The sequence below is a fragment of the Eleutherodactylus coqui genome, chromosome 10 (assembly GCF_035609145.1).
Source record: "Eleutherodactylus coqui strain aEleCoq1 chromosome 10, aEleCoq1.hap1, whole genome shotgun sequence".
NCBI classification, from domain to species: domain Eukaryota; kingdom Metazoa; phylum Chordata; class Amphibia; order Anura; family Eleutherodactylidae; genus Eleutherodactylus; species Eleutherodactylus coqui.
The window spans coordinates 61,032,152-61,176,330 of record NC_089846.1 but is presented as its reverse complement, the minus strand read 5'-3'; the positions used below and the strand labels follow the sequence as shown (position 1 = coordinate 61,176,330).

The 144,179-nt window shown below is 44.3% G+C and overlaps 2 protein-coding genes across 8 annotated transcripts; both read right to left on the bottom strand.

Moving 5' to 3' along the window:
- Positions 1-27,526: 27,526 nt before the first annotated feature.
- Positions 27,527-60,021, bottom strand: LOC136580522 (C5a anaphylatoxin chemotactic receptor 1-like). Of its 2 annotated transcripts, none has more exons than XM_066581139.1 (2): positions 59,889-60,021; positions 27,527-29,932 (listed from the first exon to the last, which is right to left on the bottom strand). In XM_066581139.1, the coding sequence occupies exon 2, from the start codon at positions 29,905-29,907 to the stop codon at positions 28,852-28,854; it is 1,056 nt and encodes a 351-aa protein (XP_066437236.1). In that variant the 5' UTR covers positions 29,908-29,932; positions 59,889-60,021; the 3' UTR covers positions 27,527-28,851. The 2 variants fall into 2 exon arrangements, with proteins under 2 accessions (XP_066437236.1, XP_066437237.1); XM_066581140.1 differs by lacking the exon at positions 59,889-60,021 and adding an exon at positions 31,144-31,276.
- Positions 60,022-72,354: 12,333 nt separating this feature from the next.
- CCDC9 (coiled-coil domain containing 9) lies at positions 72,355-137,761 on the bottom strand. 6 transcript variants are annotated; one of them, XM_066581132.1, is made up of 15 exons: positions 137,717-137,761; positions 135,388-135,433; positions 132,241-132,345; positions 129,950-130,093; positions 125,885-126,292; positions 125,625-125,708; positions 123,736-123,912; positions 123,471-123,652; positions 123,332-123,384; positions 121,141-121,258; positions 120,372-120,483; positions 119,171-119,660; positions 101,228-101,386; positions 87,726-88,231; positions 72,355-77,876 (listed from the first exon to the last, which is right to left on the bottom strand). In XM_066581132.1, the coding sequence occupies exons 2-15, from the start codon at positions 135,388-135,390 to the stop codon at positions 77,847-77,849; spliced, it is 2,571 nt and encodes an 856-aa protein (XP_066437229.1). In that variant the 5' UTR covers positions 135,391-135,433; positions 137,717-137,761; the 3' UTR covers positions 72,355-77,846. The 6 variants fall into 6 exon arrangements, with proteins under 6 accessions (XP_066437229.1, XP_066437232.1, XP_066437231.1 ...); XM_066581135.1 differs by having other exon boundaries at positions 123,742-123,912; XM_066581134.1 differs by lacking the exon at positions 137,717-137,761 and adding an exon at positions 137,635-137,656.
- Positions 137,762-144,179: the final 6,418 nt, after the last annotated feature.

Genomic DNA, 144,179 nt, shown 5'->3' with positions numbered 1-144,179 from the left:
CCGTGATTTTGCCACATTTTGGGATCATTGATTTCAATGGGATTTTTTTTAACTAGTGTGATTCCCACATGACATTACTACACACGAGAAAAGAGAGTGCAGGACTTTCTGCTTTTTTTGCCGTTCACTATAGTGTAAAATTTAAACGGTAAAAAAAAAAGAATTGTGACTTCATGCGCAAATACCAGTGATATGCCCGACACTCGCGAGGTTTTGTAGCCCATGTTTTCCTATGGAGCCTTCCTCTCTGTTGCATCGCACAAAAACGCGAGTTTCGTGCGATGCAATGCAACTTTGACAGAAAAAAATCCTACTGTCAAAGCTCTAATCTAAGCCCTAACTGCAGAATAAAAAAAAAAACCACATACATCACATTAGACGCGCTGTCAGACTGGCCGCAGCTTCTCCCTGGGTCCCGGCACTGATGATCTTCTTCTTTTCTGGCCAGGAATTCAAAAATCCCCGCCTCCTGGAAGCGCTCGCTGTGATTGGCTGACGCTCTTCAGTTTTACAGCTTATTTTCAGGGTAGGGCTTATATTTCAAGCCCCCCCCCCCCCCAAATCACCGTATTGGCGTGAGAAGACCCAGCGATATTGCACGGTGCAGCGATGTCATGCCATGCCATGCTGCTCGGGTGAAGGAGGCCTAAGCCCTAAGGGTCCTTTTAGACCTGCTAATTTCTTGTTTGAATGAGCGAATGATGTCAGATTTTGCTAGTGCAGACTGTTTATACAATAGTCAATAGTTCGGAATGTAAAAGGAATTTCATAAATACATGATGAGTGAATAACTACTTCTGCTCAAGATACACGTAATGCCCATGTAGCGCTGCTCATCTCTGTGAGGGCTAATGCACACGGACGGATTTTTGTGCATGCGCGCTGGCTCGCCGGATGGGATTCAAGCTGCGAATTCTGGAGAGGTGAGTATTGGGCCTTTGGGGGGCACCGTGACGGACTCTGCTGCGATATTCCGCAGGCGGAGTCTGTCACGGCCGTGGGCATGAGGCCTAAACTCATCAGGCTTTTATTATCAGAATATGATGGCTATATAAATGTTATTTACAGACCTGTCGATGGGACATTTTCATTCACGTGGATTCTGTGGGTGTTTTTTTTAAGATGAATTATATAATTAATAATGCATTTATTCATTGGTGGAAATTTAAAAATCCTAACACATTTTGTTGCTATCTCCAACATAACACACAGAGGTTGCTGCGTGGCAATTTGACTGGTGCATCATGATGATGAATGTAGAGCATGATAAACCACTTCAGCACAGCTTACGGACTGATGAAGCTTGGTTTACTCAGGATGAAGTATGTAACCGTCACATTGTACACCACTGGGCAGAGCGTGCTCCATGATGCATGCAACAAATGTGACACCAACAGTGTTTTGCCCTAATATCTGGTGTGGAATTCGGGGGGAGCAGTTTCTTGGTTTTGTTTTCATTGATGGTACCCTGAATGTGTAGTGCACAGAAATTAATGTGTGGAAGCTTCTGGATGTTTCCGAGTGATCTATGTAGTCCTGTACTTATGTGTATTGTCAATGTGTTCCATGTGAATGAATATGACGTGTATTGCCTAGCTGCAGCACTGAATGGGGTACTGTCTGGGTTATGTCTGGAAAAGTATCTCTTTGTATGTCACATGAGAATCACAGGGGCAGAACTTTGTCTGACTAAATCAAATTGGAGCCCTTCACAGTGACAGACAGACTAAAATATAACTTTTATTCAAGACTAACATAAAATAATGACTTGGGCTAAGAACAAGACAAACATAAAGACAGAGAATATTACAGATAGGTGGGTAATTGGAGTTATTAGAATCACCCCACCTAGGCTATGGTAAAGACGAGACTGAAGAGTCGCTAGTGATGCATCAGATAGTCCGTAATTTAATGAGTAGAACCACGGGTATCAGATATAAGTCTAAGAACACTTTGGTACTGGAGCAAAATTGCTCAAAAAACCTATGGAGATCGCACTGGTTTAGTCGTCACTTGCGATTAATTAATCCAATGGTCACTAAAGTGGGGCCCCAGTACCTATAAACTATAAGAAAAGTGTCACGCATCAGTATAGCGACCGTCTGTAACAAAGTGGTCACATTCGGATAGGTTGATGATCACAGGATTTGATAGTTACTTAGCCAATAATATGATTTGAGGAAACCATAAAAGTGCCTCAAATATTTGGCTCAGAGTAGTATCAGTCCCTCGTAGAAATATGATTACTTGCTCAGGAATAATTACTGCTCAACGCGTTTCCCTACTAGGATTGTTGGTAGTTCATCAGGAGCAATTGTATGAGTTATGCCATACGATATGACAGGTTCATTGAGTTGAAAACTCAAGAGAAAGAGAGAGAAAGTACCACAATCGTGTTTTGAGACACGAAGGGTTAAATAATTTGTCAAATTTTGAGAAAGTGCCACAATCTTGTTTTGGGACACAAAGAGTTAAGAGAAAGTGCCACAATCGTGTTTTGGGACACGAATGGTTAAATACTTTGTCAGATTTTGAGAAAGTACCACAATCGTGTTTTGGGACACGAAGGGTTAATTACTTTCTGCCAGATTTTGAGAAAGTACCACAATCGTGTATTGGGACATAGAGGGTTATATAATCTCTGTCAGATTTTTGTTGGTGTGGTCATGCAGGCTAGTTAGGAGATGTGCAGGAGATATACTGATTTATAGAGAAATACTGCACATCAACTAACCTCAAAGAATTGAAATGGGATCAGAACTAGAAAGTAGGGGATTATTCAAGACCCATACTTAGTTCATCATCCAATCTTTGAACAAGGTCGCTAAATAGCTAAATAATAGCGGTCTGCAACTTGTTCATATAATAAGCTCTATAGATATATAGTAGCCTGGGACTAGTCTATCAAAAAAGAAATAGAGTTCTAGGCTACATAGAGCTTTTTTCAGATCCCTTTCATTCTATCAAGGTCTCTAGGCAGCGCATATTAGCATAAGCAGAGCGGTGTCTTTGCTGCCTAGATATGAGACCTACATCCAACACACACACATTCAGATAAAATAACAAAAGTGGTAGAGCCTGGAGCTCTGATGGTGAGCTCAGGCATTATGTTTGTGAGCCCAGAGTGCTGCTACTGATATACCAAGAAGCCCTCCCCTAAAGGGGGTTGGTGTGGAAAATCAGCCAATCAGATGTTATAGTGGGAGGGGTTAGGACAACTCCACAGATCTAAGGGAAAACAGGGAAAAGAAGTCCGTTTATAATCTGCTGTTTGGCTCAAACTGGGTGTATTAGTGAGGACAAATGTTGCAGCAGTCTCCCTCATAGTCTGATCGCCCGTATGTACACATGGATCTTTAAATTTTACTTTAGAAAGATCGCTACCGGTGATCCGCTATTGCGCACGCGCGCGCAGCGCTGTGACGTCATCACGTCAGTCATGTGATATGGTACGTCCTGACGTTCTGTTGTGTCACATGAACGGTTTCATTCAAAGGAATAGCTTATTAGAAGCAATGTAGATTGCCATGGCAATAGCGGTCATGTGATCTGCACTGCCCAGAAGACACATGAGTGAGACTGGGATGTATATAGTGCAGATTAATTAGATGCTACAGCATAGAATATACAGAATGCGTTTAGTGAGGATTTATTGGTTGTTAGTTATAAGACACAGAAAGAAGTTTATTTAAATACATATATATATATACATATATACATATATATACACAAGTACTGTGTATCGGTAATGGTTATTTTAAGGCTACGTAATGTAGAAAGAGTCATGCATATACTGCATAAATCTGATAATTAGATGGTTTGAAGAACAACCTATGAACATAGTATCTTAGATATTGCTCACTTAGCGCTATGACAAGGAAGAATCACATAACGTAACAATGGGCTGATTTTTGAATTCCTTTGTAAAACGGCACTCTAAATGCATGATAAAATCAAAATATTGGTATTCTCATAATAGAGCCAATGACTGATAGATGCCGGCTGTATAATCAAAGAGAAGAAAGATTGGCTATAGAGGGATTACAAAAAGCAGTTGAAACACAAATTCTCATTTAAGCCACTAGGATTAACTGTATTCAGTCGAAAAATCCATGCTGCCTCTTTGCATAGGAGTTTTTTGTCCGTATCACCGCGACGCCCATGAGTCCTGATAATTTCAATCCCTTGAAATTTCAGTTGTTTTGTATCACCATTGTGGAATTTCCACATATGGTCTGCTAGGGGGGGTCGACTCATGGTGTCTGATGTTCCCTAGGTGATCGAGAATTCTGCGATGAAATTGTCGAATTGTCTTGCCCACATAGTTCATGGGGCAAGAACATGTGGCAAGATAGACTATGTTTTGTGTTCGACAGTTAATGAAGTCTCTGCATGAGTAAACTGTATTAGTGGATGATGACTTAAAAGTATTACCGCGCAGAATAAAAGGGCAAGCGAGGCAGCCCTGGCATGGAAAGCTACCTTGGGGCTTGCTGGAACCAAGCCAAGTAATTTGCCTTTCATCGGGAGGGAGGTGACTTTTCACTAGATGGTCTTTTAAATTATGGCCACGGCGGAATGTTAAAGATGGTCTTTCGGGAAGAAAATCATTAAGGTCTTTGTCGCGTTTCAGGATATCCCAATAGTAGTTGAGGATATTCCTTATTTGTATCGAGCAAGTGTCGTAAGTGCCAATAATTCTGGCTTTATTGTCCAAGGAATGGATCTTAGGTTGAAGGAGAGTAGTCCTTTCTTGAGATGATGCAAAGATAAATGCTTGGTCGATGACCTTTTTGGGATAATTGCGATTTTTAAAGCGATCATACAATTTTTTACTTTCCATTTCAAAACTCGAATTATCCGAACAATTGCGTCGGAGTCGCAGAAACTGACCTTTTGGTATGCCACGTTTTAATGGTGCAGGATGGAAACTGTCCCAGGTAAGTAGGCTGTTTGTCGCCGTGGACTTACGGAAAAGAGAGGATGTTATCTGTCCCGATGGATCTTTTTTAATTTGAAGATCCAGAAAGGACAGCGTAGTGGTATTAATTTCCGAAGTAATCCGAAGATTCAGATCATTATGGTTTAGATGATCAATGAATACCTCAAGGGACGACCGATCGCCATTCCAAAACAGGAGCACATCGTCAATATAACGTATCCACAATGAGATGTTATCTGACCCCATGATGTTATCACTGTTGAAGATCCGTTCCTCCCACCAGCCCAGGTACAGGTTAGCATACGATGGGGCACAAGGAGTCCCCATCGCGGTGCCCCTGAGCTGGTGGAAGTACTTGGCTTCGAACAGGAAAAAATTGTGGTTTAGGATAAATTCAAGGAATTCCAGGACACATTTGTTATGCATATTGTATAAAGGTCCTCTTTGATTCAGAAAGAACTCCGTCGCCTTAAGACCACCTTGGTGGGGGATGGAGCTATACAACGATTCAATGTCCAACGAGGCCATAATTGTGTCTGGATTAACAGTAAGGCCATCTAGGGTGCGTAGGACGTCCATAGTGTCCTGGACAAATGATCGTAAAGATGATACAAAGGGTCTAAGTATCCTGTCAACGTATGTGCTCAAGTTCTGGGTAAGGTTGTCAACCCCCGAGACGATCGGCCGTCCCTTGAGTGGGTTGAGGCCCTTATGCACTTTAGGAAGTGCGTAAAAAGTAGCTGTAGTAGGTTTTTTGGGATACAGAAATTGATATTCAGTGTTGTCTATGCATCCCAGCTCTAGGGCTTTTTTAAATATTTTTTGTAAGTCACGTGAAAAGCTGTCTGTCGGGTCGTGGGACAACATGCCGTAAGTAGATGTATCACTCAACAGACGTTGGCACATGCCTACGTATTGTTCCCGATCCATTATAACAATATTCCCGCCTTTATCGGCAGCTTTTATGATTATTGCCTTATTGTTTTCAAGATTTTTTTAGAGCAAGAGATTCTCCTTTTGTAAGATTAGGGCAAGTAAATTTTGAAGGGTTCAATGCTTTTAATTCTTTAAGGACTAATTTTTCGAATATGTCTATTTCTGGACTATTTAAAGATGGTGGATTCGCTCGACTGGTTGGTTTGAGATTTGTAAAGGGTCCAGTTCCAATAGGTCTTAGATTTTCATCTTCTAGGGCTTCTAGAGCTTGAATAGCTGGCAAGTCAGCAAGATCCAAACCAAGCTCTTTCATTTCCTCTCTTTCTTTAATAATAAAGTGTTTCCTCCAACGTAATTTTCGGGTGAAGAGGGAGATGTCCTTCGTCCACACGAACGGATCAAAGCGGGTCGTGGGGACGAAGGACAGCCCCCTCTCCAATAGTTCTGTCTCTTGTTTATTAAGATGATATCCTGACAGATTGACAATTTGTAGCTTGTCTTCAATTGGAGGACCATTGGAGTTAGAAAGATCTAAACCTAAAGAACTTCCTTGATTGGCCGAGATCGGAATATCAGAGAGAACTGAGGGATGATGGGTCACAGTATTACTTATTGTCATTGTTGGCCTGTTATATCTCATCTCCCCCATAAAAAATAGTGGGAAATTGGAGGTTCGGAGAAATTCCCCTCTGCTGGTCTTCTGCCTCTTCCCCTACCTCTAATGCGTGGGGTGAATCGGTTTCGATTCTTTCGTTGGTATGGGCGATTGGAGGATGTATAGTCGCTTTCTGATAGTTCTTGTTCAGAAGAGCTGATATCAGTCTCCGATCTGGAGTTTTGTTCAGTATATGCGCGATTCTCCTTGAAATCCAGGAGATCACGACTAAATTGAAGGTGTTTTCTTTCTTTTATCTGATTCGTGAATTTTTCGATATTTGAATGCAGATTTTTTTCTTTGTTTGAAAATTCCGGATCAGACTGAAAGCGTTTTACAGACTCTATCTGGTCCTCCAACCGTTTTTGGTTATGTGTTAGGGTGGATTTTTCCTCCTCCAATAGGAGATTAATCAGGCGTAATGACGACTGCGTAGATTCCAATTCCCATTTCTTTAAGAATTCGGGATTTTGGAGTCTTTTAGGAGGTCGTATGGGGTTACGTAGACCTCTCGGAACAATTTGGTTTTCTGCGTACTTCTGAAGTCCCTGAACCTCCCACCAGTTACGAACGTATTCTCTATAATAGGTGGTTAGATCCTTAAAGCTTTTTTGCATTGAACTATCCTTTGATTGTGCCCTATATTCTCCCTCTGAGAATACAGAACCGGCACCGGCATCAATTCTTTGAGGTTAGTTGATGTGCAGTATTTCTCTATAAATCAGTATATCTCCTGCACATCTCCTAACTAGCCTGCATGACCACACCAACAAAAATCTGACAGAGATTATATAACCCTCTATGTCCCAATACACGATTGTGGTACTTTCTCAAAATCTGGCAGAAAGTAATTAACCCTTCGTGTCCCAAAACACGATTGTGGTACTTTCTCAAAATCTGACAAAGTATTTAACCCTTCGTGTCCCAAAACACGATTGTGGCACTTTCTCTTAACTCTTTGTGTCCCAAAACAAGATTGTGGCACTTTCTCAAAATTTGACAAATTATTTAACCCTTCGTGTCTCAAAACACGATTGTGGTACTTTCTCTCTCTTTCTCTTGAGTTTTCAACTCAATGAACCTGTCATATCGTATGGCATAACTCATACAATTGCTCCTGATGAACTACCAACAATCCTAGTAGGGAAACGCTTTGAGCAGTAATTATTCCTGAGCAAGTAATCATATTTCTACGAGGGACTGATACTACTCTGAGCCAAATATTTGAGGCACTTTTATGGTTTCCTCAAATCATATTATTGGCTAAGTAACTATCAAATCCTGTGATCATCAACCTATCCGAATGTGACCACTTTGTTACAGACGGTCGCTATACTGATGCGTGACACTTTTCTTATAGTTTATAGGTACTGGGGCCCCACTTTAGTGACCATTGGATTAATTAATCGCAAGTGACGACTAAACCAGTGCGATCTCCATAGGTTTTTTGAGCAATTTTGCTACAGTACCAAAGTGTTCTTAGACTTATATCTGATACCCGTGGTTCTACTCATTAAATTACGGACTATCTGATGCATCACTAGCGACTCTTCAGTCTCGTCTTTACCATAGCCTAGGTGGGGTGATTCTAATAACTCCAATTACCCACCTATCTGTAATATTCTCTGTCTTTATGTTTGTCTTTGTATGTCACATGACTTGTTTTATATATGTGGTTGCAAGGTGCATAAGTGTAGTCTTTCCTGTCTGTCTTTCCTGAGAGGTATCGGTCTGCACACAGACACCTACAGTCTGTGTGTAGACAATATGGAAGAGGCTGAAAGGATAGAGTACGAGTGTTGTGGACACCCTTCTTCTTCCCTGTGTGGAGGAATAAGAAAGCTGCAAGAAGTGCAACTTCCCACTGTGCAGCAGTGTGTGCATTCTTCTAATCCGTGAGTGTGTACTGGTAGAGAGTCGGTGAATGTTCGTAAGAAAGTGTCCAGAAACAGAGATCCACAGATAACTTAGCCTGTGCAAGTCACTCTGTTCTCTCGTGTTGCCTCCTGTCACACCACGTGTTCTCCTGCACTAAGTATATTGCCAATGGATGTCAAGTGTGGACTATATTGGATTTTATTCAAGTTGTGTTCAAGTAAATGGCTTTACCGAACATTCACAGTTCTGCCACACTCTGCGTGTGTGGACTCTTTATTTCTTTCTCGAGAATTCACCACAGAGGAAGGAACAGTGGCGTAACCTGGGACAAACGAACTAAGGTAAACCACCAGTAGGTTAACCTATTTAATAACCTGCTCTTGGCCCCTTAGATGTGTCCTTGGTTATCCTCCGGGTGGGAGACAGTAAAGCTATCGTGACAAGGCCTACATCTAAACCCTGCTGTCTCCTAGGGTGGGGCCCACTCCTCAGACACTGCAAATGAGTATTCTAAACAGGATAGTAGACAAATGGCTTGATAAGTTTCTACTGGCACAACATTATCAAGTTTGGTACTACCATGATGGCGCACCACCTTGTTCCAGGAGATACGTCCATCAGTGGCTCTCAACTCTGTTTGGAACCCACTATATTGCACAACACAGCTTTGTTCCTTGGCCACCGTGTTCTCCAAACTTGACTCCTTTGGATTTCTTCCTGTGGGGTCACCTTAAAGGAGGTCTGTCAGCTTGAACACACTATCAAAACTGCAGGCATCATGTTATAGAGCAGGAGAGCTGAGCAATTTGATATATAGTCAAACTGTCAGATTACCCTTAAAACAGCTGTCTACTATGGATATTTATGAGCACCTCCTGATGCTGGCGAGCTTGTGAGAAGAATAAAAGTGGTCTGTGAAACGGTGACCCCAGAAATGTTGCGTGCCGTCCCTTCCACCATGCTCAACTGTGTACATCTTTGTATAGCCGCTGACGATGGCCATTTTGAACATTTTCTGTTAAAAAATAAAGTTCATTGCTTTGTTTCTAGTCCTACTTTTGCTTTTATCGTGTACAGTCAGAAATTATTTGTTAGTAGTGCAAATTTGCCCTAAATTTCTCGCCTTTGGCTATTTGAGCATTGGTACAAGCAGCTACACACATTTCCTTGTGCAATGCTGGAAAGCTCTCTTTTATAGTGATATAGACATTGCTAGTATAATTTGGACTTTTGGAGATCATCATGTGCCTCTAGTTCTGGGCATTTGGTGTTGAACCCTAGATACCAACCATCTAAAATCCAGTATGTGGTGGCAATTGCACAATCTAATAATGCTATCTCCTCCCTGACTATGTAGGTCAGGATAATTAAAGAGGATATTCACTTGTTAAGATCAGAGAATCAAAAGGTTTTGGACCAAATGACAGCTGCCGAAGGCAAAATGGGTGACTTTTAAGATCAGATTAAGCCGATATAAAGAGATGTTCGCTGACATGATCATGATATAGCTGAATTGCACACCAAAGCAGATAACCTCGAGAACATGGGAAGGCATAATAATGTATGATTAGTTGGTGTCCCTGAAAAAGTAGAAGATGCTAACCAGAGGCGTAACTTGAAGCTCCTGGCCCCTAATGCAAAATCTGTAAGAGGGCCCACAACTATAATGCTTTATCCAATATGGAGCAGAGAAACCTTATGGGCCCCCTACGCCTCCTGGACACAGGTGCAACTGCATCCCCTATAGTTACGCCTATGCTGCTAACCTTACTGACTACTTTTCAAACTAGTTAAAGGGGTTCTGACATGAATAAGGTTTTTATGCTTTAGCAGCCATTGTTCCCTGGTCTGCCTAATGGACACAGGGAACCCACAATTTAATGGCTGCTAAAACATAAAAACATAATACTTACCTTGTCTCCTGTTGTTGTTGACATCGGGGGGGTCATCTCCCGGCAGGCGCTGCTCTTCCTCTTCTTCCTCCACGAGCCGCGCTGCTCCGAGATCGCGCGCATGCGCAGTGGAGAGGTGCCCTCTGACAGGAGTCAGGACGGGCCGCGTCTCCACTTCGCATGCGCAGAATCTTGGAGTTCAGCGAGGACGGACGGGCCGCCCACAGCAAGCACTGCTTGTGACGTGCTTGCTGTGGGCGGCCCGTCCGTTCACCTCGGAAGTGACTGACGGACGGAGCAGAGCCGGAAGCGGTCATCTTGACCGCTCCTGCTCTGCTTCTAGAAGTCACAGAAGAAGATGCCGGCTGGAGGGGACATGCCTGGCGATTGGTCCTAGCCAGGCAAGGTGAGTAAAATTTTTTTTTTTTTATGTCAGAACCCCCTTAAGATCTCTATTTTGTAAAGAGACTCTGTAGAAAGGTCTCACAAAGTCCCAACAAGGCTGCTGCCTGCTACGACTCCTCTGCAGACTGTTTTGGTTAAACTACTTCATTATAAAGAGCGGGATATTATCATTAGGAAAGCACGTGAGATGTCTAATATCACTATTATTGAAAGTACGATTGTGTTCTTCCTAGGTGTTTCTGCTGATATGAGGAAAGCACGATTTATAGATGTTAAAGGGTGCCTAGGAGTTCTTCAAGTGCCTTATGCTAAGTTTTAACTTGCCAAACTGTGAGTAATCACCTCAGGCACAATATATTTCTACAAAAATCCCCAAAAAACGCTCCAGTGGTCGAATGAAAATAAACAAAATCTCCGGCAGGCTGAAAACACAACGTGAAGTATATCTCAGATGCTCAAGTGCTTCCATGTCCTGCTGACTTTCTATGTAACTATTTGTTTTTTTCAGTAGGGACTACGATGCCGTCATCCGTGACCCAGGAAGGACATACTGTCTTCAGAATGGTTTGTCAGCAGGCAGCTAATGCCGCTACATAGTGTATGAAGTTTCACAGTTCTCTTATTTTCCTTGAGCTGAAGTTAACACTTTTCAAGTTTTGCCATAATATTACCAAGTTTCAAGGCAAATGTGTGTCCTGATCTGCCCGGATAACGGCGGGTGATGTAGGCAATGTTTCTATGTGTATTTGTGATGTTTGCAGAGGTGCACTATTGTTGTGCTTGCTTGCACGTAGTCTAGTATATATATGTGCAATCATGTAGGTCAAAACGGGTATATAAGCTTTATATAACCTATTCTATTGGCTTGTTGATAATTGATGGCGGATCACATGCAATTTATAACATGAAATATGTGGGGTATGAGAGAACCTGTTAAGAATGGAGACTTTTGTTAAACTACCTTAAGCCTCATACACTAGCAATAGGTCTTGAAGAAACACAAATGTAAACTGTTTAAATTGACCATAGGACAATTCTTTCCATGCCACATATACAGGGTATTCTAGAAGTGTGCTGGTGCATAGACCTGTCCCCTTTATCTATATGGTACAAGTGGTTGATAAGGAGGGCAGATATGTGTGCTTGCATTGCCCAATATTTGATATTGAATCCATTGCTGTTGGCATTTATATCCCGCCATCATGTTCCAGTGTAGTTTTGAAAAGGTTTGTGTAAAAACTTCCAAAACCTTTGATAATTATGGGTGATTTCAAGAATACTGTACATACATACTGGGACAAATTGGGGATGGTGTGACGGTTAAGACTTCTCTGACCAAATTTGGTCTGTTGCTTAATGAGCTCTCATTGATGAAGGGCGCAACACCCAAATCCATGGGCATTTATGTTACTGTAGCTTGCAAAATGCCATGTCCCACATAGACATGTTTCTTATTAATCAACTATGGTTCTCTTAAGTTAATTCGGTAGAACATTTGAGTAGAACTCTGTCACATCACTCTTCAGTATTAATGGAAGTGAACTTTAGCTTAACGCTCATAGTGGGAATGAAGACATGGAGGCTTAACACATTTGGGTCCCCACTTCTGGATGAGAACCGTATATCAGCCGAACTTAGATCTCTTAGTTTTAGTATCGGAAGATAGGATTTTTATTGAAACTCTGAGATCATTGGAAGAGCTACAAGAGGCTCACTAGCCAAAAACAAGGCACCTTCATTTTAAGATGGTTGGGGTTGGAGGATTCCGGAATCAATAAAGAACTAGTGAAGATGTGTTTTTAACACCAACTACTTGTTTGAGGATTTAGAAGCACACAGATTTAGGGCCTCTAACAAACAAACTCCTGTGCTTTTTTAATTTAAAAATAATGGTGGAAGGTCCATGATATGTTGGGTATTGGAGGATGCACACAGTCCACTCTGATGAGACCTTAGGAAAGACTTGGTAGATAGAAGTTCAAGGGCATTTGTTATGTATCACATATTCTTGCTCACCAGGAACTTTAACAGTTCTTGCAAATAAGTGCGGAATTTGATCTGCCAAATAGTTAGTTTTACAAGTATCTCCAATTGTGCTTATGGTAGAAATAGCCAATGCATGGATAAGGATACCGATGGTGGTTAATAACCCAATTATAGTGATGATTGGAGATGTGGAGAACTCCAGAGGCCTGATCTCTACATTATATCAATATTTATTAAATAAAGAACAAGAGAAATTTCCTTTACATAAAAAAGAAAGGTTGGAGCAAGACAGTAGTCCTATAAAGGCTGAGCAATTTCAAGATACTATTAGCAAAGTCCCTAAATTGCCACTCAGTGAAACACACAGATTATAACAGATTTATCTTCCCATAGGGTTTATAAAACACCTAACGTTATGTATAATATAGGATTGTGGGATTTCCCTTTTTGTAATAGGTGTAAAATCAAGAATCCTGATTTAATCCATATGATGTGGTCTTGGAGTCCTGGAAGTGATGATGTGGGCCCACAGAGCCCTGATCTCAGCATCATTGAGTCTGTCTGGGATTACGTGAAGAGACAAAAGGATTTGAGCAAGGCTACATCCACAGAAGATCTGTGCTTAGTTCTCCAAGATGTTTGAAACAACCCCCCTGTCGAGTTCCTTCAAAAACTGTTTGCAAGTGTATCCAGAAGAATTGGCGCTGTTTGGAAGACAAAGGTTGGTCACATCAAATATTCATGTGATTTAGATTTCTCTTTTGTTCACTCGGTTTGCATTTTTTTAAACTTTTTTTTTCTTTGCAACAGTTATTTTATCAAATGGGTAAAAATGGGTTTACATAATTGGTAGAACGTTACAAAGCTACATCATAACATGGAGTCATGTACTGTATATGATTTCCATATAAATTGATCATAACTCTGGTATGTGAGATACCACGCAGTTAGTGGTTTTAATCAATTTTGCAGATTTTACAATTAAGAAGATTCTTTTACGTCTTTACTAGAATATTGTAGATGTACTTCCTATCCATACCTACCTAATGCCCCTTCTGCTTTTATACCCACTCACTTAAATAAAACACGTGATGCTGGGTGACAATAGAAATAATTGGCCACAGCAGCCTTGTATTGAACTAATATAAAAATATAAGCATTTTCATATCAGATTAGTAGGGTAATCATCATAACGATCATAATCAGCAGATGAGAAGACTCAGAAAAGCGGAGGTTTAGGATGGCCATCTACCCTACAGCACTCAAATCAAGAGCCCTCAGTTGTGCCATGCCAACTCAGGGGATGACAAATCTGTCTTGGGTAGTGTCTGGTTGATTTATAACATGTTCCCCAGGAACGTAACAGTGGAACCAACACCCAACTAACTGTTTTCCGATAACTTATTAAAGAAGGGGGACCATACCTCCAATGCCCCCCAAACAACATCATTTACCTCTTCCTCGCCACTGTGAGTGGGCATGACACCTTGGGTGTACGAATCCTGCCCAACCAGACAGCCTTCTCCTTCCTGCAGTCCCAGACACTAAGTATCTATGCCAACATCAGATGGTAGAGTAACTGCTACCAGTTACTGATAGCAGTAGAAATAACATGGCAGCATCAGATGGTGCATAGAAAATCAAAAGTATTTATTTTCCCATAGCAGAAAAATATTGCAGTGACGTTTCGACCAGCGATCTGGTCTTTATCAAGCTTAGGCTGCATTCCCACGAACGTATATCGGTTCGGTTTTCACGCCGAGCCGATATACGTCGTCCTCATCTGCAGGGGGGGGAGGATGGAAGAGCCAGGAGCAGGAACTGAGCTCCCGCCCCCTCTCTGCCTCCTCTCCGCCCCTCTGCACTATTTGCAATGAAAGGGGGCGGGATGGGGCGGGGCTAAGGCCCCGCAAATTGGCCCTGCCCCCGTCCCACCTCTCCCCATTGCAAATAGTGCAGAGGGGCGGAGAGGAGGCAGAGAGGGGGCGGGAGCTCAGTTCCTGCTCCTGGCTCTTCCATCCTCCTCCCCCCCCCCCCCCCGCACATGAGGATGACGTATATCGGCTCGGCGTGAAAACCGAGCCAATATACGTTCGTGGGAATGCAGCCTTAAACAGTGAATGTCAATACACAGACTAAATAGGACAAGGCAGCAGACATGAGCCAATCAGAACATACCAGCACATAAGGGAACAATTAATACATGTGTTACAAATCACCCATAGGATGTGTGCTAAATGGAAGATAATTATGCTTCAGCTGTGGCTATCCATCCACCCGGCTGATGCGGTCTGGCATCCGGCATCCACAGCTATACAGCGCGCATGTGTAGAGGGAGATCCCAGAATACGTCACATGGAGCGCATCCGTTCTCGCGAGAAACAGAGCATTCCATAGCGGTGCTTCAAGTCGTGCTGCGCATGTCATTCCTTTGATGAGGACTGAGCATGCGTCACAGAAGGTGTATCGGACATAACAGTGTGTCATTCATTCAAAGATGAATGATAACGTAGTTACATTGGCGATCAATTATTAAAACAAACGCAGCAGTTAATAGTGTGGTTGTCAAAACTATAATGGGTATAGACAAAGGTAAGCATTGGACAAGCTTATAAATACACCTTATACAAAGTGTATGATCAATAGTAATACACAATCACGGGTCCCTTTTACACTTCGTTACCATATATAGCAAGTAATGACCACTATCGGTACTGGACCATAAATATACATATGGGCACTAATATAATATTATATGCATAAGGGTAAATAGACAACCCATATTAATGACAATCACAAGATGGCACAGCAGAAAAAAAAACTGCTACCAGTTACTGAGGTGCTGGCACCCCGGCTTCCTTAGACGACGTACACTGTGCAAAATGCATACCAGGCAACAACTGCACTACAACTTGCCCAGTCCCTGGTAAACTACCCAACCCCACCTGCACTACCGCTTGTGTACTCAAACTCCTACTATGCACACCTGACAAGACAGTAAATGAAAGATGTAACACAACAGAAGGCAAAGAATCTCATGGGGCTGATTGGGAACAAGATCTGGAATAACTGCGACACCAGAACACAAACGAGATTCTTCGAGAGTCTCATCACCCGCAATGAAGACTCCAGATCAGGATCTGTCTTATCGTCCTCTTGGTTTTCTCCATTGCAGGCCTCCACTTCAGAGGTCTGCATCTACAGGGCTCATCACGCCAAGCCAGCCACATAGGCAGAAGGCAGCCATGGAGGAGAAGAAGCAGCAAGCAGCGGCCAGCTCCTTCCCCCAACTGTGGCCCCACTGTGCTTGCATATTCTACCTAGTCTCACTGCTGGTTGCAGCCTGCTGGTTGTGCCTGGCATCAGGAGCTAGAGGGTCCATGGAGGGTCTCCTAACATTGCAGTGCCTCCTCTCCGCCCCCCTGCACTATTTGCAATGGGGAGAGGTGGGACGGGGCAGGGCCTATTCGTGAGGCCTTAGCCCCGCCCCATCCTGCCCCCTTTCATTGCAAATAGTGCACAGGGGCGGAGAGGAGGCAGAGAAGGGGCGGGAGCTCAGTTCCTGCTCCTGGCTCTTCCATCCCCCCCCCCCTGCACACGAGGACAATGTATATCGGCTCGGCGTGAAAACCGAGCCGATATACGTTCGTGGGAATGCAGCCTCAGTGAAGATGTAACGTGTGCTGCTGGGATCTGTTGTACTATGTACTCCTAGCAGCACAGCTACAGGGTTAATTGAGCTGGTTGGGTGTGGTACTTCCTGCTAGCCAATCACCTGGATCTGTGCTCCCATATAAACCCAGCTCCTGGTCAGTCTGGCTGGGTCTCCAGGGTGAGCAGTCATGTTACTTCTGTGGCCTGTAACTTGTATCAGTCATGTTCAGCTTGTTCCCCATTCTGATCTGTGTTTGCAAGTGAGTCTGTGTGGTTTGCACTATATGGTAGAGTCCGTGTCCTGGTTGTCTGTCCTGCTGCAAGCTTGCTTAGCCATCTGTGACCTGTTGGTTCATGTCCATTTGTATGTTTATTTCCTGTCAGTTTTTTTGTCAGCTTGCTGTGTGCCCTGTGCTCTGTCCTGTTGCAAGCTTTGCTGAGTGATCTATGTCTTGCTGGTTCATGTCCGTTTGTACGTTTAAATTCTGTCAGTTTTTGTCAGTTTGCTGCGTGACCTGCTATCTGTGTCTTGTCCTGTTGCAGCATTTTGCGTGAACTCTGTCTGGTTCTGCTGGACTCCTGGCTAGTGTAGGGATTAGTGGTATAACCAGGAGCTGTGAAGTGGCCCGCTAGCTTCCATGTTTTGTACAAAATGTCAACCAATACCTGGTATTTACATTCAGCTTATCATCTGTTACTAGTGGTTGCATTGTGGCTGCTGTATGCTGTGTATTCTGGCTCTGTGAGTCCTGTTGTTCAGTCTCTGTCATGTGGCATGTGTATGTCTCCTGTTCTGTGGCGTGGTTCCTAGGATCAGCTAGGGCCCAGATCCGAAGACCGCTGGGCTGCCCCTCTTGGGGCAATGTCCCTGCTTAGGTAGGGCAATGTCTTCCTCCTGTGTAGAACATGGTCAGTTGCCTGAAACCTGTGTGAATCCCATGTGACCCTGGTGCTACCTGTGTGCGTCCATCCCATCCCCTTCTATCCCTTTTAGGGTACGATCGTGTGGGCTCCCATGCTTAGGTTGCCCACACAATCGGAACAGAAGAGATACAGATGGTGGAGACTTTCTTAATTCCGTAGTGATATTTGTGAAATATAATAAGATTCTATGTCCTTGACTAAAAGTTAAAAATTGGCATGAAGTGCCAAACGCACTTCTACTTTCCCTTCTTACTGGATCCACAAGAAAATGGCTTTAGGGAGTGCGGTGGCCTTTTCCCAGCAAATACTGTGTGTGAAATCACTCCAACAGCCAAATACTCTGGGAGAAAGAAGATGGCCTGTGGAAGGAATTAACTCTGAACCAACACAATCTACTATAAGAACATAAACCTCACTAGTGACCCAGCCATTTACTAACAGCTCGTTAGAAACAGCTTTTATTAATCCATAATAACCCCCCAGGCAGTGTAGAATGAACTCTGCTCATTCTGTAGGAAAAGGCCTAATCACAGAAGATAATAATATTCTTTATTAATATACGTTAAAAACGTTGGGCTTAGAACAATCCACAATTAGTGAAGACAAAACACAGAGACAGACAAGACGCATGTGCTCTTACATAACACAGTATTCCAGTAGGGGCGTTCAATACAGGACTCTCTTTCTGATATACGTTATGTTTGAGGATAATTTTTTTCTCTGTAAGAACCTCCCATAGGAATCAATTAATAAAAATAAAAGATTAGAGAGTATCCAGTGTCTAAATTCGAGCCGTGGGCTGCATTCCCACGAACGTATATCGGCTCGGTTTTCACGCCGAGCCGATATACGTTGTCCTCGTGTGCGGGGGGGGGGGGGGAGATGGAAGAGCCAGGAGCAGGAACTGAGCTCCCGCCCCCTCTCTGCCTCCTCTCCACCCCTCTGCACTATTTGCAATGAAAGGAGGTAGAGCGGGGCTAAGTTCCGAGAATTAGCCCCGCCCCGCCTCTCCCCATTGCAAATAGTGCAGTGGGGCGGAGAGGAGACAGAGAGGGGGCGGGAACACAGTTCCTGCTCCTGGCTCTTCCATCCTCCCCCCTTGCACATGAGGACAACGTATATTGGCTCGGCGTGAAAACCGAGCCGATATACGTTCGTGGGAATGCACCCTAAGAGATATATGGGATATTGACTATTATGATTGAATATTGATATAATATAATTCAGTCTACTGATTATTGCCCCTCTAGGTTGATTTACTGGCTAGACTAACTCTACTCTTATGAAAATTTTGCCTAAATAAGCAAACAAGTTGTGCCCTAACATTTATTACTGTCAGTGTGGTACAATAAACAGTAGTCTCCCACGTTGAGATCTACTGGTTAGGATAGAAAAACTGAAATATAAATTCCATAAAAGGTGCTTAAAGTTCAATGCATTTCAGTTGGACCTACAACTTTTCAAGAACCGAGTGGTCAAAGGTTTCAGAAATAACTAGGAAGGGGTCTGGTGTATTTAAACCCACTCCTAGACATGTAGGTAGGGACCTGGTGTGTATCTCCCCACTCCTAGATGGAGCCGTAAGTATCTAAATGGTAGTGGCCATATATTTTCCAGCGTCCAGATGATTGCTTCCCAAAACCCGTGTATTGAGACAGGGTAGATATTTGGGAGTATAGTGGAGGGTAGTGCTCTCACAATGATATTTATTTAGAGCGCCATATATTCCCTGCATGATCTCACATCTATAGCTCTCTCCAGGCTGGTATGGAGACGGTTGTCTCGAGCTAAACTTGCATACCCTGTCACTATATAGCAAATATAGGTCTAGTCTACTTGATAATACATCTAGGTAAGACCTAGGTCAGTTAACATGACCAGATTATTGCGCTATCTGATTTGAGCAACGACGCTAGGAGGGGGACAATACCCCATTAGGCTAAGTATAGATAGAAAGTGGTATGGCCTCCAACCCTGATGGTGGGTTGGTGGCTGTCTTTTGTAGGAAAAGGACATTACAGTTTTGCACAAACTGAGATTGTTCTACTTTAAACGGCTGCAGCTCTGGTGTTATTTTAAGAGTTAGTCCCCATGTGGTTTCATTTTAATGGGTCTTTAAAAAATAAAAGGTCGTCGCATGCAAGATGTTGGGTGATGATAAATACACTGTATATCCCAGATAGGGTCTGAGCTGCCCATTACTTCTGTAACTTCCCCAGTGGATAGCGGCATGCCACATCCACCACGTCAATCATCTCCTTCACTAACACTGCTACCAACATGCTTTTGGTCTAATCTTAAAGCTGATTCTTGCCTATAAATTACACCAAAAGAATGTCAGTAGCACATACAGGACCAGAGCTATAGCCGTTTAAAGTATGGTCGGGAATACTGAATTTACTACTGTCACTTTTCAGTCAGTGTGTGCAGAACAGAAAGGGAAGGGGAGATGCACAAGCTGGCAGCAGAGTACGGCTGCCTGCACACGGGCAATCTGGAATCTGCATGTGGGAGCCTGCAGTGGAATCCAGCTTTGACCCAGGCCGGCGACCCCGCATGCCTTCGCTCTCCGCATAGCGAATGACCACAGACACTCACCGTCGGTCATTTGCAGTACAGATTTTTTTTTAAATAATTGTTTCTCCTGCACCGTCGCTGGGCAATGATGGGGTTCCCGCAGTCTATCTGCAATGTCAATTGCGGATGAGCTGCGCGTTGAATGGCTACCATTGACTTCAGTCCACGCAAAAATAGAACATGCTGCGATTTTAAATTTGCATGCAGAATCACAACTGCAATCCGCTTCTACGAGCGGACATGTGAATGTTCCATTTTTTCAATGGGTACGGAATACCATGGATCGTTTATGCGGGTGACTACAATTGAAGTCCGGTGCAGGCAGCCTACATCTATCCCAGGAGAGGAATAACATTAATTTGTGTTCATGGTATCACCCTTATCAATCAGACAGCATATTTGCTTTCTCATTCTCACATATGGGGGCTTTTTTTCTAGAAAAGGAGTTGAATAATGAGGACTTGCTCATCTAACCATTCCTGTATACTGTACTAGCTGATATACCCGTCTTCGCCCAAGTTAATTTGGTATTGGTGTTTATCTGGTGTTCACATGGAAAATCTTATGAAGTCATTGTTACTTTAGAGATACTGAGGAAAAAATATGTTCACCATTTTGCATAGTTCTCTGCGTTACCCAGGAAACACCACGGGGAGGTAACTATGTGACGTTTCCTTGATATAAAATGACATCAGGAAGTGAGAGAATTAGATTACGTACATAAAATTTCGACGCCAATTCTTTTGCGCTTAGAATTGAATAATGGAGTTGGGACCCATTAGCTTTTCCTATTTATGACATAATCAATGCTCGTGCCAAATTTCCCGTTTCTATGACACCGGAAAGTGAAGAAATTACATTCCGCACGTAAAATTTGGACGCTAATTCTTTTGCGCATAGAATTGAATAATGGAGTTGGGACCCATTAGGTTTTCCTATTTATGACATAATCAATGCTCGTGCCAAATTTCCCATTTCTATAACACCGGAAAGTGAAGAAATTACATTCCGCACATAAAATTTCGACGCCAATTCTTTTGCGCTAGAATTGAATAATCGAGTTGGGACCTATGAACTTTTCCTATTTATGACATAATCAATGCTCGTGCCAAATTTCACGTTTCTATGACACCGGAAAGTGAGAAAATTAGATTCCGTACGTAAAATTTGGACGCTAATTCTTTTGCGCATAGAATTGAATAATCGAGTTGGGACCTATTAACTTTTCCTATTTATGACATAATCAATGCCCGTGCCAAATTTCATGTTTCTATCACATTGGGAAGTGAGAGATTTAGATTATGTACGTAAAATTTGGACGCTAATTCTTTTGCGCATAGAATTGAATAATGGAGTTGGGACCCATTAGCTTTTCCTATTTATGACATCAATGCTCGTGCCAAATTTCCAGTTTCTATGACACCGGAAAGTGAAGAAATTACATTCCGCACGTAAAATTTGGACGCCAATTCTTTTGCGCTAGAATTGAATAATCGAGTTGGGACCTATGAACTTTTCCTATTTATGACATAATCAATGCTCGTGCCAAATTTCACGTTTCTATGACACCGGAAAGTGAAAAAATTACCTTCCGCACGTAAAATTTCGACGCGAATTCTTTGCGCTAGAATTGAATAATCGAGTTGGGACCCATTAGCTTTTCCTATTTATGACATAATCAATGCTCGTGCCAAATTTCCGGTTTTTTTATGACACCGGAAAGTGAAGAAATTACATTCCGTACGTAAAATTTCGACGCCAATTCTTTTGCGCTAGAATTGAATAATCGAGTTGGGACCTATGAACTTTTCCTATTTATGACATAATCAATGCTCGTGCCAAATTTCACGTTTCTATGACACCGGAAAGTGAAAAAATTACCTTCCGCATGTAAAATTTCAAAGCGAATTCTTTTGCGCTAGAATTGAATAATCGAGTTGGGACCCACTCGCTTTTCCTATTTATGACATAATCAATGCCTGTGCCAAATTTCATGTTTCTATGACACCGGAAAGTGAGAAAATGACCTTCCGCACGTAAAATTTCGACGCCAATTCTTTTGCGCAAGAATTGAATAATCGAGTTGGGACCCATTAGCTTTTCCTATGTACGACATAATCAATGCTCGTGCCAAATTTCCCGTTTCTATGACACCGGAAAGTGAAAAAATTACATTCTGTACGTAAAATTTCGACGCCAATTCTTTTGCGCATAGAATTGAATAATGGAGTTGGGACCCATTCGCTTTTCCTATTTATGACATAATCAATGCTCATGCCAAATTTCCTGTTTCTATGACACCGGAAAGGGAAGAAATTACATTCCGTACGTAAAATTTGGATGCTAATTCTTTTGCGCTAGAATTGAATAATCGAGTTGGGACCCATTAGCTTTTCCTATTTATGACATAATCAATGCTCGTGCCAAATTTCCTGTTTCTATGACACCGGAAAGTGAAAAAATTACCTACTGCTCGTAAAATTTCGACGCCAATTCTTTTGCGCATAGAATTGAATAATCGAGTTGGGACCTATGAACTTTTCCTATTTATGACATAATCAATGCTCGTGCCAAATTTCACGTTACTATGACACCGGAAAGTGAAAAAATTACCTTCCGCACGTAAAATTTCGACGCCAATTCTTTTGCGCTTGAATTGAATAATCGAGTTGGGACCCATTAGCTTTTCCTATTTATGACATAATCAACGCTCGTGCCAAATTTCCGGTTTCTATGACACCGGAAAGTGAAGAAATTACATTCCGTACGTAAAATTTTGACGCCAATTCTTTTGCGCTAGAATTGAATAATCGAGTTGGGACCCATTAGCTTTTCCTATTTATGACATAATCAATGCTCGTGCCAAATTTCACGTTTCTATGACACCGGAAAGTGAAGAAATTACATTCCGCACGTAAAATTTCGACGCGAATTCTTTTGCGCTAGAATTGAATAATCGAGTTGGGACCCATTCGCTTTTCCTATTTATGACATAATCAATGCTCGTGCCAAATTTCATGTTTCTATGACACCGGAAAGTGAGAAAATTACCTTCCGCACGTAAACTTTCGACGCCAATTCTTTTGCGCAAGAATTGAATAATCGAGTTGGGACCCATTAGCTTTTCCTATTTATGACATAATCAATGCTCATGCCAAATTTCCTGTTTCTATGACACCGGAAAGGGAAGAAATTACATTCCGTACGTAAAATTTGGATGCTAATTCTTTTGCGCTAGAATTGAATAATGGAGTTGGGACCCATTAGCTTTTACTATTTATGACATAATCAATGCTCGTGCCAAATTTCCTGTTTCTATGACACCGGAGAGTGAAAAAATTACCTACCGCACGTAAAATTTCGACGCCAATTCTTTTGCGCTAGAATTAAATAATCGAGTTGGGACCTATGAACTTTTCCTATTTATGACATAATCAATGCCTGTGCCAAATTTCATGTTTCTTTGACACAGGAAAGTGAAAAAATTACCTTCCGCACGTAAAATTTTGACGCAAATTCTTTTGCGCTAGAATTGAATAATCGAGTTGGGACCCATTCGCTTTTCCTATTTATGACATAATCAATGCTCGTGCCAAATTTCATGTTTCTATGACACCGGAAAGTGAAAAAATTACATTCCGTACGTAAAAATTCGACGCCAATTCTTTTGCGCTAGAATTGAATAATCGAGTTGGGACCTATGAACTTTTCCTATTTATGACATAATCAATGCTCGTGCCAAATTTCACGTTTCTATGACACCGGAAAGTGAGAAAATTAGATTCCGTACGTAAAATTTGGACGCTAATTCTTTTGCGCATAGAATTGAATAATCGAGTTGGGACCTATTAACTTTTCCTATTTATGACATAATCAATGCCCGTGCCAAATTTCATGTTTCTATCACATTGGGAAGTGAGAGATTTAGATTATGTACGTAAAATTTGGACGCTAATTCTTTTGCGCATAGAATTGAATAATGGAGTTGGGACCCATTAGCTTTTCCTATTTATGACATCAATGCTCGTGCCAAATTTCCGGTTTCTATGACACCGGAAAGTGAAGAAATTACATTCCGCACGTAAAATTTGGACGCCAATTCTTTTGCGCTAGAATTGAATAATCGAGTTGGGACCTATGAACTTTTCCTATTTATGACATAATCAATGCTCGTGCCAAATTTCACGTTTCTATGACACCGGAAAGTGAAAAAATTACCTTCCGCACGTAAAATTTCGACGCGAATTCTTTGCGCTAGAATTGAATAATCGAGTTGGGACCCATTAGCTTTTCCTATTTATGACATAATCAATGCTCGTGCCAAATTTCCGGTTTTTTTATGACACCGGAAAGTGAAGAAATTACATTCCGTACGTAAAATTTCGACGCCAATTCTTTTGCGCTAGAATTGAATAATCGAGTTGGGACCCATTAGCTTTTCCTATGTACGACATAATCAATGCTCGTGCCAAATTTCCCGTTTCTATGACACCGGAAAGTGAAAAAATTACATTCTGTACGTAAAATTTCGACGCCAATTCTTTTGCACATAGAATTGAATAATGGAGTTGGGACCCATTCGCTTTTCCTATTTATGACATAATCAATGCCTGTGCCAAATTTCATGTTTCTATGACACCGGAAAGTGAGAAAATGACCTTCCGCACGTAAAATTTCGACGCCAATTCTTTTGCGCAAGAATTGAATAATCGAGTTGGGACCCATTAGCTTTTCCTATGTACGACATAATCAATGCTCGTGCCAAATTTCCCGTTTCTATGACACCGGAAAGGGAAGAAATTACATTCCGTACGTAAAATTTGGATGCTAATTCTTTTGCGCTAGAATTGAATAATCGAGTTGGGACCCATTAACTTTTCCTATTTATGACATAATCAATGCTCGTGCCAAATTTCCTGTTTCTATGACACCGGAAAGTGAAAAAATTACCTACTGCTCGTAAAATTTCGACGCCAATTCTTTTGCGCATAGAATTGAATAATCGAGTTGGGACCTATGAACTTTTCCTATTTATGACATAATCAATGCTCGTGCCAAATTTCACGTTACTATGACACCGGAAAGTGAAAAAATTACCTTCCGCACGTAAAATTTCGACGCCAATTCTTTTGCGCTTGAATTGAATAATCGAGTTGGGACCCATTAGCTTTTCCTATTTATGACATAATCAATGCTCGTGCCAAATTTCCGGTTTCTATGACACCGGAAAGTGAAGAAATTACATTCCGTACGTAAAATTTTGACGCCAATTCTTTTGCGCTAGAATTGAATAATCGAGTTGGGACCCATTAGCTTTTCCTATTTATGACATAATCAATGCTCGTGCCAAATTTCATGTTTCTATGACACCGGAAAGTGAAGAAATTACATTCCGCACGTAAAATTTCGACGCCAATTCTTTTGCGCTAGAATTGAATAATCGAGTTGGGACCCAATTTCTTTTCCTATTTTGGAGATAATCTATGCTTGTGCCAAATTTCATGTTTGTACGACATCGGGAAGTTGGAGAACTTTTGGCGAGTCAGTCAGTCAGTCAGTGAGTCAGTGAGGGCTTTCAGCTTTATATATATAGATAACCCTGCAGATACTGCAGTCATTGCTTACTGTGGCATCTAAGGGTCAATTTACACAGGACGAATGTCGGGCAAATGATGCCTGACACTTGTCACTGTGTGTCCGTGCTCCCGTGCTGTCACACAGGAGCTACTATCGCTGGTTCTCTCACAAAGCGGCCAGCAGGGGGCGGGGTAGTGCGGAGATTTCTCTCCTCTCGCTCCCCCACCCCTCTCCATTGACATAACACAGCACCTGTTCACTACTGAACGGCAGCTTTTTAAACTGAACGATGAGCAATAAGCTCATGGCTCATCGTTTATGCTGCATAGTAGTGGTATAAGGGACAATGACAGCTCAGCGATATATTCAGGACATCCTGTAGCCACATAAGTTTCCTCCTACTGCAGGTCTTCTGAGAGGCATTTTCTAGTAGGATAATATTCAGCTGCACACAGAATGGGTGTCACAGGAATGCCTCTACAACATTGCTACACTTTTGTGGCCAGCCAAATTTATTGCCAATAGACCATTTATGGGACCATCTGTGAAGCCAACTTTGGCAACCTTCGAGTTTGCACAATCTAGGCTCAGTTATAGCAAATGTGAACTGATATGCCGCAGGGTATCATATGGAGCCTGTATGCCTCTATGCCCACCCATATCACATCTTGCATACAAGCTAGAGGTGGCCCAACAGGGTACTAGCGCCTCCATGCCCGCAAATACCACATTTTATATCCAAGCTAGAGGTGGTACAACAGGTTACTAGAGCCTCCATGCCCGCTCCTATCACATCTTGTATCCAAGCTAGAGGCGGTACAACAGGGTACTAGAACTTTCATGCCTGCCCATATCACATCTAGTATCCAAGCTAGAGCCGGTACAACAGGGTACGAGAGCCTCCACGCCCATTGGTATTGCATCTTGTATCCAAGTTAGAGGTGGTACAACAGGGTACTAGAGCCTCCTTACCCGCCAGTATCACATCTTGTATCCAAGCTAGAGGAGGTACAACAGGGTACTAAAAGCGTCCATGCCCGCTCGTATCATATCTTGTAACCAAGCTAGAGGCGGTACAACAGGGTACTAGAGGCTCCATGCCCACCGGTATCACATCTTGTATCCAAGCTAGAGGCATACAACAGGGTACTAGAGCCTCCATGCCTGCATCCCATCTTGTATCCAAGCTAGAGGTGGTACAGCAGGGTACTAGAGCCTCCATATCCCCCTGTATGACATCTTGTATCCAAGCTAGAGGTGGTACAACAGAGTACTAGAGCCTCCATGCCTGCCCGTATCACATCTTGTATCCAAGCTAGAGGCATACAACAGGGTACTAGAGCCTCCATGCCTGCATCACATCTTGTATCCAAGCTAGAGGTGGTACAGCAGGGTACTAGAGCCTCCATATCTCCCTGTATGACATCTTGTATCCAAACTAGAGGTGGTACAACAGGGTACTAGAGCCTCCATGCCTGCCCATATCACATCTTGTATCCAAGCTAGAGGTGGTACAACAGGGTACTAGAGCCTCCATGCCTGCCCATATCACATCTTGTATCCAAGCTAGAGGTGGGACAACAGGGTACTAGAGCCTCCCTTCATGATGATCCCTTCAATGATCCTTTTGCTCTGATACTGTAAACACTTAATTATATCAATGTTACAATCAAACTTTGAAAGTTACATTCCATTCTGACACCTCCTTCTAGGGAAAGGATTGTTTTTTGGCAATGAGTGTATATTTACATGAGACATAAATTCAAAATCTACAATAAAAAAGTGATATTTTCGGGAGAGTTTTTCCAATTTTAACATGACTCTTACAGGCTTAAAAAGACTGCAAATAGTTAATGAATAAAGCAACAAAGTAAATATAAAAAATGACTATGTACCAAGGTGTGTATTACTGTATTATTATTATGTTTAGTTGGCACTCCAACAGTTAGTAAAGAGATGGGAGACTACAAGCCCCTGGATGCTTAGAACAGCCTTGACTGGTGCAGAGTGTATTAAAAGTCACAAAAACATCTATTGTCCCTCCAACATGTTTTGATACGGGGGCAGCGTTTTCAAGGATATGTGTCTCGTCTGGCATCATTTGGACATAACAGCAATTTATTTGGATTATATCTATAATGATAATGTTCTCACGTGGTCTACAAACCATACAAACACTATAAGGCACTTATGTATGTTACATTCATTATATATAATTGTAAAAGTCTCCTTTAACAGTTCATTCAATTCATCATATATTTGGCTTTAATATACAGAAGAGCTTTAACCCTCAGTATTCTCTGTGGAGTCGGAAAACACCCCAGTTTATAATTTTGTTAACATTTATCTAAACATGTTGGATGCCACATCCATTTGTGATTCTCGGTACACAATATCTAGTAAGATAGTTTAATAATTGTTTTGTTTCTAGGTTACTGTATTTTTCCCAAAATAGCTAATACCTCTTCAGAGGACCGGAAGATGAGCTCTTTTCTTTTGCAGTCTCAGCAGAGCATTGGTCAACACCTATTTGGTTTACCTGTTGAGCAATAAGCAATGGCACAGGGACTTCAATGTAAAGATGCAGAAGTGTCTACAATCACTTGCTTAAGAACTTAGAAGCAGTCTGAAGATACACCGCCTAAAGTGACAAGCCGAGTGAAGTCAACAATAAACCTGGGTGGTTTTGTTGAAGACACGCAAAGTGTCCTTACATCCACACTGACTAACAAACCAAATCCAGAAACTGCCCAAGAAACCTTCCAAGAGCCAACAATAGGAAATGAGGGAGATGCAGTCTCCGAGAATGGAAGAAGAACACATAAACCAAAAAAGCATGTGGCAAATGCAAAATGTAGATATGCCAAAAAACACACTTAAAAATACAGGTCATCTGTAAAAAGTGCTCACATGATTTTATGGCTGAAGATAGCAATTGAGGTGCTAAGAGGGCATTTCTTCCTATTGGATTAAAAGTTTTAATGGCATGCAAATATGAAAAGTTTCTAGATAAACAATCTGCAATCTTTAAGATTTTTTTTTAAGTGGGGTCAAACCCGAAAGTGAATAATATATTAAGATATTCCACAGTGAATACCGAGGTTAACAGATTGAGATATTGGAGACTGACAGATACAGAAAAACACCTGAAGCCAAAATCATATTCAGGAGCAGCATTGGTGCCTCTTCAAGATCGTCTTCATCAAAATCTGCCACTGGAATGTTTAGCCAAATTCTTGGAGAAATATTTGTGGTGCATGTAATAGATAGATGGGCTGAGTCTGCCAGAGAGAGAGAGATGCTCTTTAATAGTGGTGCCTCGCTCTGTCTAATAGAGTCCATACCCACCAAACAAGACTACACATATCCAATTTGGGCTATATTTTGGCACACATCTGAATTATGAACATTAATGTCCCATTAGATTACAAAGAAGCCTCTGTATTCTTGGTGTCTGATATTGATTTTGACTTCTTGGAGTCAATTGACTGACTCACTTCTTCCGCCAAGACGTTTTTTACAATGAATCTGATTGATTTTTTAAATTTGCTTTTGAAGTCCTGTCCCATTAGCACGTATATAATAGGGTTAATACAGCTGTTCATAAAAGCAATGGCAATAAGTATATCATCAACTTTTAAGGTGGATTTGTGTAATTCTGAGTCTCGTGGATTTAAAGCAAGAATCAATCCTGTCACATGGTAAGGAAGCCAACATGCGAAGAAGCCAATGATGACTATAAGGACGACTTTCATCGTCTTGGTGTTCTGTGTAAATCGTCCTTTCACTCTAATCATTAGTGTGCTATAGCAGGTGACAATGACAAGAAACGGAATGATAAAGCCCATTAGTAGACGGAAAATGGCAATGAAATTTTCTACCCTTTGTTGATTACTATTTCCAAGTACTGAATAGTCTTGTATACACAATTCTGTCTTATTGTTTTCCGTGATGTTCCGAAAGATGAAGGATGGACTGCTCAAGATAGCAGCCAAGATCCACGCAAAGGCACATGCCACGTATGCCTTTCCCACAGTTCTGTTGTTTTGGCACCATACAGGTTTCATCACCAGGGCACAGCGATCAATACTGATTGTAGTCAGGAGGAGAACACTGGCATACATGTTGATCAAAAGAATAGAAGAGTTAAACTTGCAAGCAAAGAGGCCCAGGGGCCAGTGTCCCAGGATTATATTCATGATACTCAATGAAGCAGAGAGACAGCAAATGAGATCGGCCACTGCCAGATTTAAGAACCATATAGTGTTCACCGAGCGTTTCATTTCGAAGGCTGTTATCCAGACCACCAAACCATTCCCAGGAACACCGAGCACGACCACAAGAATGTACAAACATAAAGCAACCCACTGGTAGGCTGTTGTTTGAGTAAGATCCTCCGGTGGATAAGTAGGATGTGTAACAATGAAGGTATCATTGTAATCATAGTCAGAGTCCAACATATTATTGGCAATTTGAGCCATGAACTTTAGTTGTTTCAGTGATGACCTGTAAAACATAAAAAGCAAATCATTGTCAATCACTCATCACAGGCCTTACCACTGTGGATTTTATCAATTTCCATAATCAAATACCTTGTTTAGGGGATCATGCCAAATTCTAAAGTTATCCCCTATTCCTTGGATAGGGGGTAACTTTATGATAAGTCATGGTTTGTCTGCTGTGCCCCCCCTATGGTTCTCAAAGGTCCCCACATAAATGAAGTGGCAATTTCACATGTGACTATGACTCTGTTGATTTCAATGGGAGTGCCGGAAATTTTCTAGTACGAGCACTTGGCAATCTCTAGCAAATCAATTGAAATGAATGGAGCTGCGATGTGCATGGGCAACTGTCATTTCCTTCATGCGTAGACTTCAGGACCCTCGTTCTCAAGATTGTTAGGGGCCACAGTGGACAGACTTCCACTAATCAAAAAGTTATCCCCATTCCTGTGGATAGAGAATAACTTTGGAACTTGGCACAACCCTTTAAAGTATCTCCCTAGGTGTAACAAAATGACAACTCCTATCGTTGATGGACAGTAATTTCATAGTAACCAGTGTCAGACAGCTACTGCCAAGGCACATAAAAGCATAGGGTGCATCAAGTGAGATATAGATGTGCATGACTAAAACATAGATTTGCCTCTATAAAAATCACTAGTCCGACCTGATGTTGAATATTGTGTACAGTTTTGGGTTCAGAAAGACGTAGTTGAACTTGAAAAGAGAAACACAACCAAAGTAATGAAGGGAATGGGAGAATTGCAGTTGCAAAACAGGTTTTCAGGCTTGGGGTTATTTTGTTAGGAAAGAAGATTCCGTAGGAGCAATCTGATTACTATGTACAAATAGACATTACAGAAATCTTTTTATATCTAGGTCTATAATTATGACAAGGGGGCATCATCTACATCTAGAGCAAAGAAGGGTTCCCTAGCTTCACTGTAATGAAAAGGTAACATGACCGTATATATTTGGTGTCCACGGGGTTAAAGGGGTTTTCCTGGAATTTGCTATGAATGTCCTGTCCTCAGGATAGGTGATCAATAGCTGGTCTGCAATGTATGTGGATAGAGAATGATTGCCCACTGACTACTCCAAGTAAAGTAACTTATAGCCATTCATTTTCCTTGGTACATTGCTCTTTTTATCTATTCTTGACATATAGATACTTTTCCTATATACATTACTATGTATAAATTCAATCATACTTACCAGGAGTGATCAAGTCAGTGTCCGGTGACGGCTGCAGTAAATGAATAATACAATTTCCCTTTTTAGTGGTTTTTGTCATAGATGTCACTGCCGGATATATTACATCACTTCTAGGACATTGTACAGTCAGTCCTCTGTGCATGCGGATTACAGCAGGCTGTTCTTACTGTACATTATCTGCTTGGCAATTGGTAAAACTCGTAATGAAAAGAAACAAGAGACGTGCAGGGCTCAGAAAAGAGAAATATCACTCAATGTGTGGCATATAGCAGGGAGGTCATAGCAAGACAAAGATTAAGATCCAACTAGTTGAGAGATAATATGGTGAAGCAGAAAGGGGCGTAGATAGGGGGGCTGGTTGGGCATTTGCTGGGTGCCAGTGGGAGCTCCAAAAGGAAGAGTATTTAGATATAGGGCCATGGCAGCAAACTGAATCGTAGCCATAGGTGGAGAAAACCGAGCCGGAGAGGGATGGGAGGCTTAATTTGATCCAATGATGATCTGCATACAGTTTGTTTACTCTATTAAGTTACTTTCCAGCATTGCATGAGGGTATATGTGTGTATTCTTCTCGTATTCTTCTCAATTTACTAGTCATTTGTGATACATATTTTCTACGAAAATAAGTAAAGTAAAGACCTCTAGTTGCCGGGAGTTCTTATATTGGGAGGGGAAACATGGCAAGGAAGAGAGAGGAGGGAAGGAAAGAGAGTGAGAGACATGTAGGTATGAGGCCTCGTTCACACAAGCGACACAGCATCGACGCGGAAAAATCGCAGCGATATTGCATTGCTGGTTTGTGCGATATCGGTGCAGTTACTTGCGATGATACCGCGACTTTGTAGCACCAAGTGCAAGGATTTTCAGGGGGAATCTTGAAATATAAGCCTTACCCCGAAAATCAGCTGTAGCCGCAGAAAATGTTTTTTTTAAAAAGCATACATCACCTAGACACGCTGTCCGTGGCTCCCCTGCAGCTTCTCCCTGGGTCCCTGGGACTAATCTTCTACTTTTCTTCTGGCCGGGAAATGAAAAATCCCCACCTCCTGGAAGCACTGACTGTGATTGGCTGATGTATAGCCAATCAGAGCCAGTACTCAATGAATGGCTGTGATTGGTTTATCGAGTGCTGGCTGTGATTTTTCAATCCCCGGCCAGAAGAGAAAAAGAAGACAAGTGTCGGGACTGGGAAGGAGATGCAGCCGGGCTGACAGCGCTTGTGTGTTTTTTTTATTTTTTTGCAGTTAGTGCTTAGGCTATGGCTTTGACAGGAGGACTTCCTACTGTCAAAGTTGCATTGCACCGCCTGAAAATCACGTTTTCGTGTGATGCGAAGCAACAGCGAGGAAGGCTCAATAGGGAAACATGGACTACAAAACCTCACGAGTCGCGGGCATATTGCGGGTCGCGCGAGGTTTTTGTGTCGGGTTGTTGCATGCTACAAAACGTGTGAAGGAACCCTTAGGAAAACATGGGCTTCACATACAAGTGATTTGTAGCATTGTAGCAATGCGACAACATCGCGCAAATTTTTCACCCGTGTGAACGAGGACTGAATAAAACTAGAATTTCAACAGTTTAAGACATCACGATGGGAACAGAATATTCCAAGGTTTCCACACAGAGTCGTACATTTACTTATACCATTGTTTTTAAAGGCTAGAACTTTTTCATAAATACCATGTCCAGACACCATTTGTATCAGATCCCTCATCAAAGAAGTCTCTGCAGTTCTCCAACTCCTAGCAATAAGCACCTTTGCTCCCAACAATATGACTTCTTAATCGTCTGGTTTTTGGTTGAATTTGTTTAAAATCCAGGAGTAAAAGTAATTAACAGACATGTCCAGAATATGTGTAAGACAGAGCCTTCCTGACCGCATCTGAGATTAGGTGTCTATTTTTAAGCTGCAAAGGTGTGAGATATCATCTTGTTAACATTTTTAGAAAATTTGCACAGCTGCTGGCTTGTTTCGCCCATCTAAAAGATTCCAACCATCCTTCTAATGAGACAACCACTCCTAGATCTTTCTCCCAGTTAGGGCTCTTTACCACGAACGTAGGCGTTTTTACGTGCACCCGCAGGCGCCATAAAAAAGGCATGAACGGGCACACAAATCTAACGTTTGTGCGTCCGTTCAGATGGCATGGGCTTGGCGCATATACGGCGAGGCCGCAATGCCGTTGCCTCCTCTTCCCTAGCCCCTCGAAGGCTCACCTCCTCTCTCATTCCCTCCGGCTGTTTGCAAGTGAGCGGTATGGGGGTGGAGCTAAGCACCTGCCCCCAGGAATCGGAGGAGGCGCAGCGGGGCAGAGCTTAGCTACACTCCTATCCCGCCCCCTCCTGTTGCAAACAGCCGGAGGGTAGTAGAGAGGCAGAGAGACGGTGAGGGGGAGGTAAGACATTGCAAACAGCCAGAGGGGAGGAGAGAGGAGGAGAGAAGGGGGAGGGAGTTTAGCAGTCACACTGCTAAACTCCCTCCTATCTCCCCTCTCCGGCCGCTGTCATTGACTCTCATAGGAGTCTATGCAGCGGTCTACATATTCCGGGCACAAAGATATCTCTAGGACTATCTTTGCTGCCCGGCGTAAAATCGCCCGGCGCATTATTTGCCAGCCGGGCGATTTTATGCCACGGGAATATGCCTCGTTGAGGGAATAATGCCTGCTTCAGATTCTTGCAACAGATTTACAGTCAGATTACTTCATCAAGAATTAAATTAAATAGCACAATTATAAAGTGCAATGATACTTTAATTATCTCTTTCTGTCCCCCTCTCAGCGACAATCTGATTGAGTCCAGATTCTTGAGCCCCCAGTGAGTGTCTGGTTGCTACCGCCTCCTGCGTATTTCACTGCAGTGAAGATATGATATTACATGGCACTGATTCATGTGAATGGTTGACCACATTGGTTGCCCTATCTTCCAAGGCTGATGCCTCTCTTCACGTTAGCTCTTCGTTATAGCTAATAGAGAATGCATAGGACGTAGAAGGGTTGATCTTTACAGTTTTGATCATTAAAGGGGTTGTCCCGCGAAAGCAAGTGGGGTTATACACTTCTGTATGGCCATATTAATGCACTTCGTAATATACATCATGCATTAAATATGAGCCATACAGAAGTTATTCACTTACCCACTCCGTTGCTGGCGTCCCCGTCTCCATAGCTCCGTCTAATTTCAGCGTCTAATCGCCCGATTAGACGCGCTTGCGCAGAAGGGTCTTCTCCCTTCTGGTCGGTCCGTGCACGAGCGGTGTTCTGGCTCCGCCCCCTTCTATGCGTCATTGTGTAGCTCCGCCCTGTCATGTGTGCCGATTCCAGCCAATCAGGAGGCTGGAATCGGCAATGGACCGCACAAAGCCCATGGTGCACCATGGGAGAAGACCCGCGGTGCACCATGGGAGAAAACCGCGGTGCATCATTGGGAAAGGACCGGCAGCCATCTTTAAAAGAAGAAAAGAAGATGCTGCGCGAACTGGGAAGGAGGTAAGCGATTTTATTTATTTTTTTTTTAATTACAAACGGTATTGATTTTAACGGGACAGAATGCGGGGGTAGGTTGAAAAAAAAAATTGCATTTCGCCTTTAAGTGAGTTTTAATGCTTCTTTATTTAACTCCATGTTGCCTTCCCATAACTTAAAGGTTCATCCAGCCATTGAACATATAGTACATTTATGACATTTCCTATGTTGGTTTATAGAAAAAGTCATTACAATACACAACACTCAAGAATAATAAAACCTTTTTTTAATATTTATTAATTTTTCATAACATACATCAAAAGTAAAGGAACATCATTCATCCGCATTCTGTAAATATTAAAGACACATTCTGCAAAATCAAAGTCTGATCTTTGCATTATTTAGTTAACGAGATTGAAATCCGCTACTTAATATGAGATAAAGAACAGGGCCAATTGTAAAATATTGTCATGTCAAACAGCATCATGCTAACATAAGGATGAAGGCTTCATCGTTAAGTCAATTAATTGGCAGGCAAGCGCAGCCATTCCACTGCTCAAATCCAGAGCAAAACATGAAGACAAAGACTCAAACAAATATAAAGGAAAAGTCAGACCTGCTTTCATATTTTCAATATCATGTTCCCCTAAAACAGGAGAGGACTTTCCCGGGACCTGATATGAAATAATTAAAAAAAAGATCTAAGTAAACTAATTTCGGCCCCGGAATTAATGGTGCCAATTCGGAAATCCACTAAAACCAAAGGCTTCTATTCAGAACACCATCAAGGAGGTGGCTCTCCCAGCCACATTTGCTCCTGAAACCAGGACATGAAATGAAAACAGTCCCTGAGCCTACCTCTAATTCTCTGAGGCAGCACCTGGATGAAACTCCCCCCCCCCCCCCCCCCCCCCCCCTGTGACAAAGAAAGATTCCACATTTTTTTCCTTAAAAAGTGACATTTCAGTCCAATCCTTTTGGAGCAAAATGCTAATTTGTCAAGAAATAAGCTAAAAGTGTGTGTAGTTGGCTGTAGCCACATCTGCAGAATAGCTTTCAGTCCTGCTGTAGATATGAAGTGCAACAATGTGCGCACCCCCACAGAACAATGGTATTTGTTAGGGTTTAAATACCCAAAGATGGCCCATAAGGGTTCATGTGGACAGAAATTCATCAAGTGTGTGGTAGTGTAAGCAGGGTCGTAGCTAAAGGCTCATGGGTCCGGGTGCAAAAGTTTTTCTTGGGGCCCCCCAACTTCTCTTAACCCCTAAGGGGTTGTCCTGCACCGAAACTTTTTTTTTTTTTTTTTTGCATAGGCCCCCTGTTCAGCGCAGGACAAACTCAAGGGATGTGTTGAAATTGAAAAAAAAAATTTTACTTACCCGAATCCCCTCTCTGCAACTTCTTCCTTCTTTTCCTCCAAGATGGCCACCGGGATCTTCACCCACGATGCACCGCGGGTCTTCTCCCATGGTGCACCGTGGGCTCTGTGCGGTCCATTGCCGATTCCAGCCTCCTGATTGGCTGGAATCGGCACACGTGATGAGGCGGAGCTACGCGATGATGCGTACAAGTAGGCGGAGCCAGAACGCCGCTCGTGCCCGGACCGACCAGAAGGGAGAAGACCCTTCTGCGCAAGCGCGTCTAATCGGGCGATTAGACGCTGAAATTAGACGGAGCTATGGAGACGGGGACGCCAGCAACGGAGTGGGTAAGTGAATAACTTCTGTATGGCTCATATTTAATGCACGATGTATATTACAAAGTGCATTAATATGGCCATACAGAAGTGCTTAACCCCACTTGCTTTCGCGAGACAACCCCTAAAGGCAGAGGTGTAACTTGAAGCTTCATGGCCCCAATGCAAAACCTGTAACAGGGCCCCCAAATATAATGCTTTATTCATAGTACTAGGCTCCCTATATGGAGTAGAGAGGCCTTATGGGCCCCCTAAGGCTCCTGGGCCCAGGTGCAACCGTATCCCCTGCATCCCCTTAAGTCACGCCAGTGAGTGTAAGTATGAATCCGTGTCCAGAAGGTCTGTATGTATGGTCACGTCCACAGGCAATGATATAGGTTGGCCTTCCATCTGTTGCATTTAAAGCAATTTGGGGTTGTATATTTGCCGTAATAATATCCCCATAACAGTGTTAAATACGCCCTATGGCAGGCCTGCAGCTTCTAACGTATACTTTCTAATATATACCCAGACCGCCTTAATGTTTGTTAGACCAGTCTGTCTACAACAAGCTAATCACAGGCTGTCCCTCTATTGGGACTCCCAGTGATCACATGTAATCTGGTGGCAGCACCCCCACAGGGCAAAAGAAGCATTACACAGTTTCTAATGAAAACATTGGGATTTTCATGTGATTCGTGGACATGCTGGGTCCTCCAGAAGAAAAGATGCTCTTTGTAACAACTCTGCGTTCCGACATATTGGTGTGGGATCAATGCTAAAAGCAGTCTCGTGTATTTTTTGCCTTTCACTTGAACGTTCAGTGTTTTTCCAACTTCCTCAATGTCTATGTTTCATCACTTATTCTCAAAAGTTCAGCGTCTGCTTTTTTGACTTCTATAAATACTTTTCTATCACAAGTTAAAGACAAAGAGGTTGTTTAGTCTAACAAGAACATGATTTAAATTGAACCTGTCATCAGTTTTGAAACTTTTAACCCCCACACTGTTAAAACAATGATGTAATGTACATTTCCTGTACTGCATGCAAATGATCAGCGAGTGTACCTCCCTAAACACCGACCCTCTCTACTACATTGACCTGTCATCACAGTAATGTGGAGCCTCCTGCACCACCACTGATCATAGGACCACAAGTGGGGGATTAGCGGCTCATGTACAGTTGAGTTTGATGAATCTGTCCACAGCAGGGAAAGATGAACTGCGCATGCACCGGCTCCGAGCTCACAGAGCATGCACAAGTTTGATCACCATAGCAGCGAGGGGCGCTTTCTAGGGAGATACACAAGCCAGCACAGATGGACCGGCCAGCCCACCAGAGAAGGTCCGGCCCTCCCATCAGACCGCTAATCGGTAATCTATATGGGACGTAGGAAATTTAAAAACCTTCCTTGCAAATGTATGCTTTGCCCAGGGTGACTAACGAATTAACTGTGGAAATGTGTATTACATCGTTGGTTTAACAGTGTTGGGGATTTAAAAGCTTCAAAACTGATAACAGATTCCCTTTAAAGGAAAACTCAAGGCAAAAACATTGTCATGCATACTATACCTCACATATGTAATATACAGAACATATCTGTATATCTGATACAGACTAGAGTAAAAAGTGTCTTTACAAGAGTATGTATAGACTGGATAACCCTGAACATAGCCATAGCAATGAAAATAAATCTGTCCACTGTTGGCATTTGTGGCTGCACTATGAGAACTAGATAGCGGTAGAATATAGAACCACAATACTTCTCTTATTTTATGACTAGCCAGTTTTATTACAAAAACGTTTATATGGGTGATTCCCACCTGATTCCACAAATGATCAGCCATACTTTCACTTTTACATTTTTATTTGCCCCAGTTACATTGTTTCCTTCTGCCAACAGGGCTAATTTTACAATAGGGCTGATGGTGGAATTGAGCAGTGTCCACCCATAATGTCTCACATGATGACTTAAAATATACCAGTTCTCCGTGTCTGCATTCCCAACACTACTCTTGTACGGCTCTCTCACGTGAGCGTATACTACTGTGCATTTCGGATGCAAGTTTTGCTCACGTAATATGCAGTACCAATCTCAACATTGACTTTCAATAGTGCCTCTAATGCACGGTGCATGAAATTACACGCCAAGATAGTGTGTAGGGATTGTTGGCATGCATGCTTGCTGTGCGCTCCTGCGAGCAAATTATGTGTGTGGGACGTTGCAAAATAAGCTCATGTAAAGAGCTCCTAGGGTCTCTAGCATCAGGCTTGCCTTTGACCTTCATCCGAGACCACACTTGCTTTGTATGGATTCTGACCCCAGACTGTGTGACTTTGCAGCTGTCTTCCTTCTAGTGCTTCGTATTCCTCCTGGTTTTGACTCTGTCTCTGATTCTAATTCCAGTATATCCTTTAGCTTTGATGTTCTTCTATGTCTTCCCAGTACTTACCCTTGCTTATAATCTGGTTTCCTTCTGGTCCACACTCTTCCCATTCACCTAGTTGATCAGCAGTCCCTCTTCAAACATAACCAGGGGGCTTTTAGCAGCCAAATGCAACCTTCTATGAGGTGGGCAAGGGTGAAGACCTGGAGCCCCAAAGACTCTACCAAGCAGAGTGACTTCTGCTAAGCCCGACCATTGAGTGCTTTTTAGGTGGACGAACTGCAACTATTCTGTGACCCCCTGTTACATATGTCCTGTATGGCCCTATTATTTGTCTACAGTACGACTGTTACATGTCCCAGGTATGGCTCTGTTGCTTCTTGTCATTATATTGCAGCATTTTCTTGCCATGTGCCATAGCAGACAAGTTTTCGGGCTCCTCTTAGGCACCAGTGTCCCGTATGACTGCTACCTCTACACCACCGAGCTCCAGCACAGCTTTTGAAATACTCTACATGGTCTCTCCATCCAGTACTCAAGAGACAATAAACACTTGAGATTTTGAAAAAAAGGAACTAAATTTCTTTCCTGTGAACTAAAAAAAGTGAAGAATTGCTGACCTCAGGAACTGCTCTGAAGATAGAAACGTGACTTATCTCACAAAAGCTCTCAAAATCAGATATATTGCAAGCCACTAACCAGCAATATACATAAGACGGCAGTATTAGGGCTCTACAATCTACTCCCCTGGGACCTGACCAAGTCACTGCTAGGGAAGATCACAGGGGTTGTAACTGGGGGTTACCTGTAGTCCATTTGTCACATGTGCCGCCACTGTCCTGTTCTCAGCGGTGGAACTTGATGATGGGATAAAGTAGTCCACGTACAGGAAAAACTTTCTGAACAAAACCGGGAACGGTCAGTAATGTCTGTTTACTGTAACTTGGCCACGTTCAAAGTACATCAACAGTGCTGGCACAGATTCAACAAAATAAAGTGGTGTGACAGGGTGGATTACTTAAGGTATTCGGCTAAATCCACAGTCCAAGTTATCTGTGTGATTCCCTTCCCGGTGACTCTCTCTCTCACTCTCTACTGGTCCACATTCACGTTACATGTGTCCTCTTCTCGCCATGCAGCGGTCTTTCTCTTTCTCAGTGCTTAGTGGTAGCACCAGTATATCCTGAGTAGACTGGGCACAGGTCAAGCTGAAGGAAATCGCTTGGCTTCCTACATTCTCTCCTCAAACGGACCTATCAGTGTTGGTGTGATTCACTCGGCAGAACTTCTCTCACTTGCTAACTTGTCAGAAGTACACCTCTATTCTCTCTTTCCCTTTATCTCTCACATCCTTGCAGACACATACATATATATAAAACATAGTCACATGTCTTACACAACGATACATTTTCCAGACATAACCCAGACATTAACCTATTCAATTCTGCAGAGGCGCAATACACATAACTCTGATACATACTACACATAAGACACTAACAAGACAATGGCACGAGCCAGACATATAACATTATGGAAGGGCCCCACTAACTTTGGGCCACTACAATATATTATTTTATCCAGGATGTAATGGAATCTATGATGAAGGCTCCAAACAGATATGAATAAGCCCTTAGCCTACTTAGGTACATGTTATCCATCTCAACTGGATTTTCCATTATGGGTGGCCCTATGAGAAGGGTGTCAGGTCTGGTGAAAGCTGGATTATTATACAGAGGGAGTTGGTTCTGTAGTCACCGTTCATTTCCTATATACATGTGAAGAGAGATGTAGATTGGACCTGCTGGGTACCAATGCTTGAAACATACAAGTGCAGGTGCAGCCTGGTATTTAACTGCTTGCATTATGGGCAGCATGACCTGAGGACAGGTATGCACATTGTACCCATCTATGCTGTTAAGTTTTACTTGGAAGGGTGCTTTGACTCACGAGAGTGGTGCCACTCCAGCATCTCCCCGATTGCAGAGAGACAGCTCTCACCCTGCTTCTGTATAGGGACAGAGCTACCACTCTAGATGCCAAAAGTCATGGGATAGCAGTATGTAAATTGATTATGATGTGGCATTACCTCAGGGGACAACTTTGAAGTGACCACATCTGTACAGGTTGTGTGGTGATATCTTGTGAGTAAGGTTGAACACTGGCAAGAGTGCTCATGGTAAGGTGATATTATCAGAATTAGAACGAGGAGTGATAGGGGGTGCCAGATGGCTGGGTCATTCTTTTTTCCAAAGTTATGCAGCTATGTAACATTCCTCAATCCACAGTGTCATGCATGTATTGGGAATACGTCATAGAATACATTACCTACCACAGTGGACAGAGCAGTGGCTACATAAGGGTACAACAACCAGCATCTGGGTAAAATTGTAAAAAGAGGCTAACAGCTGAAATCACATCCACATACAATGCAGGAGGCCCCAAACACATATTCTGCAAGTCAGTGCAGTATTGTTAAGCATCCGTGGGATATCGGAGCAGAAGACCCACCAAAGTGCCTCGGCTGGGCCTGTGAGGCCTGTGAGGTTGCTAACTATACCCTAGAGGATTGACAACATGTGGCTTGGTCCGATGAGTCACGGTACCAATTATTTTGGGCTCGTCGTAGGGTTTGTGGGGAGCAGAACCCATGAAGCCATTGACCCCAGTTGTCAACAAGGCACAGTGCAGGCTGGTGGTGGTTCCATACAGGTGTGGGATGTGTTCTTATGGCATTGGTTGGGTTCGCCTAAACACATCATTAACCAATGCTCACTACATTTCACTGCTTGGGGACCATTAATAGCCCTTCTTGGACTTCATGTACCCCCACAATGATGGGATATTCCAGCAAGTTTATGCAGCTTGCCTTTGGGCCCAAGCTGTCCAGAATTAGTTTGAGGAGTATTCTGAAGAGTACTTACAAATGGTGACATGAGCTCAATTGAGCATTTATAGGATGTGGTGAAGAGGTCCATTAGCACCCAAGATCCTACACTTACAAATACCACAGAGCTGTGAGGAGCTATCCAGATGGCTCAACATCCTTCCACTCCTTCTGTCCACTTGTGGATTGGATGCCACATCGAACTGCAGCACTTCACTGGGTTGGAGGGTTCCTTCATGATTTTAGTGTTCCATGACTTTTGGCATGTCAGTGTACTTCTCCTTTCTTCCAGTCTTCATGACGCATTCTATGAAAAGTTTCAGCCTCGCCTTACTTAATAAGCAATAATAAATAGCATGTCTCACTTTGTTTTTCAGGATGTTGTGGGGGGTGATGAACCCTTGGATTTCACTTCCACTTATTACTGATGTCATATATATGCTGATGAGGTTTTTTGCAGCTTTTTAATCATGTGCTTTTTCAAAGCTTTTTGGGGTGCCATTTTTTTTAGATTGAGGCATTGAGCTCTATGCATCTTAAACTGGTAATAATAAATTATATGGTGGTTACCGTCTTGCACAATCATAAACACTTACTAAGTCAAGCCTGTATATATCTCAGGACCAAGGCAAGAGGTAGATGGGGCAAGTGACTGCATACAGAACTGTAGAGAAAAATGTGGAGCTGGTGGACACTACTAAACACATGTGCTAAGGAGACAACTAGCCCGCCATTGCGTTTGGCACATGGAAAGCGCGGATGTGGGTGGTGCAAAGTGAGCAATATGCAAAATAATAAATTAGAACCATAGCTAGCCTTAGCTAAATGTACCCCATGTAGTCACACAGGACACAGACCACCAGCTTGTGGGGGGTAGGGGTTGGGGGGGGTGTATCAGGCAGATGTTCGCTGGTGCGATTGCTTTTGTTAGGTTCACCTGGCCAGATGATCTTCCTCCATGTGGCAGCATCTTGTGGAGCTACATGAATCCTTCTCTGTTCTGTCTCCTGCTCACTGATGTTCCAAGGCTCAACTGTCAGCCAATCAGAGCCCCTGCAATATAATTGCTTAGTTCTGCTACTGTAATTATGTACTGAGCTTGGTTCTGCTGCTGTATTTATATTTTGAGCTTGGTTCTAATGCTCTATTAATGTACTGGGCTTGGTTCTTCTCCTAAATTTACATTATGATTTTGGTTCTGGTGTTGTATTTATGAACTGAGCTTGGTTCTGGTGCTGTTTTGTATAAATAAGCCTGGTTCTGGTGCTGTATTTATTTTTTTTTTTAAATCATTTTTTATTCACATTTTCAATAAACATCATGTATTTTACAACTGTTAATTTATAGTCTATTTATTAACTAACTTAAACTAACGTTTCTCTCAGAGGTGTCATGTTAATCCATTTGCATTAATGGAGCCTGGACTGACCATCTGAGTGTATAACACATATAATCAGGTGGGGGGGGGGAAAGGGGGGGGAGGGAGTGGGGGGGGAGGGAGGGGGTCGAGTCGGTGTGTGACACGTCTGTGTGTTAGGACCAGTCGGTTCTCCGCCCAGCAGCTCCCGCCCGTCGCTGAAGGAACTCCGACATCCAGCAACCGGGGTTCCCTACTCTTGTTTGCCTCTAAGGTGAAGTGTTTTTTGTGTTTTTAGGTCGCCTTTTCCCCCCCACGGACCCCCAGCCCGTATGATGAAGCCGGGGGGGGGGGGGGGGGTCGAGGCCGGGATCCCACAGCTCTCTCCGTCTATCCTTCGTTATTCTGAGTCGCTAAGCCCGGGTTATTTGCGGTGCGTAGCCTAGGTCGGGCTTCTATTGCATGCGCTTCCACAGCTCCCATTTTTTCAAGAACTTGTCGCGTGTTCCCATTTTCCAGCTGGTTAACTCTTCCAGATTGTATAAGAGGTCTACTTTCTCCCTCCATTGCTCAATTGTGGGTGGGGTCTTTTGCAGCCATCGGATCGGGATGAGTGTTTTAGCCACTTCAATGAGTAGGGCTATCATGCTGTCTCTATGTGGTTGGAAGTTGGGTGATGGTCTACTGAGGAAAATTATATCAGGCGTTAGCTCAAAGTCTGGTCTTACGCTCTTGATTGCGTTCTCCACACCCTTCCAAAAATTGGTTAGGGTGGCACAATCCCACCATATGTGGCGGTACGACCCCGTCGCTGAGTCGCACCTCCAGCACTTTTCATGCGGGGCCAGCTTGTGAGCAAAGAGCCATTGCGGGGTCCTGTACCACCTAGATAGTAGTTTGTAATGGCTTTCTTGGAGGAGTACGCAGGGTGAGAAGCCAAACGCCCTACGCAGGATTGTTTTCGTGTCTGAATGTGAAAGTGAAATGTCTAGTTCTATCTCCCATGAGGTCAGGTAAGCCGGTTTGGACACCTTCGTTGGGGCTACGTAATGTGTCAGCGCTTGTTTTATGCCTATGTGTTTTAAAGGGTTCTCTCGAGCAAATTTCTCAAATGGGGTGGCTGGTCTAGTAGATCTATATTTTTTCCTAAATTCCTCCGTTATTTGAGAAATATGTGCCTTTTGTAGGAACGATAGGTGCGTATCAGGAAAGAGGGCCTGAATCACCTCTGTCGACTTTTTGCTGGCTAATTGTTGGATATCCTCTATTTTCTTGTCTGTGCATTTGGCCCATATACTTCTGGTCGCCGGATCCGTCAGGGTTCCCACTAGTTTGCAGATTGTGCCTATTGGAGCTATAGGGGAGGGATCCGGTGCCAACGAGTCGCTCAGTTTTGCCCAGGTCTCGAGGGGACCCCTCAGCAGAGGGCCATACCTGTCAAGTCTGTGTGCGCTTTTTGAAGGGTGCCAGAGTTCATCCAACCATGCGCCACCATGTGTTGCTCTGGCCATCTGCTGTAGTAGGGGGTCTCTCTTTGGATTCGCCAATTCCCACCAGTATCCTAGTTGTATGGCTTTGTAGATGTCCTGGGGACACGGCATATCTATCCCTCCCTCCCATCTCCTCTTAGTTAGGAGAGAATGGGCCATTCTTGGCCTTTTCTGTTTCCATATGTATCCTATGAAACCCGCTTTGAGAGACTGGAAGAATGTGTTTGGGATGTGAATGGGCAGCATGCGGAGCTTGTAGGTGATTATGGGCATAACATACGATTTGAGGATGTTTTTTCGCCCAAACCAAGATATGTAGGGGATATCGTATGAGCGTAGGAGGTTTTTGACTTGAGTTAGGAGTGGTAGGAAGTTGGCGCTATATAGTTTCTCAGCTTCTTTGGTGATTTTAATCCCCAGGTAGTCGATAGTATTTTCTAGCCAAGTAAAGGGGGATAGTGTCTTGAGTGTTTTGCTGCTCTCTCGTGGGACTGAAACATTTAATATGTTAGATTTCCCGAAGTTTATTTTGAAATCGGATATTTGGCCGAAATTTTCCAGTAAAGTCACTAGTTTGGGGACACCTTTATGGGGATTTGATATGATGAACATAATGTCATCGGCAAATGCTGCCAACGACAAGTTCTCCTGACCTACCGTGATCCCCTCTATCTCAGGGTGTTGTCTCACCTCCTGCAGGAGGGGTTCTATAGCTAGAACGAAGAGGGATGGTGAAAGGGGGCAGCCCTGACGTGTTCCGTTGTGAATGTTGAACGGTTGGGAGAGAGTGTTGTTAACTCTCAGTCTTGCGTAGGGATTCTTATATAGTGAGAAGATTGCTGTTATCAATTGGTTGGGAAGGTTATAATGGTTCAAAACTTTTTCTAAGTATATCCAATTGACGCGATCGAATGCTTTTTCAGCGTCTGTTCCTATCAGGACCAAGGGGATTTTATGTTTTTGTGCATATCTCATTGCGTGGATAATTCTATAGCTGTTGTCCTTTCCTTCTCTACCTTTTATAAATCCGGCTTGTTCTTGATTTACTAATTTGGGGAGTAAGTCTTCTATTCTTTTGGCTAGCAATTTCGCCCATAGTTTCACATCTAGTTTAATTAGTGATATTGGTCTATAATTGTTGCACACTTCTGGATCTTTATTGTCTTTTTGTATGAGGGTCACGTGGGCTTCCAGGGCTTGTTTGGGGAGTTCATTGCCCTGCAATAGGGAGTTGAAGACGCTCGTTAAGTTTGGGATTAGTATTTTCTTGAACGTTTTGTAATAGTTTGCCGAGAAACCATCAGGGCCCGGACTTTTACCCAACGGGCAGGATGTGATCAGTTCTTCAACCTCCTTTTCTGTTACTTGGGAGGTTAATGACTGGGCGTCTGTTTCCTCTATTTTTGGGAGTTTTAGTTTACTCAAGAATAAGTCTGTTTTAGTTCTTAGTTGTTCTAGGTCATCTGGTGTGCTGTTCCCTCTTATATTGTATAGTTTCTCGTAGAACGAGTGGAAGACTTTTGCTATGTCCTGGGTGGTTGTAACTATTTTCCCTGTGTTGTCCCTAATTGAATTAATCTGGTTTCTGGTGCGGGCTTTTTTGAGTTGTGCGGTCACGAATTTGCTTCCTTTATTCCCTTGTATGAAGAGTGTTTGCTTTAAGAATAAATGTTTTTTGTTGAATCGGGACCGTAGAAGTCTTCCCAATTCTCGCCGCTTGTCTATAAGCTCTTCCCGCCTGTCTTTAGCTTGTGATTGTTTTGCTATTCTCTCTAGCTTCGCAATCTGGGATAGTAAAGTGTCTATCTCCATTTGTTGGGCTTTTTTTGTTCTAGATCCCAGGGCAATCAGTAATCCCCTCATGTAGGCCTTGTGAGCTTCCCAAATCAACGGGGGCTTTAGTTCGTCTTTGTTATTTAGTTGGAAATATTCTTCCAGTAGGTCTATCAGTTTGGTTTTTTCCTCTATGTTGTCTAGTAGGGCGTCATTTAGTCTCCATGTCCATTCTTTTGGGGCTTCCAACCCTATTTTTATATCTATGTGGATCGGGGCATGATCTGAGAGTGTAATTGTCTCTATTATCGCTTTTTCTACTTGGGGCAATAGGTTATTGGAAACAAATATATAGTCCAGCCTTTGGTATGTGTCGTGGACCTCGGAGTAGTAAGAGTAATCTTTAGTTGCGGGGTTTAGGGTCCGCCATGCATCTACCAAATTTAAACTCCCCAGTGCCTTGATAGCCCTGCTAAGCTGTCCCCTCGAGACCTGCGACTTGCCCCTAGACGAGTCCAGTAGGGGGTCTAAGGTTACATTCCAATCCCCCCCCCAGGATAACGGGTCCTATAGCAAATTCTTTGAGAATGTCTAGTTGTTTGATGAGCCAGTCTATCTGATTTGTATTTGGCACATACAGGTTAGCTATTGTTAGGTTTACATTATTTAACTTCCCTCTCAGAAAGAGGACTCTGCCCTCTTCGTCTGAGTATTTTGACGATAAGACAAAGTTGGTTGTTTTGTGAAACAATGTCGAAACCCCTTTCGAGGCTGAGTGTGGGTGAGAGCTGTGGAAGGCCTGCGCGAACGCCCTACCAGGGAGAGAAAAGCATTTGTCTCCCCTGTAGTGCGTCTCTTGCATGAGAAGTATTTTTGTTTTGTATTTTTTGAGTAGCTGTGAGATCCCGCACCTCTTCCTCGGCGTGTTGAGGCCTCTCACGTTAAACGAGGTGCATCTTAACGTTTCCTCAGTCATCATATCTCAGACGGGCGAGAGCTGCTAGGCGGGTGCACGCCGGTGTCTCTGAGTTGTCGAGGGGGGCTGTGAAAAAAGAGATAAGAGAATAGAAGCAGAGGTCAAGTATCTATCTGTATACTGTTCGAGTTTAGAGCTGTCTTCTCGGCAATCTCTCACGGTTCTTCTGTTGCTTCTGGTGATTACCGGAATCTGCTGCGTCGGGCTTTTGGGTCGTGTGCGGTAGTTGGTTTTCTGCGTTCTGTGGAGAATAAAGCGGGCTGGGGTCCGTCCGGGCCCTGACTGTCAACACACAGTTATGGGGTTTGGGGGGGGGGGGGAGGGGGGGGGGGAAATAGTTGTAGCAATAGGGTCACAAACAAGATAAGTAACAAATATATAGAAATTTCACACTATCTGTGTGAGGAGATACAAACGATTTCTATGTCTGTATCTTTGAGACGTTGAAAGATTAAACTGTTAATTAGTAATAACTTCGTGGACTGTTCCTTCAAGCCTGATCTGGGTGAGACGATCAAGCACACCTGTTTTCAGGTGAATCCTGGGAAGTTGTTTTCTGTGGTAAAGTCCAAAAGATAAATGAAAAAGAACAAGTGGGAGGGGGGGACCTTTCGGTGGATCGTCCCCTGTTAGTATGGGTGGGTATAAACAAATGAACTAGCAGTCTTTGAGGACAAGCGAAGAGTTCAAGAATCTTTTTTCACCCCCCTCATGTCTCTTCCACTTTTAACCGAGGGCGTTCACTCATGCGCCCCTGTAAATTTCAGGTCTCTTCCCCCATGCTTTCCTCTCTGAGGCCCTTTCTTTGTTTGTTTCTGGGCGGTTTTGCGTGGTGCGCCACTCTCCATTCTTCTGGAACTGGGAGGCTAGGCAGCGCCGGGAGCTCGGGTAAAGGAAGCCAATTCGGGATCTCCATGGGCTCTATTTCTAGAGCCTGCCATGAGTTGCGAAGATCTTCGGGCGAGCGAATATTCAACCTCTTACCCTTGTATGTCACCCCCAGGCCAAAGGGGAAGAGCCATGCATATCGGATATTTCTCGACTTCAGTACCTCTAGCAGCGGTTTCAGTATCCTGCGCTTTGCTAGTGTGGAGGGGGCTAAGTCTTGGAAGATTTGTATCGCTACGCCTCCATATTGCAAATCTCTCTGGCCTCTGGCGGCATCCAAGATGGCCACCGCGTCAGGAAAGGCTAGTAGTTTGCATATAATGTCCCTTGGCGGTTCTTCATTTGTGGGCTGTGGGCGCAGGGCTCTGTGGGCTCTTTCTATGGACATTGTCGATGCTCTCTCTTGTCCCACTAGTGTGATAAAAATTTCCTTCACTACTTTGAGGAGTGCTTCACTTGCCCATGACTCGGGGACCCCTTTAATCCGGACATTGCTGCGCCTACTTCTATTTTCCAAATCCTCTTGCTGCAGCATTGTTCTATTTAGGTAGGTATGCTGGGCTTTCAGGGTCTGCGCTATCTCTGTGGAGTGTATTGTGATAGCGGAGGTTGTGTTTTCTAGGTCCTCCACCCTCCTCCCCGTGTGCCTCACCTCCTCCTTTATGGCAGTCAGCTCTGCTAGCACCGGGCTCATCGCTTTGTTCAGGAGGCTCCTCATAAACCCTCTTGAAACGCCTTCCTCTTCATCTCCCTCCGACGAGGATTCACCCTCCCGCTCTCTCTGAGGTGCTGCTGCGGCCGCCGGCGCCATCTTGCCTGGAGCGCGAGGTGAGCGCGGGGTCCGTTCTCTGATGAACCTCTGCAGATCCGTTTGCCCTTTAGCCAGGCGCGGGGTCCCCATCTGTTCTCCAGTTCTTTCTCTGCTCGTTTTCACCATTTTGCTATATATTAGCCGCTGTGGTGTGCTTGCTGGGTCGTCTCAGTGATGGAGCTGTCTCACTAAGCCACCATCACTCTCCGCGGTCAGGCCACGCCCCTGGTGCTGTATTTATGGGATAAGCTTGGTTCTATTGCTACATATATTCTCTGAGCTGTTCTAGTATGGGTATGCTGCTATCCTGCTGATTTCTACAAAGTACAGGCAGTCTAGCAAGCTCGTTGCCATTCCTATAATTTCAATGGGACTGCCAGAGATCACCAAGAACTTGAAGTTGGCTGTTTCCAACAGTTCTTCTGAAATGAATGGAGCAGTGGTGCGCATCCATGACCATCTCTCTATTCATCTGGGGACCTCCAGGACCCCTTGTTCTCATGACCGGTGGGGTCTCAATGGTCAGTCTCCCACAAATCTGATAGTTGTCCCCTATTCTGTGGATAGGGGATAACATCTTTTGGGGGGGAATACCCTTTAAAGCAACCAGATAGCATTCATAAACCTTGAACACCAACAGATCTTGTCCTGTTGCTGGTACATATTTAATTGGAAAGAGGGGAATAATCTCCTACCAGATACGTCTGGCAACCGCTTATTCCTGGCTCAGCAAGAAGCAGGCTTGTTGAAACCCAACATGCTTGATCTTTGCTTCCCACAGCCTTTAGGGAACAGTCAGGAGGCCCGCATAGACATACTAGCATTAATATAATGTGTATGGGCACCCTTTTACAGACGACTCTCTTTCATGGAAGGAAAACCCCATTATAGAGATCTCCTTTAAGATGTCAGAGGAGCTTAACTATTCCAGATGTAGTTGTATATGTATGACTCAAAACTATTACAATGTGATGGATGGCTCTGAGGGTGTTTATAGCCACAAGCAAATACATGGTAGTATCGGCACTAGTGGTTCTGGCACGTACTGGAGCTGCACTTCTCAAATACCAGCTGCCTCCTTTATTGTGCGACTATCCCTCGCTAACAGGCACAGATTATCCAGAACACTTCTTCCAGAGCTCCCCAAGCCGACTCCTCCCTCCTTTGGCAGCTCTCTCTCCCAACAATGCAGGCCCTCTTAAGGCTCAGTACCACTAGAATTGATCTCCAGCTTGCAGTTCTTTATAATCTCAAGTCCTCTAGATCTTCCACCTGACATCTGCAGCCAATGGGAAGTTATATACAAAAGTCCATAAAGAAATACACAAACTGCAGTAATGTATGACATCCAGTAGAGATCGCCTTTATACCATCCAGATTACATAACTATAGGAACCATAACAGGGCTCATTACTGCACAAACTCGTATCTGGGCTCCCTCCTTACATATATAGGACAAGGTTGCTCTGAGGAAAACTGATGTAACCAGTATATCAGAAGTTAGCGCTCACCACAGGGGTGTTTGCAACTGCGGATGTGGATTGTAACTAACGACATGGTCACCACAAATGCAATAGCAAAAGTACAAACTGTTTCATCACTGGAAGGTTCATAAGAGGAAATCTTTGATTATCCTCTATTCTCCAAACCAGTCTGTTGCTACGTTATCCAATTTTTGGTCTTTGCTTCCTACATCAAGAGGTTTGCAGTATGGACAAATTATTTTTTGTTAGAAGGGCCCAATGAAAATTAGCTGGTTAAAGAATGTTCCACCAGTCTGCATTTAGATTTAATCTCTGAAGAACTCAGCAGTAAATGTCAAGTTCTTTTGCAGTGCCCCCACGGGTAAAATGAAGAATTACAACACTGGAGGTGCCATTTGCATTATACCTGGGTCATTAATACAAACCTTTCAAGTTCATGAAACTAGAAAAAGGTGAAGGCAAAAAAAAGCCTAGCTTATGCTCACAGGTGTTGTGGTGCAAAAACAATAGGCTGAGTCAAGGCTTCACCTGACTTCTCTCTTTATAAATGATGGAGCCAGTATGTCAGGAGCTACCACTCACCATACAAGTGTTTGCACCAGCTTTGCTGCCATTTCTGAAAAGTGAGATCAAGCTTTGACTCAGCCTATTGATTCCCCACCCCCCCTGGCACCCATGCACCTAAGCCGGGCTCAGCGATGTTCTGGGGCTGCTGTGCATCCTTTGACAGGAAAGTGCAGCATGTGAAGGGCAGCACGCATTTAATCGAGCATCAGGAAATCCTAGGAGAAAACAGCATGCCTTCTGTGATGAAGCTGAAGCTTGGGCAACATTGGACCTTCCAACAGGACAATGACCCCAAGCTTACCTCAAAGTCCACCAAGGCTTGGTTTCAAAAGACGTCCTGGAAGATCCTGGAGTGACCATCACAATCGTCTGACTTGAAATCCATAGAAAATCCTTGGTGGGATGTGAAGAAGGTGATTGCAGCACAGACAACCCACAATATTAGTCATTGGGAGACCATTGCCCATGAGGAATGTGATGAGATTCCTCAGGAACGCTGTCAGAAGCTGCTGCCTGGTGATGCATCACGTTTGCAGCAGGTCTGAACAGCAAAAGGTGCTCTACTAAGTACTAAAGATGCTTGTCATGAAGGGGTGAATAATTCTGAGATTATAGTAGTCATTAAAAGTGGCATTTTGTGGTGAATTTGAGGAAACAGCTTGTTATATTAGTTGTCTTGAGCTATTTAAATTGTTCTTGTTTGGATTGGGGTTTGTTCGCAAACAGCTGTAAGTTTGTAAATTTGGCAAATAAAACTAATTTGCAATGGTGGGGGTGAATAATTTTAATTGCAACTATAGCTACATGAGACAGCCAACACCCAACATGTACAGAGTGGCTTGACTCCTAAGCCCACTCTGTACAATGACATGTACAGCAGATGTTGGGAAAGGGTTATAGTACATTCCCTTCCAGCTCATTTCCCGATCCTTTATATTGTTATTACTATTGACTCTGTACTGATCCTGACCATCACCTTGTTCCTATACTCTTGCCCTTTGGTCTTGTTGTCCTTTCCAGGTTCCGACTCCTGACCTGCTCCTGGCTACAGTTTTCCTCGTTTTTCTAGTTTTCCTCTCGTTTCGTCTCACTGTGCCTGATTTTGTGGTGATGACTCCTGGCTCCATTCCTGACCACACTGTCAGGTGCCTTCCTCAGCACTACTAGCCTATTTTGGGGACCGCAAGCTGGGCATCTCCCTGCAGCAAAGTCCATAAGCCTTCCAGAGTTAAACTTGAAAAACAGAGGGGTCCCTTTGAATCCTCATCCCGATTAAGTCTGCCCCAATTATATTGCAGCTTAGAGGATCCGCATTCTGATACATGAATGAAATACATAGAGTAAAATTACAAAATCCCATCTACCCGGTCTGGCGGGGTTCAGGACCTCCTCAAAGATGGATTTGCGGACTTATTTGTCTTCCCCCGTCACTATAATGTAATATACTCTACTTCTATATTAGATACATGAGCAATGTTGACTTACTTAAGAATATGTTGCAAAATAAGTGTTTAAAGAGAACATCCTGTCCACATAGAGCAGTGCGTGCCCAGAAATACATGAAAATAAACCTGGTGGATTGCACAATTCTGCGGTGTTCTCTGTGCAGAAGAGAATATGCTAAAATAATCAACAGTCATTCAAAAGTTCAACTTTGTATGTTGTTTATGTGGAAGTTAAAACCCTAAAGTAGGAAATGTTCTTTCCTGCCCCTACTGGCAGCCAGACCGATCCCAAGATCAACCTTCTACGTTAATACCAGTAACCCTGTACACGGTGCTTCTCAAGGAAGATGTTAACTCTTTCTTAAATGTATCCACACTTGCAGTCCTTACCGAGTACAGTTGGGTCAGGTCCAACAACTTTACAGTGCAGACAAATTTTCCATAGAGGAAAATCGGCAGCAAATCCGTAGGGGCGAAATCTGCACTTAAATGGTATTTTGCCTCTGATTGCCTATTCTGGGTGCCCATCACGTGGCTGTGGGAGAAATCGCCTTTTAGCAGCATCTGCTGACGCCATGTTCATGTTTCAGCTGGAATGCACAATACATGAGTGGGCGGACAGGACCAGTAATTCAAGCGAATCGCAAACAGACACAGTCATGCAAAAGCGTAACTTGAAGCTCCTGGGCCCCAATGCAAAACCTGTAACGCGGCCCCCAACTATAATGCTTTATTCATAGTACTGGGCTCCCTATATGGAGAAGAGAGGCCTTATGGGCCCCCTAAGACTCCTGGGCCCGGGTGCAACCGCATCCCCTATAGTTACACCCCTGCAGTCACGGTGATGGGTGCATACTTATTTGCTTGGAAAGCTGGGGCAAAAGTGATGCAACCAAAAGTCCTATATTAAAACATTGAGTGGCTGGTGCTGCCAGAGCAAACCATTGAAAACATCTGATAAAATGCAACAAGGGTGCTTACTGACTTTAGCGCTAAAATATCCAGTACTTGATAAACACGTTTCCTCATCTGATATGGAAGCCGCTCTCCATCTCATGATACTAGATGATTACGATAATGGGATGTTGTGGCGGATACGTTGTTTGGCAGATCTGACCTAGTTTACCGGTCTCAACAAAGGCCACGGGGACGGATCAGACTTTCCATTAAATATGTCCAGGGAGCCGTCACGGATGAGGGTTTAATCCCAACTGCAGAAGTAGAATAATCTGACATGTAACTGCTCATGCTGCGGCCGTACGGCGCCTGTCTGTCCGGGGGACAAATGCATCTCTAGAATTCTTATTGGGTTCTAGAATGTGTTTAACCCAATGGTGTAGGAATAAAACAATCAGGCATTAACCCCTTAAAGACCAGCCCATTTTTAGTTTTTTGTTCTTGTTTATTCGTCCCCACGTTCCAGCAGCTGTAACTGTATTCTTCACTGTATCTTAAAATAAGTAGTATTTTACTTTTGGTAGCATTTAACCCCTTAGTGACGGCCCCATAGTGTTTTTACATCCTGCCATTGCAGGATGTGTATGCAGGGAGATAGCGGCGCTATCTCCCTCCATACATCGCGGGTGTCAGCTGTTTATTACAGCTGACACCGCGGGCAACAGCCCCGACACGCCGCGTGGCCGATCGGGGCTGTTAAACCTTTAAATGCTGCTGTCAATCGGGGGAGCCGTGCGGGTGTCATGGCAGTCGGGGGGCCTTCTGAAAGGCCCCAGGGCTGTCTTGGCAGTATGCCTATCAAGCCATCTCTGTGGGGTGGCCTGATAGACTGCCTGTCAGAATGCAGTATGATGTAATGCTATAGCATTACATCATACTGCAGGAGCGATCAAAGCATCGCTGGTTGTGGTCCCCCCTGGGGACTTAAAGAAAATGTAAAAATAAGAACAAGAAATTTTTTATAATTATTTTTTTAAAAAGTAATAAAAAGTTATTTTTAAAAAGCCTTTGCTATATTTACAATAAAAGAATTTAAATGATAAAGCAAAAATACGTATTTGCTATTGCTGCTTCTATAAAAGTCTGATCTATCAAAGTAATGCATTATTCATCCCGCAAGTTGAACGTTGTCCCAAAAAAATAAATAAAGAATGCCAGAAATGTGCTTTTTTTGGTCACCCTGTCTCCAAGAAAAAATGTAATAAAAGGCGATCAAAAAGTCGTATGTATTCAAAACCAACGGAAATGACAGAACGTACCGCACAAAATGAGTCCTCACACAACTATGTCGACGGAGAAATAAAAGTTAGTGTGCGCAGAAAATGGAGACAGAAAATAATTGTAAAAAATTCAATATCTTTAAAAAAAATACAAGTAGTACAACAAAAAAAACCAATATAAGTTTGTTTTTCCATTTCTCTCCACTTAGAATTTTTTTAACGTTTTTCAATACATTATATGGTACATTAAATAGTACCATTGAAAAATGCGCCATCGATGGATAAATAAAGAAGTTACGATTTTTTAAAGGGGGGGAGAAAAAAACAAAAATTAGAAAAAAACAAAAAAGCTCCGTCACTAAGGGGTTAATATACCATATTATGTAATGAAAAACTAAAACGTTTCTAAGTCTGATGAACTAGAGATAAAAATGCAATTCCGGCATTTTTGCATGTGGGCAGGGTGTATTTAGGCGTTTACAGAAGAGTAAAAATAAGATGTTCGCTTTGTTATGTTGGTCAGTACCATTATGGCGATAACAAATTTATATAGTTTTTAAAAATAATGTTTAACTACTTTGCTTTTTGTCGTCACACTCTGACCCCACAACTTTTTTATTTTACCATCAATGAGGTTTTATTAGGGCTTTTTTGGTAAGGTTGAACTGTAGGGTTTTTTTTTGCTAGTACCATAGAGTACATAAAACTTTTAAATCATTTTTTAATCAATTTTTTTCTAGTAGCATGGTGCTCAATAGAGTTGAATGAACGTACTCTGTCGAGCTTGATGCTCGTTCGAGTATTAGTGTACTCGATGGTGCTCATTACTCGAACGAGCATCAAATCGTGTTCGACCCCGCCCCAGCTTTTGGCTCCTCCTTGCTGTGACGTGCCTGTTTTGGCCCCTCCCCGTCCAAAAATTTTTGGTCTGGCAGGAAGAGGAAGGGGAGGAGGAAGAGAGAGAGAGACAGGGAGAGAGATTTTTATTAAAAAAATGGGAAAAGGTTTTTGTTTTAACTTTGAATATTTTTTTTATTTCCTGTAATATTTAAACCTGTAATATTTAAAACATTTACATTTAACTTATTTGTAATTTTTTTTAGTCCACATAGGGGACTTGAACTATCTGTTGTGTAAGGCCACTTTCACACACTGCAATTACTGTGGCATTTGGAACGCTGCGATAATTGCGGTATATCCCTCCCATTGATTTTAATGGGGCCCTGCAGACATCCATTCGAACCCGGCGATTTCTACCGCTGTGATTTTTGAGCATTGTGTGCTCAATTTTGCAGAGTTTTTGCACTTTTTAACGAACCCGATAACCCATCAGAATGATGGGGTGCGTTAAAAAGCGCTGTCAGTAAAATTGTGGCTTTTTGTCAACGCTATGTGTGAGAAAGGCCTAAATGCTTTTACAATATGCTGCAATATTGCAATATTGTATTTCTGCAGGCATTCTACTAAAAGGTGCCACAGGCACTGCTTAATAGGCAGAGACACATGACAGTCCTAGTAGCCTTCACTGACATGACACTTGAATGGCACCTCCTGATGTCGTCGCGAGGGGCCATTCTGGAGACAGAACGGTAACCCCCTTCTCTCAGGCCATTTAAAATAAACTAACCAGCTCAGTATTGGAATATAATATTAACCACTGAGCCATCGTACTGCTAAGAATATGCCTGCCAACAATGCTGTGGGTTGTTTCCAGTGACAACCAGCAGAATTGTGAATATAGCTCAGAACTATAATGCAACCTGTAACTCTAGATCAGTAAAATATAAACTGTACATGATAACAGTATCAGTCCCTTATCTACATAGTAACATAGCTTGTAAGGCTGAAATAAGACATATATCCTTCCAGGTCAGTCTATTGTTCTGCAATGTTGATCCAGAGGAAGGCAAAAAATAACCCATGAGGTAGAAACTATTAACATCTTAGGCCTCATGCTCACGGCCGTGACGGACTCCGCCAGTGGGATATCGCAGCGGAGTCGGCTACAGCGCCCCCCAAGACCCGCTTACTCACCACTCCGGATCTGCTGTATGTGTCCCGGCTGGAGGGCCAGCGCGCATGTACAGTACAGCCCCTTACGCGCCGGAAGTGCCAGATGACGCGGCCGGCAGTGGGCGGGGACGAGTATTTACGTGATACTTTCGCTGTGGTACAGCAGAAGTATAGTGTGATGGCAGGCTTCCGTTGACTACAATAGAAGCAGGCCACGTGTATTCCCGCGGCAAATAGAGCATGCCGTGTTTTCTTTCACGCTGCGAAATTCAGCAGTGGAATTCCGTAACATCCGTAACATGAACATTGAGCTATTAGGTTCAATAGAACCTAATAGCTGCGGGACAACACTGCGGATTTCGGCCACGTAAAACGCAGCAGAAATCCGGCCGTGGGCATTAGACCTTAAGGAAAGAAAATCCTTCTCAACTACAAATCTAGCAGTCAGAATAATCCCTGGATCACCAATTACAGGCAGGGGTAGCAGACCGCACAGTTGCTATGGGGAAATGGGTGCCCAGGACCAAGTGGCCCTGTCCTTTGTCCCACCTGATGACTAGCCAGCCAACAACCCCCGAAGCTCACATTATATCAAATTGCTGCTGGATGCTGCAGAGCTTGACTGCTTCCCCATCTCCTTCGCTCAGTAGAGTAAGGCCAACTGCTCACGGGCAGATTTGCTGCAAATACCATCCATAGCATGCAATTTTTCTTGCACACAAGTGGAAATCAATTGCGATTTTCAGCCCGCAGAGGAAAAATTTCAGCATGCTCTATTTCTAGGCAGATTCCGTGTGGGCGGCTTTCATTGAAGTCAATGGAAGCCATCCGAGATGCCGCCCTTCCAATCATCATTGTGAAAAGTTAGCGGGATCCGCGTCATCGCCTAGCGATGGCACGGCAAAATCTGTACTGCGCACGTGCGCAGGCCGGACCATCTGCAGAGGAGTCAAGCCCTGCAACATCCAGCAGTAATGTAAGCTTTGGGGGTCTTCAGGGTCCACAGAGGGGGCACTATAACTTTGAGGGATAAAGAGGGAGCACTATTACTTTGTGAGGCTGTAGAAGGGAGGCTCCCCTCACTATTACTTTAGGAAGCCATAGAGGAAGCTATTAGTTTGTGGGTGGGGAAACTAGTACTATTGGAAGGGTTCTGAAAGCTGCATAAGAAATTTTCATGGCAGTCTGGGGCCAGATAGAGATAAACAAGGACAGTCAACTGGAATCAGAGAACAGGACATCTGTGATCACTAAAGGTAACTGAACTATAATCACTATCACTGTGTAGAGCTGGTATCTGGCTATTATTTGCTAACTGTAGACTGGGGACAATCACTTACTTAACCGCTCACTTATCTAATTAACAAAATGAATGTCTACCACTTCTTGCTGTAAACGTGGGGTAGGCCACAGCTTTATTGAATAACTTGTAAACAACATTAACGTTAATAACTTTCTCTAAAAAACCTATCCATGCTGAAAAGCTGATATATTTCTGTCCGTAAAACCGTCCGCCAAGGACGTTCGTAAGCCCCCGTCCTTGGGCTTGCGAACCTTCCTCTCTAACCCTACCCAGCATGGACTACTTCCGGGCCAACCACTAGCTGTGACGACTTCCAAAACTAACTACCTACTCTGCACCCTCACCTCTCTAACCTACTTACCGGGTGGGTGGGTGGGCGTCTTCTCCACTCACAACCACCCTCTTCTCCTCGTGTCTCTCTTCTTCTGCTTCCTTTCTTCCGCTCCCCCGCCCTCTTCACATCCTGTCCTAAACTCCACCCCCCTGGCTCGCTCGTTTACTTTCCCCCCACTCTCCTACTTCCTGTCCCCAGTCACCTGCTGTTTCCTTAAACAGCTCACAGCATGCAATTATTTAGAGCAGGGGTGTCAAACTCATTTTCACATAGGGCCACATCAGCCTTATGGTTACCTTCAAAAGACCAATTGTAATTGTAAGACTGTAGAGTCCCCCATAGTGGCACCAGTAGCAGTAGTGCCTCCCCATAGTGGCTCCAGTAGTAATTGTGTCACCCATAGTGGCCCCAGTAGTAATAGTGACCCCATAGTAGTCACAGTAGTAATAGTGCCCCCGTGTTGGGTCAAGTAGTAATAGCGTCCCCCTATTGGCCTCTGGCTGGCCAGAATCCCTACAGGTATTCCACTCACCCAGCCTGTAGCTCCAGTCAAGCAGCCACGGCTGTGTCTGTGACCACTAACCTCTCCCCTCGGCATCTACGTTGTGTACAGGAGGGCACATGCAGACACCGAAGGGGAGGTCAGCGGTCACAGACTCTACACTGCTCCCGAAGGACCTCTGCTGCTGGCTTGGTGAGTGGAATGCCTGTTAGTTTGATGCATGGCTGGTGTGCCACATAAAATGGGGTGGCGGATCAGATTCAGCCCACGGGCGTTGTGTTTGACATGTGTATGCTGAAAACGCAGGTCATGTTTTCAGGATATCCTATAGTAAGAAAAACAGTGGCAATGTCTGAGGACTGACATTAATTACATCACTGTGCAATACTGAGGAAGTCCAAAAAACATGACCTGTTGGGGGTCCCTGAGAACTGGAGTTGGGGAACACTGCTATAGAGCTATAATATTATACATAGAGCTGAGCTACTGTATCTAAACCTGTTGCATTAGAAGAGTTGTCTTATAGAAATGCAGCCTCCAATACTTATACAGAGAGAGAGTTTTCTATGCAGTCCTGGGTATAAATACATAATGAGAGAGATCTCTGTATTGACCGTTCTTATATTTATACATAGTTATTAGGTCGCCCCTCAGCCGTCTTTCATTCTAAACTAAAGAACTTTTCTGGGTATTGTAATCCGCCAATTCCAATTATTATTTTGGCACCTGCCTTTGGACTTCCTCAATGTCTGATATGTCCTTCTTGAGTACCGGTGTCCAAAACTGTACACAATATCCCATGTGTGGTCTGACCAGTGACTTGTAAAGAGGAAGAACAATGTTCTCATCATGTGCCCCTAGACCTCTTTTGATGCACCCCATGATCCTATTTGCCTTGGCAGCAGCTGCCTGACACTGGTTGCTCCAGTTAAGTTTACAGTTAACTAAAATCCCAAAATTCTTATCTAAATGTTTCTGGAGGCTCTCAGAACTGAATATGTTTCCATTTTAAATAGTTCAGAGAAATGCAATAAAAAGCAGAGACGGAATGATTGAACCCCTTAATGTTCACCTGCAGCCACCTTAGAGCAGAAGCCCAGCACAGGACAGAATCAAGATGTTGGTCACCTGGGTCTCTACTAGAATTATCCATTTCGCCTGGGATCTTCTAGTTCTATCAACTTACAGACAACACAGCAAAATAACACTTACGTTTACTGGCGTTATTCTGCAGACAGGATTTCAGCCATCTACTGTAAAATCCGCTGTTGGATAAGTAAATATTCAGCTACTTTATAGAGTAGGAGACCAGGAAAGAAATGTTGCATTTATCTAGAACTCCTAGAAAAAGTCCAGACTGGAAACTTACTTGGCTGAGTTTATCAGATGCAATCTGGTAACTACAAGAGTACCACCCACTGGAAATGAGGAGTAATGCACCCGTCCGGTATACAATTGTCGTCGTTTACATGGTAACAAGATCAGTTCTGCTCAAGGAAATATTTGCTCTATTTAGCAATTCTCCTAGGTTAGCAACGACTATGCAAACAAATGTGTTATCACAGTATAAAGGCTTCTTATATGGGGCTGCATCATCTTATGTAATGCTGTATGGTGGCGGAAGTCATCAATTAGCAAGTGATGTAGCTTGAAGCTTTTCAGCCCAATATAGTTTGCCTTGTCAGAAGCAACATCATCACCTGGGATCAAAAGGTACCTGTCAAGTTCTATGAGCCCCATAATGTAAGCTATGATCCATAGGATGGAGCCACTGAGTGTGGGGATGGGACTTGCATACTCATCTGCCTTCCCATTCCCTCACTGTCCACCTGCAAATCCACCACTCCGTCCAATGAGCAAACTCATCTTTCCATGCATGTGAGAATATAGTGTGTGCAGGGCCGTAAGTATAGTGGGTGCCATTACATAAAGTCTTTCATCCCTATATAAGCAGACCAGTCCTATAAATGACACATTATACTTGGGGGTCTTACAGATTTAGCATTGGCACCCAACAGCATCAAGTTATGTCTCAGATTGTGCGTGCGTGGAATAAAGAGATTAGTTCACTCAATAGGACCAAGTGGCAACTTTGTTAGTGGGCAGCGAGGAAACGGGAAGGTAGGTGAGCATGAAAGTTACATCCCCAGACTATGAGCTCATGACTTTAGGTAATGGGGCTCAGAAGACCTGACAGGTTCCCTTTAAAGAGGTTGTCTGCTCTTCACTGCTATTTACAGTTTTTATTTATTTAGTTACAGAAGAAGAAATCATATAATGTTCTAATAAACATGTATTTAAAATTCTGCTCACGTCCCTTTCTTATACCGCTGCAGTATCCCCTATCTGCACAGTAGAATGGTAAAGCCCATGGACCGGTCTATCCATAATAATGGCCGTTAGTTATGGGACCCCTGGTGTTCACCACTGATCAGGTATCCAATAGGTGAATAGTAGATTACTGAGGAGCAGAACTCACACAGTATTACCAACTAATCTATCAGTGTCTGTGGAGAAGCCGCTCTTATCTTCTCCCTGTAACCTCTGCCTGGTGCTTGTACTCGGCTATCTCCGGTAGTCCTATTGAAAATGAATGGAGTAGCACTGCGCATGCACGACCATTACTACATTGAATCTCCTGCTCACTGGGGGGGGGGGGGGGGGGTGCAGAGAGCCTGCAGTGAGAAGGAGGGGGACACAGGACCCCTGTTCTCGGAAATGGTGGGGTTTCTGCAGTGGGGGATGGCGCCTTCACCTGTAAGGGTGCCTGTCCACGGGCGGGTTTGAATTGTGTTCCCCGCAGCGATAATCCGGCCGCGGGGAACGCAGTGAAAGTTTTCCATAGCGTTGCAATGGAGAGCGCTTCCCCCCTGTCCACGAGCGGAGATCTGCGATTCTCCGCTCGCGGGGGCGGCAATTCGCTGCTGCGAATTTACTGTGATTCTCTGCAGTCAGCCTATCTGTCAGATAGGCTGACAGCAGCGATCCGTCTGCCAGCTCCTGCTCCCGGGATACCGCAACGCCCATGGACAGGCAGCCTAAGACATTAAAAGGGGTTATCATAGAATCTTAGAATGGTAGAGTTGGAGGGGACCTCCAGGGTCCTCTGGTCCAACCCCCTGCTTAGTGCAGGTTCACTAAATCATCCCAGACAGATATTTGTCCAGCCTTTGTTTGAACACTTCCATTGAAGGCGAACTCACCACCTCCCGTGGTAACCTGTTCCACTCATTGATCACCCTCACGGTTTAATATCTAATCTGTGTCTCCTCCCTTTCAGTTTCATCCCATTGCTTCTAGTCTTTCCTTGTACAAATAAGAATAGGGCTGAATTATGACAGCCCTTCAGATATTTGTAGACAGCTATTAAGTCTCCTCTCAGCTTTCTTTTTTGCAAGCTAAACATTCCCACATTCTTTAACCGTTCCTCATAGGACATGATTTGCAGACCACTCACCATCTTGGTAACTCTTCTCTGAACTTGATCCAGTTTGTCTATGTCTTTATTAAAGTGGGGTGCCCAGAACTAGACACAGTATTCCAGATGAGGTATGACCAAGAAAGAGTAGAGGGGGATAATTTCCTCACGTGATCTAGACTCTATGCTTCTTCTAATACATCACAGAATTGTGTTCGCCTTTTTGCCTGCTGCATCACATTGTTGACTCATGTTCGGTCTGTGATCTATTATCCTAGTATGATGTTTTAAAACTCAGATTAAATAAAACTCTGATTGGAAAGGGTTTCACTGCAAAGACCTCCCACTGTTCCTGTGTCCCCCTCTCTTTCTCACTGCACCCCTACAGTGAAGAGGAACTTGAATGGAGTAGCGCCTGAGCATACCCTGTGTCGTTCCATTCATTCTCAGTGGGACTGCTGAAGATAGCCACGTGCTTGTACTCGGCTATTTACTTGGCTATTTTTGATAGCCCCATTGAAATGAACGGAGGGGCACCACGCTTGCTTGGCACCGCTGCATTCAAACTCCTCCACACTGCAGGAGGTGCAGTGAGAAAGACAGTGGGACACAGGAAACCCCGATTTCGGGATTGGGGGGGTCTCAGCAGTGAGACACAGACACAATCAAAGTTTAGGACAGGTATTAAAATATGATTTTAGTGCAACCACCTTAAAGGCACATCCTATGAATGTCTCTTGGAATATCCCTTTAAGTTGCAGATATTTAGGTCCTTTTGTACTGGTTGAGTTCTCGATCCACCTAACAAGCACTGATCAAATTGCCTGTCAATCGACATGTGTTTCATTTCTCTTTACGTGGGCCGAGAATCAGTGTATGAGGACGAATGATTGTAAATATGATTGTTCATTCCCATATCACACATAGCGGAATTGTTGAAAAAATCCACCAAAATCCGTGTCAATTTCCACATCAGAATCTGTGTCGAAATCTGCACTTTTGATGCAGATTTTGCTGGGGATATGCAGAAGAATTCATCCTTTCAATTGAAAGGGTGAAATCTGCTGTAGATCTGGTGCAGATTTTGATGCAGATCTGTAATGAAATCCTCAGTGCAAAATGTGCTGTTGGTTATTTTTGTGGATTTGCATCAAAATCTGCTATGTGTGAACGTACTATTAGATTATGTTCACAAGGGCTGGAATGTCCTGAGGACATTCTGCAGCCGACATTTCACAGCAAATCCGCAGTGCAAGACCTGCATCAAAATCCGCACAACCTGGTGTGGATGGTAACATTGCTTTCAATTGCAGATATTTTGCCCTCTACGTAGTAATCTGTCCATTTTAGGGATCATCCACACCAGTGTTACACCCCCATTAGGGATTTCCGTTTCTCTGTTCCATTTGTTTGCACAAATAGCACAGTGTGCAGTGCTATTTAAGAAAACGGAAACTAAATAGAACGAAAACGGATAGTTTTTTTTTTTCGAAACCCCATTGAAATGAATAGGAAATTAAAAAACGGAACATTTACTTCCATTTTAATTCCAAAAATGGAACAGAAAAACGGAAATCCCAACACTGGTGTAAACGAGCCCTTACATCTGCCGTTCTTTGAGACCTAAAGATGACTTGAGACATGGTCAATTCAGCAATCATTGTGCTTTTAATTCTCTTAGTGCGACTTCTGCATGCAGACACACAAATATTTTAGCATTGCCAAGAGTGAATTATGAACTTTACGTCACGTAATCTTTCTGTACGCGTATGCTAGCAACGCCAGGTCTTATGCATAATAGTAAAATATATGGCTCTATAGTTCAGTAGAGTTAATATTCTTATATGGACATCTCTATAGACGGACAGAAACTGTAATAACACAGGCATGAAAATAATCACAAACCTATAAATGCATCAGACATTATAGCTAATAGAGGTGAAACGGATATTACATGTCACCGTAGAGGAGGCATGTAAATCTATGGCTGACCGCAGACTTCTACATCTGTCCATCTCCCCTGATGTGCTAGAAATGTGCGCAAAATCCGTTGAAATCCAAGAAGGATCGACTTAAGACAGCAAGTAATCACAGAATGCACTCGTTTGGCGTCCACCTTGTTACGCAAAATGCAAACTCTATTGCCCGTCCCTCGAGTCACAGTCATCATTAGTCACAGTCATCATTAGTCACAGTCAGGTCTGGCACCGCTGGCTTCTTCTAAGGTTCCTTCTGGTTGACCGGTGCCCTCCATTGCTTTAGAGCCACATTTCGGTGTCAAGGGCTTTCCTTCTACCTTGGTATTGAGCTCCACCGGGGTAAGCAGAGGTATTGGGATCCTCTTTCGAATTTGCTGAAGTTGTGGCCCATCAGAGACAGAACTTTGAAGCAGGAATGTTTTGAACCCTCTTTTGGACCTAGCGCTCAAATCGGACTCCTTGATATGTGAGGACTGGAGAACCAGGGTGGCAGGGTTGGCTCTGTCCGAGCTCAGAATGGCTTGCCCTGCAGAAGAATTGCTCACCTTTGGAGTTGGAGTCCAGATGAGACCATAGATGACAGCCAGAACAATGGCCCCGAGAGAAACACACAAGAAATAGGCCACCACAGTTGCCAGCCTGACCCATTGCTTGTTGTTGAGTGCGGAGGTCTTCACCTTTTTGTCCACTGAATAATTTGGGTCCTGGTTGGGCATCGAAATGGAATCCACATCCCTGTGCGTCATCGTCTTTCCAGATACGGTGGGGGGAGAAAAATCGACTGTAGACTGGTTGATTCAATCTACATATTAGACCGTTGTTTCAATGTTGCAAATATCAGCAACACAGAAGCGAAGTGAGCATTTAGTGCAGCTGCCTGGCGGAGAATGCTGTGTATTCCCGGGGAGAGGCTGGAGTCTCATCAGCACCAGCGTCACACACACAAATCACGAGTCTTCCAAGCCTGCCGCAAGCCCCCCCTCCTGCTCTCGCTGCATTTGGTCTCTTCTGGATGTCCCCTTGAGCTGGAGTGAGAATTACATTTACGTCAGAAGGTTCTCTGCGACTCTGGCTGTGCTGAGGGGTAGACACAGGCGAGAGGGGGCTCCTGCAGGAGGGAGGGAGACCTCACATGCTGAAATCTTAACGAAGCCGTCATATTAAATGCACATCAGCGCACGCATTGCAAGTTAAAAATTAATGATGCTGCAACAAATTGGGAGGATTTTGGAGATTGTTAAATCCAAACGTGAAATTGGGGTCTAGTTTTTGGTTTTTCAGATACCGGCTTCCCATCAAATAATGATTGCCGCACTATGAGTTATAGCTGCCGCCATCTGCAGCAGGATTGTTCTCTCATTATACTCTTTTTTATGTAATGAACTTTTAATCTAATCTCAGCCTTAAGGCTTCTGCAGACGGACGTATTTGCGCACGTGAAATATATGCACGAAATATGCAGAGAATAGAACCTATTAATGTCAATGGGTTCTTTCACATGAATGATTTTTTTGCGCACATTTCAGTTGTGCACAAAAAAAAGTCTTTTATTTTTCGGCGTATTTACACAGTGAAGGTACCCATAGAAGTCTACGGGAGGTGCGTAAATGCGCAATTCTGTGAAAAAGAGAATATAGCTGAACCTCATTCAGCTAAATAGCCTTTTAAATCAGGGTGTGGGGGTATTGCGCCCACATATGAACAGGCTCTGCGTGTGCACAAAAATACAGTACTATGCTCAGACAAGCGCAAATCAACCTCGTTCACTGCGCAAATACAGTGCGCTGAGGTGAGCGTATTTGCACATACGCTTGTCTGAAGAAGCCCATAGGCTGTATTTACAAGGGCAATAATAACACACGAGGTTTGTGCGATTGTAACACGCACAGAACTCACGCATTTAAAGAGCACATTATTTTCAATGTAACATACGTGAATTTTCACTCGCTCCAAAAGTGCAAGATCAAAAAAATCGCAGCATGTCCTCTTTCTGAACATTCTGCTGTGAGGATTGTTCATTACTCTGGACGCGAGGAAAACAACGCATCGCACTTGCATGTAAATGTGATTTTCAAGAGAGTGCAATGGGTTTTTTTCCATTTTAATTATTGAAAGCGCATGTGGTTTTTTTTCACTCAAGTGAAAAATGCATGTACAGCGTTGCAAATCGTGCGTTTTTAAGAGGCAGAAGCTCAAAATCTCAGCTTTACGAGTGCAATGTAGGTCTGATTTTCTTGGACCTGTATCGCACTTGCCCACGTAAATACAGCTTCACTCGTACGAGTTCTGTCTGATCGTGATATGGACTAAACTCGCATGAGAAAGCAACCCATTTCTTTTTGTTGGATTTATACACATAGGCAATTTTTCTCTTGGACTGAGAATCCGAGGTACAAAAATCGCAACAATTCCTATTTTTGGGCAATTTTTGTGCAAGAATAACCCATTATTTCCCTTGGGTGCATGAAAAAAAATTTGCATCGCACTCATGCCATGCCATTTTTTCTATTTTACCTATTGAATTTTTTTTTTCACGCCTGTGTAAAACGCTAGTACAGTAACGCGTTTTTAAGACTGTAACTGTTCGCAGAAAATGCAAGTACAACGTAGGGCAGATTTTCTTTGACCTATATTGCACTCGCCTGTGTAAATACAGCCTAATGTGCACAAAAAAAATTGCGTCCATTAGAACCATTGGTTTCCTATGAAGTGTTCACGTCCGTTTTTTGAGGCGCAATATACTCGCTCCTGCAAAAGATAGGACATGAGTACCTATAATGCGGGCCGGTAAGGTTCGTGTTGCACGTAAAGACATCTCATCACTGAACACTGACTTCAATGAATGGCTGAGCGCTGTCTCTGATTGGCTGAGCCTTGTGACCAATTACAGGCAGCGCTCAGCTGTCATTGAATGAATGGCTGAGCGCTGCCTGTGATTGGTCACCCCGCTTTCTGAAGGCGGGGACTTTTCAATCCTCGGCCACCAGAATATAGATGAAGACTGCCGGGGATGGGGAGAAGAGCAGGACAGCGCTTATAGGTAAGCTAATTTTTTTTTAATCAGCTAGGGACGATTTTTAAGGAAGGGCTTATATTTGAACCCACCCCAACCCCCCGAAAATCATCACTGCGGGGGTTGCCTGCAATCCACTGCTTTCAATGGGGCCGTAGCAGTGCCGGCCCAATAGAAAGCAATGGAATAGCATTGCAGTCCTCTGCCACAGCTGTGACAGCTGTGGCAGGGGATTCTTTCATCCCTGTGGGGAGCCCCATCATCACTGAACACTGACACTGCTGTTACAGTGTTCAGTGATGAGAAGACATTCACGGAGCAGCTGCACTTCTACTGTGTGAAATTAGTCTAGGTGAGATGCAAAACCATGGCGATGAATGTTAATTTCATGTTGTCAATGTGAAAGGCTTCAGTGGTTACAAGAACTATAAGTGAGAGTATCCTGATATGCAATCCGCCAGGCAACTTGTGGCACACAGTGAGGACGCTCTCCTACTCCTGTGTAGCGCATTGCATGACCAATATGCTCACTGAGACTAAACGATCAACCGATAAGCGAGCTTTTGCTCATTCGTCAGCTGATCGTTGGTCCTAATTGCTGGGAGAATGAGCATTCAGAAGAATGTTCAGGCCATATAATCAGCCCAATGAAATTGATATTTTATGCTCCACCCCTTTTCCCCCGCCAGTCTGAAAATACAAGTCCCAGAATGGGTTGCCACAGGCATTTTGGGGCGATCCTGTTGAAACCCTTTAACTGAAAATATTAGAGCCAACCAAGCAAAACTGATGCCACATTCAGAATTAGAGTCACAAAGCTACCCTTAGTGGCAGTAAATGTAGTGCTGACCAGTGCTGGAAATAACATTCCTTTAATCGGACATTTAATTCTAGCAATATAAACTAAAATTTCACAAAACCAGAAGAAAAACAATTCGCAAATTCCAATACCCTTCCAAGTATATTTGATTAAGGCCAATTTCAGATGAGCGCATTATCCTACGATAATGTATGGCTCCCGCAATACACTCATCTATAGTTCTCTTGTAATTTTCTTCTCTTACAGGATTATTATCGTTGTATAATTATACATTTGCAATTAAAAATAACGTTTTGATGAATAAAACATGTTTTAATGCTAAAAATACATAATGGTGGCTGCCTTGGGTTGGATCTTTTTGTGGCCGTGAGCTAATTTGCACATTTTTCCCATGGAGAATTGCCTGAAAATAAGTCTTCCTACACCCGCTGAGTCTCTTCAATGAGAGTCAGTACTCCTCTTCAGCAGGGCCATGTGGGAGATTTCTGTATGGAAGCTGAAGTGTAACATTTACCAAATAAACTGATGGTGTGACAGAGATAATTACTAATCTACAGACTCCATATACAAAATGTCACATATAATCTGATTTTGGCAGTAAATAGATGACAAAAAAGGAGGCTCTTGGTCTTGTAATAAGGTTGGGGGAAGGGCAGTATGTGCTATGGATACAGCCAGCCTTACCTTTATATAGTGTGCTCTAGAGCAACCCTCCAGATCCCCCCTTAGTAAGGCTCATTCCCCTTAGTATATGTGCGGCAATTATCTGATATTTAATTTTTCTCACTGGCTGTTCATAATCTGTAAATTATAATCATTCTGCCTTTCTTGTAATAGGGATAATCTCTCCATTAACTAACTTTCTACACAGCAGCCAATCAAATCCTTAGTTTCGCAGGAGAGGACAAGGCAGGAAACGTTCCTGGTTCACACACTGACGTCAGTGTGCACCCAGGATCAGCGCTGAGAAGAGTAGGAGCAGCACAGACTGCAAGGAGGAGGTAAGTATATGGGTTCGGGAGCTATAATTACTGGGGCTACTGCAGGGTTAATATTACTGGGGCTACCTACTGTGAGGTTATTTTACTGGGGCTACCTACTGTGGAGTTAATATTACTGAGGGGGTTAATATTATTACTGGGGCTACTGTGGGGTTAATATTGCTGAGGGGGTTAATATTATTACTGGGGCTACTGTGGGGTTAATATTATTACTAGGGCCACTGTGGGGTCGCTATTACTACTGGGGTCAATATAGGGGTCATTATTACTGCTGGAGCTGCAACAGGGGTCACTATTACTACTGGGCCCACAAAAGGGGTCGCTATTACTACACGGGGCCAATATAGGGGACGTTACTACTACTGGGATCACCAATATAGGGGGTTACTATTACTACACGGGGCGGATTTGCTGCAGAATTTACAGTAGCTGTAGCAGCAAAGTGTATGTAATTTTGACAATTTCATCCACACGCTGTGAAAAAAATCTGCACAAAACCTGTGTGGATATTGACATGTGGTGCGGGATTTAATTCTGCAGCACGTTAATTTTAAATAGAATGTATGTTAATAGCCCATTCAGTGCTCCAGTGTTCTTCCCTGTTTTTTAAACAGCCCTGTCCTTTTTAAAACAATGGAGATAAAAATCATGTTGTGATACGCCACACCCCTAACACCTCCCCTGACCACACCCTGTGTCCCGCTTTGGGGCTCTACAAGGAACCTTTGCCTCAAAAAGGGTAGCTGAAAACGTTTGGGAACCACTGGTCTAGACAAATTGTAGTCACAGCACTGCCCAAATGGAGCTGAGCTAAAAAGCAAACAAGGAGCAAGATCGGAGGAAAATAAATAACAGGTAAGTGTTCCCTATAAGTACTTACTAACATATTATTTTTGAGGTGACACTCACTTTAATTCTTTATATGAGTGGGCTTACTGGTTTGCTATGCAACATCAATCTTAGATAAATGAGCCCAGAACCTGCCTGGTAAGAACATTTGTATGTTTCAGTTACAGCAGATTGTTTGGGGGGAGGGTATACTTGAAGTTCATCCCCTGACTTCCAGAATGCAACCACTTCTATGTGTAAAGATAGAAAATATAATTAGCACTTACCTTCATTTCCTCCACTTGTGTTCTCAAAGGGGAAGGGGAATATGCTGTTACCAGACACCTCTGGTGGAAACTTCTAAAACAATCAGGCATACTGAAATTTAACATGCCCAATCCTTTTTTCCCACCGGACATTTCTAAAATGAATATCACCCGAACATCTGAGATACACAATTGATGGTTAGCCAGTTCTGCCAAAATTGTCAGGTTCGACCAAACTGCATGGTGGCTCAGTGGTTAGCACTGTTGTCAGACTGGGGTCCTGGGTTCAAATCCACCTGAGGGCTACTGCTTGAGTTTCCTCCCCCCAAAAACAGGTAGGTATATTTGTAAATTGAATTGCGCACCCCAATAGGGATTAATGTGAGTCCTGACAGAGAAAATATGTGTACGGAGTAGCTCACTGTCTCGGCATTCACAGCTGACTTCAGCTCCTGCAAGTAAGTCCTCCTAGGTGTGCAGCTTTTATCGTCCAGCCTCCTGGCGTCCACAACTGTATAGATTTCTTCTTTCCCAGGAAAAGAAAAAGGAAAAGCTGCTCTCCATAGGTAAGAAAATGTCTTGCTTTATTTCATATGTGCCTTAAAAAAGTCCAGATGAATCAGGAAGCGGTTCTGCTCGGTGCGAGCCTTGATTACCCAGGGTGATTGCGCAGAACAGAAATGCGTCCCGATTCATCTGGACTTTTTAAGGCACATATGAAATAAAGCAAGACATTTTCTTACCTAAGGAGAGCAGCTTTTCCTTTTTCTTTTCCTGGGAAAGAAGAAATCTATACAATGAGTCTTGACAGTCTCCAGATTTCAAAGGTGTTGTGCCAATTTATAAAGTTATCCATTATCCACACGATAGGGGATAACTTTATGATTGGTGGAGGTCCAATCGCTGAACCCTCCTCCAATCTCAAGAATGAGGGTCCTAAATGTCCCTGCATGAATGAAGTTGCGGTGACCAATTAATGCCACCGCACCATTCATTTCTAACGGGAGTGCCAGAAATTGCAGAGTACAAATGCTCACCAATCTTTGGCACTGGAATTGAAGTGAATGGAGGTGCGCAGCTGCTGCTTCATTTATGTGGGGACCTTCAGGACCCTTGTTCTCGATTTTGGTGGAGGTTCCAGCGGTGAAACCTCCAACAATCATAAAATTATCCCCCTATCCTGTGGATAGGGAATAACTTTATAACTTGGCACCAGCCCTTTAAGAAGAGTTCCTGAATTTCCCTGTAAAACCTAGGTGGTGTATACTGGCATTGATGGAAAAATGTCTCATGATTAGAGACAGCACCTGCCTATCTAGTAAGTCATTGTGGACTGTAGTCCTACAGCTAACATGTTAAATTACTGTGTTTAAGCCCATGGCCGTACACAGAAATCATAGGACCCCTATCACAACAAAATTCAGATTATGCTCCAGTCCTCAGTGAGACCTCCAACAAATATACTGTATCGCTGTTAAAGTTAATGCCTTCATTCCCTTCAAGGTCCAGAATTCTGTGTTGATATGTGTACAGGGGGATATATGTTCTGTATTGATCAATTATAGCATTTTGGTTGCATTCTGCCACCACTAGGGGGAGCTAGGCGCTTATGGATCTCTACAGCTAACACTGTAAGCAACGCACTTAGCCACCTTTCAGAGTCCATGTGTTCAGTTTTCCAGATGCTGGCATTGTTCACAGCCAACCTTAACAAAAAAGTAGCTGAAAACTTTTAGAATTCAATGATTTTTTGGTTATTTGTGTCAGCATAACCTTCCATCAAGAGTTTTGAAGGCTAATGCCTCTGGTCACATCTCTCTATAAGGCAACTTCAATGTAACATGGCCGAGTAGTCACAGCCGCTGACCGTGATCGGCATCCATTCTGCACATCTTGGCTACAGGTAACTGAAGACTTTAAAGGGGTATTCTGGGCATTTATTATTAATGACCTGTCCTCAGAATAGATCATTAATACTTGATTGGTAGCTGTCCGCCACTTGGGATCCCCGCCGATCAGCTTATCCTCCAGTACAGCAATGTCGGTCGTCCTCATTGTGGTCAGAGCTAGAAGGGCAATAGAAGGTAGCGCTCCCATTGAACCAGTCAATTACACTGCCAGCTTAGACCACAGATGTGGATGTCTGGCCTGTTGCATTACAGTGGGCTGGAGGATTAGCTGATTGGCGGGAATCCCAAGTGGCGGACACCTACCGATCAACTAAAGATGACCTATTCTGAGGATAAGTCATCAATAATAAATGACTGGAGTACCCATTTATGTTACAAGTCTATTACCGCACTCGCTTCCCAACCCCATTCCCAGTGCAGGGACAAATGACACAACACATCGGTCTGGTATGCTTACTGTCGTATATTGTAGTTAAGTGACAATGTTTGCCGTAGAGCAACTCAAATCAACTACACATAGAAAGTGCAAACCCGACATAGTGCAGCATGGAAGGGAAGAGAAACCTATGTTTAGAAGGTCAATATATATACAGAGCAGGGTTGCTGTGGGAGCCGCTGGCTATAAATACATGTCCATACATCAAAAAACTCACAGTGTAGATATTTTTGTGAACAGGCTTAAATGATGAAGAGCTGGAACATACAAATCCCAATTCAGTATCTATACCAGTATCTATATGTGTGGCTTTCCAGGATAATACTGACATTGAGCAGAAACTAGAAGAGAGATGGAATTTGTGTTTCTAGAGAAGCTCTGTGACTACTAATGTGACTTTTATTATAGCTGTTACATTGGTTTTCACCCAGTTTTTCCAAAATCTTACACAACAAATCAGTTTTTCCCTGATAGCTCAACAGAATTTTTGACACCCGGAGTAGGCGACTCAAAAACAGAAAAAAAATGATCCTTAGAGTGCATGTTCACCACTTATTATAAATGTATACATAGGTTAAATGGACATAAGATGTTGAGTAACTTTGTAAGTATCTTGTACTGATCCTGAGCTGCTGTCTGTATTATACTTCAGAGCTGCATTCTCAATTCTGCTTTGCTATTGCCATCTGTAAATTGATAAGCTTGCTGGTTTCACACAACCGTAACAAGTACACATTTTACTGTCCCTATTATGGCCACGACACCTGAATGTCCTGTGGTTCCACTGAACTGGACGTTAATCAATGTAAGGATGAGTTCAGTAGTGGTTTGATGATTTCAGCTCTGAAGCCTACACATTTGGAATATCTGATATAATACAAGCTTTAGCCCAAGTAAGTAATATTATCAGTAATACAATGGGGCTTATTTCCTTAGACCACCGTTTCACCAGCAGGCCTACGAAAACCCTGTGCCCAGTGGGTGACAAATGTATTAAGAGGCGCGGGACTTCCATGCATCAGAGAAAAACCTATGTCAACTAGGGAGGATTTTGCTAGGATTTACACCTGTTTCTGGCATTAATTATAGTAAATGTTATGAGCCATGCATCACCACACCCCTAAATCCAAGCCACTCCCGTTTTTAAAAAAAAAGTTGTGAGGTGTAGCATAAGCTGTATCTAAAATCGTAATTTTGGCGCGTGTCCCAATGTTCCAAATTTTGGATGACAGAATTCTGGTATCCAGGTCCTAATAACAAAGTCACCCAACATTATTAATAAAGAGGTTGCCCACTTTTTGTCAGAAGGGTCTCTCTAACATAACCAAATCACATGAGTATCCAGCTGCTGAGACCCCAGTTATCAGCTGTAATCTGTGGGGAAACCTATCTGCCAAGGGAATTTTCCCTGCAGCACCACCACAGGATAAAACAAGTATTACAAACCTCCCATTGATATCAATGGTCTTCTGAATAATGAAGTAAGTAGTAGATCCTCCAGAAAAAGAGAGATAGGCAGAGAGTCTTTGTAGTCACTCTCTGCTTTGAGTAATTGAGTCTTGTCTATTGACTCATAAAGTCCGGATACAGTCTTCACAAGCGAGACAGACAACCCCTTTAACTATTAATTCAAAGAGTAAGACTATTGTGAACATGCCCTTTAAGGGTTAATGGCTAATATTATTTTTAGTCTTTTTATGGCTACTGATTTATTTGTATCCCCATATATTCAGTCCAGAAAAGTAGCGGCTTCCACCATGGACATGATTGCTCCCAGAGCTTCCTCTTGTCAGAGATGATTTGTTTTAACTAAGCGCAAACGTAATAAATTAAAGATTAATCATGAAAAAGGGGATTCTGGGCCGCGGCCCAAGGAAGAAGACAATAAATAAAGAAGCGTCCAAAAGCCTGTAGACCGCTGTAAAGGAAGAAACGTCATCACTGTCATGTTCACTCACAGATAATGGAATAGACAGATAGTGCTGGCTTGTAATACTGTGGTGGTGGGGTGGGGTAGGATGAAGAGGTACCACCTCTCGAACATCATGTGCCACCTAACTAAAAAGACTAATAAACATAATATAGTAGGGTGTGGTCAACACTGAGAAAGTGTGCAAATCACATACTGAATCTTAAAGTGGATGTCCACCCTTAGGGTGCGGGCAGACGAGCGCATAAATGGCGCGTTTTTGCGACCAAACGTATATACGTGACCATCTGAGGCAATGGTTTCGAATGTATTCGTTCACATGGGCGATTTTACGGCGCGTAAAAACGGCAATTCGAAAAAAACGGAACATATGCGACCGAAATACGCGCCAACGCATATTCGATCGCCGAAAAGACCGTTTGCAAAGTAGGAACAAATGAAAATACGCTTTCTAGCTCTGGTCGTGATCGGTGAAAAACGATCGCTCGGGCGATTATACGTTGCGCTCGTGCGAACGTAAATACGCCTACGCTCGTCTGCCCGCACCCTTACTCCCCTTATAAGATGCAACCCTTTTTTTTCATTTTTGGTTTTTCCTCCTCACTTTCAAAAAATCCTAACTTTTTTTTCCCGCTTACATAGCTACTTGGGGGCTTGTTTGTTGTGGGACAAGTTGTATTTTTCAATGGTACCATTTAATGTTCCATGTAATTTACTGGAAAGCTTTTAAAAATTTCGAAGTCAAGTGAAATGAAAAAAAATGCAATTCTGCCATTTTTGGGAGGTGTGTGGGTGAGGGCTTCTTTTCATGGTGTACACATTGCAGAAAAATTTACACGGTAGCTTTATTCTGCGGGTCAGCACGATTACTACAGCACCAAATTTATAAAGCTTTACTTTTGCTGTATTACTTTTAAAAAATAAAATTTCTTTGGAAAAAAAATATCTTTCTTCTGCCGTATTCTGACAGCCATAATTTTTTCTTTTGCCATCGATATAGTTGTGTGAGGGCTCACTTTTTTGGGACGTCCTGCAGCTTCTATTGGTACCATTTCTGAGTTTGTGTGACTTTTTGATGGATTTTTATTTAATTTGTTCTTGGAGATGGTATGACCAAAAATGCGGAATTCTGGCGTTTGTTTTTTTCTGCCAAAGTTCACCATGCAGAATAAAAAATGTGTTGCTTTGATCATTCATATTTTTACGGGTGAGGCGTTACCAAATATGCTTTTTTTTAATATGGGAAAAGGCTTTTTTTTTCAAATAATTAAAAAAAACAACTTTTTTTAAAACTTATTTTAACGTATTTTTAGAGGACTGGAACTTGCGATCGCTCATACAGTAAAAATGTAATACCACAGTATTACATAATACTGCATTATGCTGTCTATAAAGGTGTGCCACTGATACACCCTCACAGGCATATATTCATGGCAGCCCTGGGGGCCTTCAGAATGCCCCCATCTGCCATGGTAACTGAACGGCACCCCGTGATCACATCACTGGTGAGAAAGGCCTTTGGCATTTAAATCCAGCTGCTAAAATTGACAGTGGCATTCAGAGGATTAACTCTGATTGCGGCTGTCACGGGCAGGCGTTGGCCATCATAGACAGCCAACACCTGTGTTGTATGGAGCAGGATTGGCTTATGATCCTGCGCCAAATAAACCCCGCACCAAGGACATAAACATACACCCTGAGGGGTTAAACAGAATTTTTAGGGGCAAAATTCTCCACTAATCCAATTCTTAATATACCCTTATAGCAGTCAAAGCTTTGGTTTTTTGACACACAGCACCACCATAGCATAGGTGATAAAGTCTGATCGGGGGGCTCTCACCATTGAGACCCCCAACAATCCTGAGAATGCAATACGGGTGTCCCCCTCTCTTTCTCAATGTGGGTGCACTACATCCCTGCAGTGAGCAGACTGAATGGTATGGCAATCGCACATGCATGGCACCATTCATATTCAATGGGACTTCCAGAGACAGCCGAGCTCTTGTACTCCGCTATTTCCGTTAGCCATATTGAAATGAATGGAGAAGCACCATGCATGCGCAACCACTGTTTCATTGAATCTGATGTCACCGCAGATGGGTGCAGTGAGCCCTTGTGAAGGGGGGAGCGGGACACAGCACCTCCGTTCTTAGGACTGGTGAGGATCTTAGTGGTGAAACCCCCATCGATCAGACTTATATCACCTATCCTATAGATATCCTATAGATAGGTGATAAAATTCTATTGTGGTACAACCCCTTTAAATGATACAATTCTGTCTGCCTGAAACCACCACTAGAGGAAGCTTACAGCATATCATGGAATCTATAAAGGTACGTTCACACGTGCTGACAACAGCCATTTAACAACAGCAATAAAGGCTTGCTCATGGTTATTGGCTCATGTGAAATGGCCTTTAGGCTCTGTTCACATCAGCTCTCATCATTTTCGTTGCTTATCTCCATCATAAGAAAAGCAATGAAAATGAAATAAATGTTGGATTCAGCACTTATTGAGTCTGTCAGGCTTCAGGTATGCCACCCGGCATTTTACTAGACAAAATAGTACAGCATGCTGCGCAATGTCGACCAGAATTTTGAGCTAGATGTGTCCTGGAGGCTCCAAATGGAGTCTATAAGGCAGATGTCAACAGAACCTTAACGTTCCCTTACTTTTGAGTCCCATAACAGTTTATATAGCTCAAAGGGGATACCATAGTTCCATTTAAGAGGTTTTACCACCAAACATATAGGATACATGTCTGCTCACTGGTAGACTGACCACTGGGACCTCCAGCGATCCCAAGAACTGTACCCCAGAATTCACCAGTGAATGGAATGAAAATGTGAATGCATGACTACCACTCCAATCACTTCTATGAAATGGAAGCACAAAGATCTTAACCTGTCCCACAGAAGTGAATAGAGCGACGGTAGAGAATGGGCACTTTATTCACAGAGGCATTTGTTTGCACAGTTCTCAGGATTTCTGGGGTCCCAGCGGTTGAACCCCCAGTGATCAAACATTTATCTTCTGTCCTATGGATAAATATATCTGGTGGTAAAACAGTATGCAATAAGCTCCCTCTAGTGGTGGCCACAGGGAACCAGAGATTTATCATTTAACTTTTCTGATACAGAGTTCCAAATGCAGGGGATTTGGAGCTCTGTATCAGAAAAACTGAGCCCCCGAAGACATAAATGTAGTATAAAATTACAAAGTATATGATGTGTCTAATATTGAGTATGTTACTTGTAGTACATGGACATAGCTGCGCCTAACAGGATCCAAGATGGCTTGGAAGCAGGTGGATGAAGACATTGAACCTTCCCAACAACCTATCTTCATCATTTGTGTGAGATTACCCAAAGACCCTTTATGCAAGCATCACCACCAGCCATATGGACATCAGGCATACCCTGAAGCAATAAATACTGTAGTGGACTGGAACATATGTGTCCTTGTCAACCAAGAAAAAGCTTGCTGTGGGAGAATGCAATAGCCCAAGCATGTCTTGAAAGGAGAGATGCCTGAGAAACGTCCACAGAAGATCTTGACATGGAGTTTGGTCAGGATGATGATGGAATTTCCATACTTTGCTAAAGGAGGAAGAAAAAAAAGATGAAATTAGATATCAGTGACAGCGGCCCACCTGCTCTTGGCGTGGTATAGAACGATGCTGAACCATGAACACAGTATATATTAAAACATGTATTGTAGATATTTAACTCATTGGCAAAAAGAATAATGCACTAAGAAGGAGTTGTTGGAGTCAAATCGAACTTTAGATGTCTGAATGTAATGATGATATATGTAAGTGATTATTAGTGAAAGGATAAGTTTATTGGGAAAATTAGACGATTCAAAAGGAGGCTCTAATACCCTGTTGGTAGATACCCTCTAGATCGTCATAGGCTGCCGAAGCTGGTACCAAATGAATGCTCTATCGGCAAAAAAATCGGCCAAGTCAGCAGGCCAAGTCAGCAGGCCAAGGAAGTGTTGCAACCTGATGGAGGCATTCTTGGAAAAGCCTTGCGCGTGCGACTAAGCCTGTTGTAAGCTTCGCCATGAGAGACAACATGGCTGCAGGATTTCCGGCATATATCACTGATCTGTTAGTATCTTTCAATCACTACTAGGGGTGACCGACTGTTGTATGCAATGGTTCCCTAAATCATCACACCAGCAGTGGGGGCAGTGTGTCGCTCCACAGCAAAGGCAGGATTGTGGCGCTTATCACGAGGCCTCCATATTCAAACACAACTGTCATCGGCTCCCAAACAGAACCTGGAATCATCACTAACGACGATATGGTTCCAATCCGTAGCAGTCCATGTCTCTCGATCACGACACCACTACAAACAAAGGTGACAGTGTTGGGGTGTTAATGGCAGGACACGTAATGGGCAACACCAAGTATCCCTCTGCTAGGGGCCTGGAAATGGACTGGGCAGAGACAGGGTTCTATAATGAAGGTGCCACCTGTGTCTGGATGGTGGATAATGAAACTGTTGGATCTGTTCATGCTTGTCAGCAGATCAAATGATCGATCATCTCTACTGGTGGTCTGTCTGGGCAGTTCAGTTTAGTGTGTGTGCGTACCCTCACATAACCATTGCCCCCAACACCTTCTAACAGCTTCGTCAGAACAGCCTAGATAGCGGGCATCCAGCTTCTCTCATTCCAATGATGTGCCCCCTTTCAAAGTCTATTAACTTGGCAAAAAGTGCATCATAGAGGCATCTAGTGGTTCCCGATCTCTCAATAAACAGTCCACTACCACAAAATAACCCCATAGAGCTTTTTTTTTATAGGGAAACAGGGGAAGCACTTTTAGGGCCTATGGTGGCCCAATGTCCAATCATATCATAACTGTAGTTACTTACATATCTGCCTGAGACATAATTGTATGACAAGATTTGCAAGAATCCAACATTTCTATTTGGGTACATTATTTTTTTGTCAATGAATGTAGATAGAACAGCATGCATAGGAAAGCCATAGAGATAGAACGCCCCTGCATGCAGCAAGTCATGTACCCACCAAAATATTCCTATGATCAGCAGAACAGCAAACACATAAACCAGGCCATGCATTATGAACGTTCACCATTTAGCTTTGCAGAACATCAAACCACTGCAGGTCTCCTTCATCCCACCACTGGTTGGGTGGGTTCCATTCCTCGCTATCTTCCCAGTATGATGACTATTATAGTCAGATTCACAGCTGCACATAAAATAAGGAGCGGCGTCTTCCGTCTGCCACAATATGCCCTACTTGCGTCATAACAGCGTTACATTTTAAATCGGTGTTCTCCAACCTGTGTCTCTCCATCTGTCAATGTTTCATGGGAGTTGTATCTTTGCAAAACTTGGACAGCCATCGGTTGGGGAAAACTGTGATGACTATACAGTTTCAAGGAAAGGTAAGTTAATCCTTTGGAATGACCTAGATTTCTGCATTGATTGCTAAACACTATGATTTGATTGTTATCCAAGTAATAATTATAGACAAACACAATCCAACTAATAACACAGACAGTTATACCATTCATGTCTTATTGAATATATTGAGTAATCATCCACAGTGCAGAGAGAAAAAGTAACTGAACTTCAATGTTAATGACTTCTGCAAGAGCTAATTGGCAATAGGTGTTGAGAGTGGAAGTGTTGGTTTCACGGGTGCTTTGCCCATTCAATAAAGACAAATAAAGCCTGGTTGCTGACAAATCTGTTCTTATCAAGAAAGATTGGTTGTTGTGAATTATGCCTCAAAGTAAACAATTTTTAGCATACCTAATGAAGCTGGAAAAGGATACAAAAGAATTGCTAAAGTCTCAGAGCCTTGATATAGTATTAGATTCAAGGCTTCACTTAGTTTTTCTCCTTGCACTGTGGATGATTACTTAATAAAAGGCATGAGTAGCACAACTGTGTGTTACTACTTAGATTGTGTCAGTCTATAATTGCGACTTTGATTGCTAATAAAATGTGGTCAGATTGTTATCTAAGCAGAAATCCAGATCGTTCCAGAGGGTTCACTATATATGTAAAATACCGGTGCTGCCTTATGAAACTCACAGTACAATTCATCTTTCTGTCACCATTGGCATCCACATGTGACTCTAGTCCTACAATGCTTGATTCGTGTCCTTGTTGGACTAGTGAAACCTGAAGTGTAGACATGAGGAAATACAAATGAAGGTATTGTAAGACCATATGTCTTGCGTAATTCAAGCACATGTCTGGTGGACCATGATATGGGTTGGATAGATAAAGCTGCAACTAGGATAGAGAGTAAAGTTTAGATGGACCGTGGAAACTTCTCTGGACTTTGCATTTGAATATATTGGAAGATCCTGATAAGAAAGGTTTGCAATTCTTGTAGATGGGAGCACTGATAGGGCTATATATCCTGATAAATGTTACTAAATCTATCGATGCATTCATAAATATGATGTAATGTGGCATTAGACTTCATTACATTACTATGTATATCCATCATCAATTAGTAGTAAGAGCCAATAGCCAATGTCTACGTCTTGTCTCACTAATAAAATATCTCTGCAAGAAGTCTTAAATAAGAACAGTGTAGAAGTTATTCTTTTATGGCAGGCGCATGTACCCACCTCCCCACCCTTCCATAGTAAATCACTATAACATGAGCTGATGGCAGCATTACAGAGACCGGCCTAATGGACAATCAAGAAGTGAATTCTGCGGCTTTAGCTATGTATTATTAAGTGCCTCCTACTTTGTGCAGCTTTTAAGGAACTGGGAAAAGACATAAACTGTGTGTAATGTGGAAATCTCACTTCCTGACCACCCAGTAATCATTGAGGTGCCACAATGGAAGATGATTTATAATAATCAGTGCTATATATCTGGCGCGATCTATTAAACTGAGCTTGTCTGACTCAGTAGAGTCTACTATTAGACTTGGTGAAGCTGGTACCATCTAAAGGCGCCCATATACCGTCAATAGCTGTCAGTTGAACGCTCCACTACTTCTCCTGACTTCCCCCATACACAGGGTCGCTTGGTTTAGCTGAGCATTCATGTGTTTTTCATGGCCAGAGGGGAGATAGCCGTGTTCAGACATCCCTGGTGATGACTTGTAGAACATCTATCATCAAATGCACTGACTTTGCCGGGTGACACCACAGGAACAGAAGACTGGATGACTATGAAAAGAGTCTCCCTGGACTTCACGCCACCTAAACTATAAGCATCATAACTTAGTTTATGATGCCTATAGTTGATGACAGGTTCCCTTTATCACAGAAAGCGGCCATATTTACTGATACAAGGGGGCAGGCATATACACCATGTAACCCCAACATGAAGAGAGGCAAAATGCTAAATGGATGAGCCAGAATCACCTGTGAGGACACTGATGACGGTTGTGGGCTCACGTATTTTGGCCAAAAATCAGTGAATACCTCATGTTTATTAGTATTTATCAATAACATGCAGTGCAGTTTTAAACACTGGGGAAGCCCAGGGTACCATTGCCAGTGTGGTTCACCTTTAGGGTGCCAGGCAGTCGGCTGGTTTTAAATATGATGTTATTAATAGGTTGTAAGCCTGTGTGGTGCACTACATGTACCATGTGGTAGGACACCCTTTATCTACTTTTTTGTGCAGGAATAAACACTGAGCAGCCCAACTCATTATTTAGGAGGGTTTATGAGTGGCTGACTCATGATTTTGGCTCCTCCGTTTAGCATTCTGGCTGTCTGCATGCTGGGGGTTACATGGTGTATATGCCTGCCCTCTTGTATCAGTAAGCGTGGCCGCTTTCTGTGATTTTTTTGTCTGTATGATATTTCTCTTCTGTGATTTTAATCAGGTTCCCTTTTTCCCAGGGAGTACTAAAGAATTAGGCATTGAAACTCAATGTGCCCAATCCTTCTTTCCCTTCAACATCATGTGTTGGGGGAGATGCGAGAGGTTCCCATACACATACCACAGCCGGTCAATCCTGCCAAAATTGGTGGCATTGACCGAAGGGATTAAATTACTTTTCTCTAATGTATATAGGGGCCTTAAAAGTGTTTTACACGAAGTAAGAAAACATGGTCACCACCCGTGCAGCCTCAGTGAAACCCATCCTAGAATGTAACTAGGATGAGCTGATGAGACCTGAGAGGAAAAGAGTGGAATGCCGGAAGCTAATACTACACTCTTTGTTCCTGTCAGGCTTATTGGCACTAAGCCCTATAGGAGATTGCGATATTGAGATCCATCCCCAGCCCTACCCTCTCCGGTCTCATTAAGTTTGCCACCTTTGTCACCAAAAATTACCAGCCAAGGTAAAAGAGTGCGTGATTTGGTGGTGTGGTTAGGGCCGTGGCTTATCACAACGTATTACTATTGTTTTTCCTGTGGTCCCAATAGTAATAGTGTCCCCTCTCAGTTGGCCCAGTAGCAATAGTGCCCCCTTTAGTGGCCGGAGTGATAATAGTGCCCCTTTCATTGTCATCAGTAGTAACAGTGTCTCCTTTAGTAATCCCAGCAATAACTGTTTCCTCCCTTAGTGTACCTAGCAGTAATAGTATCCCTAGCAAACCCATGAAGTTCTGTCAGCAACCCTATCATCAAGCACTGCAACTTACAGTTGAGCTCCGGTTGAGACAGCATGCTGCTGCAGATCACAGAAGATCCTCCTGGTGTCTGCATTCCTCCATGCATGTACGGAGCGCAGACACCAGGAAGAGGAGCAAGGGTTTCCAATGAACTGCAGCGGTGACCTGTTCCAACTGGAACTTAACTGTGATTTACAGTGCTTGATAATAACTGCTCGACTAAAGCAAAAATAAATACAAGCACCGACCTGTAGAGTAAATTACCTGCCCGGCTGGTAGGGTAAATTATGGACCCTAGGTCTCACCAGCCCTACCTAGTTACATTTTAGGATGTTTTCTTTTCAGAAGCTGCACAGATGGCAGCCATGTTTTTTCATCTCTCATACAACCCCTTTAACCACTTCAGGGGCAGGTTTATTATTACCATGTCATGCTTCACAATGCAATAAAAATCCCGGAAGATTTTAGATGGCAGCTCAGTGCTCTTCACATTTCAGAACTAGAGCTGTCCACGCAAATCTTCCGGGGTTTAACTGAGATTTTCCGGACGTGCCACTAAAGGGGTTAAGGATCACTAAACCAAGCCTTCACTGCAAAGAATATTTGCATAGTGGATTCCGTTTATAACAGAAGCCATGATGCTGTGGCGGATCTGATGTGAGACAGAACCAAACAGACACTGACAGATCCCCAATGTGGAATACTGGAGACTTTTGATGTTATGACTGTGAGAACAGCGATGCACGCTACAGTATTCCTGCCATCAAAAGTAATAGAGCTTCAACAAAGACATTGTGAACAGTGCCTTAATCAGAAAACCCCCTTAAGGGCCATTCACATTTAGCTTTTATTTCCATCGTGGATTCCGTCAGGGGTCACGTCTTAATCCCCACAAATTGCATTCAGATGGAACCTAAAAGGACCTCTATTGCTGAAACGGCGGCCAATAGGTCCATCGCAATATTCTTTATGGGTCAAAATACCAAAAATGAACAGAAAGCTGTGGATACGGAGACCCACTGCGCTCTATCTCAGCTATAAAAGTGAAAGCTTCTATCCAGATGTTTACATTCCGTTTCAAACATTTAAACGTAACCCCTGACGGAAACTCCTGACATACAGAAAAACAAAGTATGAACAGCCCCTAACTCAAATTATAGGACTACTTTTAAGTTTTTCTTCATTTAAGATTTTCATTAAAGGGGTGTTCTGGGTACTTACAATGGATGACCTGTCCTGTCTGACTCGGCTGCTTTGACAGTAGAGCGGAGGATGAGCCGATCGGCAAAGATCCCAAGATCGACTATTGATGACTTATCCCACAGATAAGTCATCAGTAGTAAATGCCCAGAATATCCCATGACTAATAATGAAGGGATTTATCATTTCTGGTCAGGAACTGGTTAAAAAAAAGCCCATACCTTTTAAGAAGAGGGATCAAGTACTACACAGGGTATATGTCAAAGAGGAGAAATTAGACAGGAGGCAGAGGGTGGGAATTAGAGTAAGGTGGGCATCATCATAAATAGGTGCCAACACTACTCATCACTCATCATTTTTTTATTTGCAATCTATAAATAAAAGCAAATTTCCATATTGTGCTTTATATAACAACCTAAAGAAGGTGAAGTGTATAGATCCCATAGGGAATGGCTAACTATGTACACTATCCTACCAAAAGTAATTGGACACCTGAGGAGGAATAAAAAAGTTGTATTTCCATAGGTTAATATTTAGTGGCACCCCCTTTGGCCCTAATTATATGGGATACTCTCCATGACATACTTTCTACTAATGTCTGACACAGTTCAGCTGGTATTTCCCTCCATTCATCCTGCAAACATCCTGCGAGTTTTCTCAAGAAAGATGCATTGGCTCGTCTACAATCATGCAAGTAGCATCATCATTGGCCAATTGAGTAATGGAAGAACATTCTATAAAGTTAAATTACACTGCTCTTCCAATCACCCGGTACCTGGGTGTGGAGGATGCTGGGAACACCTATTGCCTGAGTGTGTTGTGCCAAGAGGTAAATACAGAGGAGGTTCCCTTATGGCCTGGGGATGTGTTACATTGCATGGTCTCATTTTTTTGGTTGTAGTGAAAGAACTATAAACATGGAGGTGTGACAGGACATTCTGGACAATAATGTGCTGTCAACAATGTGGCAATACTCTGGGAATGGTCAGCCATACTTCCAACAAGACAACGCGCCTTGTCACAAATCCAACGCTGTTTTAGGTTGGTTTGAGGATATGGATATTTACGATTGGACTGGCTGCACAGAGTCCCAGCCTGAACCCTACTGAACATCTCTACGATAAACTGGAACAGCGGGTCAAGAAACATGAACAGCGTCTATCTGCTTTGACGGAACTCGTCAGATATTTTCAGGATGAATTGAGGGAAATACCAGCTGAAGTGTATCAGATTTTAGTAGAAAGTAAGCTACGGAGAGTTTCCAAAGTCATTAGGGCCAAAGTAAACCAACTAAGTGTTAACATATGGAAATAAATACTACTTTTCTTTCTTGCTCAGGTGTCGAATTACTTTTGGTAAGAGTGTATTTACATACATATAGTATAAGACTATTCAAATTCCTGCTAATGAATTCTATGGACATTTACATGGAGGGCAGTGAAAGCCTTAGTATACTTAATCCACCCTGCACATCATGTGACACGGCTCTAGGGTTCATAAGATGTATACATGCATACATACTTCATAATCTATGAACATTGCTATGATGAAATTGCCCCTTTTCATATACTTAGATTTAAAAAGCATCCCTGCAGTGATGAGAACAGGGGGACACGGGACCCGCATTCTTAGGACTGGTGGGGGTCTCACTAATCAGCAAGTCATCCCCTATTCTAGGCTAGGGGATAACTTGTAATGCTGGTACAACCTATTTAACGCCCCAAATCTCTAGTTCAGGAGAGCTATTATCAGACACTCTGATCAGATGTGGATTGTAACTCATCATTTAACCCCTTCAGGACCAGAACGTTTTCATTTTTTAATTTTTGTTTTTCCATCTCCACTTTCCTAGAGCTATAACTTTTTTCTTTTCCCATCAATCTAGCTGTATTATGGCTTGTTTTTTGCAGGATAAGTTGTATTTTGTAATAGCACCATTGAATGCACCACATATTATACTGCAAAACTATAACATTTTTTAAGTGGTCTGAAATGGAAAAAAAATGCAATTGTGCAATTTATTTTTTTTTGGGGGGGGGGGGGGGAGATTAGTATTTTCAGTGTTCACAGTGCAGTAAAAATGACATATGAACTTTGTTTTGGGGGTCTGTACAAATATAGCGATACCAGATTTATATATATATATATATATATTTTTTTTTTTGTTTTATTTTTTTTTATATACTTTACTACTTTAAAAACAGTAAAGAGCCTTTCTTCTCTATATCCTGACACTTATTATGTGAGGGCTCATTTTTTGTGGGGTGAGCTGTTTTTTTTTGTACCATTTTGGGGTACATCTTTGAGATCCCCTCTTGTTCAATTTTTTGGGGGGCCAGTGTAACAAAAAAACGCAATTCTTGCATTCTGTACTGCTTTTTTTACAATGTTAGGGCTTATTCACACGAGTGCATATACGCTGCGTTTTTACACCCGACCGTATATACGTGACTATCTGAGGCATTATTTCCAATGCATTTGTTCACAGGGGCGAATATACGGCGCATGAAAATATCGACCCGCTAAAAATAGAACATACCGAAATACGTTCGGTGTATATACAGTGGCCAAAAAGATAGTTCTGGAACTATCTTTTGGCCAACATACGGCGGCAGCTCCCATAGACTCCTATGGGAGCAGGGGAAAAAAAGGGAGGGGGAGGCATTTTTGCAGTGTCCAACTCTGCAAAAGGCTTACAGGTGCCTCTATATAGGCACTGGAAGGCATCCCGAGGATTATTGCAAAGCGAGGGTTTTCCAGGGTGCAGCGTATTTTTTTGCTAAAAACGATGCTCACAGTTGTGTGAATGGGTGAGAAAACGCTGACCATGATCGCGAAAAAACGCCCATTCACACAGTTTTACAGTGTCAGCAGACAAACGTAAAAACGCCTACGTTGTATGAATGAACCGTTAACAATTAAATATTTTAATACTTTGGACTTTTACAAATATGGCGATACCAAATTCTGTATGTGAGTTTTTTTAATGGTTTAGATTTTTTATGGGAAAAATGAAAAAAAGGATTTTTTTTCACACTTGTAATATTTTTTTGACTTTTTTTTGGCTGTTTTAAAAATTGATTTAAAAGCTTCTTCAAAAAAAAAAATTCGGCCCCTATGATCACTTAAAGCAGCATTATAAATTAACAATACGCTGTCATCTATGGACAAGCCGCGTACTCCAGAGCATGAGATGAAATTTGTAGCCTTTCCATTTTGGCTAAAAAATGAGCGTCTTGAATATGAGCAGGGACCCCTCACCTTTTATTAATAGGGTATTTGAAAATGCATTTCCTAAACAAGACTGGTTCCTATCTCGTCTGCCATGGGAAGTTTCCAGTATTCAGTAATGGTACAATAAAGCATTCAACCAGCTAGTACTAACCAAATGACTACCATTTTTCTAAGCCAGAAATATGCTCGTATTCCCTTCCCGCACTGCTCATGGGAGGTCTTACACAAGGGGCCCCTGGTGACATCAATCTTAGTCCATTAGTACTAGACAAAGCATGCAGAAAGAAAGCACAGGGAGTGGGTTAACACTGACATCATTACAACCCCATACAGCGACAATGAATGATACAGAATGAGGACATGCCACAGAAGAGACAGACGCAAGAAAGCAGATGAGAGTTCAGACAGACGTCTTTCTGTAACAAACCGTTTCAAAGTCAGCAATGTGCACAGATTTTGCAGCTCCGTCCAGCATTTCCATGATTGGTGGGCTTTCCTTTGTGATTTTTTCAGCAGTGTTTGAGACTGCTGAAGAGTTTTCTGCTGACGTTGATGTCTCATCTGCAGCAGGTGAGGTATCTTTCACTGGTGAAGTCTCTTTTATAGCTGGTGAGGTCACTTCTGTGGTTACAGTGGTCACTGCTTCAGCATGGGAGGTCCCTTCTTCAGCACGGGAAGTCCCTTCTCCAGCACGGTAGGTCCCTTCTTCTGCAGAGTAGGTCCCTTCTTCAGTAGAGGAGGTCCCTTCTTCAGAAGAGGAAGTCTCTTCTTCAGTAGGGGAGGTCCCTTCTTCAGCAGGGGAGGTTCCTTCTTCAGCAGGGGAGGTTCCTTCTTCAGCAGGGGAGGTTCCTTCTTCAGCAGGAAAGGATCGTTCTTGGGATAGGGAAGTTTTTTCAACTGCAGTGGTCTCTCCTGCCGATGAGGAGGTTTCTTCTACAAATAAATGTAATAAAAACAGAGTATATTACCCTGAAAATGCAGACTCAGCTCCTGACTACCTAACTAATCATACAGCAGTCCGTGATTCAAGGATACAGCTATGGATTCCTAAGACTGCACTGAAACGCAACACATCCGTGAAGCTTTCTATCCAGCATTTCTGACTGCTGTGACTGGCACTGGAAGAGTTAGCTGATTTTCATATGTAACTTGCTGTGTAGGAGTAAAGAGCCTTACAATGACAGTTATATTACATTATATATGGGTTATTATATCAGTACTTATTCATGCAGGCGGGCATAGCTATCAGCATGAAATATTTAAAGGAAACCAATCACTAATCACAAAGAAAGGGACAAATCAATTTAAAAAGTCACTGCCAGTGGCCATACTTACTGGTATACGGGCACAGAGATACAAGGGCATCCCAAAAGCATGCAGAACAGACAAGTTGCTACATGGAGGAGATTGTACAGATGCAAAATACTGATGAACAACCACTCACATATTGGTGGTGGGGGGCTGCTTAGTACTATACTTGCACATAGATGGGGCATGGAGAAAGTGCCAAAAACCACTGATATGTGTAGTGCACCATGCAGGCTTACAGCCTATTAAAGATATCCATCTGATAAAGTCCAGTGGGCTGTCCTTTACCTCAAAAATGAGCTACACTGGTACTGATACTCCGGGCTTCCCCAGCATCTACAACCAGACTGCTTACTGCAAAAATGATGATAAATACTGATAAATATTAGGTCTTCATTAATATTTTGGCCAAAATCCGAAAGCTTACAACTCACGTCATGAGTCCCTACACTGACATTACATGCCTTATCTCTGTGCAAGAAGAAAACTAAGCAACTCCCCACCCCCACCCCGCATATGTGTGGTAGGTGTGTGAGTGGTTGTTCTTTAGTATTTTGCACTTGTGCAAAGCTCCTCCATGTAGCAATTTACCTGTTTGCATGAAGCTGGGACGTGGTGTTTTATACTAGCGCCATGCTGCCCAAACAACAGGTGGCGTCAGGTTCAGACAGGCGCTCACATTACAGGGAGCCAAGGGGAAGGGGCAGAAGGGTTGCATGGCTACCTTCTGCCCCGATAGGTTCAAATTACAGGACTTTCTCTATACACAAATGTGGAGAGACCTGTCAATCTAGACGTCCAGGTAGGCATCGTCCCTCATGACTCTTCTCCGACTACCCAAAGGCTTTTAAGTATTTTTTTCTGAAAAGCCACACAGAGTCAGAATAAAACATACCACCCAGTAATATGGGTGCCTGTCTGGACTTCATGCCGCCAGCGGTTTGGGCAGCTTGAAGTAATCGAAGGATCCGCCTTAACAGACACTGACCTGTAGCTGGCACATTTTTATGGGCAATTCTATGTGGCAATCACAAATCTATGAGCGATTCAGAATCGATGGTACAGCACTATGACAAATTATTAGGCAGGTGTGGCAAAAACGCTGAAAAGTACCAATGCTTCCAAAATAGAAGTGTTAATAGCTTATTTTTGGAAGTTAACAAAACACAAAGTAAATGAATAAATGAAAAAATTAAACTACATCAATATTTGGCATAACCACCCTTTGTCTTTAGAACAGCATCAGTTCTTCTAGGTACACTTGCACAAAGTCAGGGATTCTGTAGGATTATGGTCAGGTGTGTGATTAATTCTACCAAATAGGTGCTGATTAGAGATGAGCGAACGTACTCGTAATGAGTACTTACGCACCCGAGTACCGCCATTTTCGAGTACTTCAGTACTCGGGCGTAAAGATTCGGGGGGCGCCGGGGGGCGGGGAGAGGCGCGGCGGTGCGGGGGGTAGCAGCGGGGAACAGGGGGGAGCCCTCTCTCTCTCCCTCTCCCCCCCACTCCCCACTGCTACCCCCCGTGCCGCCACGGCGCCCCCCGAATTTTTATGCGCGAGTACCGCTGTACTCGAAAATGGCGGTGCTCGGGTGCATAAGTACTCGTAACGAGTACGTTCGCTCATCTCTAGTGCTGATGATCATCATTTTCATGTGCAGCTTGACATATAGTCATTAACTGAAACAGAAACAGCTGTGTAGGAGGCCTAAAACTGGGTGAAGAACGGCCAAACTCTGCTACAAAGGTGAGGTTGTGGAAGACAGTTTTATGTCACAGGTCATACACCATGGCAAGACTGAGCACAGCAACAAGACACAAGGTAGTTATACTACATCAGCAAGGTATCTCCCAAGGCAAAGATTTCAAAGCAGACTGGGGTTTCAAGATGTGTTGTTCAAGTCTTTTTGAAAAGCAGTAGTCAGCCAAGGAAACTTGGTGCAGCAGATAAAAGACATGTCATACTCACCTCCCTTCAAAATTGAAAGATGTGAGAGGCGGAGCTTGCCGATGCCGGAGTGAGGCACGTTCTTACCGGGCTCCCGCAGCACCTGCCGACAACCTCAGCTTACCGTGTTCCAGACGGCGCGGCGAGACTACCGACAGCAACATGGGGAAGAGGAGAACCACGGGGAAGGCGCAGGAGGCGGCGGAGGACGAGCCGCAGAGAATCGAGCGCTTCTTCGGCGGCCGCGGGCCGCCGGCTCCTAACTCCAAAATGGCGCCGGACCATGTGCGCCCCAAGCCCCTGCAACCCAGCGGAGGCAGCGGAGAGACAAGCGGAGCGGAGGAGGCGGGAGCGCTGGCACCACTAGCACCACCAGGGACAGCTAAGTACCGGGAAATCCCGGAAGCGGGCTCTGGGACTGACAGGGGGGATGATAGAGCTCCCCTGGGGACTGCTCCTACAACCGAGGGGGACCCTGAGCACCCATCCCAGCATAACAAGGCACCGCAGGAGGCAGACAATGAGCCTCTAGAGGGACACACATGCTCCCAAGATAAGGGAATGCATGCAGCCCACACATTTAATGAGAGCCCTGAGTACAGCAGGGGCCCTGCTCAGCCTCAGTTACAAGCAGAGTATTACAGCCAGCCACAAAGACGCAGGGGGGACACAGGGGTAAAGCAGCCGATACAGCACCTAAGCACTCCAGTGGACACTCATACTTTGCCAGGTGGGAGTGGTAGTCGCCCACAACAAACACGCAGGAGCAGTGCCACGACAATTAAAAATACACCAGCCCGTCCGGCGTCCCCGTACGATTCCTCTACTGATGATGACTGGAACTGGAAGGAGCATTTGAGATCTCTCCCGACAAAAAGGGACTTCCAGAGGCTGGAGGCCTCACACAAAGAGGCACTCTCCCTTTTACACCAAGAGCTTAAGCACGTGGGGAACCGCGTAAACGCAGTGGAAGAGACCCAGGAAAAAGTCCTCTCTACTCTAGAAACACACAGCCAGTAATTAATGCGCAGGCCCTGCAAATGGCAGACATATTGGCACATATCGATGATCTTGAGAACCGCCAAAGGCGTAACAACCTACGGCTGAGGGGCCTATCCGAGGAGGTGACACCCTCCCAACTGGAGGACTGGGCCTGCAATTTCTTCAGCTCATTACTAAATCGTAGCCCTGATCAGCCAGTTGTAATTGACCGCATAGACAGGACTCTAGGCCCCAAACCAGACGACCCCAGTAGGCCGCGAGACGTTGTATGCCGCATTCACTATTTCAAAGAAAAAGAAGCCATCATGCAATGCGCCCGCGATAGAAAGGAAGCCCTAACTCACAACGGTGCTCCTATTGCAATCTACGCAGACCTAGCAAGACGCACCCTGCAACTTCGCAGAGCGGTGCGTCCCTTGCTAGATGCCCTAAAAGCTAACAAAATCCTGTACCGGTGGGGATACCCCTTTCAGCTCACGGCCTCCAGGAATGGCAAAACAGGAACTTTTAGATCCCCGGCTGACCTCCCCAAATTTCTAGGTGCCCTGGAACTCCCAATGGTGGCATTGCCGGATTGGCCCCACCTACCATCGCTGCCCATTTCTGGACCCAGGGACACCTGGCACGAGGTGGGCTCCCGAGGCCCTGGAGCAAGAAACCGCACCAGCAGACCACAACGCTGAGTATAGTATATCCAAGGAAGCTGGACTTTCGCGACCTGCTGCGAACTGTCGGGTCCTGCTTTGCAGCGCCGTCTGGACACGCCTACAGCGCAGAATATGCACGGTCATCGACCAGTAGATTGTAGCATTTACTGAATGCCTGATGACCGGTTACACACATTGCTATGTTACTACTGCTATTATGTTTTATTGTTATCAGAGTTGCTTGAGAATGCGAACCTTATGCCTGAACGAAAGGTTGGTTGGCGGGGGTGGCGGGAGGCCTGGACCATTTAGGTATCGGTAACTTCTCCTCCCTACTGGGTTGACGTCACAACAGTGACGTCTATAGCTGACCGAAGGTTGGCTTCCCGCTAATTAGATTGGGAATGTCTGTCCCAGTCGACAGAATGTTTTTTTTCTGTCACCTCACTCTGTATTTCCCTGACCCTTCCCCTCTGTTACTCTCCTCTCTGTTCTTTCCCTGCCCTTCACTCTGGTCCCGTTTTCCATGGGCAACATCGGCGCCACTCTTAACAGACAATGCACCACCATGACGAACCTATCCTTTTGCACATATAACGTCAGAGGTATGAACGCCCCGGCCAAGAGAGGCCAAATCCTGGCCCACATGAATAAAAAAAAGATCATGATAGCTATGCTACAGGAGACCCATTATAGAAAAGATCACACCCCTAAGAGTAACAATAAACACTACACGAGCTGGTACCACAGCACACATCCAGATAAGAAAATCTGCGGAACATCCATTGCAATCCATAAGAACCTACCCCATAGAGTCCTTACTTCCCGAGTGGATGCTGAAGGCAGATACATCTTTCTGAGACTTGACCTAGGAAGCCGTATAATAACGGTGGCTAACGTCTATTTTCCCAACACAGGTCAGATCGCCTACGGATTTCGGGTGCTGGGGGAACTGGACCAATTCGCAGCGGGTTCATACATAGTACTGGGCGGCGACTTCAATCTTGTCTGGGACCCGGCTCTGGATACATCTACGGGTAAGTCCAGTCTCTCCCTGGTAGCCCTGCGTAGGTTGCGGAGACGATTAGCAGAGCTTAAGCTCGTTGATCTTTGGAGAACGCTCCACCCGGAGATCAGGGACTTTAGCCATCACTCCATTGCCCATAATAGTTATGGACGTTTGGATTACCTATTTGTTTCCCACGGTCTTCTGGACTGGAATCCCAGGTGCTCTATAGGCAATTTCATCTGGTCGGACCACGCGCCAGTCTATGGGGCCCTATTGGGGGGTGAGACGATAAGGGGACTAAACACTTGGAGACTAAATGATAACCTCCTGGCGGACCCTTGCTGCCTACAGGAGGTTAGGCAAACAATTGAATCTTTTATAGAAACCCATAAAACGGATACAACTTCCCCAACCATCCAATGGGAAGCCTTGAAATGTGTCCTGAGGGGAGTTTTTATCTCCCACGGGACAAGGCTTAAGAAAGATAGGGTAGCCAAACTGGCGAATTTGATATCCCAGCTGGAAAAAGCAGAACAGGCCAACAAGTCTAGCGCCTCACCATCTTTAAAAGCGGAGATATCAACGCTACGCCAACAAATTCTGGGAATTATGGACCAGACCTATTTACATCTGAGAGATAGAGTGAAAGGGGGATACTATGAGTTTAGCAACAAATGCAGTTCTTGGCTGGCTAAAGCGCTAAACCCACGGGAGAGTCAGGCACACATTTTCGCAATGAACTCGGCAAACAAGGGAAAGGTCCACGCAACAAGCGACATCCTGGAATGCTTCAGGGAATATTATGGCGAGTTATATAACATAGAGGGGGCAACTGAAACAACCACGATAGACCACTACTTGCAAAAACACGCGCCAACAACGATCCCAGTAGAAAGTCAAGAACTACTAGAGGAAGACATGCTGGATCAAGAAATACTCGCAGAAATCCAAAATCTGAAAATAGGGAAGAGCCCGGGGCCAGATGGCTTCACACCTAGGTTTTACAAGGCATGTGGGGACTTGGTAGTCCCACTCCTGGGCAGGGCCTTTAACGCAGTTTCTGAAAGGTGCCCCTTCCCGAACCAGGCCCTGCAAGCGATCATTACAGTTATACCAAAACCGGGTAAAGATCCCATGTCCTGCGGGAACTACCGCCCAATTTCTTTATTAAACGTTGACACCAAAATATTCGCTAAAACGATTGCCGCGCGTCTGCGTCCTATTGTCCCCGGGCTAGTTCATAGAGATCAGGTGGGATTCGTGGCAGGACGAGAAGCTAGGGACAACACGATTCGGACCCTGTCACTGTTGGGGAGAGCACAAGAGGAAAATATCCCTCTCTGCCTCCTCTCGGTAGACGCCGAAAAAGCTTTCGACCGCGTAAATTGGAGGTTCCTGGAAGCCACGTTAAGGAAGGTCGGGCTTGGCAATAGGATGATTAGTTGGGTAATGGCCCTCTACAACAACCCCACAGCACAAATACGCGTCAATGGGAAGCTCTCCAACCCAATTAATATAAAGAACGGAACGCGACAGGGATGTCCGCTGTCCCCGACATTATACGCCCTGGTTATGGAATCGCTGGCGAACGCCCTGAGGGAGAATAAGGAAATACAAGGCTATAAAACAGCCAAGCAAGAGCACAAAGTCGCCTTGTTTGCTGACGATCTATTAGTATACATCACCAATCCTAACCGGGCATTACCCGCCATCCTCCAGGAGTTTGATAGATACAGCCAGGTCAGCAACTTTAAGATTAATCTAAAAAAATCAGATATACTAAACATTACAATCCCGACGTCGGAAATCACGCGTCTTAAAGGCTTGTTCCCCCTGAGTTGGCGAGAAGACAGTATTAAATACTTGGGAGTGACACTCCCTACGGACCCCGGAAAAATCTACGACCTAAATTATGAACCCATATACTCCGCCATGACAAAAGACTTCGAGAGATGAGACCGAAGACGCTCTCATGGTTTGGCAGGATTAGCGCCATTAAAATGAACTCCCTCCCTAAACTCTTGTACTTATACCAAACATTACCCATTCAAGTTCCGCGGAACTTCTTTGTAAAATTACAAAAGGCTGTGACGCACTTCGTATGGGGGGGAACTAAACCACGCCTAAGCCGCAGACTACTGACCCAACCAAAGAAGAGAGGAGGAGCAGGATTACCGGACTTGCTCCTCTATTATAGAGCCGCCATCTGCAAGACTGTTCTGGACTTGGTGCGGGAGGGGACCACTAAAAGATGGGTTGAACTGGAACAAGAGGTAGCGGGGGGTAGGATCCGAGGACTCTTCTGGCTACGGGACGGGTTAGGTAGGAGGGGTATCAGAGTCTCTCCTTTTATAAGCTCCCTACTGAAAACGTGGGATGGCTTCGCGCTACGGAATGGCCTGGTGAGGGTTCCTGGACCCTGGACACCGCTGAGGGGGAACCCGGACTTCCCCCAGGGGGATACAGGACTGCCTCTACTAAACGGGCTGGGCACAGAGTTTCCCAGGGTTAAAGACGTGGTGACCGGGGAGGGTCTCCTGTCATTGGACACTCTACTGGGGGGTACGGGACAGGTGACAGGCGCGTGGTTCCAACACCACCAGATTGGCCATTATGTACGAGCCCTGGGCCCGATCACAGAACTGACAGCACCTGACACACCCTTTGAAAGTATGTGCGGGGGGCCTCGGGTGACAGGAGGTGGGATCTCCGCGGCCTATGGCTTGCTGGTGGCCGGGGAGGGACTGGACCCTGGGGGTAGCTTTAAAAGGGCGTGGGAAAAAGAGTTGGGAAGGGAAATGGCCGAGGAGGAATGGACCAAGGCTATTTGTCTGACCCACGTCACTTGGGAGCCCTGGTTAACATTCCGCAACACCCCAGGGTTTGGACAATGGCTGGTGAGTGGAGTTGTGCCTAACTAATTCTATGCTTTAAGGGCTGAGCCATGGAAGGGGGACCAAAAATCATCCCCCCCTCTCTCCCCTCCCCTCTATTTTCTCCTTACTTCACCTCTATTCAGCTAAGCCCTCTTGCCCCCCCTAAAATTTTTTTTTTTTTTTTTTTTTTTTTTTCTTCCTTCCTCTCCCTTATCTTTTATGTTTTCCTTCTCTCATCTTCTTTTTTCTCTTATACTTAAACCTTACAATGTTACAAGTGCTACAAGTTATAGCACCATTCATAGTTTATATTAAACGTTTATCTATAGTAATTGATGGGGATGGGTGGGCGGGGGGTTTTATGGGTTAAGTGTTTTACTGTAAGCAAAGGTTACTGGCAAGGGTTATGTCGCGATACAGCAAGCAGCCATAAGGGATAGGCCCGGCGATTCCCCCAGGCCTAAGTAAGGAGTTAACTGCGACTTTGTTAAACATGAAAAAGTTTTGCTTAACGTTTGTACTGCAAAAAACCACAATAAAATATATTTTGAAAAAAAAAATTGAAAGATGTACAGCAGTTGCATCAGCTCAGAACTGCCAGAAACCAGTGGGACCCAGGTACACCCATCTACTGTTCGGATAAGTATGGCCTGAAGTGGCCTTCATGGAAGAATTGTGGTTAAAAAGCCATTCCTTCGACGTAGAAACAAGACCAAGCGACTCAACTATGTACGAAAACATAAGAACTGGGGTACAGAACAATGTCAGCAGGTGCTGTGGACTGATGAGTCAAAAAGTGAAATATTTGTCTGTAGCAGAAGGCAGTTTGTTCATTGAAGGGCTGGAGAGCGGTACAATAATGAGTGTCTGCAGGCAGCAGTGAAGTATCGTGGAGAGCGGTACAATAATGAGTGTCTGCAGGCAGAAGTGTAGTATCGTGGAGAGCGGTACAATAATGAGTGTCTGCAGGCAGCAGTGAAGCACAGTGGAGAGCGGTACAATAATGAGTGTCTGCAGGCAGAAGTGTAGTATCGTGGAGAGCGGTACAATAATGAGTGTCTGCAGGCAGCAGTGAAGTATCGTGGAGAGCGGTACAATAATGAGTGTCTGCAGGCAGCAGTGAAGTATCGTGGAGGGCTCTTGCAAGTTTGGGGCTGCATTTCAGCAAATGAGGATTTGGTCACGACATCACTGCAAAGGGAGACGACAGTGGGTGTCAAAGGCAGTACACATAATGGGCACCATAAAGAACAAATGCCCTTCAGCCAAGAGTCTGGAAATACTTCCACCTGTCTCTGGATGACAGACAACAAAAAACTTGGAACTGTTCTAGTTCCGCCCCCTTCTATGCGTCATCGTGTAGCTCCGCCCCGTCACGTGTGTCGATTCCAGCCAATCAGGAGGCTGGAATCGGCACGCATCATGGGGCGGAGCTACGCGATGACGCGTAGAAGGGGCGGAGCCAGAACGCCGCTGCTGCCGAGCCGAAGGCAGAAGACCCTTCTGCACAAGCGCGTCTAATCGGGCGATTAGACACTGAAGTTAGACGGAGCCATGGAGACGGGGACGCCAGCGCAGGGAAGGTAAGTGAATAACTTCTGTATGGCTCATATTTAATGCACGATGTATATTACAAAGTGCATTAATATGGCCATACAGAAGTGCTGAACCCCACTTGCTTTCGCGAGACAACCCCTTTAACAGACCACCAGTAGAAAAGATCGTCTGATGAGGGCCTCCTCAGCCTGGTGGCCTTGTGTGCCCTCATGCATCCACTGGTCCTAACACCTCCTAACAGTCTGGTCAAAACAACCCTGGTGACGGCAATTTGTCAATAAAACCATCCAGTTTTTCACATCCCAATAATGCGCCCCTCTCAGACTCTGGTAATGGGGTGAAATCTCATCTCTGCGTCGTAGAGGCATCTAGTGGTCAACAAGCTCTACACAAGCGGAAAAAGAGGTCCACTACACACAAGGAGCCTCTGAGAGACTTTTTATAGGCCAAGGGGGAACCACTTTTAGGGCCGCAGGTGACAAGACCGTTCATCTAATCACCACAACTCTCATCATTTGCATATCTGTCTGAGATGTAACTGCATGCCGAGTTTTTTAGCAAAATGACAACTCCTTCTAGGGGCTTCATTTTGCTTTGTTTTTTTTAACAAAGAGTGTACATGTATTTAAAATGCTGCTCCCGTTCTTTTCTTCTACCAGTGCAGAGCCCCTATCTGCACAGTAGAATTGTATAGCCTACGGACAGGTCTCTCCATAGTAATGGTCGGCAGTCAGGTGACCCCTGGTGTTCACCACACACTGATCAGGTATCTAATAGATCAATAATAGATTACTGAGGAGCAGAATTCATACATTAGTACAAACTGTGAGAGTAAAACCCCTTCTGCATGCAGTAAACAACAAATAGGCTAATGCTCACCTCTCTCCACTCCCGCTGTATCCCGCACCACCCCTCCAGGGCTTCCCTCTGACATCACCGTTACAGGCTTCCCCAGCCTGTTTACGAGACATCACAGGCACTGTAGCCAAAAACAGAGCTCAGCACTCCATTGTGATACCCTGTAAACTGGGCGGGACTGCAGCCTATAAACAAACAAGACGCGGAGGACTGAGCATCGGTGGAGGACACAGCGGGAACAAGAAAAGGTAAGCATAAGATTTTTTTGTTATTTTACTGCATGCAGAATAGGTTTTACCAATAAGCTATGACTTGGACAACCTTGTTAAGAACTATCTTCAACGTTAAGAAGAACCAGGAGTCCTGGAAGTGATGATATAGCGCCACAGAGCCCTGATTTTACATCATTCAATCTGGGATTGCATGAACAGTCGAAAGGATTTGAGCAAGCTACCTCCTCAGAAGTTCTGTGGTTAGTTCTCGAAGATGTCTGGAACCACCTCCCTGCCATGTTCCTTCAAAAACTGTGTGCAAGTGTATCTAGAAGAATTGATGCTGTTTTGAAGACAAAGTTTGGTCACATCAAATATTGATTTGATTTGCATTTCATTAATTAACAAAAAACTATAAAATCTTCAATTTTTGAAAACATTTTTACTTTGCAGTATTTTTTCTACACCTACCTAAAACTTTTGCACAGTACTATATATTTGCTGGCACTGCTACTTGGCTTGCACTCATCTATGGGTACCTAATTTAGGAATAACTGCAAAGTGGCCCCCTACTATATAGATACTATGTGGCCCTAGTGTGATAACAGTCCGCTATGAGCACCTCTGGGCAGTTTCGCGGATAACATGATTGTCATGGTTACAAGTATGGTCAGTAGAATAATAAGAGATGGACATAGAAGCAAAAAACATGCTACCTCAGTTGTTTCTGCACTTCTATGATTTAGCGCCCTGAATGGCAAAGCTGCCCAGAAACTAACCCTAGTATATGACATCACAGAGACCTCCCTATAAATATTTCCACGGACAGTTGGGTTTACTGCCCGCGTACAGTTGCTTTATAGTCAACACTTTGTGCTGAACGGCTATAAAAATACTAAAACTTTTATATCTCTTCTATATATACACAATTGTGCTTTTATAGTTCTACTGTTCTATTACAGAGACGACCGTCTCCATATGGCAAATCTGCTAATGATGCTGCTTTACAGTAAGAAGATACATAATAACCAATTAGCCGCCAGTGATGTCTATAGGAAGAACATAATAACTGTAATCCGCGCTAGGAGAAAAAAGTAACAATGTGTAAGGCTGTCTTATGTACCGGCACAGAAAGGCACACATGGCATTTAATGTTTTTGGCTAGAAATCAGCATTTCTGTCCTCCCAGCATGATCAAGGGGCTGAATCACTTACTTCTGGAGAATAAAACAAGAAAAGATGAATCACAAGGAAGATTAGCTGCCAAGGATTTTATGTGTAGAGTGAGCTAAAGGGCAAGCATGCTGCTTCTGCCACAATTTGGGTCAATAGCAAAAGAATTGTATCTATATACATATGAATGGCCACTTTATTATAGCCCCTGGCCCTTTCACGATTGGACATTGCTTGCATGGAGATCAGACCCGTGACCCCAGAGTACAACATAAAATCAAGTGACAAGTTTTCCTTGGTCCGTTTTTATGGTGAATCGATGGGAAAATCCAGCGATCTGAGCGACTTCCAATAAGGTTTGGTCATCGGTCCTAGACTAGCCGGGGCCACACTGCCAAACACGTGAAGAGTATACAGAGAATGGTGTGATCGGGAAAAAATGGCCAGCGACAGGGGATCCTGTAGACGTAAACAACTCATCGACTTTAGAGGAGGATATCAGGAATCGTTCTAACGAAGAGGCGCTGCACAGTGTGGGAATACAATACAGTGCTTCAACTAACATAAACAGGCTGAACTAGATGGACATTGTCTTCATTCGGCCTTACATACTATGTTACTATATCCGAATGCACAACTTGTCATTCCATAGCACAGCTGAGCTATAACAGCAGATGACCAGTTCCAGCGCCTTTACTGTATAAGAGAAACGGAAAGGCGAGACTCCAGCGGGAAAAAGAGCACAAAAATTGGATCACTGAGCAGTGGAAATACATCGCCTGGCCGTGCTGATGCGAAAATCAGAATTAGGTGTAAGCAGCATGAATCGATGAACCCTTCCTGTCAGGTGACAATTCAGGTTTCTGGAGGTGGTGTAATGATGTGGAGGAATGGTTTCTTGGTACACCCTGGGCCCTCAGATATATGTTAATAGATGTTTGGACAGTAGAGCTTACCTATGTTCCGAAGGCCAAAGAAGGTCTAACAGTGTAGATGGGTGTCTATATAAAGTGGCCAATCAGTGTAGAAATGGATGTCATGTAATATGTTTAAGGTACAGTGGTCACAAGGAGTGGCTTCCAAACAAGCAAATCCCAATGGTATTATTTTGCACGACATGGGGTAAACCAAAATACTTCCTCTTCAATTTGCAAGTGCTTTGTAATGCAATGGGGCATGCAAGACTCTGTATGAAATCAGAGACATGCTGAGGTGTCTAGGGTTCCATAGACTTCTACTGGAGCCATATTATAGTGCCAAGTAATCTATACTTCACTCCCGGGCATGAAGTCTTTAACAAACACACACTTGTTAATATATTAGTAGAAGTTACCGTGTTTTGTTCTGCGCTCCACGTTTCCATCTGGGAGCCTCTCTAGTGGAGTTTCCTCTAGGCTTGTCTTGGTTTCAGTGGATTGCACAGACTCGGACTCCATATCAGGGGTTAAATTCTTCACCGCATCTATGGTTGGATTTTGGTTCTGAGCAGAGCCTATAAAATTACAAACAAAATGACTTATTACAGAATCCACATAGCACAAGATCTCATCCGCAGAAATAATGTCGGCAGTGAAAATGTGCATGCTAGAATATGTCCTTAAAGGGATCCAATACTTTATTATTAATCAGCCTTAAAGTGACCCGCAGGTCCCGGGATAAAAATTTGTCCTTAGACTGGAGGATCCCATCTGCCAATGTTGTCCTCCATCGTTGTTCCTCTGATCAGCTGGTTTGGGATCCTTTTTTCAGCCATCTAAGATGGCAGCTGTAATTTCCTAGCTACCTAATTCACTCTGTTTTCTGATTGGCCAGCGCTGAACATATGAGCAATACTGGCCAATTGGAGAGCAGGTACAGTGCATTGGTAATCTAACACTACCAATGCACTATGGAGATTAAGTAGTCTGAAGACTGGATGGACCCTCTCAGATGGCTGAAAATGGGACCCAGAACCAGTAGGTCGGAGGGGCACAGAAGACCAACAGCAGGTAGCATAACTTCCTCCTTCAGTACCAGGACAAGATTTTGTCTAAAAACCAGAGGGTCACTTTAAAAGGGACATAAATTCTCTTCCAGTTAACTGATAAATCTGCATACCCACTATGTACTAAAACATTGCAAATCACATAACAATATATTGCACCCACTTGGCAGTTACGGGGTGGAGGAGAGCCCTAGATATCAGGAGCATTTTCTTTCAGTGTTGGCCCTGAGCACTGCATGTGTAGAGTTCTCTAATGTACTTTGGTAAACTCAGTTCTGCTCAGCTGATTTCAGGGACTGTATATCCATCCTTATGGCTTGTCTGTATGGATGCAATATTGCATACGTTCAGTCCATGCATGCAGCAGTCCCTGAAAAATTAGGTCCACACTGTATGTTATACGAGATGTTAGTAAGACCCCATCGCCCATCTGCATGAAGTACATTATAGAAATGAGCCAATTCATATCTAGTACCATAGGTCACGGCCGAGGATTACTAAATAAAGGCTGTGGACACCTTTTTGGGGGTAATTTTTTTTTTCACTTAAATGCGTGTATTTTGGATTGACAATCAGTTTTGTAATAGGGTTTAATGAAAATTGTCGCACGGTTTGTCTTCTGCAGCTTCTACTTATCACTGTATAAGGTTTATATCTTTTTGTGATCATAAATTAGCAGATGCAGGAGAGAAAAGAGAATGGCTGAAATCCAAGCTGTCAGTCCAGCCTCACTGACAGATCTCCTATGGAGACTCAGAATGCATTGCCTACAGTGATATGTAGAAGCTGCAGAAGACAAACGGTGCAACATTTTTAATTAAACCGTATCACAAAAATGATGGTCAGACCAAAATACATGCATTTAAGTGAAAAAAATGACTCCCTTCCAAAGGTATCCACAGTCTGTAATGTCCTAAGGGCAGTGGGGAGTGATTAACAGTGATCACTGTAAAGGCTATGACAGATATGAAAACAAACCAGTGGCAGGACCACCATCAATTCTACTTTTATGTATGTATCTGGGACCCATGCCATAAAAGACTGTCGGGAAAACCCATTTTTAAAGAGAATTCCATCAAATTCTAAAAATTTAGAAGCGTTGCAAAGCTGGGTGACATCCCATGTAGGATCTTTATATACGGTTTATACTCCAGAGCTGCACTCACTATTCTGCTATTAGAGTCAGTGTTTACATATACTGTACATGCTGGGTGCCTGTATACGCTGCAGATGACCACTAACTCTCGAGCTGCACCTGGACTTGGTATTGTTTTACTTGGTAAGTCCGGGTACAGCCCAGCAATCTACATGTGGTTACTGCAGATCATCTGCAGTGTGTACCCCAACCCTATGACTCATTTTAGGCTTCTGTAGGCTTTACTTTGAATAGTTTCCCTACCTCCGCTCCAGGAGGGGTGTAAACTAGTGCTACAGTGTCTCACACAGCACACAGAGAAGATCCTGATATTATACAACAGTACTGAGCTGTGTGGATGTGAATCCAGCACTGGTGGCATAGAAACAATAGGAGCATGTATAGGTGTCTCTGCCTCTCTCTGCAAATGCTCCCCTCTTCTCTCCTCTCCATAGACTTCTGTGGTCAGCTGTAACCTGATCGCTCAGTGAAACTGATAATCCATCTTCTTTTCTTTCCCAATGAAGACTGATTTTACCAGTGAACTGAGAGAGGATGCAGAACACATGGAACCTACTAAGTGGACAAAGGCTGCCACTCCATTCATTTCAACACAGCCACCAAAGGTAGCTGAATGTTTGAACTCTGCTATCACCGGCACCCCACTGAAACGTATGTAGCAGCAGATGTGCTGACTAACTCTTCTATGAATGGGTCATCAATATTTAAATGCACATTAACTTTTCCAACTGTGCTTATATGATGCCAGTGTGATATTTAGCATTATTTACCTAAAATTATGTTTTTCTGCTGGAAAATTACTTTAGAGTGCTGACCACTCGGGGTCTCCCTTCCTCCTAACTTGCTGTTCATAGTCTGCTCACAGGTGTGTCACTGGAGGCAGGAGGAGGGCAGAGCAGGAAGTGTAGAAGGTGGAGCATGAGTCATTCTGCTCAAAGAAGTGTATAGACAGCAGAGGGGAGGGGAGAACAGAAGCAGGGACTCCCACAGACACTGCCTACAGCTAATAGTAAGTGACTGTTAAGGCTGGGTTCACACGGGGCGGATTTGCCGTGGAAATTCCGTGCGGAATTTTGCCGCTGCAAATACGCATGCGGCTGCTAATCCCGGGATTAGCCAGCCATGTGGACGAGATTTCTCAGAAATCTCGTCCACACGGAACGGCAAATCCGCTGTGGCTGCTGCGGCGCGGATTTGCCGACCGCAGCATGTTCATTTTTTTTTTCCGCTGTGGCCGCGCTCTCCTCTATGGGAGCGCCGGCCGCAGTGGAAGAGCGAGCGGCCGGGCCGCTTCAAAGCTGCCTCGGGTTTTGCAGCAGCGGTTCTCCCGGCGGAAATCTCGTGGTTTTTCACTGCGGCCAAACCGCAAGATTTCCGCCGAGAATCCGCCCTGTGAGAACCCAGCCTTCCTGTGTTTTAGCTACTGAAATCACACCATTGCTCATTACTGCTGTAGTGTCCTCCTTGATGATATGTCTCTCTGTGTTGTTACAGACCTTACTACCCACCTTGAGTGGGATTCACATATACAGGCTGCAGTGCAGGAAATACCAGATTAAAGTCATATAATGGCAGTAGGGCATCAACTTTCTTCCTAACTTGCTGCCCACCTTCTGCTAGCAAGTGTGTCACTGGAGCCTGGAGGAGGGCAGAACAGTAAATAGGAGTCATCCTACTCATTTAAGTATATAGAAAGCAGAGGGGAGTGGGAGGATGAAAAAGACTCACACAGACACTGGCTGCAGGTAATAGTAAATGAATGTTCACTGTTTTACCTACTGAAATCACACCTCCTCTGCTAAATACTTGTGCAGTGGCCTCCTTGATGATGTTATGTCATTATTTTACAGTTAGGAGACTAGAATCTGCAATTCTGTGTACAGTCTATTGAACACAGTACAGCAGCAACTCCTTTCACTTATCCCGAGAGAAGTGAGAATCACATATATAGGATGCAGGAAGGTGAAAATGGGAAAAATACAGGATACAAGTCATGTAATGGCCATAAATAGTTTTAATCTTTATATACACAGAGTAGCATATGATAAAAAGTCATCTAAAAAGGTACACTTTGAGGTCTTCTCAGACAGGTAAATTATGCCCATGTTTAACTCTTCATGTCCTGGATATACCAGGACTTCTCACAGTTTTATGACCCGAACTTACAGTACCGCCGCTCCCAGGGGTAAGCATGAGTATAATGCGCCCCTCTAAGCAAGACCTTATTCAGGCTTGTGATGCAAAGACTATAACAGAAAGGAGTCTCTTCACCCTAAAGCCTCCTGCAGCCAGAAGGGCTTATCCCTGTATATTTGGTGAGAGATGATTTAAAAGCTTTCTCATATTTTTGGCAGCAAACGTATAAATAAAGCGCACACTGCCATCCACGTGAAGACAGCTTTAAAGGGAACCTGGCTGTAGTTTTAGCTGTACTAGACAGGCTACAGAACAGACTTCTGCATAACAGGCCTTTCCAAATCTAGGGTTGTGACTGTCCCATTTCTAAACATACGTTCAAAAAATGTTTTTTAAACCTCCCCACGCCTCTTGTAAATAACACCATCCACTGGGCAGATCCAAATTCAGGTTTTAGCATACACTAGCCCACCATGGCTGCTGCTGTGTTAAGTCGTTCTGAGTTTAGAACTTCATGCATGCGCCGGACGTTCCACAGACTGACTGGCACATGTGCAGAGCACATATGACTAGTGTGGGCAGATTTGTTACTCCGATCTGCACATGCAGAAGCCCGGCGCATGCATGAAGTTCTAAACTCACTCAGAATGACGTAACACAGTACCAGTCAGGGTGGGCTAGTGTATGCTAAAATCTGCGGCCCGAAGAGTCGGTCCGGGCACACCCACTGGACCAGACTGTGGTATTTGCATTTGGCAGGGAAGGTTTTAATAACATTTTTTGTAGGAATGCTTAGAAACGGGTCAGTTACAAAAATATATTTGGAAAAGCCCGTTATTCATCACTCAGTCTGCCCCTGAGTCTGTCTAGTATGGTTAAAACCACGGACGGGGGTCCCTTTAAGAAATGGGAAAAAGCAGAGAGCTCTGCGACATGCCATAATCTCATCACAAAAGTACTAGCAAAGATGTTGAAAAGTCTAAACTATGAAGCTCCACATTGGGGGACACAATGTTCCGCAGCGATAACATCTTCAGATGGCACAGATACGTTTCCTAGTATTGCAGAACTGTATGAAACGATCTCCATCTTAGGACACTTGTGGCTGATAACACATTTGGACATTTTTATGCAAGATTTTGGAATTTAACTAGTTCAACACCGGGCACTTTTCTCCTTTAATGACCAGGTGTCGTTCCGCTATTTCAGCACGCTCAATTATGCAGTTTGTGTCTTTTTTCCACGTCACACGGGGCTTTACTTTTATATCAGCATTATTTTATTTTTTTCGTAAAATCAGCGGGACTATGTATATTGTAGTCACTTCAGGCTCCTAGCTAATGCTTATCAAGCACCAACTCGATGCTGAAATCCCTCCCTGCTCACTTTCTTTATGCTCTGCTAACACCCCCATGAGGCATCAGCACAGAAACATATGAGCAGCTAGAGCCTGTACCATCTCTGCCTGCACGGAAGACACTGCCATTACCATCCGTATTCAGATAAATAAGCTATAGACCATAATTGCACAGTCAGAAGGATGAGCTGTCATCTCCTTCCTTAGGGTGCCTACCCACTAGCGTTTTTTTTCCCTGCGAAATCCGCAGCATTTTTTTCTCTGCAGGGGTCTATGGGACTTGTAATGTTAAAACCGCGATCGCGCAAAATCGCAATTTACCGCGAAATGGATTTTGCGGTAAATTGCGATTTTGCGCGATCGCGATTTTAACATTACAAGTCCCATAGACCCCTGCAGAGAAAAAAATGCTGCGAATTTCGCAGGGAAAAAAAACGCTAGTGGGTAGGCACCCTTATAACGGTGTGGCAGGAGCCTCTAGTCATCAGCAGTAACTGTGTTAGGTACTTCTTCGTAGAGAGCCTGTGTGGTAGGGTCCATCACACAGGAATTATGCCAACTGAAAAACAGACTTCTTGCAAGAACAAGTAACTCTCAAGTGGTTAGAATGAGATCACATGACCCACGTCCGGGGAGGGACTCAAGGAGGTTTCCGATTTAAAAAAAAACAAAAACGGAAGAACAAGGTAATACTTGGTCACTTACATATACTGGGGGGCTAGCTATATAATAAATGAAAAATAATTCCACCAGTGAGAATTCATTGATTTCATGTGAAATTTGATAAATACGTTACATCTTTAAGCTGAAGAGGAGAACAAAAACATGCCAGAAAAGAGGGGTGTCAAAAAGTCCCCTGATAAATACCCCCCATGTGCATGTTAGGATTGTGGGAAACCAAGAGTCCAGTGATTGTTATGAGAATAAACATTGTTTGCACCATCAACAGGGCCCAAGCCTAATTGGGAATGCGGGGTGGGGTGTGAGGAGATGGAGTTCTTGTATAAGTTACAGCATGCCCATTTTTGATAACTGTGCAGAATAAGCTGGCATGTGTGTACATGAGCAACACCGCTAGATCCTGCATTTAATTACCAATTTTTCTCCTCTGCAGTCCCCATCTCTAATTCTTAGTTGTCCCTGAGCTGGTGGGTGTAGACTAGCTGTTATACTGGCTCTCATACATCCAACAGCTCAAAGAGATAGGAGAGCAGGATCTCTTCTCTGTAGGTATGGTCACATGGCAGACATTGGCGTGGACATTTTCCACATCAAAAGAACTGTCAAAATCCTGTTTTTTTCTGCCGTTGATCTGCATATGGAATTGGCCCTGTAAATAAGCAAAATAGGTTTCTGGCAAATCAAGTTTCCACGTCAGAATTCTGCATGTGGATTTTGCCCACGGGCGGGCAAATTCTACATGCAGTTCCGCACCAAAAACAATGTCAGAAAACAGATTTTGAGACGGTTTACCAAAAAAACTTCCATAGCGAATTCTGGCATGTGAACATACCCTTAGGGCTCCTTCACACGGGCTTTTTTTTTTCGTAGCAGTGTTTTGTGAGTCAAAACCAGTAATGGTGGTACTTACAGACAGAAAGTATAATGAAGAGATTTGCATTTCTTCCATATTTTGGACCCACTCCTGGTTTTGGCTCACAAAACACTGATACAAAAAGCCAGGGTGAAGGAGCCCTAAGTGTGCTGTGTATGGGAATCATAGCAGCCAGTCTATACCCATCAGCGCAGAGAGACAGGACAGCAGGATCTCCCCATCTCTCTCTGAGCTAGTGGGTGTAGACTGCTGCTATGGTGTTTCCCATACACTGCACACATAAAGAGCACTAGCTGTTCTATTCATGAGTTGGTGGGTATAGGTTAACTATTATGCCTTCTTCCATACACAGCAGGCATAGAAAAATAGAGATACTGCTGTTCTATGTGTGTTGTGTGTGGGAGACAGCATAGAAGCTAATCTACATGCACCAACTCAGAGAGAGGAGAGCCTGCAGTCCCACGTATGCTGTGTATGGGTAACATCATAGCAGCTAATCTACACCCATCAGCTCGGAGAAATAAAGAAGAGATCCTGCTGTCCTAACTGCTATGATGCTTCTCATACGCTGCACACATAGGAGAGAAGGATCTCTTCTTGTCGATCTCTGAGCTGATGGGTGTAGACTAGCTGTTATGCTGTCTCCCATATACTGCACACACACACAAGAGGAGATCCTGCTCTGTCTCTCTGAGCTGGTGCCTGTAGACTACCTGCTATGTTGTTTCCACATACACAGCACATGTAGCAAAGCGAGATCTCTTCTCAGTCTCTCTGGAGCACACCCTCACAAGTAACTGCTCAATACTGTTGCCCAAATGTCCTCCATGATGCAGTGTAGATATAATTCCACTAGCTGTGAGACAGTCAACTGTTCCAATTAGTTGCTGCAGCTGCCATGTCTGTCTGCTTGTCTTCCTCCCTCAATCGACTTCTATGGGCAACATCAGGCATCCTCCTCCTCCACTTCCTGTTCTTGTTATCTCCTTTACTAGAAATAGACTTCACTTTGACAACTCTCAGTGGCCAGCGCTTTAGAGGGATTTTTCAGCACAAGGTCATCATTTTAGGTAAATAAAAGGGATTTGTATTCTTTGTGTCGTTATCACACAAGCACAAGTTTGTTGAAGCGTTCAGAACCATCTAAGCTCCCCGCATCCTTATCACTCTCCTGGTTCATTATTTTGACATTTTTCTGAAGGCGAGGATCAATTTTCAGACACAGTGTGCAATTATAATTATCTCTCTTATATTCCAGTTTCCTTCCACATTCCGAAATGGTAGAGTACTGAAAGGTTAATTGACTTACAATTAGACTGACCCAAGTGTGCAAGTTTGGGAAGTCATACTGCCAGCCCCACAGCGGACAGGGGCTAATGAGAAACTCTAGAGCACTGCAGAATATGTAAGCAACACTAAATATACACCATCTACACCGAGCACATTGTGTGGATTTATAGAGGATATTCCCCGAGTAACGTTAGTGCACTAGTGACACCTGCAGGGCACTTTTTGTATTTAAAAAAAAAAAAAAAAAGGTATGTAGTCATAAAATACACCCCAATGAGCCCTCCTAAATAGTGCTAGAATAACCCAAGACTGTAAGGAACCAATGTATCAGGTTTTTCCTGTGTGTCTAGAACAGATTACCCCATGATGCGCAGTATCCGGGCGCAGCTTAATTCCCAGATACAGTAATTGCAGAAGTTTAGTGAATATCCCACAGAGATAGATACGCCTAGCCTCGTAAGATGGCTTCTGGAAGTTGGGACTAAAGCCACATTTCTGACGGATTCACGAGATGTCCGCACCAATCCCAATATAGAGAATCAATTTCTTCTTCTCTTGGCAACCACATGTGGGACGAAGTTGTAGACGTTTCCATAAGTCCCATTCACTTTGATGGTGAGGATGTAGATGTTCCCAAGAAATGCGAGCCCTTTTTAGGGATTGAGGGAGGCAGCCAAAAGTTTACAAACTGCAAGGGATCACTGCTGCTTATCCTTTATCTGCGCCTGTACAAGTCCTGGCAGCTGAACGCATATATCTCTAATACTGCCCACTTCTATACCATTCGCAACCTTATTGGTTCTTTGGATTTACTGCTTCCCGGTGATTGGTTATTTAGGTTGCATCATGGACGGTGATTGGTTATTTGAGTTGCCTGATTCACGGTGATTATTTGATTTGGGTGATTCATGGTCAGTGGTTGTTTAGGTTGGCTTGTGTAGAAGTGGGGAGTAAAAGGCTAATGTGCCAGCCGTACTGGATGCTCTTCTAGGCGTTCTTCAGCAACTTCCCCCACGTTTTCTGCTGCTCTTCCACAGCAGGACATTGACACCATGGTGCATAAGGCTTGCCAAGCATTGTGCCCGTGGCAGTGCCAACACCCTACTCCTCTGCTGCAGCACTAAAGATAGCCAGAGACCCAGCACAGAAGCCCAACCAAGCGGACGGACAAGTAGAATGAGGACTACAGATACACTACCCGTGAATGAGAGTTGCAACCAAGAGGCTCAGGCACAACACATATCGAAACAGCAGTGCAGACAATATACAGGTCGGGAGGGGTATCATCACTCCTTAAAAAGGGGTTTTGTTATTAGGAAAAAAAATGCTATACTTACCGGTTCCTCTGCAGCCAGTCTTCTCACCTATCTTCTCCTGGCTCCTCCAGTCCGCCAGGTCACATCACCTCCAACCAGTCAGAAGCGCACATTGCCATCATTCTGCTTCCTGCAGGTCTATGTATACTATGTCACTAGTGATGAATCGTTCACTGCCTAGCAGGGAATGCCAAGTCCTCGTCAGCCTTCTCTAGCTGGGGCTGTTGCTGTGACTGCACGTGCACAGTGTCGCACTACAAATGTTCACATACTATATACCGGCGACACACCATGCATGCGCAGTCACGGCAATAGCCCACACCTGCATGCTAAAAGAGGCTGCCAAGGATTTGGCGTTCACTGCCCAGCAGGAAGTGAAATGTAGCGAACAGCCGCTACATAACAGGAAGAATAGTATCCGGCTGGGTGGAGGTGAGGTGACCCTGGGAACCGGAGGAGCCGGGCAAAGATCGGCAAGGAATAGGCAAGTATAGATTTATTCCCCCCCCCCAATGACAAAACATTTTTTAAAAGGCCAGCATGTAGAAGGCGAGTAGGGAGACTGAGATGGCCATTCATGCTCCTCTTGGAAATATGCAAATAAGCAAGATGGAACAATAACTCTGCAGTACCAACTATTGGTGGCACTCACTCACCTTCTAGGTTATTTGCATATATTTCCCAGAGGCGCATAATAAGTCTCCTCCTTAAAGGAGAAACTATACCCTTCCAGACCCACAATATAGGCTTCTCACTAACCAAGCTAGAATCCTACTGCACACTGATAAGGGGCAAAAACCCCGAAACAGCTGTCCGTGAATGGTATTGCGGCTTGATTTGCAATTCCCAATCAGTGCTATAAAGACCTGTATAAAAAGAGTCAGGCATTGATTTGCAGGAATGCTGCCATCCAATAGGTGGCACTGCAGAGGCGTTGTTCCATCTTCCTTATTTGCACTGACAATATACATGGACTCAGCACATTAATCTGCAACGGCAGGTCGTATTTCTCATCTGCGATATGGACAGGAATAGGACATGCCATGAGGTTTTTCATGAGAATCATTGGCCATATAAAAATATGTCCACCATCAGGGCTATGAGCACTTTGTTACCTTCATCTTGAGCTGGGCAAAAGAGGGTATGGGGGGGGGGGTCTTATAGCAATGGCTTAACTCAAATAGTAGCTATAGAACGCTTTACCTCTAGAGTGGGTGCTAGCACTCTTGCGAGCAGCATATCTACGCTATATGCAATTGGGCTCCTGATGACTACACCCCCCCTAGGAGTCTCTCTGTGGGTTATTGCTCCAACTGTTTGTGGGACATTAAGGCGTCACTTTCCAGCATCGTTTGCAAGCATATCTAGGGGCTAGTGCCCTGTCAAAAAGATCTACGACGGGCAACATGGCTCCAATTTTTTGTGTTGCTTAAAAACCCCAGAGACATATTTTTTCTGATTGAGCAGGGGATACAAAACCCTGGTGAATCCACCCAATAGCCCTCCATAATACTATGCACAGCCTGACACTTATGCACCCATGTGCTTGTGTTATACAATACTGGGCTGACATAGTATACTCCCTCTATGGTATATATTAACCCTCTACCCTTTATGCTCCCCTATTGTATGGTCAGTTTATCCTCGCTAAGCTGCATGCTTATATCACTGACCACACGATCTGCCTCTCGTGGGTAGCATTTTATGTTTCTTTTGGTGCATTCCTGAAATACTCCCTTCCTGATGATCCGTGGCATTCACGGGGAAACGCGGCGAAGAATTTATTCTATAAAAGGGAATGAAACCCTAATTCACATCTAAAGTAAATAGGAGAATCAATCCTATAAAGGGAACCAAACCATAAATTACATTTAGTGTAATAACAAATAGGACCCTTGTACATCTTTATTTACTAGGTCTTACACGCTCCCGCTAATTCCAGTACCACACTATTACGAGGTGGCTTTGCAAATTCCCCACTGTCACTTTGACAAATATTCTTGGCACATAATAGGCTACTAACATCCATATTGAGCCTATTAATTTAGGGAGAGCTATTTACACTATTTGGCCACTGGGGGCATTAGTGTACGGCCCCACAGTAACCTTGTTTGGAGTATATGTGAGTTGGTCGCCAATATTACAATCTAATTTGGCCACCAACCCATCTAGCATGCTGCCCGTTGTTGGTTTTGTTCTATGTCAGGTGTGCCCTAGAGTGGTATATATTTTTTAGCATTCTATAATAAAATTTATTTTAATCAGTCTAAACTGTGAAAGGCCATATAAAAATATCAATGAGCATGCCACATAAGCCGCCTCCCAAATACAGTAGTATGCGGGGGGGGGGGGGGGGGGGGGAAAGGTGTAGATAGACACGGAAAACAAAAGGGTAGGGGGCACAGCCCAATTCAGGGGGCCAGTGTCAGCACGTTGCAATAAAAGGGAGTCCAGAAGACTCCATACAACAAGGACCCACACAGACCTGGAACAGACTCGGTCGGTCAGGTTTCAAGGGTTAAGTTACACACAACCCATTGTAAGTAACTGGGCTGCTGATAATGTTTAGCATTGTGCTGGGAGTTCCTGCTGGTAGAGAGAGACGAGTGTCTGGACACAGAACTGTTCATATTGCTGAGAGAGGGACGACAAACATGCAGTTTTGTATGAAATAAAGAGGATTTCCATTCTCCAGAAACGACCAGTCAGCTTCTCATTTACAAAAAAATACTGAACAGTTATTTACAAAAATGTATTTAATGTCATTAAAGATCCAGTAAATAAAACAAATCTTAAAATTAATAATTAGGTTTTCAGAAATACAGAATACCAAGACGTTGTCCTTATTGTTACAAGAAATGTCTGATCCACATCTGAAAAAAACAAACAACTGTACGCTGTAGCGCCACTTCAGTGCAGTGGTACATCACGACATATCACAGCATGATCCAATTATTTCATTAAGGACAGCCTTGGTCATGACAATAATTAAATAAAGCGCAACTTCTTCCAAGTTTTGTGAGCAATGCAAAAATAAAATAAAAATGATAAAAATGACAAAAAGGGACCAAGTGTCCTTCAATGGAGCAACAGAGCATTGGACACTTCATGGTTATTGCTAAGTGGAGTTCTCATTTAATGCAACCTTACTGCTAACTATACAAAAGTATCCAAAATATACAAAAAAAAAAAACACCTCATAAATAGCAATTTAGCAATCATCCAGCTGAAGAATACATGTCCGAATACGGAACACGGCTCTGTTTAGGTTTGTGGTAGGCTGCTATGTTAGATTATAGCCACCAGGTGTCACTGCTGTACAACAACAGAGCATTATTAGTCAGGTACAGGGATACAAGATCGCCCATGCATTTACCATGAGGCTGAGAGAGTTTCCATGATTCTGTGCAAGACTAAAAAGACAGGTAAGCAGATGCCATTAGAAAGGGCTCTATGCACTTCAGAAAATAAGGTGCGTGCAGTCGGAGCCGGGCTGTAACAAGTCCAAGAGGCTTACTGGTAGCCCTCCGCCTGCGGCACGTGCCCCACCAGCCTCCCCAGCTATGCCCTGTGGTCCTTATTTACTGAAGTACACGGAAATAATCCAAGACCCTCAACAAATGCAGCAGCTCATCTACTGAGGCTGTAAAACTTCATTCAGGATACGATTTTCTTTATTTTGCCTTCACAAACGTGAGCTGGTGCAATACTTTCTAGGGCGCCACCTATTGGAGGGTAGCATTTCTGCAAGTCAATATCTGACCAGAAACAAAAAAAAACAAAAAACAGTCCAGATGCTGTACACTGAATGGCTGGTGCCAAGCAGGATTTAAAGAGTGCCTACCCTTTAAAATTGTACAGAATAGGCGATTTCAAGCCTTTTTTTGGTAAAAGGTTTTGTCAGCATATTCTGTACATTTTACTTACAAAGCCCCTATTCAGCTGTACAGCTAGGTGAAGACGGGGCTGAGAAATCCATGATCGCCCCACTCCATAACAGAAGAGGGCACTCCATCCAGCTGTAGACAATATAAAGCTCCATTTTACTAATAACTGCATTTTATGTCATCTTAGTTCTTTGTGTCCCCCAATGTGTCTGTCCCACCGCCAGGGTGTTCTACAACCCTCTCGCTCCCGCTGTTTCCGGCAGTGTGCTGTGTCAGGAGAAGCTGTTTCAGTCTGCAAACAGCTTCTCCTCCCCACAGCATACCTGCTTACTGCCTGACTGAGGACACTTGGGTGTGTAGTATGCAATGAGTCCCTGGCAGTGCATTGGGTCAGGAGGTGAGCAAGGGGATTTATAGAACACCCCATTGGTGAGACAGACACATTGGGGGACACAGAACTAAGATTACACTTTAAAAAAATGTAGTCAATAAAATGGAACTGTATATTGGCAACCGCATATCTACAGCAGTTCTAGAGAGCAGCAGCAGATACATCTGGATGAAGCGCCCTCTAATGTTATGCAGTGAGATGAAGACTGATTTCTTAGCCCTGTCGTCACCTAGCTGTATAGCTGAAGAGGGGTTTGGTAAGTAAAATGTACAGAAGAGGCTGATAAAACCTATTGCCAAAATACTTGAAATTGCCTATTCTGTACATTTTAAGTCTAAGTACTCTTTAAAGGAGAGTGTACAACAGTTTGTGTCTAAAATTACTTACATGTGCTAGCAGTCTTACATTGTCCATTACACTTAATTATGTGTAAATACTGTAAAATGTAACCCAAGTAGTGTTTCTTATGCCAAGCGTACAGGATGCAAAGATAAAGCAATGGAAGGCCCCCAGGATGGGTTGCTGCAGCCTTTATAGGCCATGTCCAACCTACGACCAAATCTTATTGCATCTAAGGCTTCATTCGCATGGAACTTTAACCCCCGATCCAGGATGTCTCCATGGGCTGCCACTAGTAAAACAGACCAAAGCTGCAAGTTTTGGTCTTCCTTCTATCAGGTTTCCATCTGACTCCAGCATTTAGGTCGGACAGAACAGTCAACTAGGCTATTCCGTCCAGCTGCATTTGAATGGAGACTTTGAAGAAGCAGAGACCACAGCTGCAAGCTTCAGGCTTGGTTGTGGTGATAGGAAGCCTATGGAGATTCTCATATGGAGCCGTGGGCAACAGCCCTTGAACAGGTTTCTAAGTGTAATGCGAGTTTAGTCCAAGCGTGCGTTCACACAGATTTGTTGCTCATCTGGAGCAGATTTCATCCCTTCAATTTGAATTGAAAGGACGAAAACTGATGCAGATCTGCACAAAATCAGATACATGTAAATGGACCAACACAAAAAATGAAGCAACTTTGCAAAAAAAAAACCCTAGCTTTGTGTCTGCAGCTCTTATGCAGAACTATACGTCTCTATAATTCCTGCCAACAAACCAACCTTGTGTAGTCTCATTCTGCAATCCTACTCCATTCCATCTAGACTCCATATATACATTATATTTGGTATATCAGCAAGAATTAGGGGACAGATGGAAGGGAGTACAACTGCAGAATCAGACTACACCATTTGTTTGTAAGCTGTTGCCATAGAGATCCATAGGAGCTGTATACTCAAGACAGTGAAAAATTATTAAAATCACATCCAATAAGCACCATAAACTAAGTTCTTGTGCTTATTAGGAGAGGGAACGTAAAGTCTAGGGGTACTCTTCTACTTACCTGGCCCCCTGTTCCCTCGCTGTCACTGCTCAAAGTCAGTACTTGGTCTGAAAGTGTAACTCTTCTTCAGTCTATCCTCTACAGAAGTGCCTGCACTGTATGTGTACGCATGAACTGACAGAAGGACGGTCATGCTCACAGACCAAGAGCTGACATCGCGGGGTAACAGCAAGGGAACAGGAAGTCGGGTAAGTATAATAAAACTACACACCTGGACTCCGCAGTCCCTGTCCTATAAGAACCATAACTTATTTTATAGTGTGTATCAGACGTGACACGTTCCCCTTAACTAAGGCCATTTACAAACTTACTTCATTAGAAAGACATTTTGTTAGTATGGACATACCCTTTAAAAGGGTTCCCCACCATAAGCATCACTTGCACATCAATAACATAATCAGATCAGTGGGGATCTCAGTAAAGCCTTTTTCTTAAAAAGCTGTCCAAATTGCAATATAAGCCCAGTCACTTGGATGGACTGCTGCAATTCCAGATACAGCGCTGGGTTGGGCGTAGTGCAGATTTGCAAAGAAGCCAAAGCTGCGGCCGTGCCACTTCTTCCTAGGCATCAAGAGAGTCCCACCAGTCAGATCTTCACTAATCAAACACCATATTCCAGCAGTGGTTATGGTGGGAAAGCCACCTTAAAGGAATTTTCCAGTTCTTTAAAATTGGGACGGAGCTGAGCTACAACACAAAACAGTGAAGAGGACACAGCACCATCCGCAGGAGCACCATGGCCCCTTCATACAGTAGTAGAGCCTCCCCTGAACTTAAATTGATGACCTAGTCTAGAACAGACCATCAATTTTAAAGAACAGGATAACCCCTTTTAAAGGCCAGAGCAACCAATGCATGTGTGTGCATGCAAGAACTGCAGGCCAAGATTAGGAAAAGAGCATGAACATATATTATTTATTATTTCTACTAATATATGCTGGCTTACCTTTTAAGAAATACTTTCATATAAATCAGCACTTTCTATCGTTGATCATACATTGCACAGATAAGAGAAACTGTAGAAAAGCCCCTTACCAAGTCAGCAGCCCGTAAGGTGGGCTAGTTACCATACATTAGACATAAACGAGTCAGCAGCAATATGGCATAAGAGAATTCACAGTGAGGTGATGGAACCAAAGCCCCTGAGGTCAGCCGCGTGATTCTGTGCCCGATGACATGCATGAACGCAAGTGTATTATTCGGGCTCTAGTCCATGCAGATCAATCGCACAAGGCCAAGCATTCACTATCCAATCACAAGCGCTGCGGGAGGAGACCTGGCAGGAAGCGGAAGGGTTAATAGCTGACTTTGTGCTGTTTCCTGTCATAGCCTGCGGGTTTGGGAAGAACAGAAACTTCAGTCCATGTGAAAAATAATTAGGTATCCTTAATTAAGATGATCACATACCGCCAATCACTAAAGAACGTTCTGTACATAGAGATCTATAGACGTGGGTTATACTGCGGCCGGACAGCGAATCCCGGATGTCATGCAGGAGGGAGGGGGAACAAGGGACAAAATAGATCTAGATCAGCAAATCAACTCCAGTCCGCTTGTACCCCAACAGGTCAGGTTGGCAGGATTTCCTTAGTAGTGCATAGGTGATGTCATTATAGTCAGTGTTCTCTCTATAGGATATCGTGAATCATCTCCTGTTGGGGGGACACCTGGGGACTGGAATGTAGGAACACTGATCTGGGTGCCCATACCTGCTGTGGATGATCCGCAGTAACCGCCTGCAGATCATTACTAACTGCCGGGCTGCACCGGAGGCTTGCCAACTAAAAAATGAGCAAGTCCAGTGCAGCCTGCGATTAATGGGGTCCAATTACAATGGCTTGCAATTACCGCAAGCTATCCACTCCAAGTACAGGTACCCTTAGACTGAAGCCCCATGCAACCAAAACCCACGGCAGCCGATGGTCACAGACAAGATCATGCAGCCATTGGCTGTATGTGGTTACCACATTGCGGAGCTGCAGCCTTCCAGAGACTCATTTTGGCTTAGCCTATTTATGGCAAATACCTGATAATCATCTTTTACATTGGTCAGTTTAGAAATCAATTCTCTATGAAACAACTTCCTGTTAACCCTTTCAAGACCAGCGGTTTTTTTTTTTTTGTCTTTTTTTTTTTTTTCAGCCCTGCCTTCCAAGAGCCATATCTATTTATCCATTGACATGGCTGTTGTGCCCTTTTTTGGGGGAAGGGGGGGGGGGGGTAGGGTTGAGAGTTAGGGACTCAGTTTAGTGGGCTGTGTTACGCCATTTCTGCACTCCTGGCCACCTCACACAGAGGAATTCCCACTGCAGCCATTCTTGGCCAAGATGGGACTACCCCTTTCAGCTTGTGCTTATATATAGCAGCCAATTTGAGTGGCAATGTAAAGCAAGGAGGATGTACAGAGAAGCAAGCTGAGCTGCTGATTAGACGGGAAGGCTGTTTCAGACTATCTCAAAGTTTTACTACTACAGTCACTGCTCATAATTGTCTAATGCAGCAGAAATAAAGAGCTGCCGACACAAAAGCTCCCTGTACATAAAGGTCTGCTCATGATGGGGTTGTAGGACACCATCCAAAAGACAACCCTACAATGCTGTCTGTACCAAACGCCAGGAACGTAGATTATCTTATTAGGACATTGTATAGATGGTTTGAGAATTTAAAGGGACACAGTCAAGCAACTACTGACTACTCCCTACATTACCTGCTGGCCTTGACATAGGTTGATGCTTTTCACTGAGTCATCCCACTATACCATAGTTTGTACACCATCACATGACACTAAAATTAGTACAGTACCATTCACTGACCTGAGGGGGAGAAGTTTGGAGATTTTGCATCTTCACTGGAGCCCCTTGTACTTCCGGCCTGAGGCGGACTGTCCTCGCTGCTACTTCCCCGAGGAGACAGCAGCTCCATTTCCTCTCCCCAGTCTGTTACTGGGCAGTGTCCTTCCGGGGAGAATGGGCTGGTGGGTTTGGACTCCACAGCTCGGTCATCAGCGCTCACGTTAGGTGGAGGCATTGTCAGCTTAGGGGTCTCTGCCTGTTTTGGTAGCCTCTGTTCTTTTGGGGTAGCTGAAGGAGCGTTGGCCGTAGCAGCTTTATGATCTACTTCAGCCTCTAAGGAATCCTCTTCCTCCACATCATCTTCATCATCCTCCTCATCACCACTAGTATCTGTCCATTCTTCATCATCTTCTACAGAATCATCATCTGCTACAGTTTCATGTTTCTTCTCCCTCACTGCTGCTGACATTTCTGGCATCCGTTTCTGCGGCTCCACTGGCTTCCTGATCTCCTGGAATAGAAGAATCAGAGCAAGACAAATGGCGTGACCGCATATTCGTATCCGATACAGAGCTTCTAAAAAGGTACAGCAGTTAGTGGCTAAAGGTGTTCACGGTATTCAGACCCAACACCTTTATCATCTTTGTTGAGGATCCCCGACCCCCCCCCCCCCATGTCTCTGTGCCCACCGTCCGCTATGAGACAGTCTATATGAAGCAGCAGTCGATCAAGCATGCTGCCGATCCAGTCAAAGTCTATGGGACTGATGGAAACAGCGAAGCATGAATGTGTAGGAGTCCTCCAGAAAAATAATGGCAACTTTGATGGCCTATCCTTAGGAGAAGAATTGTGGCTTCTCACTACAGTACTAGACATACATAGTGACAGACACACTTGAAATCCAGTCCCATTCACTATACCAGATCCAGCCACCCACATATAGGCATCACCATACCAGGGGTCACAGTGCTCCACGTATCTGTGGGGGTCTGTATCTGCTAATGTTTATTATCTACAGGGTAGATGCACATTATCGGATGCATCCTGCTTATAAATTGGAGCAGTTCTGATAAAAGCCAATATGGATGCAGTGTACGAGAGCCCATAAATCACAGAGGATAGGCCATCAATGTAACATACCTGACACAAAAATATCAACTGTTCTATACCGTGCATGCTTTACACTGCTGGACTTCTCTACCGTTGTGGGATAAGAACTTACTGCTTTCTCTACACAAGTCTCCTTCTCTTTTTCCTCTGTTAGAGGTTTGTACTTCTCATTTTCACCATCCTCCTCCTCCTCCTCCTCCACTTCCCACCGGCTATCATGCATGCTGCAAGAGAACAGAAAACATCCCGTTATACTCCGAGTGTACAACCATACAGCTCGCACAACCTTATACACACACAGGCTCATCTATATGAACAAACATGGAAAGGTTACGCCAACCCCCAAGACAACTGCATAAGAAGAAAATAGTGGAAATTCCTAATTATCAAAACAGCTCTATCTGTAAGCGGGATCTTATGTCTTAATATACCTGTAGCCATAATGCATGCCATTTATACACCAGCGAATACAGGCGGTCATAAATCAACCTCTTCTGACATCCTGAAGGCTGAATTCCCAGAGGACTGTCTGCTGCGGCACCAGCGTGCGTCTAACACAAAGCAGCTCTGATAATGGTGGATGAAGTAACTGCCTTATATACTGTAATGCAGTGCGGATTCATAAAATGTAAGCCTCTACTTAAGTGTGCGATACAATATCTAGTATATGAATGATTTAGGGTTGCATACGGACTGGTGGTCTGTATGAAAAAGTCATGGCATATCCTAATCATATTCGCCTCACGGACGAGAAATAGGACATGCCAATGTGCTGTCTCACATGAGTGGTACCCGAGTCTCTCGGCTACAACTCACACTTGCAGCTAATGTGCACCTAGACTTAGGATGGACATTTTTCTACACATTGAAGCAAGACCCACTTGTAAGGTTTTTTCACAGCCCGGCTTCTATTCTGATTCTTCCTTTGTGGTCTTTTAAGGCTCTCTGGAAGGAACTCTGCCATAGTGGGGGGTTTTGGAGCCCCTCGTTTTCCTTGGTCTGTCAGAAAAACAATCAAAGCATTAGATACAATCTAAACAACCCAACGTATCATTATCATCCTTCACAGATCTGCACCCCGTGATCATGGACAACTGCTTTAAAGGGGTTGTCCCGCGCCGAAACTGTTTTTTTTTTTTTTCAATAGGCCCCCCGTTCGGCGCGAGACAAACCCGATGCATGTGTTTAAAAAAAAAAACAAAACGGATAGTACTTACCGGAATCCCCGCGCTGCGGCGACTTCTTCCTTACCTTGCTAAGATGGCCGCCGGGATCTTCACCCAGGGTGGACCGCAGGTCTTCTCCCATGGTGCACCGTGGGCTCTGTGCGTTCCATTGCCGATTCCAGCCTCCTGATTGGCTGGAATCGGCACACGTGACGGGGCGGAGCTACGAGGAGCAGCTCTCCGGCACGAGCGGCCCCATTCACCAGGGAGAAGACCGGACTGCGCAAGCGCGTCTAATCGAGCGATTAGACGCTGAAATTAGACGGCTTCATGGAGACGGGGACGCTAGCAACGGAACAGGTAAGTGAATAACTTCTGTTTGGCTCATATTTAATGCACGATGTACATTACAAAGTGCATTAATATGGCCATACAGAAGTGTATACCCCCACTTGCTTTCGCGGGACAACCCCTTTAAGATTCTACAAGGTTTGGTTTTTTTCCCCCTCTCTAAAACAGCTTCCTCTGCCATAAAACAAAATAGTCATTCACTTGCCTCTCCCGCTGTGCCCCGTGGTGCTCTTCCGGGTAGCCCTTGTGATGTCACGTTTACAGCTTGTTTACGGGATATCACAGGCTGCTGCAGCCAATGAGAGCTTAGCAATCTAGCACGGAGCTCAGCCATTGGCTGCAGCAGCCTGTGACATCCCATAAACAGGTGGGACTGCAACCTGTGGAACGGAAGGGGGACCGTGAGATGCCGGGAGCGAGGAGTAGACGCCGATTTGTTGTTTTATGGCAAGGAGAGCTGTGTTTTACAGAAAAAAAAAAAAAAGAAAAACCACAATCTCAGACAACCCCTTTAAAAAAAAAAACCTGTCACAGACTAAGGCCGCCTGCAGACGAGCGGGTCGGATCCGACGGCGAGAATTCTCGCCGCGAGACCCGACCTGAGCGCCTGCAGAGACGAGCGCGTACTCACCCGCGCCCGGCGGCCCCGGCTCTTTCATGTGCCGGCTGCCGGCGCATGCGCAGACCGGAGCCGGCGGCCGGGTGAGTGACGTTTCTGTGCGAGGCTCTGCGAGCCCCGCACAAAAATAAAACATGCAGCTGTTTGTTTGCCGCGTGAGATTTCGCGCGGCCGTCTGCAGGCGGCCTAACAAGGGGAACAGACTGCATACCAGCATAGCCACGTCCTCACTGATTTAATCTCCCTTTTTGATAACAGGCTCCAAACGTAACAGGATTCAGCGCTAAAATAAAGATTGCAATAGAATCAACAGGGACGCGACTGTACCAGTATGCAGCCCATTGCCCTCATCAGAAGACAAACAATGTGTCTACCTTAAAATGATATATTCTAGATTTCCCCTCTTCTAGCAAGTTCTGTAACTTTCTAACGTACTGCTGTAAATCTTCACCGTTTTCAAGATCACTGCTTATTTTTAGCGATCGGAAACATTTTTTGCTTCAATGCAGAGCATGAAAACTTGTACCCCTGTGGGGCAAGTATTCCCTCCTAGAAGCAGCGACTGAAGTGGAAAACATGGTCCTCATGCACCAGGCTGCATATACCATACATGGGGGAAAACAAAACAAAAAAACAAACAAAAAAAAAACAAAAACAGGCCCTTCTGTCCTTGTGGTAAAATATAGCACAATAGGCAAGCCTTCTCTTTCAGGTGTCACTTGCAGTGGAGGCACCATACACTGTGCTCCATAGCAGCTTGCCATTTGCATAAGTCATTAAAGGCCCATGAACATAATCAGAACAGGTTTCCATCAACTGAATAAACATTTGCATTCAGTCCCAGCAGGTAGGGGTCTTGAAACGGGTGAGAAAAACTGAAACAGAGTTGCAGAACTTCCCACTATAGAGAGTCACATGCAGAAATGAAACAGTCACCTCTTCTGCCGACTGGTTCTTCCTCTACGTGGGGTGTAGCTCCCTCCTTAAACCTGTCAAGAAGAATAAAGCTTTAACACCTGAAGCCACTGGTTAATGACGATATGTTATGATGTGCACAATATGTTATAATGCATACATAGAATCGGTTTTCTCTGCGTCCCACTCTCTCCTCCACTGTCCGGTGGGCTTTCTGTGCCGGGCCAGTCTCTCCTGATCAATCTGGTCCCGCTCTTGTTTCCACCGTACATATTCTGCACGTTCTTTGCCAGTCATTGACATGGTCATATCCATTTGGTTCTTTCCTCCGGGTCTCCTCCCCTTTATATTAAAAATTGATAATGAGCACTTGGGATGACAAACGCTTGACAGTAAATAACGCTGTACATAAGCCAGACACGTACACTTACATGGCTCTCCTTTTCCCGGTCCATACCGGTCTTAACCTTCTCAAAATCAGCACCACCCCAGTTTCTATTGTGTCTGCGGCTTCCCTCCTTCCGGTCAACGTCTGCGATGGGGCCAGTTCTTCTGGGGTCATCAAGGAAGTTGCGGATGGGATTTTTCTCCCTCACTCCATCCTAAAAGAAACATTCAGTTGTACTAAAGAAAAATGTGTAACCATACAGGATAACCATACAGGATACAGTCAAACTGCGCAGCTTCATGCGGATTACTGCCAAGTGCTGGACTGCACCTGGACTAGCCATGGTTTCAAGTGGATTAAAGGCATCAATAGTTGATCGTCTGGGGTCCACCAATCAACATCGCTTCTTCTATTTTACACTTCCAGCTCAGCTGCAATGACAGCGCATCAGAGAATCAGCCGATTGGCAGGGATCCCGTGCGGCAGACCCCTGCTCATTAACTATTGACTACCTATCCTGAGGATAGATCATCCATAGTAAGTTCCTAGAAAACCCCTTTAACTGTAATCCACATGTCATTACTGAAGATTGGCTGCAGTATTGTACAAGGTGCTATTCCACAAGCACCATTAAAGGGGTTACTATAGTTATGTAAAGGGCATCTCAACAGATCCCACGTGGTGTAAAATGACAAAAGCAGCTGATACCTTCTTCTTCCCCATCCCCTGCCTACATCATCTTTACAGGCTGCAGTCAGCCTAAGCCATCCCCCAAAAAGCTGGTGCAGCCAAATGACAGTGCTCAGGATTAAGTCGTTGCAGGCTTACAGGATGTCACAGGTGGACTGCAGCCTGTAAAACACATATAGCGGAGACCCTGGAGCTGCCAGCAGGAGACGAGCAGAGAGGACAGTATCAGCCGCTTTCTTAGTTTATGCCACATGGAACCAATTGCCCTTTAAATGCTTCTGTATTAGCTCTAATCACTGTCAAGAAAACACAAGAGCTAGCGCTCATATAATGGTCTAAAGAGGACATAAGTGTTCCTAAAACTAGTTATTTAGATCTATATTTGACAATTGAAATGTTATTTTATATACAGAATTGGGGAAGGGGATGGGGGGGGTCTGAGAAGCTTATTGACATTTGCCAGTGACAACCAGCAGATTTTAGAGTCATTTGTAATATCTAATCAATATTTTACATTGTCCAGTTTCCATTCTATAAGTGGTCATCAATGTGGTCTCAAAATGACACCAGAGACCCTTTTACATGAGCCGATGATTGAGCATTATGAAAAAAGGTTTGGTGTTAGCCAGTAAAGTGTGATTATTCTCAGTGATGATGATTGAGCAAACACACACTTGTACAAATGCTTGTTCCCAATCATCTGCCCATGTAAAAATGTCAGCAGTCGTCAAACGAGCAATTGCTCATTTGACACCAGATTGCACCATAAATAAATAAATGCTTGCTTATGGGCAGCACATCTCATGTAAGTACCAGATGTGCTGCCAACAAATGCAATCTATATGGAGATGAGAGATCACATTAAATCATTCATCACCATACCATCTATGATCTGCTGCACGTGAATGGTAGTAATGAATGCCAACCAGCATGCTATATTGTTGACCAGCACTTAACGGGCATAAAGTCTACCTGTATAAAGTGAGATATCAGAAAGGGAGATAAATACCGGGGTTATGGTGCAACCTTCAGGAATAAACACAGAGTGGAAATTAACCTACCTGTGACACAAGTGGACAACTCCGATGAGTGCCAGAGAGAATGTGGTTACCTTCCGGCGCACATCTGAGCTGTCAACTTTTGTCACAATCGTGCAGCCCCAGCAGCAAAGCTCCATCTGCCCTACCCATGTAAATGGTCTCTTCGTAATGGGAAGGACACAGGCTGGTCGCTCACCCTTTGGCTTCTTTCATATTCTGCAATCTTCTCCATCTCCTCATTCATCTTCTCAATATTCTGCTTCCTCTTCTCTTCCCATTCCTAGAAGAAAAAGAAAAAAAAAAACAAAAACAAGACATTCTGAAAACTTTTATTCATATTTGCATCCTCCCACTCCGCCGGGCAGGACAGGTACGTGCACAGCAATTTATTTCTCACAAAGCCAACTTATTTTGCAGCATACAGACTGTCAGAAATAAGAAGCTAAATGTCAATACCTTAACTTTTCTATCAGGTGCTGCGATGCCATCCACCGGTCCTCCATGACCGCCGCCTCTACTTAACATGCCCCCGCCCCTTCCTGGGCTTCTTCCACCTCTCTCTGCTCCTCGGGAAGACGCTGACCATCGTTCTCCATGAGAATCGTCAGTAGGAGTCCTCGGACTTCTCCTGGGCATATCAGGGAGTTGACTCCTCCTCCCTCTTGTTGCCCTTTCAGATGGGTGACTGCCATCCTCTTCTACTTTGTACGGTTCCAGGTGTTGATCCGCTTGGGGTGTTCGCCCGCCTGAGGAAGGTCCTGTACGGCCGCTAATCCTCTGAGTGGGACTTCTATGAGAGGTTTCGGAGCGAGGAGAAGACTGCGAAGCTTTGGGCAACTTCCCATCATTTACTACTCTCTTCTCCTGAAGTAGAGAGAGACAACAAGTTGTGTAAGAAGGAAGAACTTTCCCACATTCCTGTCAGGTGGCATTTCAGGTCACGACAACATAAAAAGGACTGCCGAGGGAATAGAAATGCTACTTAAGTGGATAATTAGGTTACCAAAACTTAATAAGGGGCATGTTCATTTTTGCAATCAATTTTCAAGTGTATCCCCTGAAGCTCTGCTGACGGATACAAGAATTGCTTTTTCTACTCTTTCTGCAAATGCCTGACCGCTACATCTTAAATATCAGTAACCGTAACCTTGGAAAAATAAAGTTATGATGCAGCGTCAGGCAGCTGCCGCCATGGTAAACGGGATCATGGGTGCATCAAAACAGGATTTTTGTTACTTACTGTAAAATCCATTTCTCGGAGGGGGGGGGGGGGGGGGCAAGGGACCAAGAATTTATAAGATATATTTAAATCCCAACAAGGGCATACAATGGCATGACAATCTGATGCATTTCAACTGTCACAGCAGCTCTTGGCATTGCTATGACTATTCGGCTATGGGAGACAGAATGTAGCGACATAATGTACAAGGACGCCTTCCTAAGAGAAAATAATGTGGCCAATCATACTGTGTGATCCCACTATATATAATGTAGCAGTAATGTAACTGCGGTATGGAGGGTAGTACTGCTGCCACGTGGATACTATGTCACATAGGAATACAGATACAACTCCATGAAGAGTGAAAAGCAACCCTGTGATGGCAGAGAGAACTGCACAATGATGTCCCATATGAAAAGTAGCGGCAAAGCATTTCACACGTTGCATGGCGGCATTAATGTGGTTGATTGCGATTGAAATCCCACCTTACAGGATAGTCATAATACAATTGTTCCACCCAGTGATGGGGAGGGGGGTGTAAGAGGAGGTCTAAACTTTCAATTATCATGTAAGCAATCAGCTTGAGCAGCAATACCTTCTCCTATAGAGGGAGTGGAGCGGATAGCCAGCACTCACATACACCTCACATACACATCTGCATAACGATGTGAGATACAGATTCTGGCAGTAGTTCCTTCAGTCTGCCCGGGGGAGTAATAAAGGCAGTTTTATGTCTTTATTTACTGCATCAGCATAACAATCGCGTAGTCAAACAGCAATACAGCCTCACAGTATTACAGTTATTCCACCTATGAAAAGGGAGGTAATGCAAACGGACAAGGCACGCTATTACCGCGCAGTCATATCGGATACAGAGACTGATTACATGTAAGACATTTCTGTCAGGAGAAGAGGACCCGGTGGTGTGGTAGCTACATCTACCATCATGCCCCGAGTCCTCCGGTGTGACTGGTGAATGAGGGGGTAGGATGCCTAATGTACCTTTAGGGTTACCCCTCCTTATTATTCCACTATGGATGAAAATAAAGAGGCAGAGGTACACTTACTCCTACCATGGGAGATGGTAAAGAGGCGGACAATGGCCACCATAATTGTGTAGTCATGTCCAATACGGAAAATCACCGTACTACAATTACTCCTCCTAAGGAAGGGGTTAATGAGAATGAACACTGCTGCCATTACTCCTATAGACGAGAGTAGTGAGGCGGATGATGGTTGTCATTACTGTGCAGTCATGTTTGACAGGCAGTACCATATAAACCCTCCTATGAAAGAGGAGAGACTGGACAGACCAATCATCATAACTGCATAGTCATGTCTGATAGAGGTCTAGGGGCACATGATGAGAAGAAAAAAAAAAAAAAAAAAAAAATCACTGGTCAGAGCACACAGGGAATATGACAGTTTTGGGCACCGATACTCAAGAAGGACATATCAGAGCAGGTACAAAGGCGGGCAAAAGTAATAAATGGAATGGGCGTACTACAATACCCAGAGAGGTTATCAAATTTGGGGTAATTTAGTTTTAAAATAAAAAATTTAAAAAAAAAAAGCCGGCTGAGGTGCCACCTAATAACTATGTGCAACCTAATAACTCCCATCATCTGTTTATACCCAGGATTGTGGCTGTAACAAGGGGGCATCCTCTATGTCTGGAGGAAAAAAGGTTTCTACACCAACATAGGCAGGGGTTCTTTACTGTAAGAGCAGTGAGACACTGGAACTCTCTGCCTGAGGCTGCATTCAGGCGAACGTATATTGGCTCTGTTTTCGCGCCGATATACGTTGTCCTCGTGTGCAAGGGGGGGGGGGGGGGGGGGGGAGAGAATGGAAGAGCCAGGAGCAGGAACTGAGCTCCTGCCCCTCTGCACTATTTGCAATGAAAGGAGGCAGGACAAGGGCGGGGCTAAGGTCCGAGAATTAGCCCCCTCCCCCCCGTCCCGTCCCGCCTCTCCCCATTGCAAATAGTGCAGAGGGGCGGAGAGGGGGCGGGAGCTCAGTTCCTGCTCCTGGCTCTTCCATCCCCCCCCCCCCTGCACACCAGGACTACGTATATCGGCTCGGCGTGAAAACCGAGCCGATATACGTTCGTGTGAATGCAGCCTGAGGACGTGGGGATGGGGAACTCTATAAGAGTAACCAAGATGTTTTTTTTAGTGATACAATATCATGTGTTAGCACTAATTACTTAAGAAGGGTCGGTGATCCGGGGATTATTCCAATTGCCTGATTTGGAGTCAGGCAGGAATATTTTTCCCTAAAATGAGGAAAATTAGCTTCTACCTCATTGGGGGGGGGTTTTGCCTTCATCTGAATCAACATCGGGGGGTAATAGTTACAACTGGATAGACATATGTCTTTTTTCATCCTTCCATCCTATGTTACTATGCAGCATGCATTACCTGTGAGGAATCATGGTTGCTGTCCTGGTCTCCTTCATGCAGTTGTGGCGTTACAAGCCAGCTCCTGCGGCATCAGATACATGTGCTGGGAGGTTACCGGACTTATCTGCACACCCATCAGATGCCGCTTGTAACACGAGTCTGATGGAGACCAGCACCGCACCGGTGAGTCAACGCAGGTAGTGAACACTACAGCGTAACTTTATTTTTTCCTTTATGCTCCAAGGCTTATTTGAGAGCCATACATTTAGATAGTCATTACCATCCTATGGCATCTTCCTAAAGGATACTATACGTTTTGTGACAATACCAAATTGCATAGTTTTATAACACAATGTTACCAGCCTCGTACTCATAAATAACCTATTGTAGAAAATGTGCGGGGTCTTTCAGATTTGTATTAATTCTTGTAAAACTATAAAATGTACTGGCACATGTCTACATAGAGCATAGCCAAGTATGCCTTAAAGGGGTTGTCCCGCGGCAGCAAGTGGGTCTATACACTTCTCTATGGCCATATTAATGCACATTGTGGTTGAAAAAAAAAAAAACGTTTCGGCGCGGGACAACCCCTTTAACAGCTGGAAATATGGTCAAATAGCCTACAATGGATCCTGCACTAGGTACTGGCCCTGACTGTGCCACGACTAAGCAAGGGCGCCCTACAGTCACAAAGTTTAAATGTTGCAATTAGCGTTGAATGCAGCATTTAAAGTGTAAAATAGCGGAGATCAGATGTTCCTCTGATGTAAGCCATTACACCAGGCTGCAGAGGTGTATTACAACCTTTGAGTAGCTTGCTGTACTCTCCCCTTCTTACCTGCTACATGTACTACGGTATATAATGACTGGCCTATAAATCACATAGACAGATCTCACCCCAGCAGAAACATCAAGAGTGATGGAGAAATTCTCCTTCTCCTTCCGAGCTTTATCCGGCTCGCCATCCAGGTGCTTGGCTTTCCTTGGGGTGGTCACAGCAATTCCTTCTTGTTCGGCCATCCTGCGGTCCTCCTCGATCATCTGGGAATGAGAGACGGATACACGTAAGGAAGCTATAAGTGTATGCTGAAATAAAGCCAATGGGGCGTCAGGATCAATGGAATCATGACAGTTTTTTTTGGTGCCAGAGTCACAAAGCACCGAATAAAGGTTTTCCAGGACCCCAAAAAATGTTTCACACAGTGCGGCTTATTGAGAAGCAGGAACTCCACTTCTTCACTACACAGCATGCTGAGAGTTGTAGTTCTGCAACAGCTAGAGGACCACAGGTTACAGGCCACCGCACTAGTGCACAGCATGGAGCACTTCCTATGACTTTATGGGAAGTTAGCACATTGTAGGCATCTGAATCAGCCGCACCAAGATAAGGGTTGCTGGCAGCATCGGGGAATTATTGTTGGATTGTGTGAAACTGATCAATAACCGTTCAGTGTAAATACTGCGGGCAACTGAACGATGAACAAGTCATTTGCTCATCGTTCACTTTAGACAGGCATGAAAGTCAAATGACAATCGGCCAGTGTGAACAGGCAGTCATTCATCTATGAACAACTGCTTATTTACTATGAATGGTGGCGGGTGGAAGCCACGCCGCGCTTCCATTCAGTGAAAGATTGTCGCTCCTGTGTCAAATAACAGGAGCAATACTCACTGAGATGACCGTCAGGTGCTTAAGCATCCGACAGTTGTCCTGTGTAGAAAGAGCCCAAGATCAGCCATTGCTGAGAAATCGCCATCTTTCTGCGGGGTGCCTTATGCAAAGAGCAGTAAACTGCAATGGGTGTTGCTCTCGCTCAAACTGGTCCTGGGTTTCTGCTCTCAGCCCCCTCCAACCCATCCCCTTGCCCGATGACTGACAACTACAGCTCCCTTCAGCTTTTTTTTTTTTTTTTTTAAAGCCATGCCTTGGCGCATGGGCAGCGACTTTTTCCTGTTGAGGGTATGAGCCTAATTAATGTCCTTCACTTGCACTACTCTTTGCCACATAAGTTGTAGAAAGCTGTATGCGTCAATGATGAGGTAAGGGAATTAGATGGGGAGGACTTGCTGCAGAAGACCAGGGTCAGCTCAAACAAGAGGAACGCCCATCAAACAGTTTGCTGCTCATTTGCATACACCTTGTGCCATAGAAGAACTGTCATTTTTTCGTGATAGTGCCCAATAATTGCATGCCAACACTTGTCTTAGTGTCTACCCAAAAGGTGTGACTTTATAAAAATAGAAGAAAAAGACGAAATGGAGCAACCCCCGATGTGGAAAAGTCTGAAGTAAGGAACCTGGAGCTAAAGTAACAGGGACAGAATGGAGAAGACTTTTTTTTTTCCTCAGGAAGGTGCAGCCCACCCTATGAAACGTTCTGCCCATATGGTAAGGCCTCATGTCCGTGGCCCAAGTCCCCGTCTGCATCTGCACATATCTGTAGTGCAGAAGAAAGAAGACAAGCCAGGTGTTGCACGTGCGTAGTACAGATTTTTTTCCCCTAAATCTCCTGCTCTTACCGCGGTATCCGCGGCCTGTCCGCAATGTCAATTGGAGAGGGGCCGCAATTGGTTTCTACTTGTGTGAATGCAGAATCTTTTTTCCATAACGTGCTATGCAGGGTTATTGCTGCGGAGTACGGAGGTAGACACCCGCTCCGGATTCCGTAGCAAAAATCCGCCCGTGGACATAAGGCCTTAACGTAGGAAATCGCAGACAAATAAGATGAAAACCTGTGAATATGGCGCCACCTTCAGACAAAGATGACTGTCATAGGTTTTTGCCAAAAGAAATCTTAGTTTATTAATAAGACCAGCTTGTAAATGTGTTTCGAGGCATGTGACCCTCTTCCTCAGTACTTGCTGGGGATACATGTCCCTGACGGTGTAGATTAGAAAAAGTTCTTTCAGCGCTGATGACTGGGCTGACATCTGTGTGTCTACACCCAACCGGGACGTTCCATAAACTAATACGTGGACCCACATGCTCTGAGGGCACACGGGGTTGTGGGCATGTACTGCTCACCATTCTCGGCAAGATACATTAGAGTAGATGTTATTCTAGTGTATCTTTACGACAGTATCATCAGGATTATCTTCTTCCACCTAGAAGATAATTATGTACGCTCATTAATAAAGGCTTGGAGCTGCACACCCAGCGCCAGTTACATAACACCCAGAGAAAGCTACCTGGTGTCTCTTGACAAGAGCTTCATTCTTCTTCCGCAGAGCTTCAATCTTCCGGTCCAGCTCAGCGTCCTTCTCCTCTTTGGACTTCATGTCTAACACAGAAGCCTGGAACCACAAAGTCACCGCCATCATTTACCAAGAATACCACAGCCCAAACACTTCTTCCCTCAGGGTGGCTTTACATGGGACTATTATCAGAGGAATAATCACTCAAAAGTAGTCGCTGAAGTGTGCGAATTACTGTGTGCCTTTACACAGAGCGGTTCACTTTTTGTTCAAGTTCACCAACGCTGAACCAATTGTTGGGAGCCAAAATACCTCTCCCTGACTAGTTAGGGGGTGCGAGGTTCTTCGGCGGCGTGTATTTGATATTTCAACCCCTCCCCAACGCACGCTCATTGGTTGCCAAGTCTACTGACTGCACATAAATACGTGAGGTCTTCAAGTACCCACTCACTTCTTTGTGAGGCCACGACAAAACTAGCGAGAGGTCACAGGAGCGAGTCTTCTGTTGAAGACTCGCAGGGACTCTTCAGTTGAGGATCACTCACATATATTTGTGTTCTGCACAGTATTAACTAGGAGGACAAAATGTTAAAAAAAAAAAAAAAAAAAAAAGACTGGAGCTAGTCAGTAGTTGGTGGGAGGCACCCGCCGCTCCAGAGCACACCTTCATACAAAGCTGCTGGCAAGTTGTTGAAAGACAAGGATTACCTGTCTACACCAGACAATACGTCCGGGTCCCTCCCGCTGGTCTCCACAGTTCTGGCAATCTTCTATGCAGTTCTCAGCGCCGACAGAACATTGCTTGCTGGTAATGGGGTTTGTAAACCCCGCCTCCAGCTAGCAATTGCTCTGACTGGTTCTTGAGTGCCATGGCTCAGCCATTCAGAGCCAGTGCTCGATAAACCAATCACAGCTTGGAACTGCGGAGACCAGTAGGAGGGACCCAGACAGCGCCTGCTAGGTAAGTATAAGACATCCCCAAAAATAAGACCCAGTGCCTCTTTTGGGGCAAAAATTAATATAAGACAGGGTCTTCTTTTCGGGGAAGCATGGTATATTAAGAACGAAGGTACCTGTGCAGTACACACCAGATATACCGGGCTGTCTACTGTGCCAGCTGAAGCAGTGGGACTCATGGAAAAGGCGTTGACTCAATACATTAAGTATGTCCTCTTAGGGTATACAGACATTACAAATTGGGGTCCACAGCAGACTATGTCCCTCTATGAACCGAAGAGAAGGGTTTCTAATTAACCATTTCCATATGCCACATTTAGCATTAGCAGATAGGAGATCCACAAGCTAAAAGTACCTTCAGGGCTCATTCATACGGGCGTACTTGCGTTGGGTATTACACGTGTAATAGGCAGTGTTGAAACCCCATTGATTCGCATTTGGGCATTCAGACGTTTTCCACACACGTATTTATGTGAGTGACTAAAAGCGCAGCATGTCCTACTTTGGTCGCTATTATGGACCGAAATAAGGCAATAAAGTCAATTGGAGCACAAAAATAAGCCGTGAATACACAAATGATACAAGCGTATTTATGCATGAAATCAACGGGGCCTTCTATTGTTTTTCCAGCACGCAAAAAACACACAAGGAGTACACATTGTTTTGGACCGAAACCAAATACAGCAGTGTGAATGAGCCCTTACACCGAACAACTACTCAGATAGCTCCTCAACACAATTCGCTATTATTTACAGACGTTGGTTGTTTGGGTGCTTTTAAACTGAGTATTGATCAATTTCGCAGTCACCGAATGAAGAATTAAGAGCAGTTAGGCCTAAAGCCCACGGACGGTTTATCGCTGCGGGATTAGTCGTCAGAATCCCGCAGCAATAGCCATCCACAGGCATGCTATATTAACAGATTATTCCCCGCCCACGAGCAGACATTAACTGCGATTTTCCGCTCGCGGGGGGAGAATAGCAGCATGCTCTACTCATTGCGGAAAATCGCGCGGACAATGGAAGCCGTCCATCCCGTGATACTCCGCTCTGTGAGCACAGCGGAAGTATCGCGGGAAAATCGCTTCACCGCCGACTCATCATGTGCTGCACTGCACGTGTGCGCCGCACCGCCGGCAGAGACTCTCGACGTAGATCCGGAGAAGGGATTATGGGGTCTCTGGGGTGCGTCGGGTCTGATTCCGCTGTGAGATTTTGCAGGCGGAATCCGAGCTGGCTGTGGGCATGAGGCCTTACACAGCAGAAACATTCATAGACTCGGTAGGGGTGCGAGATATTTTTGGCAAGAGACGACAGCAGCAGCGAGTTCTTCATAGACCAGCAGGCACTGCTCAGTTGGGGATCGCTTGCACATATTTATGCATTTTCTGTGAACAATCAGCATTCAGCGGGAGGCAGAACAAGCGCTCACCTCCCTGCAGAGCTGTTGGCTGGTTGTTGGAAGACAACGATTACCTGTTTACACCAGACGATAATCAACCAACAACAATTTTTTTTTAGGTGTGATATAATAAAAGGACCACACACATGCCGCTTCTTAGCGCGGCATCCCGAGCGCTGCGCTAACCGCAGTACACCACTCCCATTGATTGGAACGCAGCATTTCTAACGCCACGATTTTTGAGTGCTGTCTGTTCTATTTTCACGTTTTAGGCCTTTATAACGCACCTCATCCGCCATCATGATGGGGTGCATTAAAATGGCGGTAAACATGCCATAATTGTGAGCGACGTTTTCTGAACGCATGTGTGAGAGTAGCCTAAGGCCTCCTGCCCACGGCCGGGTCAGATTCTGCCTGCAAAATATCACAGCGGAATCAGGCCCGACACCCCCCAGAGACCCCATACTCACCTCTCTGGATCCGCCGCGAGTGTCTCGTCCGGCGAGCCAGCGCAGTGCAGCGCATGCTCACACTGCAGAATATCATGGGACGGACGGCTTCCATTGACTGCAATGGAAGCAGTCTGTGTTTTTCCGCACAGAATAGAACATGCTGCGATTCTCCCCCACGACCGGAAAAACGCAGTTTATTTCCACTCGTGGGCAGGGGAGAATCGATTAACACAGCAGGCCAATGGCCGCGATTTCCGCAGCGATAATCCATCCGTGGACCTTCGGCCTAAGCTACAAACCCACAGAGTGCGAGAAGATATGCGGACATTACCATTGCTGCGAACAGGGGGCTGGGCAGTCTCAGCGGGATCTTCCTTCTGCAAGGCAAAAATGAGGAATAGTTACATGTCTGCCATTATTTCTAAACATGATAACACACGAGCGTTCTGAGAGTCGCCGCATTCCTGAATCCAAGCAGAAGAAAGACACTTCAGGGCAACTGAGCTTTCAAAAACTTGACATGTCGGACGTTTTCAGCTTTGGGGGTCTAGGTGCTGAACAGAGACCCACCGATCGGTTAAATGAAGGCGCAGAAGCACTTAGCCAGTCGCAGTGCCCAAGAAGTGGCGGATGAACTCCAAACCCTTCTATTAGGCCTCATGTGCACGACACGCGCGGATGCACTGCGAATCGTCATTAAAAGGATTTTTACGGCTTGCGGGAGATCACGGATTGCAATGTAATTACCCGAGCCACGCGGTGTATCGCTATCCCAGTCGCTGCATGCTGCTCTGCGGCACGGATCATGTGAGCAGCGCTGGCCAGTCAGAAAGCAGTCTAGTGCGTTAGTAGTCCAACACGCCGCGATGCACAGGGTGCTTGGAGTAGTCTGAAGATTGCAGCGGCCAATATGGAAAGGTGAAAATGGGGCCCAGAACCAGGGGCCTGCGGGATACTGACCCAGAAGACCAGCGGGAGATAATAGAACACCCTCTTAACCCTTTCAACAGAATTTTGTCTTGAGACCAAAGGGTAACTTTAAGGGGGTTGGCTACAGCGGTCAGATAGCAGCCAATCAGGAGCAGCCGCCCCCCCCAGAAATCACCACTGAGATGCTGGGAGCCGCCATGATGCCAGCAGAACAGTATGTGACCGCTACGGCCTCTGACTGTCAGGTCAGCTGGTAGCTGTTCTTAAATAAAGACCGCGCCGAAGAAATAAACCTGCGAGTCCGCTTCGTTACTTTTATTGTTTTAACACCATGGCAGCCATTTAAAGGGGGGGGGGAAATCATCCGCATCCAGAAAAGCCCTTTAACGCACAAATCCCATTGAAAAACTATCCAGCTGTGAACGAACCATTGAAAACAATGCATGCGCTCTATTCACTGCGCAACCCGCTGCATATTTACATTCATGTCAATGAGCCCTAAGGCTGCGTTCACATTTGGCGACTTTTGCTGCGTTTTTGAACCACATCAAAAAAAAATCCTTATTAAGAACCTTTTTTAAAGAAAAGGTAAAAAAAAAAAAAAAGCACAGTCCACGCAGTTTCTTCTTACAGGAGCAGTACAGCTGGTGAGATTGTTATAATTTGGCGCACACAGTCCGTGCGGAAATCAAATCCGGAGTGGATTTGGAATCCGCAGTGCGTGAATTATAGCAGCAGATTCGCGGTGCGGACTCCATCTTTCCAAATGAAGGGGTGACTTTGGCGCTGTGTGGTGTATATTACAGGGCTTTGGCAAATTCCACCTAATGCGAACACAACCCGAGGCTGCCGTCACACGAGCAGGAATCTTGCATTTGTTTTGTGCGTTGCGAGATGTACAGAATGCGTGCGAATACGAATTCCTCCCTTTCGAATGGAGTCACACAGGCAGCCAAATTATTTTTTTCCTTGCAAGGGGAAAAAAAATAAAAAAACTCACACCCTATTTTTTCATATCCCTCGGACCGTATCGGTGTTTGTTTTCAATAGGATAGTCAAACATATTGGGCGCCGTCTGACGTCTCCGCGATGCCAGGTCTCTCATTGATAGGAAACAATTACTGATCCTCCAACGGACATGAAACCAGCGCCAGAAGATCGCAAGTTCACAGAAGCGAGGCGATTTCACAAGTAAAACGCACGTTGACAAGCAAATTTCTCAGCCAAATATGGTGCCGGCCCGTATAAAGGTAGCTGTATACTTCTCACAGCAGAGGGTTTGCTGCAGTGTAGACAAGAACCACAGATGTAGACGGTATAACCAGAGATCTGCGCGGTCACGGAACGCTCTGCGCCAGATACACCTGCAGGGAAGGATTTGCATACAACAAGTATAAGGATTCCAGTCTGGAGCCGTCCATTCACTGACAGCAAGCAGGAATAGGGAGGAATGCAAAGTAGATGAGAAAGTTGCAGAACTGGTGACGTGGCCCCCTCTGGCGCCCCCCTGTGGACAGACAGTGTGGGTCATGGCTATCATGGGACTGCAAATAGAAAAACGCAGAGCAGGTGCGACAAACAGCTCCAGAGGCGACACATCAGCAGCTCCCGCAGTGCAACCTGCGCCACACGCATGAACGCCCCCTACCGTGCACCCCTGCACACAGCAGCACCACAACCCCCTGCAGCGGCTGTATACACCGGGCGCTACAAGGGTTAACCCCTCTCACCTACTTCGTCTTCCGGCTCCAGCAACATGCGTGTTCTTCTTTAAACCACGCACGGCGCAAAGGGCTGGGCTTCCAGTGACGTAACTACGCAACACCTCTTAAAACGCAACGTCGGCCATGTTTGTTGTGGGCGCAGAACTGGCAGTTTTTAATCTAGTTGCTGTTTATCATGAGGTGAGGCTGGTACAGGGGAGCAGCACCGCAGCGGTGCTAAGGAAGAACAGTAATACAAAAGGTGTGCAACTAATGGCTCTGCAACTGGTCATAAAACTACAACTCCCAGCATGCCATGGTAGGCATAGCCTGATGGGTATGCTGGGAATTGTAGTTTTTTCATAGCAGTCACAGAATTTAGGCCGCTAACACAATCCCCTTAGGGGCTGAAACTATTTTGACATTAAGGACCGCAGGGAATTTCTTGTGCTTTTGCATTGTCGCACTCAGAGAGGCGTTACTTTTTTTCCAAACATAGCTGGATGAGGGTATTAGCGGCACGGTGAATTGTATTTATCAATAGCCTTTAAGTATGGTGGTTCAAAGGTATGGAGACACCTGAATAAATGGAAACAGGTAGTTGGGAACGCCATCCTGTGTGTGGCATGTTGCTAAGGGGAAGGGGGCTAGCTGAAAGGGGAGGTGACCGACATGGTGGCCATTTTGAAAAAGCCATCTTGGAACCTAGTAAATATTTCTAAATGAGAGGAAGTGCATGTGACATATGTATCTGATGGGGAATTTGACGAGGAATCCAAATCTGTGCTTAAATGACATTTACCCGTATTCCTGCCAAAAGTAGTAACTATTTTTCGCAACAACGAGGATCCACTACAGGATACGTTCAATGTGACGTTTATCCTCTTCTGCTATTCACGAAGCACTGAGAGCAACACCTCCGCAGAATTCTGGCACGGGCGTCCCGGATTTGCTGTTACATGTGCACCACACTCTGGATTTTCACTACGTCAACTGTGGACTTGACATCACCCGATAGGTAGAAGTCCAAAGGGTGAGATCCGGGGAGCACAGGGGCTAGTCCTTAGGGCCACCGTGCCCAATCCACTTAAGCCAAACACTGCTGAACCAAGAATTTGTGGCATCACGTCCATGATGTGGGGGCACTGTCATCTTGCTGGAGGAACACATGGAACGCGCCATTTTCGTCGCACAGTGACGGGAACATCTTCTCACGTGGTAATTGCAGATCCTTGGCAGCAGTCAGGTGACCGTTGATGAAGAATGTGCCCACTGCCTTCATGCCCCACACCGTGACTTTTTGTGTGCCAACCAACTTGGAGGGATCTGTCCAGTGGGTGTCGGACCAGAAGCGAAGGTCTTACCACCTCGTACCACATAGAAGTTTGCGTCATCACTGAGCAGTACCATCTCTGTAAAGTTTGAGTCCCATTCCGCAAGTTCAACATGTCGATCGGGATCATCCTCCTTGAGATCAAACAGCAACTGGATCTTGTACGCGTGTCATTTGTGCCTAGCCGGTATATGCCCGATGGTGCTTCGACCCACCCCGCTCTACGATGTTGGCTCTTACAGAAGGACACCAGGACGGCCATTGCTGTTGCTTTGTTTCTGGCAGTTTTGTTATGTCCACTTTTTGGCAGGTCCAACACAGAACCTTTTTGGTGAAATTTGTCAAGTAATTTGCTCTGTGTGCCATGGGGGTGGGTGGTCTGTTAGGGTGCCACCGTTGCAGTGACTCGGGTACAGCTCTCCCTGGAGATCAGCACAATCAGGATCAGGGTCCTCTACTCATGTGTTAATCTCGCAGCCATAGCTGTGTCTGTAACAAAGAGAACACTGAGAATACCTTTGGCAGGAAGAAAGATACATGAGATTTAAGCACAGATTTGGATTCCTCGTCAAATTCTCTAACGGATACATATGTCACATACACCCCTTCCCATTTGAAAATATTGACTTGGTTCCAAGATGGCAGCTTTAAAAATGGCTGCCATGTTGGACACACCCTTCATAGATTTGCCCCCTTCCCCTTAGCAACATGCCACACACAGGATGGCATCCATAGCTTTGGAGCACCCTGTGTGTGTGTGTGTGTGTGTGTGTATATATATATATATATATATATATATATATATATATATATATATATATATATATATATATATATATATATATATATATATATATATATATATATATAGTTGTTTTTTTGGTTTGTTTTAATAAACTTTATTCATCCTTAGTTTTTAGTCCCAGAAGGAGAATCTACAATGCAATTTTCAGATTATCAAGTATACCAAAGCCTTTTTGTCTGTTAGTAATAAACAGACACTCTCTTACATTGTGCCTGGTGTAATAGGCACTTCAAACAATAAAAAAGGGACAGCCGTCAGTGGCATGCTATGTGGCCATTTTATTTTGCATTAGGACACACCCCTTTTCTGATAAGCCACATCCTTAGTGTCTCTTCACAATAATAGTGTCCCTCTCACAGTACTACTATACATCTAAATAATAAGACGTATACCAGCCCTTTCTAATGATAGTGATTACAGTGCAGTTACCTCCACTGAATAGTGACGTCTCCTCTGACTGGCATTGTTCACTTTTGTTTTTATTCCCTCTGGGCTCAGACCACGAAGAAGACTTCTTTCAGCCTTGACTCCTCTCCGCACACTCTCCGCATCCTGCCACTACCACCAATGCCCCTCTCTCAGTACCCCCATAGTAATAGTTCCCTCTTTCTCTGTATAACCACCTAGATGCTACAGTTACAATTGACAGCTGCATCTAAGGTGTTAGATGCCATAATTTGCAACCCTGGCAATTGGAGTGGGATGGTGGCTGTTGCTTTGGCTCCTGAACCCATCCAGTATTGGACATAAGCATACATCTGTTTGTGGGAACGAACAAAATAGATGTATAGTTACTTCCAATTACAGGAAGGGGTTAAAGGAGGAGGGTGATATACTAGGAAACGTTTCTAAACCTGATAACTCTGACATTATAAAGCATTCTGCTAAAATAAACCGGTCATCCCAACTTCTCATTGGTTGATTGTTTTGGTCTCGTATGCCGCCTGAATACAGTAGTGTGCATGACATCACCGTTGCAAAAGCCACTTTATTAAAGACCGGCATCCAGTAGGATCAGGTCATTTTACATACGGCTGGGCTTTAAGCCCAGGACCAAGCACCGTATATTTACAGTGCTTGGTCCTAAATGCGTTAAGCCCAGGTTATAGCTAAAGGCTCACGGACCCTGGTGTGAAAACTTAGTTTAGGACCCCTCTGTGCAACTTCTTTTTAGGGTTGCTGGTGACATTCCATCCATAACTTTGCTGGGTCTCTTAGGCTGTTCAATTGGGGTATATTAAAATGAAAATGCACATTAGAAATCCACACAATTGGCCCAGATTTCTGATATGGATCTTCATTTGTTAGGGCTGCGGATATACATGTAGATTTGGCACAATCAGTGGTAATAATTCACATGTGATTTTCGGATGCTCTGATTTTAGTTCCGCATGTGGATGTCAAGTTTGCGAAGAGAAAGCAATCCACCATATACACTACAGTGCGGATTCTCATTATAACTGGTGAGTGACTTCAGATGCAGATTTGATGTGGAATTAGTGAAGATTCCATTTCAAATCCACAATCAAAAACGCCAAGTGTACCAACCATTGTAGTTGAGGTTTTAAGAGATAAGGGCACAAGCCTGAAGACTTCTGTTCCCCATCCTTCTCCAATATAGTAATAATCTCCTTTATGCCCTCCACAGTGATAGTGCCATGCCTTGTGCCCTCCAGTGATAGTGCCATCCCTTGTGCCCTTCACAGTGATAGTGCCATCCTTTGTGCCCTCCACAGTAATAGTGCCATCCTTTATGCCGTCCACAGGGATGTGCCCTTTTTTGTGTCTTCCACAGTGAAAAACAGATTACATGGACGTAAAACAACGCTCATACGTATGCACAAAGAAAGCACAAAATCTGCACATATATATAGTAAAAACAGGGCATTTTCACACACTAAAATTGCATACATCTGCGTGAGTAGGCCGTTAGAGCGGCCATTTTAATTATAAATAAAGGGGTCATCATGAGCCGAGCCCTTTAACCCCTTCCCTTCATATGACGTAAGGGTACGTCCTTGCAGCATTGTACTTCCTGCAACTGGACGTAGCCTTACGTCATGTGGATAGCGTGAGATCATAAGAGATCTCGTGCTCTCCGGCTGCGGGAGGCAGCTGTCACTGATAGCCAACCTCCCGCTGCATCAGTGGGGTGTATCGAAGATGCGCCCCCGCTGTTAACCCCTTCCCTGCTGTGATCTATATAGATTGCGGCATGGGAAGGGTTCACAGAGGAAGTGCGCTCCCTCAGTGATGTTACCGGGCCCTCGCAATATAATTGGGTTGCCATGGTAACAGGACACCAGATACTGGCGTCGTGTATTGCCATTGCCTATGATCGCTGTAATAAGTGATAACGGCATTGCAGGTGAGAAGTCCTGCAATGCCCTATCATAGCGATCAGAGCTGGTATGGTGCAAGTCCCCCAGAGGGACACAAATGGTCTAAAAATAAGGATAATAAAATAAAGATAAAAATAAATGTACAAAAAATAAAAATGTAAGGAAAAAACCTTTTGGGGGGCTTTTTCTCATATTAGCATAAAAACCCCACATATTTGGGATCGTCATGTCCATAACGACATCTACAATAAGTTGAATATGCTTTTTATTCTGCACGGCAAAAGTGTTAAAAAAACGCAACAGGTGTGGCTAGCGGATGAGTGAGTGAGACGCTTCCTTACAGCGCTCCCGGCCCCGACAGCATTAACCAGACCTCGACGGAACTCAGGACCACACTCACCGGGCAGATGGTGCGGAAGAAGGCCTAGGAACATGCTAGGAAGCCGCCGATCCATCAGGGGGGGCGGCTTGGAAGCCTTTCTCCACGGCGCGGGAGACCTCGGGGAGCGCAGCACCACTTCCAAGATGGTGCCGCCGGCAGAGGAGAGAGCGGCGCATGTGAACGAAGTGCCGGCAGAAGAAGGCTCAGCAGAAGAAGCAGCGGCGGAGAGGGAAACCCCCGCTACACTCCCCAGAGTTGACCGACTCGTCGGGAATGGCAGGGGGGGGGAGATACCAGCAGACTCTGCTGCCACAGATGTAATGGAGCAGGCGGACACCGGGGGTAAGAACCAGCGCAGCACACCAACTGCCCCCAAGCCCCAAAGATGGCAGCCCCACAGAACAGCCCAGTGCATCAGGGGCAGTTGGGGAGAAGAACTCTTGCCACTAGATAGCATAGGTGCAGGAGCCCCCCTCCACGCAAGCACAGACGAAGTCAAACCCCCACCACCATCATACCCTGTCACAAAAAGCCCCACAAAGAAAGGGTGAACTAGGTAGCCCCAGAAGGAGTGGGGCCGCAACTGAGACTTGCGCTGCGGGGGAAAGCAGCACGCCAGAGGCTACATTCTCATCCCCCAAGCTCTTCCCACCAAAAGCGAAATAAATTGCCTCTTTCAAAAGATGGGAACCTCACACAAGGATATTGCGGCTCTGCAACAAGATATCCGACACATGGGCTAGAGAATTGAGGAGATTGAAGACGAACAAGAGCTAGTCTCTAATACCATAAACGACCACTCGCACGAGCTCATGCAACACTCCCAGCAAATCTCTAAGTTATACTGCCTGATCGACGACCTAGAAAACCATCATCGCAGAAACAACTTACAGAATAAGAGGCCTCACAGAGGAAATTAGCAACTCCCAGCTGGATAAGTGGGCGCCAGAGTTCTTCAACAAGTTACTACAGAGACCTCCAGACTCAGAAGTGGAAATCGACGGAATCCATCGTTCTCTGGGCCCTAAACCTACTGATCCTAATAGATCGAGAGACATTGTGTGCAGAGTGCATTTCTACAAGCTGAAAGAGCAGATCCTCCAGCAGGCTAGGAAAGAGGGAGAACTGTCCTACAAAGGAGCTCCGCTGATGATCCTGTCAGACCTATCACGCCGGACCCTTCAACTAAGAAAAGCCCTGAAACCACTGCTTACATTACTCCGAGAAAAGGAAATCGTATACTGCTGGGGCTTTCCGTTTCAGCTACATGCCAGCAAAGGGGGCAAAACAGCTACGTTCAGAGGGTTGAGCGACTTGCCCAATATGCATGGCACCTTCGAACTGCCACTTGTGTCTCTTCCAGACTGGCCTAAACCATCCTCTCTCCTGCCACCTCCACCAAGAAACGACTGGCAGACTGTAGGCCATAGACCGCGATGACAACGAGAGATGCCCCGGGGGACTCCGGACGCACGGGTGCCCCCTCTGGGGAAACCAGCCTGAGAAGGAACAATCCATTTCCATACCACATATCCTCTTGGGAGAGACTGAGTCGCATAGAGGGAGGGGGATCCTGGACTTGCTCGGGGTCCATAGGGTCTGAAGATCAATCACACTACAAAAATGTT

Coding starts and splice junctions, on each gene's coding strand:
- LOC136580522 (XM_066581139.1), bottom strand. CDS start 29,907: ATGGCTCAAATTGCCAATAATATGTTGGACTCTGACTATGATTACAAT.
- CCDC9 (XM_066581132.1), bottom strand. Junction 125,709..125,884: donor CACCTGATAGAAAAGTTAAG/GTATTGACATTT, acceptor TTTTTCTTCTAG/GAATGGGAAGAGAAGAGGAA. Junction 123,913..125,624: donor AATATGAAAGAAGCCAAAGG/GTGAGCGACCAG, acceptor TGTTTCTTTTAG/GATGGAGTGAGGGAGAAAAA.